Here is a 144,179-nt window from a genome sequence, read left to right on the forward strand (position 1 = left end):
ACACATCGTCTTCTTTAGCAGGTGGCAGACTGGCAACTCCTGCAGAAAGTCCAGGAGAGCCCCACTCACACTGGGCCACCCACAAATCCGTGGCCCCTCACTCCCTCCCACCAGCCCAGCCCAGAGACTGCTGATGGGACAGAGAATATGGCGTCAGGCACAGCTGCAGGGGATCTGGCTGCCTAGAGGGGGTCTTTATATTGACCTCAACCCAGGCACACCTGGGGAGGGCTGGCCCGCCGGGTCAGGCTGCCCAGGTCAGCCAATCCTCGCCCATCAAGGGCTCATAGTTGCAGAAAATGGGCCTTGCTGCACCGGCCAGGTCGAAGGAACAAGTTCTGAGAGTCAGGATAGACAAGGGGCTGCAGCTCTGGCTTGTTTTCTAATCATTTTATCTGGTTCATGAGTGGGAGACAATTCAAGAAAACCCTCTCCTAATGAGAAGAAGCCAGGAGTCAAGCAGAGGAGGGGTGGTGGGTGGAGACATAGGCCTGGTGCCCCAGCTGCAGTGGAAGCCTCTGGAAGACCAGGCGGAGTGAGGCCACACAGAGTGAAGCCCAGGGTCACAGACCTGTTGGAGCTGCTGTTTTGTTAGTTCAAGCCCTGCTCTGTGGTGCTCTGGGTCAGCTCTGACCAACAGGTGAGCTGGGGGTGCTCTGCAATGAAGGCTATGTGCATGGTTCCTGTGTTCCCAGCCCTGCTGGGGTACCTGCTCAGGCGAGCTCCGTATCCTGGAAGGGCCCTGCCCATGAGAGCCCCCTGGGCTGCTGGGTGCCAGCCCAGTTGAGCTCCATATCCTGGGAGGTGCCTGACCATGAGAGCCCTGTGGGCTGCTGGTTACCTGGTAAAGGACATCAGGACAGTCCATGAAGCCACCGAGGATATATATCCAGTAGTTCCTAATTCCTACACAATGCTTGTCATTTGACTCTCCACCTGCACCTGTTATTCTGTATTAGACTTAAAAGATGCCTTCTTCTGTATTCCATTAGTCCCAGAGTCACAAGAAACTTTAGCTTTTGACTGGCAGGACTCAACATACAACAAAAAGAATACTGCTGGGCCGTCCTACTACAAGGGTTCAAAAATTCCCCCACCATCTTCAGGGAAACTTTAGCTAAAGACCTAAAAGATCTACCTCTGGAGAAGGGAACCCTCCTTCAATATGCAGACGACATTCTGATCGCCAGCCCTACTAAGGAGGTCTCTGAACTACCCAGCCAATAAAGGATAGAAGGTGTCCAAGAAAAAGGCTCAAATATCACAGACTAAGGTGACCTGCCTGGGCTTCATTCTCACAGAAGGTCGATGAAGCGCATCCCAGGAAAGGGAAGAAACCATTTGCAGCCTTACCCTTCCTAAAACAAGAAGACAGCTTAAGGGTTCCTGGGGAGGCCGGGGATTGCTGCATCTGGATCCCTAACTGCAGTCTAATAGCTGGGCCTCTATATGAAACATTGAAAGGAAAAGATGATGATCCTTTTGAATAGAATCCAGAAGCGGCCTTTCAAGAATGCAATGAGCAGTTAATTCAGGCCCTGGCCCTGGCCCTCCCAAGTTTAGCTAAACCCTTTGACCTTTACATTCCCGGTAGAAGGTGAATCGCCCTTGGAGTATTAGTGCAAAAACTCAGACCACTTGAAATGGAACAACTCAAGAATGCCCTCCAGGTAGGAGAAACTACGGTAACCAAGAGCTGGGCCTGCCGCCCCATCCAGCCAGGATACTGGTGGTATCTAAAAACCTGTAAATCAGCAGCCCGCAAGGTCAGCTGCCTGCTAAGGGAAAAGGACCCCACGTGGTGATCCTAACCACCCACCTTGCCTTGAAGTTGCAGGGGTCGCTCCGTGGGCACACTGACCTCGAGTGAGGAGGCCCTCAAGCTCCAACCTCCAGAGAGACAACTGGGGGCAACGGGCCCCCATGACGACTCGTGTGAGCATCACTTGACCTGGAGCTTCTCTTCCGGAAAACAACAAGAGTGTGCCCCAAAAGAGCAGACTACTGCTTGCAGGACTTACTGCACCCAGAGGGGAGCTAATAAGCTTGGCGGGGGAACCGTATATCACGCTGTCACCATAGGAAAGCCACCAGACACCACGGTGACAGCGGCCAATGAGACTGGCTGGACTCCTAGCTACTTCAAAAGTCCGTTGACTCAGTGGCCGTCATGGTCCTGGATCACCACCGGCCTTGGACTGTCTGGGAGTTGACCAGGCAGGGCTCTGACACCTGGTTCTGTTTTTAAGTTAATTCAGTGGCCTAACTGAAGAAAGTGCAGACTACTGGTCAGAGCATCTAGGCTGGCAGAAACCATCAGCCTAAGGTGGCCGAACAAATGTGGGGCCGGGGTAAAACCGGCCACTCTAGCGTCTCTGCGCATCTCTTTCCTGGACCCTTAAAGGTCGTTAGAATTTATAACACTTCCAATGCTGGTGCTCAGGCGGACGAGCAGTGAGGCAGGAGCCCTGGGGACAATCAACCTCACCTGGAGGCTGCTGAGGAGAAGTTCTGCCCCTCCCCGCCAGGTATGAGGACTCCCAGCTCAGCACGAAGCATTTACAGAAGAGGGGTCTGCACCCTCAGTGCCCCAAGAATGAGGAACGGGACAAAAGGCAGAGGAGGGGTTTGTCACCGGCAAAGCCCATGAAAAATTCCTGGAGATAAAAATAGAATCTGGGCAATAAAGTAAAGTCTAACCTTTTTTTCCTTTGTGCTTTGCCTAATTTCACTTGCTCCTAAAGTTCCGCAGGCAGAGGCCTCACACCTGGCACTGCAGAGCCGATTTCCTAGTGCAAAATGGCTGGGCCGACACCTCAGCTCGCGGGGCCCCGTGCAGACTCCAAGACATAGAGTCTGAGCTCCAGACAACCCGCCCCTCGAGAGCTCCGCCCTCTCCCTCCCGCTGACGCTGCCGGGGTCCCTACACAGCAGCCCGGCCCACAGCCCGCGGGGGAGCGCATGCTCTCACCTCTCCATTCTCTGATCAAAATATAAAGTTTTCCTTTGCTTCTGAACCAAACTCAGTCTCGTTCTGTTGGCTCCAATGACGCTGGGCAGGGGGACCCTTGTTGGGACCCACTCTGGAGGATCAGTAACAGAAATTGAGAACATTGTAACTTCAATGAATAGATGTGTGAGCCAAACTGTTATTAACATAGAGCAGTGTATAAGGCTCGTGTAAAATAAGATGTTTCTAACACTTCCATTTGATGTTTCCATAACTTTACTATAAGCAAGTTCAGTGGAGGGGTTTGTCTTATTTGTCAGGTCAACATTAGAGAAATGAAGTGATTTCTTTCCAAGGATGTACATCTAATAATCTTGGCTGAAGCTTCAATCTTGTTTTGAATGCTTTTCCATTGAATATGATATCTCTCTTTCAGCTCCCCCATTTCTGAGAAGTATAAAATCTTATAATTTATTATTACCAAAGGGGAAACGTGGGAGGAGGGATAAATTAAGAGTTTGGGATAAACACATACACACTGCTATGTATAAAACAGATCATCAACAAGGAACTACTGTATAGCCCAGGGAACTACACTCAATATTTTGTAATAACCTATAAGGGGAAATATTCTGAAAAACAATAGATATCTATATCTACATCATCTATCAACGACAGATAAAACGAAACCTAAAGGAGGTCGATGGTGAGCGCTTCTGACCCTGAAGACTTCAATCATCTAAAGCTTGGAATCTGCCTACTGCCCAAGGCCCTTAATGAACATACACATACCCGTAGCTTAAAAATTTCCCAGTTTGTGTTTCCGGGAGACACTGATTTGGAAAAATCTCCCGTGTTCTCCTTACATGCAGGTGATTCTTCCTACAGCTAAAACATGCCTGTGACACCCAAAAGATGGTACACCGTTTGATCAGGAAGAGTTTGGAAAAGACACGTCATCTCCTCATATCCTGGTAGTCGGGTTCACCCCTCCAACCTCTTTCCTAACAAGCTCCCCACTTGGAGAATCAGCACCTTTAAACTCCTGTTTCGTACAGTTTGCAATTTGTCCAGAGGATGAATGGGAAGAGGGGGAACCAATGAGAGACTAGCTCTAGGTGTTTGGACAAGCACATGTCACTCTAATTTCCAATCAGGAAGAAGAATTAACCAAAGGCTCAGCCTGCCCCACCGGAACCAGAATAAGGCCTGAAGCAATCCTGTAGTTTTGTGGCCAGTGCACAAAAAAGCGAGTTGAAAAATGGAGCTCAGGGGCACTGCAATTCACAAACCTGCAGAGTTATAAAGGACAACTATCGTCCAAAAATATATTGAGGTAAGGCAACCAAAAGGATCTGAAAGCAAGGCATAATTGCAGGAAACAGTTTTCAAGACGTAGATTGGACTCGCCTTCAAAGCACATGAAAAGTGGCAGAACTTCGCCAGTGATGCAGCTGGCCAAAAAGGGCGTATGTGTTTTTCCTAAATATATTCAGAAAAATCGCATACGCGCTTTTTGGCCAACCAAACAAGCAGGCAATGCAAATCAGCACTACAAAGAAGTCTCACTTCACATTGGTCAAAAGGGCCATCCTGGAAAAGTGTAAAAACCACAAATGCAGGACAGGCCATGGAGAAAAGGGAGCCTTGTTACGCTGATGGGGGGGATGTAAATTGCCAATGGCCACTCTGCAGAAGTGTATGGTGTTTCCTGTAATATCTAAAAAACAGAGCTACAGAGCATAGGGCACTTCCACTCATGGGCATATATCTTGGGAAAACCAAAAATCGACAGGACACAGGCACCCCAAGTTTAGTGCTGCTCTGTTTACAAGAACCTCGACTTGGGTACACCTTAAATATCCCAGGAAAGAGAAAAATGGATAAAGAAGTTGTGGTACTTACGTACAATGGAGTATCACTCAGCCATGAAATCAATGTCATAAGGCCAGTAGCAGCATAAGGAGTGGATTTAGGTACAATGATTCTAAATGAAATAAGTCAGACAGAAAAAGAAACTTACATAAGATATCACTTAGAGGGGGAATCTAAAAATTGCTATATATGAACAGAATTAGAAAACAGAACAGAGTCACACATTTAGAAAACACACTTATGGCTGCTTAAGGGGAAAGGTGAGGTGAGGTGCTGCATAAAAGAAGAGTTTGAAATTAGCACAGATACCATTCGATAAACCAAATATGTAACGAAAAAGACCTACTCATTGCTCAATGAACTGGACTCAACACACCCTATTCACCGGAGAAGAATATATCTGAGTAGTAAGAATCTTAAAACGTGTATATTGATATCTCTCTGTGAGTAAATGAAGTGGGTGTAAAGTGGCATGAACACAGCATTGAAAATCAGCTAAACCCCACTATAAAAATAAATTACAAACAAAAACAAAAACAAGGACAGTGAAAGTGAGAAAAATTCTTACAAAATTCATTCAGGGGCTGTGATGCAACCTGGATTGACCACATCTAGACCCACAGCTGGATGAGACATAGGCTGGACACTCTTGGGGCTGAGAGGACTGGTGAGTTTGGGTGAGCAAATGCAGACCCTTTAAAGTAATACTGCGTGGTACCCATTCCATGGGTCCCAAATCTCCAGATTCAGGGGAATCTTCCTACAGCTAAAACATGCATGGGAAACCCAGAGGATGGTACACCGTGTGATCAGGAAAGGTTTCTAAGACGCACCTCATCTATTCATCTCCTGGTGCTCGGGTTCGCCATTCCAGCCATCGTACTAACAATCTCCCCACTTGGAGAATCAGCACTTTTAACCTCCTGTTTCGTACAGTTTGCAATTTGTCCAGAGGATGAACGGGAAGAAGGGGATCCGATGAGAGACCAGCTCTAGGTGTTCGGACAGGCATATGTCACTCTAATTTCCAATCAGGAAGAAGAATTAACCAAAGGCTCAACTTGCTCCCTGGAACCAGAATAGAGTCTGAAGCAATCCTGCAGATTTGCGGCCAGCTCCCAAAAAAGCGAGTTGAAAAATGGAGCTCAGGGGCACTGCAATTCACAAACCTGCAGGGTTATAAATGATAACTATCGTCCAAAAATATATTGAGGTAAGGCAATCAAAAGGATTTGAAAGCAAGGCAGAATTGCAGGAAACAGTTTTCAAGACGTAGATTGGACTTGCCTTGAAAGCACATGAAAAGCAGCAGAACTTTGCCAATGATGCAGTTGTCCAAAAAGAGTGTATGCGTTTTTCCTGAATATATTTGTAAAGATATAAAAATCCTTTTTCCTGATATATATATATGTAAATACATATACACACACATATATATATGGTAATATATCCACAAAGTAAAAAAATATTAGCTATACTAAAGAGTATAGAGTAAAAACTAAATATTTACCATGTGTATTCCCAACGTTACCACCCAAAGGCAATCACTCCTAATGGTTTCTTATGTATCCTTAAGCAGTCCATGCACATAACAAATTAACACACACACACAAAAGTATATGTGTATTCTCTCTCCAATTAAAAAAAAAAAAGCATATGCTGCAAACTGTTCTCCATTTTGTTTTTATCACTGTATCTTGGAGACTATTCTATATTAGTACAGAGGTATCTGCCTCGTAAAAAATTTTTTTTAATTAAAGGCACAAAACATAATAGTTTCAGGGCCTAGAGGAAATTACTTTTGAGGAAGGCTAAACAGATATTATGGGGAACTTATTGGTTATTAGGAGTATAAAGAGGAATTAGAAATCATTTCTACCTTCTAGGAGTCACATATTAGGAAATACACTCACATAAACAATTTAGCAATTGTTAATACCATATGATGTGATATTATGCTATACAGTGGCAGCACAAAGGATTAAGTAATCAACTCTACTTGTGCCAGGAACAAATGTTAAGCATTTCATGGGCATTAACCCATATATGACTTACCACAACCCTATTACATGCCTGCAGGGGGTCTTTATTAGTCAGGGTTTGATTAGAAGTTCCGCCAGTTGAGAGACTGCACTAAGATGCAAAAGTTGCCCTGCTATATATTTACCAATAAAACAATCACTTATAAAACTAGTCATCAGATATCCCTCCTCATGTAATATCTTTCTGTTCCCATTAGCCTATTTGCAAATTCATTCCAAATTGTTTGCAAAATGAAACTGCAAATCTATTGCAGAAGATGTAGGACTTTCATGAAGTCATGGAAAGTAATAGTGGAAAATTCCTCAAATCACAAGCAAAGCCAGAAGAATATTATAAATATAACATTGTTATGGAAGTATACTATTTAATAATTGAGGAAGACAAACTCCAAAAGGGTAGTGGCATTTCACAAGAAAATGATTTGAATGCAAAAGAAAGGAAAAGTAAAATATCTGTTTCATGTATCATGGTAAGCAAAGGCAAAAGCCTAGAGTAGATACACAAAAGAACAACAGAGTGGTACCAATAAGTGTACCACTACAGAAAATCATCAAGTCAAAAAGGAAGAGAACAAGAGAAGAAAGGAACCAAGAAATAACAAAACAGCCAGAAAACAATTAACAAAATGGCAACAGTAAGTCCATACCTACCAATAATTACTTAAAATGTAAAGGATTAAATTATCTAATCAAAAGACATAGAGTGTCTTGGGACTTCCCTGGTGGTCCAGTGGTTAAGACTTGGCGATTCCACTACAATTCTGCAGCCTGTGGAAGGAAAACCACATGCACAGAAAGATAGACAAAATGAAAAGGCAGAGGACATTGTACCAGATGAAGGAACAAAATAAAACCCCAGAAAAACAACTAAATGAAGCAGAGATAGGCAACCTTCCAGAAAAAGAATTCAGGATAATGATAGTGAACATGATCCAGGACCTTGGAAAAAGAATGGAGGCAAAGATTGAGAAGACGCAAGAAATGTTTAACAAAGACCTAGAAGAATTAAAAACAAAAACACCTAGAAGAATTAAAGAACAAACAAACAGACATGAACAATACAATAACTGAAATGAAAAATACACTAGAAAGAATCAATAGCAGAATAACTGAGGCAGAAGAATGGATATGTGACCTGGAAGACAGAATGGTGGAATTCACTGCCACAGAACAGAATAAAGAAAAAAGAATGAAAAGAAATGAAGACAGCCTAAAAGACCTCTGGAACAACATTAAACACAACAACATTTGCATGATACGGGTCCCAGAAGGAGAAGAGAGAGAGAAAGAACCAGAGAAAATATTTGAAGAGATTACAGTCAAAAACTTCCCTAACATGGGAAAGGAAATAGCCACCCAAACCCAGGAAGCGCAGAGAGTCCCATACAGGATAAACCCAAGGAGAAACACGCCAAGACACATAGTAATCATACTGACAGAAATTAAAAACAAAGAAAAATTATATTGAAAGCAGCAGGGAAAAATGACAAATAACATACAAGGGAACTCCCATAAGGTTAACAGCTGATTTCTCAGCAGAAACTCTACAAGCCAGAAGAGAGTGGCACGATATATTTAAAGTGATGAAAGGGAAGAACCTACAACCAAGATTACAATACCCAGCAAGAATCTCATTCAGATTCGATGGAGAGATCAAAAGCTTTACAGATAAGCAAAAGCTAAGAGAATTCAGCACCACGAAACCAGCTCTACAACAAATGCTAAAGGAAATTCTCTAGGTGGGAAACACAAGAGAAGAAAAGGACCTACAAAAACAAACCCATAACAATTAAGAAAATGGTAACAGGAACATCCATATTGATAATTATCTTAAACATGAATGGATTAAATGCTCCAACCAAAAGACACAGGCTCGCTGAAGAGATACAAAAACAAGACCCATATATATGCTGTGTACAAGAGACCCACAACAGACGTAGGGACACATACAGACTGAAAGTGAGGGGATGGAAAAAGATATTCTATGCAAATGGAAATCAAAAGAAAGCTGGAGTAGAAATACTCAGATAAAATAGACGTTAAAATAAAGAATGTTACAAGAGACAAGGAAGGACACTACATAATGAGCAAGGGATCAATCCAAGAAGAAGATATAATTATAAATATATATGCACCCAACACTGGAGCACCTCAATACATAAGGCAACTGCTAACAGCTATAAAAGAGGAATTTGACAGTAACACAATAATAGTGGGGGACTTTAACACCTCACTTCCACCAATGGACAGATCATCCAGACAGAAAATTAATAAGAAAACACAAGCTTTAAGTAACACAACAGACCAGATAGATTTAATTGATATTTATAGGACATTCCACCCAAAAACAGCAGATTACACTTTCTTCTCAAGTGCACATGGAACATTCTCCAGGACTGATCACATCTCGGGTCACAAATCAAGCCTTGGTAAATTTAAGAAAACCAAAGTCATATCAAGCATCTTTTCTGACCACAACGTTATGAGATTAGAAATCAAATACAGGGTAAAAAACGTAAAAAACACAAACACATGGAGGCTAAACAGTACATCACTAAATAACCAAGGGATCACTGAAGAAATCAAAGAAGACATCAAAAAGTACCTAGAGGCAAATGACAATGAAAACACGATGATCCAAAATCTATGGGATGCAGCCAAAGCAGTTCTAAGAGGGAAGTTTATAGCAATATAAGCCTACCTCAACAAACAAGAAAAATCTCAAATAAACAATCTAACCTTACACCTAAAGGAACTAGAGAAAGAAGAACAAACAAAATCTAAAGTTAGTAGAAGGAAAGAAATCATAAAGATCAGAGCAGAAATAAATGAAATAGAAACAAAGAAAACAAAAGCAAAGGTCAATAAAACTAAAAGCTGGTTCTTTGAGAAGATAAACAAAATTGATAAACCTTTAGCCAGACTCATCAAGAAAAAGAGGGAGAGGACTCAAATCAATAAAATTAGAAACGAAAAAGGAGAAGTTACAACGGACACTGCAGAAAAACAAAGCATCATGAGAGACTACTACAAGCAACTCTATGCCAATAAAATGGACAACCTGAAAGAAATGGAGAAATTCTTAGAAAGGTATAACCTTCCAAGACTGAACCAGGAAGAAATAGAAAATATGAACAGACCAATCACAAGTAATGAAATTGAAACTGTGATTAAAAATCTTCCAACAAATAAAAGTCCAGGAACAGATGGCTTCAGAGGTGAATTCTATCAAATATTTAGAGAAGAGTTAACACCCATCCTTCTCAAACTATTCCAAAAAATTGCAGAGGAAGGAACACTTCCAAACTCATTCTATGAGGCCACCATCACCCTGATAACAAAACCAGACAAAGATACTAAAAAACAGAAAATTACAGACCAATATCACTGATGAAATTAGATGCAAAAATCCTCAACAAAATACTAGCAAACAGAATCCAACAACACATTAAAGGGATCATACACCATGAACAAGTGGGATTTATCCCAGGGATGCAAGGATTTTCAATATACACAAATCAATCAATGTGATACATCATATTAACAAACTGAAGAATAAAAACCATGTGATCATCTCAATAGATGCAGAAAAAGCTTTTGACAAAATTCAACACCCACTTATGACAAAAACTCTCCAGAAAGTGGGCAAGGAGGGAACCTACCTCAACATAATAAAGGCCATATATGACAAACCCACAGCAAACATCATTCTCAATGGTGAAAAACTGAAAGCATTTCCTCTAAGATCAGGAACAAGACAAGGATATCCACTCTCCCCACTATTATTCAACATAGTTTTGTAAGTCCTAGCCACAGCAATCAGAGAAGAAAAAGAAATAAAAGGAATAATAATTGGAAAAGAAGTAAAACTGTCACTGTTTGCAGAAGACATACTATACACAGAGAATCCTATCGATGCCACCAGAAAACTACTAGAGCTAATCAATGAATTTGTTAAAGTTGCAGGATACAGAATTAATGCATAGAAATATCTTGCATTCCTATACACTAACAACAAAAGATCAGAAATAGAAATTAAGGAAACAATCCCATTCACCATTGCAACAAAAAGAATAAAATACCTAGGAATAAACCTACCTAAGGAGACAAAAGACCTGCACTCAGAAAACTATAAGACACTAATGAAAGAAATCAAAGATGACACAAACAGATGGAGAGATATACCACGTTCTTGGAATGGAAGAATCAATATTGTGAAAATGACTATACTACCCAAAACAATCTACCGATTCAATGCAATCCCTATCAAATTACCAGTGGCATTTTTTACAGAACTAGAACAAAAAATCTTAAAATTTGTATGGAGACAGAAAAGACCCCGAATAGCCAAAGCAGTCTTGAGGGAATAAAACAGAGCTGGAGGAATCAGACTCCATGACTTCATAGTATACTACAAAGCTACAGTAATCAAGACAATATGGTACTGGCACAAAAACAGAAATATAGATCAATGGAACAGGATAGAAAGTCCAGAGATAAACCCATGCAACTACGGTCAACTAATCTGTGACAAAGGAGGCAAGGATATACAATGGAGAAAAAACAGTCTCTTCAATAAGTGGTGCTGGGAAACCCAGACAGTTACATGGAAAAGAATGAAATTAGAGCACTCCCTAACACCATACACAAAAATAAAAACAAAATGGATTAGAGACCTAAATGTAATACAAGACACTATAAACCTCTTAGCGGAAAACATAGGAAGAGCACTCTTTGACATAAATCACAGCAAGATCTTTTTTGATCCACCTCCTAGAGTAATGGAAATAAAAACAAAAGTAAACAAATGGGGCCTAATGAAACTTAAAAGCTCTTGCACAGCAAAGGAAACTACAAAGAAGACAAAAAGAAAACCGTCAGAATGGGAGAAAATATTTGCTAACAAATCAACGGACAAAGGATTAATCTCCAAAATATATAAACAGCTCATGCAGCTCAATATTAAAAAAACAAAGAACCCAGTCAAAAAATGGGCAGAAGACCTAAATAGACATTTCTCCAAAGAAGACATATATATGGCCAAGAAGCACGTGAAAAGCTGCTCAACATCACTAATTATTAGAGCAATACAAATCAAAACTACAATGACGTATCACGTCGCACCAGTTAGAATGGGCATCATCAGAAAATCTACAAACAACAAATGCTGGAGAGGGTGTGGAGAAAAGGGAACCCTCTTGCACTGTTGGTGGGAATGTAAATTAATATAGCCACTATGGAGAACAGTATGGAGGCTCCTTAAAAAACTAAAAGTAGAATTACCATAGGACCCAGCAATCCCACTACTGGGCATATACCCAGAGAAAAACATAATTCAAAAAGACACATGCATCCCAATGTTCATTGCAGCACTCTTTACAATAGCCAGGTTATGGAAGCAACCTAAATGCCCATCGACAGAGGAATGGATAAAGAAGATGTGGTACATATATACAATGGAATATTACTCAGCCATAAAAAGGAACGGAATTGGGTCAGTTGTAGAGACGTGGATGAATCTAGAGACTGTCATACAGAGTGAAGTAAGTCAGAAAGAGAAAAACAAATATCGCATATTAATGCATGTATGTGGAACCTAGAAAAATGGTACAGATAAACCAGTTTGCAGGGCAGAAATAGAGAGACAGATCTAGACAACAAACGTATGGACACCAAGAGGGGAAAGTGGTGGTGGGGGTGGTGTGATGAATTAGGAGATTGGGATTGACATATATACACTAATATGTGTAAAATAGGTAAGTAATAAGAACCTGCTGTATAAAAAAATAAATAAAATAAAAAAAAAAAGACTCCACGATTCCACTGCATAGGGCACAGGTTCAATCCCTCGTCAGCGAACTAAGATCTCACATGCCACATGGCGCAGAAAAAGAAAAAAAAAAAAAAGGAAGACACAGAGTGTCTGGTGTCTGAATAGATTACAGAAACAATAAGACCTAAGTAACTATATGCTGCCTATAAGAGACTCACTGAAGATTTAAGGAAACACACAGATTAAAAGTGAAGAGATGGAAAAAGTTATTCTTTGTAAATGGAAACCAAAAGAAAGCAGGAGTAGCTATACTTAAATCAGATAAAACAGACTTTAAGCCAAAGACTGCAATAAGAAACTAGGAAGGTCATTATACAGTGATAAAGGGATCAATGCAAAAACAGGATATAACATTTGTAAATACTTATGCAACCAAAATATGAGCACCTAAATACATAAAGCAAATATTAACAGACCTGAAGGGAGAAATGGCAACATAGTAATAGTAAGGGACTTTAATAGTCCCTTTCAACAACAGATAGGTAATACAGACAGAAAGTTAATAAGGAAACATTGCACTCCAACTACATTAGACCAGATGGCTTTACTGGCGAATTCTACCAAACATTTAAAGAATTAATACGAATCCTTCTCAGACTCTTCCAAAAAATAGAAAAGGAAGGAACACTTCCAAATTCATTTAATGAGGCCAGCATTAACCTGATACCAAAATCAGACAAAGATGCCATGAGAAAAAAAAAAAATTACAGATCAGTATCCCTAATAAACATAGATGCAAAAATCCTCAACAAAATATTGGCAAACCAAATTCAACAATATATTGAAAGGACCGTGTACCATGATCAAGTGGGATTTATTCCAGGAATGCAAGGATGGTTCACAATCTGCATATCAATCAATTTGATATCCCTCACTAACAAAATGAAGATAAAAATCATATGATCATGTCAATAGATGTAGAAAAAGCATTTACAAAATTCAACATACATTCATGATAAAAACTTTGAACAAAGTGGTATAGAAGGAGTGTACCTCAACATAATAAAGGCCATTAGGACAAGCCTCCAGGTAACATCATACTCAATGGTGGAAAGCTGAAAGCTTTTTCTCTAAGATCAGGAACAAGAAAAGGATGCCTACTCTTGCTACTTTTCCTCAACATAGTACTGGAAGTCCTAACCAGAGCAATTAGGCAAGAAAAAGAAATACAAAGCATTCAAATTGAAAAGGAAGAAGTAAAATTGTCTTTTTTGCAGATGACATAATATTATACATAGAAACCCAAAAGGGTTCTTTCAAAAAACTGTTAGAACTAATAAATGAATTCAGTAAAGTTGCAGGATACAAAATCAATATACAAAAATTAGTTGTATTTAAAAACACTGACAATGAGCTATCCAAAAGAGAAAATAAGAAAACAATACCATTTACAACTGCATCAAAAGAAATAAAATACCTAGGAAAAAATTTAACCAAAGAAATAAAAAAATTGTATACTGAAAACTATAAAATATTGATGAAAAAGTGGAAGAAGACACAGGTAAGTGGGAAGTTATTCTGTGCTCATGGATTGGGAGAATTAATATTGTTAAAATGTTCATACTACCTAAAGAAATCTCAAATTCAGTGCAATACCTACAGAACTCCAATGGCATTTTTCATAGAAATAGAATAAACAATTCTAAAATTCATATGTAACTACCAAAGTCCCCAAATAGTGAAAGCAATCTTGAGAAAGAACAAAGTTGGAAGTATCACATGTCCTGATTTTAAACTATATTACAAAGGTATAGTAATCTAAACAGTATAGTATTGGCATAAAAACAGACACATAGATCAATGGGACAGAATAGAGAGCCCAGAAATAAACCCATGCATATTTGGTCAGTTAACAAAGGAGCCAAGAATATACAATGGGGAAAAAATAGTCTCTTCAATAAATGGTGTTGGGAAAACTGACAGCCACAAGAATGAAACTGGACCTCTATCTGATATCATATACAAAAATCAATTCAAAATGGATTAAAGACTTGAATGTAAGACCAGAAACCATAAAACTCCCAGAAAAAAGCATAGGGAGTAAGTTCTTTGACATCAGTCTTGTTGATGGTGTTTTGGGGTTTGTCATCAAAAGCAGAGGCAACAAAAGCAAAAAATAAACAAGTGAGACTACATCAAACTAAAAGTTTCTGCACAGCAAAGGAAACCAGCAGTAAAATGAAATGGCCACCTATGGAATGTGAGAAAATATTTGCAAATCATATATTTGATAAGGGATTAATACACAAAATATATAAAGAACACATACAATTCAACAGCAAAAAATCAAACATTCCAACTAAAAACTGGGCAGAGGAACTGAATAGATATTTTTCCAAAGACATACAAAAGGCCAACAGGTACATGAAAAGGTGCCCAGGATCACTAATCATCAGGGAAATGCAAATCAAAACCACAATGAGGGGACTTCCCTGGTGGTGCAGTGGTTAAGAATCCGCTGCCAATGCAGGGGACACAGGTTCGATGCCTGGTCCAGGAAGATCCCACATGCCATGGAGCAACTAAGCCCATGTGCCACAACTACTGAGCCTGCAATCTAGAGCCCACGAGCCACAACTACTGAGCCCACATACCACAACTACTGAAGCCTGCACACACCAACTATTGAAGCCTGTGCACCTAGAGCCCATGCTACGCAACAAAGACAAGTCACCTCAATGAGAAACCCACACACTGCAACGAAGAGTAGCCCCCGCTTGCTGCAACTACAGAAAGCCCGCGTGCAGCAACTAAGACCCAACACAGACAAAAACATATAAATAAATTAAAAAATTTAAAAACTCCTTATCTTAAAAAACAAACGAAAAAACCCTACTCAATGTAAAAGTTGTGAGCTAAGTTTTATTCAGGGACCTTAAAGAGGACTATAGCACAGGAGACAGCCTCTCAGTAGCTCTGAGGGGCTGCTCTGAAGAGGTAGGGGAAGAGCCAGGATATACATGATTTGTGGGGCTGGGAAATACATGTAGTCGAGCATGTATCTTGGTAAAAGATGACTGCTAATCACAAAGAACAGATATCTCAAGTTAGTAATTGTAATGCTTTTCTGCATATGGGAAGATTCGAGCATTTGGGGTCATTGAAATTTTTCCTTAGATATGCATCATAGCTATCTAGGAGCCCAAAGCACAGAATGTATCATGCTGTTCCCCACCCATCCCACCCCATTCTTTTTTTTTAAAATTAATTAATTAATTAATTTTGGCTGTGTTGAGTTTTCACTGCTGCATGCGGGCTTTCTCTAGTTGTGGTGCATGGGCTTCTCATTGTGATGGCTTCTCTCGTTGCAGAGCATGGGCTCTAGGCGTGCGGGCTCAGTAGTCATGGCTCGCAGGCTCTAGAGTGCAGGCTCAGTAGTTGTGGCCCATGGCCCCACTTGCTCTGCGGCATGGGGGATCGTCCTGGATCAGGGCTTAAACTGTGTCCCCTGCATTGGCAGGTGGATTCTTAACCACTGTGCCACCAGAGAAGTCCCCCCCCCATCCCATTCTGAATTCCCCTCAGAGCGCACAGATGGTGAGCTATCTCAGTGAGTTGCAACTTAACCCTTTTATAAATGGGATGATAAGCCACACTCTTTGTTCTTTTTGTTGAAGTCTTGGTTTGCTGCCATGAGGGGCAAATGACTCCATTTTGGGCCTGTTACTTTTTTTTTTTTTTTTAACACGAGGCTGTATTGTATAATTGAGATTTGCTATGAGAGCAGAATTTAAATGTTCTCACCACACACATGCACACAAAAGATATATGAGGCAATTGATGTGTTAACTATGTAGATGGAGGGAATCATTCACAATGTATATGTGTATCAAATCACTACAAATACCTTACAATTTCATTTGTCAATTATACCTCAATAAAGCTGAATTTTTGTTAAAAAATTAAAACATCTTTCAAAAATGACCCTTTGGGGACACACAGCAAACTTGGGCTGAAGTCTTGCTCCTCCAACCCAACTGTAAAGATGCCATAATAGCAAGAAAGTTGATAGATTCCAGAACTTAACATTACTGTAAGAAAAGCCTGGGGGAGAAAAAATAGTGATTCAGTTCCTGAATGGGGAAAAAAATGAGTCAATATGTGAGAGTGCCAATACCATGAAAATGGATATTCTGGGTGAGAACTTAATTGTGCTTTTTTTCTTTCCCTCTAACATTGTTTCTTCAAGATGGTTTCCTAAAAATTGATTTGCATATATAATTTTATCAGATAATGCCAAATTCCTTTGCATGCAGTTATACAATTTTGCATTTCCATCAGCAATGTATGAGAGTGTCTGATAATTCATAGCCATGCTAATGGAGTATGTTGTCAAATTTTTGGATTTCTGATAGGTGAGAGAGTTGAGAGTTGAGAAATGGTGTCTCAGTGTTGTTTATTTACATTTATTTATTTATTTATATTTTTGGCTTAGTCGGGCCTTAGTTGCGGCATGTGGGCTACAGAGTGCATGGGCTCTGTAGTTGTGGGCTTAGTTGCCCCACAGCATGTGGGATCTTAGTTCCCTGACCAGGGATCAAACCCATGTCTCCTGCACTGGAAGGTGGATTCTTAGCTATTGGACAACCAGGGAAGTCCCCCAGTGTTGTTTTAAACTGACTTTCTTATTATGAGTAAGCTCAACTGTCTTTTTGTTTAAAAGACATTTTTCTGTCGTTTTTGTGAACTGCCTATTTGTGAATTTTGTCCATTGTCCTATCATGTTATGGATCTCAGTTTCTTAATGTAAATCAGCCTTTTGTCTGTGGTACAAGTTGCAGTTTTTCATTTGTCTTTTGCTATGTTTGTAGCCCTTTTTGCTATGCAAAAAAATATTTATAATCTTTAAACACTTAAATGTATCAGTCTTTAGTATCATTTCTTCTGATTTTGGGTACTAGTTAAGAAAAGATTTCCCCTCTCCCAGTTCTAAAGAAATTTATCCCTGTGTCTTCTAGGGCTTGTATGGTTTCATATTTTTAATTTTAGATCTCAAACTATTTTGCTAATGTTTTCAAGTCTTTCATATTCTTACTGATTTTCTATCTACTTGTATCAAACTATGACTGTGGATTTATCTATTTTTCTTTTCTGGTTTGTTAGTCTTTTATTTCTTGTATTTTGAAGCTCTGAATTAGGTGCATATACATTGAAGATTGTTATGTCTTTATGTTGAACTAATCTTTTTATTATTATGAAATGTCCTATTTACCCCTGGTAATATACTTGTCCTAAAGTTTACTTTGTCTCGTATTAATATAGTTCAGCTTTCTTAAGAGTAATATTTTCAAATTTCTTTTAACTTATGAGTTTTAATATTTAAGAATATATTATATTCTTGCTTATCTATATATATATTATATATATGTGTGTATTATTTAATTGGTTCCTTTTAAAAGTCAGTATGATCAACAGAAGAATGGCATAATGATGTCAAATAACATCGCTTGACCTCTTCCTATTTGTTCATTTGTTAGGCATGTATTATTTTTATCATATCAAGAGCAGAATAAAATGTAATTTTGAAAAAAAAAAAGAAAGCCAGTATGAAAAATCTCTGCCTTTTCATTTTGGTGTTTAGACCATTTACACTTAGTGTAATTTTCCACATGGTTAGGTTTAAATTTACCATTTTGCTATTTGTTTTCTATTTTTCTGATCTGTTCATTGTCCCCTTTTTAATATTTTCCTGGTTTTTTTGAATTATTTTATTTTATTTAATTTCTACTTCTGGCTTATTAGCTATATATATATTTTGTTGTTGTTGTTGTTGTTTATTTATTTATTTTGGCTGCGCTGGGTCTTAGTTGCGGCATGCGGGAGGTTTGTTGTGGCATATGGCATCTTTAGTTGCAGCATGTGGGCTTCTTAGTTGTGGCATGCGAACTCTTTAGCTGCGGCATGCGTACAGGATCTAGTTTCCTGACCAGGGATCGAACCCTGGCCCCCTGCATTGGGAGTGTGGAGTCTTACCCACTGGACCACCAGGGAAGTCCCATTAGCTGTATTTTTGTATTGGTTTTTTAGTGGTTGATCTAGAGTTTACAATTGCATCTTTAACTTATTTTCTATCTTCAAATACTATTATACATGATAAAATGTAAAAATCATACAAGTATACTTAACATTTCACCCATCCATTCTTTGTTGCTGTTCTTGTCATACATTTCACTTTTACACGTTATTAACCTCACAATACACTATTACTATTTTTGCTTAAACAGATATCTTTTAAATAAATTATAGTTTATTTATAAGAATCATTATATTTACCATATTTATTATTTCTGGGATCTTTATTCCTTTGTATAAATCCAACTTTCTATCTTGTATCATTTCCCTTCAGCTTGGAGAACTTCAACATTTCTTTTACTGTAGTACAATATGTCACAGACCACCTCTCTCAGATTTGTCTGAAAATATCTTTATCTTACCTTGATTTTTGATGAATATTTTTGTTACATGAAAAATCAGGTTTTTTTTTCTTTCAGAGTATTAAAAATGTTCTATCTTCTGACTTGCCTAGGTTCTAATGAGAAAGCTGTTGTCATTTTAATCTTTGTTTCTCAGTACATAATGTGTATTTTAGTTCCTCTTATTGCTTTTCATTTTTCTCTTTATCAGCGCTTTTCAGCAATGTGATTATAATGTGCTTTGATGTGCTTTTCTTTTTACACTTACCCTGTTTGGGGTTAGTTGAGATTCTTGGATCTAGGGTGGTAGTTAAAAACAGTATAAAACAGTGTTATATCTGCATTCCATATGGTCAAGAAGCTAGAGAAAAGACTGAACACGCTAAGTAGAGACATGGAAGATATTAAAAAATCACAAATAGAACTCCTAGAAATGAAAACCATATTGTCTTAGATGAAAACCACACTGAAGTGACAGCATACTAGATATTGCAGAAGACTGTTCAGTGAATTTGAAGATAAAGCACTAGAAACCATCCCAAATGAAACACAGAGAGAAAATTTACCACAGATTACCTTAAATTTCTGAGAAGAAAAAGGTGAACTTATTGAAATGAGATGAGCTCCAATGTGCTGGAAGATGTGAGAGAGGTAGGGAAGATTCTAAAAGGCAAATAGGATAGAGGTTTAGGAAAAAAGATAGATAAAAAGATTGCAAAGAGCATACAAGACTATGCTGCGTTTGTATAACATAGTTTCTGTTAAGGATCCATTTCCCCATTAGCCACACTAGAAACACCAGAATAATTTTTGCCATTTCTCCTTTCTCTATTCTCTAAGCCATGCTAAATTAGTCCGATGAATTACTTTCCTGGTTTCTCTAGTATTCATTCTTTTCACTGACACCCTAGTTCTGGCTCTTTTTTCTGTTCGTCTGGACGTCAATATGGTCTTCTAATTAATCTGCCATCCATTCTAAACTGTGTTGCCAAATTCTTTTTCCTAAGGCACCACTTTGATCATGTCACTTTTTTTTGCTATAAAATCTTCAAAGGCTCCGCTGCCCTCTGAATAAAAGTTTGGACTGTGTTTCACCTGCAATTCAAAGTCTTACCTATTTCTCCAGTTTTCTGTCTTATGATATAGCTGTACTAAATTATCTGTTATTTCCAACAAACTTTCATTTTACTGCCTCTTAATCATTAATGAAAACACTTACTGAGTACCTACAATGTGGCATTAGTCTAAATGACAGGGATAGTCACTTTCCTTCAACCTAGGTTCATGGAAATCTGATCACCTTCATACAAATCCATATAATGAAGTTTCTGAACTTTCAAAGTTGAAGATCAGACCTCAGATAGAGGTAAAATCACTATGGTACAGTCACTTAGGAAGTTTTACCTGAAATAACCAACTGCCATCTATGTTCAGAACATTATGGAATGAATTATTTGCATGAGGTTCAGAGAGAACACAGAAATCAGACCACAGAAAAATGCGTAAGAATCAGATTGAAATGAGTGAAAAAGGTCTAATTTGTCCTGCACAGAACAATTTCGCTCTGCTTGGGAAAGGATAAGTGATCTGTACCACAATAATGGAAAGTTAAAATTTCCCTGTGCTTTGGTTGAATGCTTTTGTACGTAGAACATGCATTTCATCCCTTTGACAAATATTTTTAAGTATCTACTAACAGGCCCTGTGCTTGGTGTATATGCCAATTTGAGATGGAGCTCCTGAAAAGGCCCAGAGTCAGAGAAATGAACATTTAGTAGTATTGTTTATGGTATTTATGTTTCTCCATGAATAAAATCAATGCCTTTTTGGCAGCAAAGTGAATTATTAAGGTGGGTAATAGTCTAAGTAGTGAGTACAAGTGAATTATCGGCCAAGAATCTACCATAGGAATACTGAGTAAGCATGACAATGTGTATTTCTAATGGGAAAAGTCACCTCAGGTTTTAGGCTTCTATTAAAGATGGCCCAGACTCACATGTGAGAAAAGGAATGTGGACTTGTTTAGGTATTTAAGCATTTTCAAGGGTCCCTTCTAACTCTTAATATTATAAAGCTTATTGTCAAAACCATATTTTTTGTATTTTCTGCTCTTAAAAGGCTACTTTTCCCAGACATTCTATGTCAGGTTTGTCAAAATACAGAGACAGATTTACCATGAAATTAATGAAAGAAACTTACGCTTTTGGGATCCTCACTTGCACTGGCCCCTTTTAAATAAATAAATAAGTATTCACTTTTGTACCTAATTTTGACATGTAATTCCATATTGTTCTTTGTAAAAAGAGCCCAAGAATTGTATAAGCTTTAGGTCACAATACACCTAGAAATGCCTCTGGTAGAAACCTTATAATTACTGAAGTATTCTTGTTCACCTCATTTTATTTAATTCTAAGAATTACTATTTCATCCTTCAAAACTCTATTGGATTTTCTCTTGTCAATTTCTGCTGATACTATTTAGTTCAGGGCTTCCTCACTTGAAAACTGCATCATGATGATAGCCTGATAGTTGGTTTTCCTGACTGCAATCTCCCTTCCAAATAAATCTATTCTATGTAAAGATGGCAGACTAATTTTCTTAAAAAGAAACACTGCTTATTTTGCAAAATTCCCATCCAAACTCAAGATTTTCTGGTGTCTTTCCACTATCACTGATCTTCTACACTTGGGATGCTTAAATGCCCAGGCAAAAGTGACAGTCAATAAGAGGATACTTGAAGCCACAAGAGAAATGTGACACATTTTTCTAGAGTATCATTTTTTTCTTGATAGCAAGTAATTTAAAAGATTATTTCCCCCCTTTTCTTTACTTGCATCAAAGAGATATCGAATTGAATGTAAAAAGATAAAATATTTTTGAGCTCAGATGCAGAAAATTAGATTCACTATTATTCTTGGCTCATGACACATTCTCACCACTGGTTCATTCAAGGCTCTCAAGCATTCATTCATTCTTTCATTCAAAATAATACAACAGGGGAATTCCCTGGCGTTCCAGTGGTTAGGACTCCGAGCTTTCACTGTTGAGGGCCCATGTTCAATCCCTGGTTGGGGAACTAAGATCCCAGAAGCCGCACAGCCAATAAATAAACAAACAAACAAATATCCATGAAGTCACCACCAACATGAAAACTAGGACATGAATTTACATTGACATTTACCTCTTTGACCCTCCATTGCATCACCCAGCCTCTTCCCACTCAAGGTAACACTATCTAAATCATCATTCTCTTGCTTTTCTTTTTAATATCACAGGTGTATATATATATATATATATATATATATATATATATTCCTAAACAGTTCTGGGGGGGCAGCTTAGAAGTTATTAACTTTATAAGAAGTCTATCACATGCTGTATGTAATTCTTAGACTTACTCTTTTCACTCAATATTATATTGCTAGGATTAATGCACATTATGGCATATAACTGCAATAAATTCATTTGGAGTGCTGTATAAATATATTCTAATTTATTTATCTATTCTTCTACTTGTAGATGGGCATTTGGGTTGTCTTCAGATTTTGATATTAAAGAGAATGCTCATATGAACAATCTTGTGTATGTCCTGGTACTTGTTCAAGTTTCTTTTGGGTATATACCTGGAGCAAAATGGTAGGTCAAGGGGTTTCCAAATGTTTATCTTTACAGGGTAATGACAAACTTTCAAAGGAGGCTGTACCAATTTATACTCCCACTAGAAATGACTAAAAGATTCTGCTGATCCACATCCTCTAGATATGGTCCAACTTAAAAAAGTTTTTTTAAGTTATGGCAACATAGGCACAATATCAAGCCTACCATTTTAACTATGTCTAAGGGTACAGTTCAGTGATATTAAGTACATTCATATTGTTGTGCAATAATCACCCACCACATCCATCTCCTGAACTTTTTCATCTTCCCAAACTGAAACTCTGTGCCCATTAAACAATAACTCTCCTCTCTCCTCTCCCCAGTCCTTAGCATCCACCATTCTACTTTCTGTGTCTATGGATTTCACTACTCTAAGTACCTCGTAGTGGAATCATACAGTATTCATACTTTTGTGACTGGCTTATTTCACTTAGTGTAATGTCTTCAAGGCTCATCTATGTTGCAGAATGTGTTCGAATTTCCTTCTTTTAAGACTGAATTTTATATATATATATATATATATATGGGCACATTTTGGTTATCCATTCATCCATCTATGAACACTTGGATTGCTAAGTATAAGGGAAGAAGGGAAAATTGGAGTTTGAGTGAAAGAACTGGATAGGTTCAGTCTGGGATATCCAAACGGAAATGCCCAGTTGGCAGTTAAGTTACTAGGTCTGAGAATCAGAAAAGAAACTTGAGCTACAGATATTATTTCATGAATTATCAGTGGGTAAATGGTAACTGAAGCTACTGAAGAAAGCAAGATGACAGGGAAAGTGAATAGAATGAGAAAAAACTAGTTCAAGGATTATGTGCTAGGTGGTTTAATAAGAACCAGTAACAATAACAGTTAACACTTATTGTGACCTTTCTATGAGCCGGGTACCATTCTAAATATTTTGCTCAAATAATTTAAAAAAAAAACAACTTTGGACTTATTATTATGCCATTTTACATTTAAGGAAACCAAGGCACAATGCAGTGAAATAATTTGCCTGAAATTGCACATTAAATTGAGTGGTGAAACCAAGATTTGAAGACAGGTAGCCTGACGCCAGAATTTTGTTCTCAACCCTATACAAACCTCACAGTAATTCTGGAAGGTAGGTATTTTTACCTCTACTTCATAGATTAAAAAAAAAAAATGAGGCTCAGAGAAATTAAATTAACTTGCTAGAGTAATACAGCTTGCATGAAGTAGGATTACGATTCAAACGTAAAGACCATATCCTTTAATACGTCAGTTATGAGAAGAGATTTAATTTCTCTCATAATGTTTTACAATGCCTCCCTCGCCTAGTACTAAATATTTGTTTAAAAAATGGTATTATTATCCTTAATTATTACTACTAATAATGTAAGAACATTGACGTTTAGCTCCAATTTACCTTTCACAGGAAGTTACTTGAGGTTGTACCACAACATAAAAAAAGTATAAACTAAGGCGGAAGATGTGGGTCCAGGAAATAGTGACTCGTACCCTAGAGAATAGTGAAAGGAAGTCCCAGTACAAAAGCCTTATAGTAGTCATAGAAATTGGAGCAGGACAGTGAATTTTTGGACAGTGGTCTTCATTGAGAAAACTTTGAAATCTAAAAATTAGTACAATGAGACTTTAGAGATATGATAAAGGAATCTGGTAGCATGTAGTAAAGACGTCACTGAATTGCCTCTAGCACTGTTCTTGAACAAAGGGCATTAGGGTCATGATATTGTTGCCCTAGAGAAGGAAATGTTATCCTAGCAGACAGTTCTGTAGTAAATATTAACATAGGAATAATTGAAATGCTTTTTATTACTGTATTTCACTGATTGTAAGACTTTTCCCCCCATATTTTAAACCTCTGGATGGGATGCATCTTACAATCAATGGTGTGTCATGGTTTAATTATTTTCTTTCTTAATAGTACATAAAATAATAGTGCATCTTCTAATCAATAGCATGTTGGATTTGATCAACTATGTGTGCCACAAACAGTTTTATATGCTTTATAATATTACTCTTTCAAATTTAATCTTCCTAACAGTTTCACGTAGCTGATGCTATTACTATTTTATAGACAAGGAAACTGAGGCTCAAAGATGTTAAACAAGGCTTCCCTGGTGGCGCAGTGGTTGAGAATCTGCCTGCCAATGCAGGGGACACGAGTTTGAGCCATGGTCTGGGAATATCCCACATGCCGCAGAGCAACTAGGCCCGTGAGCCACAACTACTGAGCCTGTGCGTCTGGAGCCTGTGCTCCCCAACAAGAGAGGCCGCGACAGTGAGAGGCCCGCACATCGCGATGAAGAGTAGCCCCCGCTCGCCGCAACTAGAGAAAGCCCTCGCACAGAAACGAAGACCCAACACACCCCAAAATAAATAAATAAATAAATTTATTTATTTATTTTTAAAAAAAGATGTTAAACAATATGCTCAAGGACTGCTGTCAACTAAGTGGCAAAGCCAGAATTGAAAACCAGGTCTGGGGAATTCCCTGGTGGTCCAGTGGTTAGGACTCAGTGTTCTCACTGTCGGGGCCCTGGGCTCAATCCAGAAACCTCGTGGCATGGCCAAAAAGAAAAAAAACAGAAAAAGAAAACCAAGCCTTACTTCAAAGGTCACGCTCTGTTGCACCTCAACATTTACCATGGGTGATACAAAGCTGAATAAAAACCATCGAAGTTGAATAGTTCAGGTGGGATGAAGTTTTTCCAACTCCTCCAGAAAGAACCAATCTTGCCCTCATCTGTGCTCCCATAACATTTTATGAGTACCTCTGTGGATGTAAAATGTCACCGCCATATCAGCAAACATAGGATATTGTGGCCATCAAGCCATCAGCCACTACATCAGCCCTGAGGCAACTCAGGATAGAGAAAAACAAACAGGCTGCTGGTCACCAAGCTGTCAGCCACTGCAGCTGTCCCCAATGGTGCAACCTGAGGGGATTCAGGATGGAGTAAAAAACAGGATACTGGCCCTAGACAGTTAAGGTGCATATCAAAGGAAGGATATCAATAAGCCCAAACTCTTGCATCTTCCCATACACAGCTAAATTCATTAACTTGAGATGTCTGGTTTTTCTTCAATTAGCAGTAATCTTCTGATTGCCAACTACCTGGTTTTTGTTGCAAAAACTCCTATATATCCTTGCTCCTCCCTTACCTCTTTGGAGCAGTGTCTCAGAGCTGAAAGGCTGCCTCCCGGGCTTAAGGCCTCAGAAAGTCCACGCGGAATAAAATATAACTCCCAACTTTCAGGTTGTGCAATTTTTTTCAGTTGACACCTCTAGTATATGTTGTTATAATGTATAACTTACAGGGAAGTCAGTAGTAGTATCTTAATCACTCTTTCCAACCTTAACAGTGCCTACCACTGAGCCTGACACATGAAGAGAAGCTCAATATCTGTTAAAAGGAAACAGGGTCTCTGCCACTAAGTGTAAAGAGGAGACAAGAAAGGCACATATAACTAATAAAGGCCACATATAGTGTTATAGGAAAATTATAAATAAAATGCATTGGAGTTTACGAGAAGAGAAAAAAACGATAGAGAGTACAGGTCAAGTGGAAACAGTTCAGCCAGCTTCCAGATTTTCCTACACACTCACACAGACACAGTCTGGAAAAGCTGAAAAGGCTGAAACCAAGCTAATGAGACAATTTCTCTACCCATTTTAAAATTTAATGAGTTACCAGCATTTATAGACTGAACTTGTAAAATTTCATATAAAATCAGGATTTTTGGATTTTCTTGAAAAATGGGAAGGTATTGGAAACTGGGTGCTCATTCTCCAAGGGAAATTGGTTGGATGTAGCAATTGTTCCCTTCAGATAAAGTTAGTGCTCCCTTGCTCATCGTAGTACCTCCCACCATTTTCTTACGCCCACCCAGTGTAAAATACTTTATACCTGACCATGATGGGTATTTGGGTTTAGGACCCCTTCTCAAGACAAACCGCTCACTGCTCTATTACACACCGGGTATTTTCAAGCACCGTGTCTCTGCCTGGAAAGACTTTGCTTTCTACAAAAGCACTCAGACTTCTCTAAGCGACTGCTTCAACTCCTTCTACTAGCTTTCTCTGGTCATCCCCTCAACCGGGTCACCGCAGCATTCTGGTCATACCTCTACTAAAACCCCAATCACACCGTATGTACAAGTTTTTCTCTTTTACTAGGATGTGAGTGCCTGGAAGCCAGCGGCCCACGATTCATTGACGTTCGCGCCCCAAATCCGTGGCCCGGCATCTAAACACAAGCATTCGGTACGTGTGTGCGGAAGTCAAACTCCCCACTTTACGCAAACCTAGGCTAAACTACCTACTCGACCTTAGATGTGGGACTGAGACAGAAACGCAGACGAGTCAAAACAAGCGGATTTTGGGCGAGAAGAAAGCACACCCCACCACCACCGCGAGAAAACGCTACCGGACGAGGTTCCGCCGCCGTAATTCCGTTTCAGCGGCTCCAGTTCCAACTCTCGCGAGATTCGGCCTGAGCACCAGCCCATAAGCCCCAAAGACATGCAGCTCGGTTTCCGCGGGATTCTCGCGGTAGCGCGACACGCCAGGAGGAGCACTTCCGGCACTGCGCCCAGGAAGCGGAAGTGAGGCTTCCAGGCTGAGACTGTCGGTGTGTTACTCGGCTGTCCTGAAATCTAGGAAAAAAAAAAAATCGTTTTCGTTTCACTTTCCCTGGCTTTCGAGCGCTTCCCCCCTGGCGGGTGGGAGTGCAGAGACTGAAGCGCAAGATGAGCACCATGTTCGCAGACACGCTGCTCATCGTGTTTATCTCCGTGTGTACGGCTCTGCTCGCCGAGGGTGAGAGCGGCTGCTTCTCTGACGTTTGATCAGTCCCCGAGGGAAGGATCCTAGGCCCTGGGTCCCTCGAGCCTAGGGAGAGGTCGCGAGCCTTGGCGGGGGTGGGAGTGGGGTTCATCTCCATTCCAGGGAATCTTACCTCCAGGAGCGGGAGGGGTAGTGTGGAATCGATTGCCGAGGTTTCTTCGGTCTAGGGGAGGTTTCACTTGCGTGTTTGTGAAGACACCTTCGTATCGTGTCACAGTTTTGGTTGAAGATTCAGTTGTCTTAACGTTTGAAAAAAGTTAACTATTGGTGAATACAAAGCAAAAAATTGAAATCCATTCTTATCCAACGGTAACCACTAATAAAGGCCGTTGACCGTTGCAAACATTTCTCTATTAGCATGCTGCTTTTAATGTTTCAGGTATAACCTGGGTCCTGGTTTACAGGACAGACAAGTACAAGAGACTGAAGGCAGAAGTGGAAAAACAGAGTAAAAAATGTGAGTATGGGGCTTCCCTGGTGGCGCAGTGGTTGGGAGTCCGCCTGCCGATGCAGGGGACACGGGTTCGTGCCCCGGTCTGGGAAGATCCCACATGCCGCGGAGCGGCTGGGCCCGTGAGCCATGGCCGCTAGGCCTGCGCTTCCGGAGCCTGCGCTTCCGGAGCCTGCGCTCCGCAACGGGAGAGGCCACGACAGTGAGAGACCTGCGTACCGCAAAAAAAAAAAAAAAAGTGAGTATGGCAACATCCTTTAAAAACAGTTTCAATACATCAGGCTCACTGAGTGCATGTTCACAGTACATATTTTAGGAGCATCAGCTGATGTAAAAACTTCATAGGAATACAAAGGTGAATCTGACTAGAATTGAAGTCTGTTTAGAAATATAAGATTTTCTTTTTTTTAAAGAAAACTTTTTTTAATAAATTTATTTATTTTATTTTTGGCTGCATTGGGTCTTCGTTGCTGCGTGCAGGCTTTCTCTAGTTCCGGCGAGCGGGGACTATTCTTCATTGCGGTGTGTAGGCTTCTCACTGTGGTGGCTTCTCGTTGTGGAGCACGGGCTCTAGGCACACAGGCTTCAGTAGCTGTGGCACGCAGGCTCAGTAGTTGTGGCTTGCAGGCTCTAGAGCGCAGGCTCAGTAGTTGTGGCACACGGGCTTAGTTGCTCTGCGGCATGTGGGATCTGCCCGGACCAGGGCTTGAACCTGTGTCCCCTGCATTGGCAGGTGGAGTCTTAACCACTGCGCCACCAGGGAAGTCCCGAAATATAAGACTTTTATGCAGAATACGTAATACAAACCTCAGTGGAGTGACTGACAAGAGAGGTACTTATTATGTGCTGTGGTGGTTCTAAAGAAGAGACCCCATTCAGTTGTGAGGGGCCATGGAAGCCTTTGCGATGCAGATAGCCTTGCAGTCCTTCATGCGTAGTTAGAATTTGGACAGAGGATGAGATGAGGAAGGAGTTCCAGACAAAGGAAATAGCATACGTGCAAAAAGGGAAATTTTAACTAGTAAGGTGTGTTTGGAGAACAACAGGTCATAATGATTGGTATCAAGGTAAGTGGTGTCTTCAGGGATAAGCCAACTTTCATTTGGGTCTGATGGTTGAAGGAGTATTTGAGGAAAAGTTTAAGAACAAGTTGAGTTTGTTGTTTTTGAAATAAAACAGGAATTCCACAGGATACAGCTGAGGGGGCTGCTATAGGTATAATGTGAATGGTTCCTTACAAGCTTGATTTGGTTTTCAGTCTCCTTTTCTGCCTTATAAAGATTAACTCTGACTTTTACATCTTAAAATTCTTGTGACTTTCTGTATTCTATGACTTTTCTGTATGTCTTCATAAGAGTTTGAAGTTTTCTTTTTTACAACATCCCATTTCTAATATCCACATAGTAACAATTTGTGGTCAGTTGTGTAAAATTATTCTCCTTTTCTAGAAAAGGAGATTGAGACTCAGAAAGGTTAAATGATGTATTAATGTCTCAGAGCAAACAAAGAATCAGAAACCAATTCAGGCCTTTTAAGTTACGGTTTACTGTTCCTTCATTTATTCAATGTTGTTAGTGAACCTCAACATATTTAAAACCAAACTCATTATCTTTACCTTCACACATGTGATCCTTTTCCAGTATTTCCCTATTCGGTGAATGGTACTTCCTTGCTTCCAATGGTGCAAGCCAGAAACCTTACTATACTTTCTTCATTTGGCTTTCAGGACACCACACTCTCTTGGGTTTGCACTTACCTTGTCAATTGGTCGTTCTTTTGCAGTTTCCTTTTTGGTTCCTCTTCTTGACCTCCTGTTGTTGGGAGTGACTCAAAATTTATTTTTTTTCCTCTATACTCCCTTAATGAACTCATTTATGTGCTCTATTTGCCAGTGACCCCCAAATTTATATCCTTAGCCCTCTCTACTAATGCAAGATTCAAATATCCAACTATCAACTTGTTAATTCCACTGGAATGTCTAATGTATATCTCAAACCCAACCTGTCCAAATTGAACACTGTTCCTCACTTCCAAGCCTGCTACATTAGTAGCCGTCACAGTGTCTTGGTCAGTGGTAATCCTGTCCTTGTGTAGGATATAAGGACATAATCCTTGTGTAGTTATCTTTGACTCTTCTCTCACAGCCCACATCCAGTACTGTTGGGCTGCCTTCAGATATATCTAGAATCTGCCCACTTTACATCACCTCCACTGCTAACTACCATAGTCCAAACTACCATCATCCTTTGCATGAATTATTGTGATAGCCTCCAGCAAGTGGTCTTGTTTCTCTGTAATCTGTTCCCAAGATAGCAGCCAGAATAATCTTTTTAAAAGTATATCAGGGGCTTCCCTGGTGGCGCAGTGGTTGAGAGTCCGCCTGACGATGCAGGGGACACGGGTTCGTGCCCCGGTCTGGGAAGATCCCACGTGCCGCGGAGCGGCTGGGCCCGTGAGCCATGGCCACTGAGCCTGCGCGTCCAGAGCCTGTGCTCCGCAACGGGAGAGGCCACAACAGTGAGAGGCCTGTATACCGCAAAAAAAAAAAAAAAAAAAGTATATCAGATCATGTCCCTTCTCTGCTCATAACTCTGTGATGGTGTCCCATTTTGATTCGGAGGAAAAGCCAAAGCTTTTACAGTGGCCTACAGAGGTCCCCTGTTACGGCTCTGATCTTCTTTCCCTCTCATTCACTCTGCTCCACCCTCACTGACCTGTTTGCTGTTCCTTATTACACATCAGCCTCACTCTTGTGCTGGGACCTATTTAATGGCTGTTCCCTCTACCTAGAATGTTCTTCTCTGTGATATCTGTTTACCTAACCCTTGTATCTTCTTCAAATCTTTGTTCACAGCTCACCTCAGTGAGTCTTAACTTGACCACCCTATTTAAAACTGCAGTCAGCCTACTTCCTGTACCACTGCCACTCCTCATCTTCCTTATCCTGCTGTTTTGTTTTGTTTTCATTCATCTGCTACAATGAACGCTTCACTAGGGCAGGGTTCTTTTTTTTTTTTTATCATTGTTGTTTACTGATGTATCCCATGCACCTAGAAAAGTGGCTGGCACATGGGAAATGTCTAATAAATATTTGTTGATTCAGATACTTCCTTCTATCACCCTGTATGTGCAGTCCACTCTCAACCCCTGATCCTGTTGTTCTCCTGAAGAGTTTTCAGTCTTTCCACATCTCTTCATTTCCACCACCATCACTTAGCCTAAACTTCTATCACATTTCATTTGATTTACTGTGATAGACTCCTCATTGCTCCACCTGCAGCCACTCAAATTTATTCTGTTCAGTAACACCTGGAGTAGTTTTTCAAAACACAAATCTGATTGTGTTATTTGCCCTTCTTAAAACACTCAATTTCTTCCCATTGCTTTGAGGACAAAGGTGTGTCCTACAAGGCCTAGCGTGGTCGGTACCTCCCTCTCTCCCTCTCCGACCACATCTGCATCATGTTTTTCCCTCCTTTCTATTCTCTAGCCATCCTCTGAACTAATCTTGCTTTTTCCTACTATGGAGCTGGGCTTTTGTATCTACTTTTTCCACTGTCTGGAATAATTTTCCCTTCTCATTTGTCTAATAAACTCCTAGTCATTCTTCAGATCTCAAAGCCTTATTTAGTCTCCCCAGCAGGATCAAATCTTCGGATCATGGACCTTAATTTATCCAGATACTTCTCCTTAGAGAACTTATCATAATTACAATTTTTTCTGTGTATGATTATTATTATTCAAATAATGTCCTCTCCCCAACTGAACTGTAATTTCTATGAGGGCAAAGGCCCTTGTGTCTCTAGCACTTAACACAGGTCCTGGCACAGATTCACTACTTGATAAAAGCATGTTGAATAGCTTAAGGAATAAATGATCTCTATAACATAACATCACATGTATTCTTTGTGAGGAATTGTTCTGCTATGATCATAAACTAGTTAGCCAGCATGCAGTGGCATCCAAAGACAAATTTCTTCATATCACACGTATCATGGAGTAGTCTTATGAAATACAAAACTCCTTTAGTTTCGAATTTGTTTGGATTAATATTCTCATACCTTAAATACTTATATGAATTTGCTCTGTAGATTTTGGGCTTCCTTAGTATCCACAACTAATTGCCTTGTTTCTAGTTATCTGTATTATAGAAGTTAAGTCTCCTTCACCTGACACCTAAATTCAAAGTAATAGTTGCCAGGCAAAGCTTCCCTGGTTGTATTTTTTAATATAATTGACTAATGTGCTTGCTTTGAAGATAAGTATGAGGTAGGTTGGTGATGATTGGAATGTCTCATGGCATTTCTTATGGTCTTAAGTCCTCTATTTCAGGTAATCTATCAAAACTCAGTGAACAGGCACAGACATAGAAAACAGATTTAATGATTATCAAAAGGGAAGGGTCGGGGGAGGGATAAATTAGGAGTTTGGGATTAGAAAATACAAACTACTATACATAAAATACATAAACAGCGAGGTACTACTATATAGCACAGGGAACTATATTCAATAGCTTGTAGTAAACTATAATGGAGAAGAATCTGCAAACGAACTTATGTATATATGTATAACTGAATCACTTTGCTGTACACCAGAAATTCACACAACATTGTAAATCAACTATACTTCAATTAAAAAAAAAAACACAACTCAGTAAGCATGTATTATTTTCATTTATATGATCAGTTGGCACATATGATTGCTTGCTCGCTATAGAGGTCACCATGATGAGTGCAGTACGCAATGAACGGGCATAGATACTATCTTCTAGATATTTGTAATCAAATGGATAACTATTATTTAGCATGGGATATTTAATAGGAAGAAATAAGGTAAATTCCCTCTTTGAACAAACGTCTTAATTGCAAACATAATCCCTTCTGACATTCTGTGTTCAAAATTTCGTATGGATCCAGGCAAGAAAAGTTTGTAGGGACCAAATTTATAGATGGCCCATGGGAATTCCCTGGTGGTCCAGTGGTTAGGACTCCACGCTTCCACTGCAGGGGGCACGGGTTCAATCCCTGGTTGGGGAGCTAAGATCCCACAAGCTGTGCAGTGTGACCAAAGAAAAAAAGAGAGAGATGGCCCAGGCATAGAACTTGTACATAACTATGATTAACATGTTAAAGGATCTAGTGGAAAATGTAGACAATATGCATGAACAGATGGGGATTTTCAGGAGATGGAAACTATAAAAAAGTGTCACATGGAAATGACAGAAATAAAAACATATCAGACATAAAGGATCCTTTGAGGAAATTATCCGATATGCAAGGCCTTAAAAAATTTTATCTCAGCCAACTATTGGAAAATACACTACACCAAGAGAAATGAGTAAACCAAAAAAAAAAGGAAGATATGAACTCTAGGAAAAAAGAGCGCCAACACAGGACTCAGGTGAAGGGAATTGCCTGGATGATGATGAAGGCAGATTTAGATCTGACATTCTTAGGAATGTCAGCTGTGCACCAGGCTGAGCTTGTAAGAGGGTGCTAGGAGAAACTTCTTCAGGAAAATTTATAATGCCTAATGATCTCACTTTGTACAGGAAAGATTTAGACAGCTAACTAAGAATTTGGGGCTGAATTAGTGATAAGTACGGAGACAACCAAACAAATTTTAAAATGCCATAAATCTAGGAAAAACTTGCAGGAAGTTAAATAGTTTGCTACATAAATTACCTGTGAACAGTATTTTCATGATCATAATTTTGTAAATGTTGAACTCACATTTAACCAAAATTACAACTATAACAATGGATTTTATGATGTAACTAGCTTATTTCAAGATATAGGGGTTAAAAGAAAAAAAAAACTTTATGGGAGTTCCTTGGTGGTCTAGTGGTTAGGATTCGGTGCTTTCACTGCCATGGCCTGGGTTCAGTCCCTGGTCGGGGAACTGAGATCCCACAAGCCACCGGTGCTACCAAAAAAGAAAAAAGGATATAGGGGTAAATATCAAAATAATCAGCTAAAAGAGGTAAAAGTGGTTGCTCTTTGAAATGAAGGAAATAGGGAGTGGGGGCAAGCATAAGACCATTGCTTATCTTTAAAACTGACTCTTTAAAATAAATGAGTGTTTTACTTTGGTTATTTATTTTTTTTAACTATTTTGTATTGGAGTATAGTTGATTAACAGCATTATGTTACTTTCAGGTGTACAGCAAAGTGTTTCAGTTATACATACACATGTATCTGTTCTTTAAAATGTTTTCCAGTGACAACTCTCATTGGATGATCACCAACTTGTAGACTATTAAAATAGTTACTACCTGATATTTTAAACTTATGTAAAAATCTAATCTATTCACAACTTCAGGCAAACAAAAATTCTTTATGAGTATAAATAAGTAGGCAGCCACAGTTGAAAAAGTAGAAATTTTCTGTCTATTGAAACAATTTTGAATCAATCAGTACATTTTGGACTTTGATAGCTAATAATGAATTTAAGGTGACTAAAGTGTATTTTCACACATTTCAGTGAACAAACCAATCAATAGTAATAAACCAAACTGAAAGGAAGCCTTGCTGTTTCATCTACTCTTTGTTCTGTAATAAAGCGATGGGAAGCACAGGCTCAAAATGTAAAAGAATAAAATGAAATGAAAAAAATAATTAAAACCTCAAAAAAAATTTGTAGGGTTTTTGAGGAATACAAAGAAATATAAATATATTTGAATCAGACTTAGGTGTAGATTTCGTATCTTGAGCAGATCTGATCCGAGGCATTATTTGGAGAATACTGGTGTTACCTACAAAGCTGTCCTATTGTGGTGGGGCCTTTGACAAAAGATGCTTTCATAAAGGTACCAAGCTGTTTGATTTAGGTGGTCACTAGACTTACGAGTGTGCTCTAAACGTCAGTAAGTCTTTTTTCGTTGTGTCACTTTAATAATGTAGACCAATGAAAGAACACTTCAGTAAATGAGAAAGATTAAAGTACTATATGTAATTGGATTCTTGTAACAAAATTATTTGAGAACATTTATTAAGTACGAATTATTGTAAAGTATGAAGTATTTCTTTAGTTTACAGTGCAACAGGATAAAGCTTTTAGAGTAATTTATAAACTGTTTGACAACTCTAATTCAGAATGCAGCAATACCACGTCATGGGCAAAAAATGTGTTTCATAGTAGACGTCTTTTATTTTTGTCAACTCTGATATCTCCATTTCTTTTCTTTCTTTTTCTTTTTTAGAGGAGGATCTCCCTTTATTTTTTAAAATTAATTAATTTATTTATTTTTGGCTGCCTTGGGTCTTCATTGCTGTGTGCGGGCTTTCTCTAGTTGCTGCGAGCAGGGGCTACTCTTAGTTGCGATGCGCGTGCTTCTCATTGCAGTGGCTTCTCTTGTTGCAGAGCACGGGCTCTAGGCGTGCGGGCTTCAGTAGTTGTGGCACGCGGGCTTAGTAGTTGTGGCTTGCGGGCTCTAGAGCGCAGTCTCGGTAGTTGTGGCGCACGGACTTAGTTGCCCTGTGGCATGTGGGATCTTCCCGGACCAGGGCTCGAACCCGTGTCCCCTGCATTGGCAGGCAGATTCTTAACCACTGCGCCACCAGGGAAGTCCAGTATCTCCATTTGTTGTTATAGGGTGAGGTTCTGGTGAATAAATATCAGCAAAAAGAGTTTCTTCGCAAATTCATGAGGTTAAAAAACCATTAGGTTAATTTATATTATCCCTAGAAAAGATTTATCTAGTCTTAATCCAGTGTGCTAGAAGATCTGGTTAATGTTCATTGTATTATCTTATGTTTCTATTCTCTAGCCTTCTGACTTTTTTTTCCCCTTGTTTTTTATGCAGTCATGGTTAAATGCCAAGTAGCTGTGTTATAGTCCTTCTGAGGTGGGAAAGAAATATTTTTTGTTTCTTTGGTTAATAATAATGATAAAGAATAAAGCATCAATGTTTCTGTCCATTTTGTCTTTTAAAATGTTATTTCTGTAACATTTTGTAGAATTTGACTTAATTTCCTTTTATGATCTCATACTAGTAGTTCATTCTAAATCTCTGTCTTGGGACTTCCCTGGTGGTCCAGTGGTTAAGACTCCAAACTTCCACTGCAGGGCACATGGGTTAGATCCCTGGTCAGGGAACTATGATCCTACATGCCGCCTGGTGCGGCCAAACAAACAAACAAAAAAAACCTCTTTTTTCCCCCTATATATGTCATGTTTTATCTTTTTATCTACCTAGAACAGTACCTGTCACTTAGACACCCAGTTCTCACACACACATTTTATTATAGTCAGAACTTTACCATTTTATTTTAGTCAGAACTTTACCATTTTATTTGTAATAGTGGAGTTAAATTGAATTTTATATCTCTTTGATAAAGGAGTAACACCAATTTTGCTTTTAGAATTCAGCATACTTAATATACTAAGGGAAAGATTCCTACCTGCTAATTCTCTTTAATGCAGCTTTCAGAAATAATGCATGTACTGTACTATTTGCTAGTAAAGGAAGTATACTAAGATAATATAAGAAACAGATAATGTAAATAGAGAAAAGGTAATTTTTGGTGTATCTATTGCTAGTCCATTCATAGGTGATTAAAGATAGTAAATATTAAATATAAATACGTTAACACTATTCTTCTTCAAAAGCTTACTGTTACTCTATCGTCATATTAATTGAAAAGCCTCAAAAAAAATTAGTCGCAGCTTTTTTGGCTCTCCTGATCTTCCTACCCTGTGTATGTGTTGCCATTTTTCTGTACTATAATTGTTACTTGATTATGTGCCCTCACTAAATTGCTTTTTAGAGGGCAAGGATCATGTTTATCTTTTTATTTACCTAGAATGGTGCCTGTTAACTTAGGCAGCCAATAACTGAATGAATGAATGCCCACCTTCTGTGGTGAATATGAGAATGGTACTACAATTAATCACCTGAGAGCAGAATTTTTAAATTGTGCTTAGACTCTACCTAAGGCAATCACCCACAGCTAATGGTCTGAAAATCATCTCAGTTTTGATTATGACTTTGTGTTTATAAAGTCCTTTATGGGTATTTAATTAATGATGCTTACAATATTGCTGTTTTATTTTTAGAATATTGTGTCTACCTTTTACTGTCAGCAGGTGTGGGAGCATACCAGTTAACCATGACCATAATCAAAGGCAGCATGTAACTTTCTTGTAAGCTTCTTTCATTGGTTCAGCTGTGATAAAACATCCTTTGTTTCTTTTGTGTAATGCATAATTAATTTTTACTATGTTACTATGTTGTTTACAGTGGAAAAGAAGAAGGAAACAATAACGGAGTCAGCTGGTCGACAACAAAAAAAGAAAATAGGTAAGATGAGTTATTGGTATACAAAATATTGAAGTTTCTTGGAAGAAATAAATTCTTAGATAATGAAAATGTAATAAAGTATTTAGTAGTGGTAACTTATGTTTGTATAGTTTTATGGTCTACAAAGCACTTGCATATGTTATCTTACTTGATTCTCTCTCTTGTTTTTGCTCTTAGGTTTGAAATTTCAGTTTAGTGAAATGGTGTTGACAGTCATGGCTTTTGAACTTGGCTGAAGGTTCTTGGCATAGTTTGTAAAAGGGTATTGTTTTTCTTATCTGAGATGATTATTTCCAGTTAAGTCTGAGTTACTTGTATTTATTGTTGCCATAACTTCCTTACTGAGAATTGACTGGTGATGGAGATCTACCAAGATGTAGGAAATTTTCTGCTGAGTAATTTTACCTAGTCTGCACAATAATTATATGTTTTTGGTTTTCCAGTGTAATTTAGAATTTAATACAGAATGTAGTTCAATTCCAAAAAGACAATTTATAAGTGACTGCCTGTGATTTGTATTTATACTTTATGATGCTTCCTGATTCTACAATCAGAACAAAATGGTTGTGAAATTGTGTATTTGGCTCAGAAACTATGTCTCTATGCCTAGGTCACTGCTGTTAAATCCTGGGAGATTACTCTACCAGGCTAGACTATACAATTGTTCTGTTCTGGTTAAAGCTTTTCAGTTTAGTGTAGGGGTATCAGATATGTTCTAAATGGCTTATTCATTTAGTTCCATGGCAAGATGCTACTGTACATCTGCTCTGTATGTGTCAGTCACTCTGGTGGGCATTGGAGAAACAAAGTAGGAAAAAATTCTGTCTTTTAAGACAGGGGTCCCCAACGCCTGGACCACGGACCATTATGGGGCCACACAGCAAGAGGTGAGTGGTGGGTGGGTGAGGGAGCGAAGGTTCATCTGCCGCTCCCCATAACTCTTCATCATATGCACTACCACCTGAACCATCCCCACACACACACACCCGCCCTCCTCGTCTGTGGAAAGATTGTCTTCCGCGAGACCGGTCCCTGGTGGTGCCAGAAAGGTTGGGAATGCTGTTTTAAGAGGTCTAAAGAGGAAAAACAGATCAATGCAGTGTAATACTTATTTTTAGAGAGATATTCTGAGTGTCATAAAAGTAAAGAAGAAAGGATATCCAAACCAATCTAGAGGATCAGGTTTTCTTTAAGAGATAATGCTTAAGCTGAATCTTGAAGCTTTAGTGTGCGTTAACTAAGTAAAAATATAAATAAATAAAATACTGGTCAGTTGAGTTCTTACCATCTGCAACACCCTGAAGTAAGCACTTGACATTTTTTTAATTCTCTTAACAATGGTATGTGGTAGTGAACAGTGTTACCTCAATTTTAGAGATGAGAAAATTGAGGTTTAAGTAACTTGCTCTTGGTCATTCAGTGGTATGATGGATTAAGTCATGGTAGAGAAGGGGTTTGAACCTAGTCATTCATAACTTTAAGAGTCTGCAGTTTTTTAAAATAAATTTATTTATTTATTTATGTTTGGCTGCTGTGGGTCTTCGTTGCTGCGCGTGGGCTTTCTGTAGTTGCAGCAAGCGGGGGCTACCCTTCTTTGCAGTGTGTGGGCTTCTCACTGTGGTGGCTTCTCTTGTTGTGTGGAGCACGGCTCTAGGCATGCGGGCTCAGTGGCTTGCAGGCTCTAGAGCACAGGCTCAGTAGTTGTGGCACATGGGCTTAGTTGCTCCACGGCATCTGGGATCTTCCCAGACCAGGGCTCGAACCCGTGTCCCCTGCATTGGCAGGCAGATTCTTAACCACTGCGCCACCAGGGAAGTCCCAAGAATCTGCATTTTTAAGCCTTGTATATTCTCGGTAGAAGGATAGGCATATACAAAAGCATAGAGGGATCAAATAGCAAGGTATATACCTGGAACTATAAATAGTTTAGTATAACAACTAAAAAAGAAGGTATGTGTAAAGTACAAGCAGACAAGGCTAGAGAAGTAAGTAGGGCCTAAACTAAGGTAAGGAGGTTAATGTATGCAGAAGTCTTCCTGTAACCATTAAGGGATTTAAACAGATTTGAAATCAGATTTTAAGGAAGACAACTCTGGCAGTAGTTTGGAGGACAAATCAGAGAGGGGATCATTCTGGAGGCAAGGAAGTTAATGAGGCTTTTTCAGTATCCTAGGCATGCAAATGGCAAGAACCTGAACCTAGGCGTTGACAATGGGAATGGTGCAGATTCAATGGATATAGAGGAAGTAGATGTAACAGGACTTGAAGGCCTTTTTTTTTTTCTTAATTTTATTTATTTATTTGGCTGCATTGGGTCTTCTTTGCTGCACACAGGCTTTCTCTAGCTGCGGCGAGCAGGGGCTACTCTTCATTGCGGTGCGTGGCCTTCTCATTGCGGTGGCTTCTCTTCGTTGCGGAGCACAGGCTCTAGGTGTACGGGCTTCAGTAGTTGTGGCACGCAGGCTCAGTAGTTGTGGCTCGTGGGCTCTAGAGCACAGGCTCAGTAGTTGTGGCACATGGGCCTAGTTGCTCCATAGCATGTGGGATCATCCCGGACCAGGGACTGAACCCAAGTCCCCTGCATTGGCAGGCGGATTCTTAACCACTGTGCCACCAGGGAAGTCCCAGGACTTGCAGACTTTTTAGATGTAAGGTATGTAGAGATGAATGAGTCTGGGGAAAAGCCCAGATTTCTGATTAGGAGAGGAAATATCAGAGAAATTGCAGATTGGGATGAGGAAGAGGAGAGGATGATTTCAGGTTTGAACATGTTAGATTTGCAGTGTCTGTGTGACAATAGGGCGGAAATACTTGGTACACTGTTGGATGTATGGTTTGGAGCTGGCAGAGAGATAAAGGCTACAAATAGAATTTAGAATCATATGATTATAAATTATAATTGAGTCCACAAGGTAAATGAAATCACACAGGGAGACCATATAAAGTAAGAAAAGCAAAGAGCTAAGGATGGAGAGTTTTGAGACATAGAAATTTAAGGGGTAGAAGAAGAAGTGGAGCTTGAAAAGGTATTGCCAGAGAAGTTGGAAAGGAGTTGTGTCACGGAAGTTGAGGAGAGAGTTTCAGAGGACAGGAAGGGTTAGAGGCTGGGTATTAAATATCTAAGAGGCAAAACAGAGATAATTAGTGATTTAGGAAGAATAATTTCCGTGGCATGATAAGGGATAGAAGCCAGATTGTATAGATTAGGGAGATAATGCATGGTGAGGAAGTAAAGACATTGAACATGCGTAATTCTTTGGAGTAGCTTTGCTATAAAGGATAGGCAAGATATAAAAATGGAAGGCACATTACCCACTACCCTTAAAATTGACAGCACAAACTATCTATACTCAAAATTATTTTACCATGGAATGCTACCTTAAAAATTTATTTTTAAAAAAGCAAACATATATATACAGTAATGGGGAGACTATAAAGAATGATATTGCTGCATTGAAAGAAGGGAGTTTTTAGTAAGAGGGGTGTGGTCAGCAATATTCAGTGTTTTAGAGAAGCAAAATGTCATTGATATCACTAGGTGAAGCTCTTAGAGATAATGGTCTTGGATAGAGACATTAATTTGAAACTGAGGTGTCTGAAGATTTTATGTTTCCCATTCTTAATGTCAGGAGCAGATGTCTTGGTTATTTTACGTTTCCTTCTCATAAAAGAGAAACTACTTTTGATGTATGAATTTTATTTAGATCTTTTGGCTGCAGTCAAGTTACCTCAAGTAATGAGGAATTTAAGGATATATGTGATCCAGAACTCAGGAAAAGCTGAACTAATTGGTTACAGGAAGGCAGGAACTGTGTTAAAGCAATTCCTGCAGGCAGAGCAAGCCCTGGGATAAAGCCAGACATTGGGCTCCACTATTAATTTTTAGTACTTCTCTCTCTTCTGTTGTTCAGCTTCCCCACTTTCTCTGCAGTGCTTCCGTAGCATTTAATTTTTGCCTGTGCCTAACTTTGGCTTGTCTCCTCTGGTTCTTTCTATATCGGCATTACTCATAATGTGCTCTCTAGACCACCTCTATCAGTATTGCTTGAGATACTTGTTACAAATGAAGAGTTCTGAGTCTTACTCCCAGGCTTTACTGAATCAGCATTTCTCGACATGGGACACAGGAGCCTGCTTTTTTAACAAGCTGCCCAGATAATTTTTAGACGAACTAAAGTTCAAGAGCCAGTTCTACATTACTATTTTGCTGTTTCTGCTCCCACAGTTAAATGATTTACTTTCCCAATATTTTCTAGTTTAAATTCCTGCAAGAAGGAATCCAGCTAGCTCAGCTCATCTTTTTATGCCGTAGGTCATGGGTAAGCCTATGGATTGGCCTCCTTTTTGGTCAGTAGTGGCAGGGCAGGGGATGTTAGGAATCTTCATAAGGTTGAACCTCAACAGAGACTATGATGAGAGGGAGATATTCCCCAGAAGGTGGCCAGAGAAGGGAGAGCAGGCATTCTGAAGCTTTGCTGAATGGGGTGTGTATCTCCTTTCTTGGTGACTTGGAAATATGGGAGGACATTTTTGAAATTTATTTGGGGCCCTGAATTAATATATTTATTCTAGGTGTTTATCTATGCTATTTAGATTTTCTATAAAAGAAGGCTGTATCAGGCATTTCATTTAAATTTTGCTTCTCCCAATCTACATGAAATTTTAAAGGCATGTTATTAATTGGTCTTCCATTCAAAACAACTCAGAATATAGAAATGTCATGGCATACCTAACTCTTTTAATCTATAGAGAAGCATCTGCTATTTTGATCATCTCTTCCTTATTTGAAAATGTTCCCCATCTCCCAAACTGTCGGTTTGATCAGACTACCCAGTTGCCCCGTGAGTACTTTAATTGATTTATATTCTTTGACAGAAAAGTCACTGGTTATTTATTTTTTATTTTTAAAATTTTTTTGGCTCATTGGATCTTTGTTGCTGTGCCTGGGCTTTCTCTAGTTGTGGTGAGCGGGGTCTACTCTTTGTTGCAGTGCGTGGGCTTCTCATTGCGGTGGCTTCTCCTGTTGTGGAGCACGGGCTCTAGGCACGCAGGCTTCAGTAGTTGTGGCACATCGGCTCAGTAGTTGTGGCTTGCGGGCTTTAGAGCGCAGGCTCAGTAGTTGTGGCGCCCGATTCTTAACCACTGCGCCACCAGGGAAGTCCCGTCACTGGTTACTGACTAAGGTAAATGGTGACGTGTTCCTTTCTTAGTTAAATTATATTAACTTATTGTACAAAGCCTAATGCTGTCAAAAAAAATGTGTGATAGATTGGCTTGAGGTTTGTTCATTCTTTGGTCAGAATGGATGTCATCGTTGCTACTAGTGGATTCCAATAGCTACAAGAAATGTAGCTTCTTTTTAATTGGAGTATTCCCTTTTAGAATTTTAATGTTTCCTTTTGTCTGTCATCTTGGATAATAAATCATCCTAGAATATAAATATATCTCCTTTATATTTCCGGTTTTTTCTCTCCATGAAATTTCCTCAAATTTCATAGAGGGTGTATTCCAAAAGTTCAGTAGTAAAAGGGTGTATAGAATTCCTTTCAAATGGAGGAATTGAGGTATGATTCTCCTCTGTATTAAATCCTGAGGTTCTGAATGCCATAAAGAATAGTTCACACAGGACAAGTGAACACTGAATGACATAGAATATTTATTTCCAGCACTCGGCTTGGAACCTTTAAATTCTAGATCTTCAGGGGAGGTGTAGAAGGTTTTAGACATAGTTTTCTCCCTTCTTATGTCCACATAGCAGTTGAAAGGTGGGCTGGGAAGTACAACCATCTTGGAAGCCTTGGGCTTCTAGATGTTGAGTTTTCTCAAAGGAGAAAACTAAGGGTGAGTGAATCTTAGGAGGAGGTTCACTAGCTATACTTTTTTTTTTTTTTTTTTGCGGTACGCGGGCCTCTCACTGTCGTGGCCTCTCCCGTTGCGGAGCGCAGGCTCAGCGGCCATGGCTCACGGGCCCAGCCACTCCTCGGCATGTGGGATCTTCCCAGACCGGGGCACGAACCCGTGTCCCCTGCATTGGCAGGCGGACTCTCAACCACTGCGCCACCAGGGAAGCCCTAGCTATACTTCTTTTAAGTAACACACCACCAAGATGAAAATAACATTAGACTGAGACAGTGACTTCCCTACCTTATTGGGGCCAAGAAACAACTTTTTGAGAGAAGTTATGCTAGTTAACTGACAACAGTTAAGGGCTAAGTTACACACAGAGCAATAGAGAACCAGTCAAACACTTTTACTTATTTCAGTATACTCTTAACTATTTGGGGTACTAGAAGTTAAGAGTTAATTAGCTTTTATTGCATCACCTCAGCCAAAACTGTTCTCATAATTACATGAAGCATTATGCTCAAATATTTGATTGCTGCTAATAAACAATATAAAGCATCATTTCAAAATAAATTGTTTGCACTTATTTTTACTTACTAATGTGACTTTCCCAGAAATTATTCACTTGAGGAAACAAAGTTTCTTGATAAGGGAAAAGCAGGTTATTTAAAAAAAGATACTTTTTTCAATACAGTTTATTATTTTCAATACAGTTGGATTATTCTTATAAAACCATGTATTACATGGTGGTTATATTGACAAACCTGTCTTCATAAGCTTATTTAACCCATAATGTAATGTAAAAACTTTATTTTTAGGGACAATAGTTGGTTTTGTTTTTGTTCCTCTTTTGTATTGCTGGTAATTAAAAGTAAAATTGGTTAGGAAATAACATTTAAAATTCACTTAAATCATTGAGGCTTAAAGAAAAGTATATTTGATTACAGTATGAGAGATAGGAACTCTAAAAGGATGTTTTAAGTACTTTTAAGGACTTAAATGTTTCATTTCTCATTGTGTCTAACAGAATATCCTTGTAAAACTTGAATCTTACATTTTAAAATAATGAGAATGAATAGAATAAATCTTTGCCTAGCAGTTTTATTAGAGTCAGGGTTTGGTAGTCATAATGGGAGATAGAGAAGGAGTTTAATAATTTTCTAAGACCGGAAAGAAAATAAAGAGGGTAAAAGAGAACGTGGGTATTGAGAGAGAGAGAGAGAGATTAGGAGGATCTGAGATACAATTAATGAGCTGGAAATGGAGAAAACTGAAAATGGAAAAACTTTAGATTAGGCATTGGGGATACTGGGGAGAGGGGAGGTATATAAACCTAACTGTGGCTTTATGGAGATATTTACAAGTTTATCGTTCGTAACTGGGGGGGGAACCTGAAATTGCTTCCCTATTGGTAACATTTCTATTAGATCAGGTTTGCTGTTTCCCACATGGGCATTTCTGGATTTCTGAAAACTCTTTCATTGTCTAGGACTTAAAATGTTATAGTGCTTGTAGTGTTTACGCCTCTTGAGGCATCTTAGCATTTCCTACCAACTAAGCACATCAAGGTCATAAGAAACTTGACTCTGTTTCTTTTATCCCCTCCAAAACCAGACGAATGTTAACTTATTTCTGAATTATTTGAAACCAACAAAACCTTTATTTGTATATGGTGGGCACCTAAAAACAATTTGAGTTGAAAAATCTTCAGGAACCAAGCACAGTAGTGTTGGGAGATATCATAAACCTGTACTGCTGTATTCTTCTTAAGCCATGTATACATACAGTCTACCTTGACACTACATATGGTTAGAGCTTCTGTTTGGACATAATTGAAAAAAGTGTAATAGAACTTCATAAAAACTGTGTCACTTTAGTGTCCTCTCAGCCTTTCAGGCTTTAAGTGCCTCTTCAGCCTACCAGCTTTATCAAAGACTCCTGTCCCAGAAAAGGGATTTTTGGTGTAGGGTATCTTCAGATCAGCTTTTATTATATTGCTGATTCATTAAGCAATATAGAGCATATCCTACAATACTGAGCAACTAACCACTTGCCAATTACTGAGGATACAAAGATGAAGAAGTCCTCGTCCTCCAGGAGCCTGCCATCTAGTTGCATTGTTAAGTACATAAACAGATCATTATAACAAAATGTATAAACTCGGTGAGTATAATGATAGAGATGTGCTTGGAATATTCTGGAAGCATAAAGAAAGGACTTCTAATCCGGTGTCTAAGACTGCATTGTCCAATACAGCAGCCTGTAGCTACATTTGACTGTTCAGATTTTAAATTAATCAAAATTATTAATAAATGAAGTTGAAATTTTAGTTCCTCAATCATACTGGTCACATTTCATTGCTCAGTAGCTACATGTAGCTAGTGACTACTGTATTGACAGCACAGATGTAGGATATTTTCATAATTGTAGAAAGCTTTTTAGAATAGTATTGTTTAAGGAATCAAGATTGTTGAAGGAGGTTACACAAGAGCTGAGGCTTAAAAGTTGAGTACAGGCTAGCTAGGAAAGGGTTTGATGGGGTAGGATAAAACAGTCTAGGTGGAAGTAGGGTAGCCAACCATCCCAATTTGTCTAGTCCGAGGAGTTTATTGAGATGTGAGATTTTCAGAGCTAAAACTGGAACAGTCCAGGGAAAACTGGGACACTTAGTCACCCAAGGTAGAAGAGACTTTATGAACAAACACACTGAATCAAGTATATACATCATATATACAGGAACTTAAAGTTGTTTGGTATTGTAAGAACATAAAAATTTATGGGAGTGGTTGGGAATGTGGCTGCAGAAGTAAGCAGGGGCCAGATGCAGGACTTGCAGGTGATAGTGAAACATGATCTTGGGACTTCCCTGGCAGTTCAGTAGTTAAGACTCCACGCTTCCACTGCAGGGGGTGCGTCCGATCCCTCATGGGGGAACTAAGATCCCACATGCTGCGTGGCGTGGCCAAAAAAAAAGAAACATGATCTTGTAGGGATGAAAAGCCATGGAAGGATTTTAAGCTGGGGAGTATCAAGATTTTGTTCAGTTTTGCCTTTTAAGTAGATCTGACTGCATTTATGTGGAAGATGGATTTAAGGGAACAAGTTTGGAGGCAGATCTGTTAGGAGACTTGAAAGTAATATAGGTAAGAGATGTTAGAAATCCTAACTAAGGAAGTGATAGTAAGGGGGAGGGGAAGAGGTAGATTTCATAAGTATTTATGAGGTATAATTAATAGGACTTGGTGTTTGATTGAAGATAGAGTAGGGAGTCAAGGATATGCCAAGGTTTCTAGTATAGATGCTTTTCTATACCTTTCTTTTCATGTTTCAGTGGTAGTCCTTTTCCCCCTCTACTTGGTTTTACGCCTGTTTACCTTCTAGTCATCCCAATCTTCAAACACCCAATTTTAAAAAGTCTTATTACATTTTAAGAGGGCTGCTCAGGTAAAAAGCTCTAGCCCCTGAGATACACTTAGTTCCACCCCATTTTGTTCATTTTGTTCCATATATCTTCATAATCCCCACTTTCTCCTGCCTGTATCCTTTCCTCCCAGGGAAAACAAACTGGATAGGAACGATTTAGGACAAGGAAGCATATATTCGTCTCACCGTACATTGTTTGGAAACTATGCTCCAGTCTGCGGTTCCTATAGGCCTGTTCTTCCTTCCTTTCCTTTAACTGCCTGAACTTGCAGCCCTCACACCAGTTTCATATATTCCAATTGTGTATTTTTTATTTTAGAGGGTATTATATTTTAATTTCATAATCTTCCTGTGAGGGTGAGGATTTGTGTGTGTTTTGTTCATTCATTTATCCCTAGTGCTCAGAAAAGTGCTCGGCATTTAGTAGGTAATCAATAAGTATTTGTTGAATGAATTGATCCTGGTGATAAAAATGCATAATCAAAGAAAGCAGTAGCATAGTATATATAGAGATCATTGGGTTGGGAGTTGGGAAACTTGGATTCTCGTCCTGGCTTTGGCATAAAATACCTGTGTGGTCTCTGAGAAGTCACTTCTCCTTTGCTGGGCCTCAGTTTCTTCATAAGTACAATAAAGTCCCTTACGTTGATGGAATACAGTAAATAAGGTCATTAATGTACAACTGAGACTTCTTTAGCAGTTTAGGTTCTGTGTATATAACAGTTTTCTTGAAATATATGTCAAATTTCCTAGCTTTCCAAGTGACTTAACTATGAAACTATGCTTATTTTTAGATTGATTTGACTGTAATATGAAAGAACCTGAATCTTAAATTCATTTTAATTGGCTCTTAATTTTTAGACTCCATGCTCTCTTAGAGAAACTGAAAGAGGGGGGAAAAATCATAACAGATGGGTAATTAATACTTGAAACCTAAGTACAGTCATTATGGTTATACTTCCTTTTGATGTAATGTAAGAGTATATCTTAATGTACAGAGTCCAGACACTTAAAGTTTAAATTAAACTTTAAATATTTTTATTTATTTAATTTGAACTATTTTGGTGCCCTGCTGCATTTGAATTTTCTGTTAGTACAAAGTATACAGTATTCCATGTATTCAGCTTATCTTATTAAGTGATACTGAGACAGAAGTGCTATTATAGTCATCAGGCAGTGACAGTTTAACATCTGCTTTGCGCTCAGCGCTTTGTATATTAACCAGTTCATTAATTCTTTGCAGAGCGGCAAGAAGAGAAACTGAAGAATAATAACAGGGATCTATCAATGGTAAGAGTCCTAAATATAACTTCATGATAAACCACATGTTTTTCAGCAAAAGACCCTGATTTTCATCAAGTACACAGCACTTACCTTTTCAGAAATTTATAGTTAATGCAGGCTATAAATAATATCATGGTTTTTTCTGGACCAAATAGAAGTGAAAGTATGCTACTGGACTGAAGCTTCGTGTTAGTAATATGAATAGCTTTTTTTTTAGGCTCTCTCGAAGTCATAATTTGTCCCTTTCACACAGTTTTTATTAGCTTCCGCCTTACGTTTTCAAATGAAGTAGCTTATTTTCTTTTTCTTCCTCATGTTATTGCTGAATCTTTGGCTTTATGGTGACCTGGTAATCCCAAATAGGAGTTGGAGCATCATAGATGGCCTTTATTGTGGCCTTTATTCTTTAAGAGGCCTTTTGATCTGAGGGTCAGGCATATCATAAAGTGTAAGGAAAAGTGATTTTATTAGCCATTTACTCATTTTTTATAAAGAGTAGAGTTCAAGCATGTCTTTCTGAGGTGTAGGTAGGCTAATTATATGGCTTGACTTATTTTTCTACTTAATTTCTGTATATTCAACACAGGACATCTAAACTGTGCAACAGTTGTCTTTTGCTTACCAAGAGACCTTTGCTGTATTATTTTATCTTCTGTTTCTTGAAATTCTTATTAAGAAAGATCGTAATTTAGAAGTGCATTTTTTTTGAAAATAGCTTTTCTGTTGTTGCAATTATTACATGTTCATGAGACCAAATTTGGAAACTGCAGAAAGAATAGATAAAAAATGCTGATAAACTGTTAATCTTATATCTTTATGATCTTTTATTTGTTTATACTTTTATGGCACATGTAATTAAGAAAGAAGTTAGCTGCAAGAAACAAAATGCTTAATAATGGCTTTAAACATATTAAATTTTTTTCACTTGCTCAAGAGGTGCAGAGGTTGGTAGTCCTGGGCTGCTGTGGCAGCACAGTAATGTCACTAAGGACTCAGATTAACCTTCCTTAGCTTATGGTCGTTTGGTTGTTTGATGGTGCTTTACTGTCAGGCATTATGTTCTTCATTCCAGGCAAGAAGTATGGGCAAAAGGCCTAAAGGGATGCTAGCCAAGTTTGTCCCTTTTAAAAGTTCTGGTTGGTACTTACATCTCATTGGCCAGAGTTGGGTCATATGACCACCCCAATAATATTCATCAGAAGCGGGCAAGGAGAAGAGGCCTTGGAGGTGGAGGGTGGGTTAGCCAATAAACAGCTTTTTGCCAAGGAGCATCTTTTAAAAATGACGTAAACCAAAACTTTTGGGGTGTGCTGTAGTGTTGGTTTTTCTCTAGTGTAAAATAACAATTCGTTGGTTTCCTTCCAGGTTCGAATGAAATCCATGTTTGCAATTGGCTTTTGTTTTACTGCCCTAATGGGAATGTTTAATTCTATGTGAGTAGCCTTTTATATGGTTTTATCTAAATATTGCTCTATGTGTGTGTATGTGAACAATTAGCTTTTTTGGTAATATTTTGATATTTCAAATTTACAGAAGTTACAAGAATAGTACATTGATTAACCACATTCACAGTTATTAACATTTTGCCTCATTTGCTTTCCTTTTTTCTCTGTTTCTCCATATCATATATGTACTCATTCATACATTATCTGTATATTTTTCTGAATCATTCAAGAGTTTGTTGTAGGCTTCATGCCCCTTTACCCATAACTACTAAAGTGCGTATTTCCTAAGAACATGGACATTCTCTTACTTAACCTCAATCCAGTTATCAAAATCAAGGGAAATTTAATTTTGATGGAATACAATTATATGATAACTTTTTCACCCTCTTAATATTGAAGATATATGTAAGGCAAAGACGAAGGTTTTATGGGTCCTCTAAAAAGAATTCAATATGTTTCCTGGGTTTTTAAGTTCCTTACTAACAAACTTCTTCAAAATGAAGGTAGTCATACAGAGATGTTTTGACTCTTAAAATAGAGTCTTAACAGCTATAATCTTGTTTAATAATAAGGTAGGTTACTGTTGTCTAAACTAGCATATAGCAGGCCTGAGTAATTGTGGGACTGCTTTTGACAGAACCTGGGAAAATATCCAGAGATGACAAGCTGTCATTTCTTACCTTTCAGAGCTCTCCTGAACTATCCCACGCATTTTCCGCACTCACTCTTTTCCTTCCCTTTCTCCTACTCTTCCTCCCCTGCTTCATTTCTACCTGTCTGTCTCTCTCTCCTTGTACCCACACCCCGCCCCACCTCCAGTCTGTTCTTCTCTTCTCACCTGTCAAGAGCCTACTTTGTGCCAGGCATTGTGCTAGGTATCAGAATATAACAAATAAGATGTGTTCCCTGCCCTCAGTAATATCAAAATTTTATAGAAAGAAAGGACAAACAAATCAATACATTGATGGATGTTACAATAGATGTGTATGTGTGTGAAATATAGTAGGGGGGGAAAAGGGGAGTGGTTATTTTTACTTAGGTGAGGCACCAAAGGGAATGTCCAAAATGATTTTAATACAAAATTTCCACTTAACTAGTGATTACTAAAATCATAGACCTTTATTTCTGAAAAGGACCTTTGGAAGATTAAATAACTTGCCCAAGGTCTCTAGAAGTCTCATAATTTCTAACTTATAACTCTAAACTCAGTATCCTTTTTTCACTGCTATGCTTTCTCTCATTTCTTGGGTATATATCACCGTGGATTACCAGGCAAACCAAACACTGAAAGATTTTGTAGGTAACTAGTAAACTTCATTGATACAACTCAAATACTCAAATATTCTTTAATTTGTCACATTCTGGACAGTATAGAGCTAGCTAAGTACTCATCTATATTTTAAAAATTTGATGCTTAACATCTTATTTTTCTCATACTTCTGATTTTTAAAATAATATTTTTATAGGTTAGTGGTGTGTGTATGTAGAGCTATTCTTACTGGTCTTGGCTTTATTGTGTGATACCTACAATAAATTTGAATCACTGCTTTGCTTGAAGTTCAGCATTTGATTTTATTCCTTAGTCTTATGTACAGGTGGGTTCTAACGAAATAGGCTGATTAAGAAAGAACTGTGGGGAATATAGCCAATATTTTATAATAACTCTAAATGGAGTATAATCTTTAAAAACCGCAAACCACTATGTTGTACACCGGGAACTTATTTAATATTGTAAAACTTATGTATACCTGAATTTTAAAAAAAAGAAAAGGAAGAAAGAATGGTGGCCATTTCTACCAGTGGTAATGCTGCCTTATATTCATGTGGTTCCCTTTCTTAATGTTATTTGTGAACATATCGTGGTATGAACGGCTGCTCTATGGGAAGGGCATCTGATTCAAATATATTTTTCTCCCAATGCCATATTTTTCCCCTCAGGTGTAACCTTTTATTACATTTTTTTCTGTAATCATTGAAGTAATAAATTCTTACTGGAAAAATTCCAATAATATATAAATGTATAAAATATAAAGTAAAGATCACTCTGCCTTCCTCAAATGAGTACGTGTCCTTTCAAGATTTGTACTTCTCTCTGTATACAAACATTTAGATATTTGTATGTATTAATTTTTATACTCCAAAATGGTTGTTTTGTAACCTGCTGTAGTTACCTGTGATGGTTTTTTAAATACAGTATGTGTAACTCTTGCATAATCATTTTTAGAGGATTTTTTTTTAATTTTTTTAAAAAATTTATTTTTATTTTTATTTTTTTTGGCTGCGTTGGGTCTTCATTGCTGCATGCAGGCTAGGATTTTTTAAATTATTTATTTATTTATTTGGTGGCACCAGGTCTTAGTTGTGGCTCGTGGGCTCCTTAGTTGTGGCTCGTGGGCTCCTTGGTTGTGGCATGTGAACTCTTAGTTGCAGCATGCATATGGGATCTAGTTCCCTGACCAGGGATCAAACCCGGACCCCCTGCATTGGGAGGGCAGAGTCTTAACCACTGTGCCACCAGGGAAGTCCCATCTTGCATAATCATTTTTAATGTCTGTCAATATTCTATTGAATGGATGTACCCTAACTTATATAATCTTCTATTAATCTTCACACAGAATTTTCACAGGTAGTATGTACACCAGTGTATGCTTATTTTTTCCTCAGGCATATCCTAGAAGTATTGCTTAGGTGAAATTTTTTTTTTTGGCCTTGCCGCACAGCATGCGGGATCTTAGTTTCCCCGACCAGGGATCGAACCCGCGACCCCGTGCGGTGGAAGTGCGGAGTCTTAACCACTGGACTGCCAGGGAATTCCCCTAGAAAGGTTTTTATTAATTTATATTTTTCGATTATTGCCCTCAGTACTTGTGAGTGGTTCTTTCTTCATATATTTGTCATCACTGGGAATTATGTATCTGTTTAATATTTGCAAATCTAATAGCTAAAAAATAATATTTCTTTTAAAATTTGCATTTCTTGTGAGATGTAACATCTTTTCATATACTTATGTTTATCTATTTCTAAATTTCTAGTTCATGTTCTTTCCCTTATTTTCTTTTTATAAGAATTTTTTATTTATTGAGACTATTAAGCTCTCTTTTTGAGATATATGGGCAATGTTAATTTTTATGTCAAATCTGTTACTCTTTTCTGTTATATAAATAGTTCCTTTCTCATACCAGATTATATAAATTTTTTTCTACTTTTTATTTTTTATATTTAAATTTTGTTTCATCTGTAATTTTTTTTGGTGGTTAGTTTCCAACTTTACCAAGTACTTAGCTATTGTTAATACCAGGTAGGGAACAAATAATATATTTTCCCTGATGACTTGAAATGACTAGTTTATGATATATCAGGTAGCTTCCCAAAGCTTATGTAGTAGATCTTTTTTTTTTTTTTTGCTGTACGCGGGCCTCTCACTGTTGTGTCCTCTCCCGTTGCGGAGCACAGGCTCCGGACGCGCAGGCTCAGCGGCCATGACTCACGGGCCCAGCCGCTCCGCGGCATGTGGGATCTTCCCGGACCGGGGCACGAACCCGTGTCCCCTGCATCGGCAGGTGGACTCTCAACCACTGCGCCACCAGGGAAGCCCTATGTAGTAGATCTTAACCAGGAGTGCGCATTAGAACCAAAGTTTAAAAAGAAAAAGGTTTTCTTATACTAGTAATACACAAGTACTTCTAAAAAATTCAAACAGTATAATGTAGGATAAAAGGTGAAAGTGAAACCAAATGAGTTGAAAACTTACGTCCCCACAGAAGCCTGCACACAGATGTTTATTGCAGCTTGATAATTTCCAAAACTTGGAAGCAACCAAGATGTTCTTCAGTTGGTAAACGGATAAACTGTGGAACATCCAGACAGTGGAGTGTTACTCATTGCTAAAAAGAAATGGGCTATTGGCCATGCAAAGACATGGAGAAACCTTAAATGCATATTACTAAGTGAAAGAAATCAACCTGAAAAGGCTACGTACTATATGATTACAACTATATGACATTCTAGAAAGGGCAAAGCTCTGTAGACAGTAAAAAGGTCAGTGGTTGCCAGGGATTAGGTGTGAGGGAGGGATGAATAAGCAGAGCACAGAGGATTTTTTAGTGTAAAACTATTCTGTGTGATACTTAATGGTGATACATGTTGCTAAACATTTATTAAAACCCAAGAGTGAACCCTAATGTAAACTGTGGACTTTGGGTGATAATGAGGTGCCATTGCAGGTTCATCAGTTGGCAATTATGAATAATGCTTCCATAAACATCTGTGTGCAGGTTTTTTTGTGAACATGTTTTTAACACCTTTGGATAGATACCAAGGAGCATGGTTGCCGAATGGTATTCATGTTTTTTTTCTGGTCTTTGTGCTCAGACCAGAAATTTAAATATATATATATATATATATTTCTTATGTCTAGGACTGTGAGCACCTAGAAGTTAAAGAATGTATCTCTATTTTTATAAGCTGGTATGTGAGATTAAAAGTCTAGTACTTTTTTTTTTTTTGGTGAGCAAATTCCAAATTTTATTTCACATATATTGAAAAGCAGACATTTCAGATCTGATGTTCAGAATATCCAATCTATAAGATTCAATGCTATCTTCATATCCTCAGATAAAACGTCATTGTTCATGTGACATGACAGTCCAGACAATAGCTGGGATTGAAACCGAATGCACCCCTTTCTTTTTCTTTTCATTAAAAATATTAGCAAATAATAATTTAATCAAAATTTAATCATATTTTGTATGTATGAATTTTAAATTTAAATGGGAAAAAAAAGTATAGAAAAAAAAGCCCACCATCCCTCAGTAGTTCTAAACAAAAGTAATGTGGGTGTCAGTTATTACAGAGTCTAGTACATATTTTGATTGTATTGAACAATCACTATTCATTTTTTGCATAATTTCTCTTAGTTTCACCTTGATCATCTGTTTATTATGGAATGGAATACATTATCTCTAATACCCATTTTAGTCTTACAATTGTTGATAAGAAAAAAGGCTCAAGTTAGACTAAGATGGGAAGGACTTGAGCTCCAGATTGCCAGAGTAGCAACAAGAGGCACCAAATTCAGCTATTTATTTGTCTTTGGCTTCTCTTCTGGATCATTTCCATAAAGCTGAAACGTTAAATCTTAGAAGTGATCTTAAAAGTCATTTTAACACATTACTTCTGTGTCAATACGGAAATCCCTCCAATAATACCTCTAGCAGATAATTTTCCATTATTTGTAATCATTTTCAACGATGAGGAGCTTGATGTTTTCTGAGACAATATAGTTTTACTGAGTAGTATTTAGGGTTTGAAAGTGGTTCCTTTTACTGGACCAAAATATGCCTGCTTGTTCTGTTCATGAGCAGTGGTGCTGCCCTCTGGAACTGCAGAGAGTAAGTTCACTTAAAGGAATAATCTACCTATTATAAGCTATCTCTCTCTTTGCACCTTTTTCTTTCCCTCCCTAACTCTTTTCATTATTAGGCTACACACTAGTAATGGTGTCTATTCTTAGCTATTCCTATGGAAAACCTCTAATCTCCTGGAAAAATTAATTTGAAGGGGTTTTTTCCTTCATATTTGTGGCTGGTTTAAGGTCTCATTCGTACTAAATGTTCATTTTCACATAAATGAATAACTCACTTATAGGACATGAAAGGTTTTCTCTCTCCTTTTTCTTTTAAAGCTTTTTTCCAGCTTTATTGAGATATATAATGACATATAATATAGAACATTGTGCACGTTTAAGGTGTACAGAGTGATAATTTGATACACATACATATTGCAAAATGATTACCACAGTAAGGTCAGTTAGCAAATCCTTCATCTCACATAAATATCATTCTGTTGTGGTGGCAGTGAGAACAATTAAGACTTACTCTCTTAGCTTTCAAGCATATAATACAGTATTAAGTGTAATTACTATGCTGTACAATAGAAGCCCAGAGCTTATTCATCTTAAAACTGGAAGTTTGTACCCTTTGACCAGCATCTCCCCATTTCCCTCAACCCCCATCCTCTGGCAACCACCAATCTAATTCTGTTTCCATGAGTTCAGCTTTTTTAGATTCCACATATAAGTGATGTCATACAGTATTTGTCTTTCTCTGTCAGACTTGTATACAGTATATATATCACATTTTCTTTATCCATTCATCTGTTGGTGGACACTTAGGTTGTTTCCATATCTTGGTTATTATGAATAATACTGCAATGACATGGGAGTACAGATCTCTTTGGGACAGTAGTTTATTTCAGTTCCTTTGGCTAAATAGCTAGAAACGGGATTTCTGGATCATATGGTAGTTCTACTTTTAATCTTTTGAAGAACATCCATATTGTTTTTCATAGTAGCTGTACCAATTTACATTCCCAGCAATAGTGCCCAGGGGTTCCCTTTTCTCCACATCCTTGCCAGCATTTGTTATCTCTTGTCCTTTTGATAATAGTCATTCTAACAGGCATGAGGTGAAATCTCATTGTGGTTTTGATTTGTATTTCCCTGATGGTTAATAATGTTGACCACCTTTTCATGTACTTCTTGGCCATTTGTATGTCTTGTTTGGAAAAAATATCTGTTCAGATCCTCTGCCCACTTTTTAATTGGATTATTTGGCATTTTTTGTTTTGCTATTGAGTTGTACAAATTCTTTATATATTTTGGATATTAACTCCGTATCAGATATATAGTCTGCAAATATTTTCTCCCATTTCATAGTTTGCCTTTTCATTTTGTTTCTTTTGCTGTGCAGAAGCTTTTTAGTTTGATGTAGTCCCATTTGTTGATTTTTGTTGCTTGTGCTTTTGGTGTCATATCCAAAAAAATCATTGCCAAGACCAATGTCAAGGAGCTTTTTTCCCTATGTTTTCTTCTAGAAGTTTTACAGTTTCAGGTATCATGTTTAAGTCCTTAATCCATTTTGAGTTAATTTTTGTGATAGGAGTCCAGTGTAATTCTTCTGCATGTGAATATCCAGTTTACCCAGCACCATTTATTGGAGAGACTATCCTTTTCCCCAATGAGCATTTCTGGCTCTTGTCAGATATTAGTTGACTGGGTTTATTTCTGGGCTCTCTATTCTATTCTGTTGGTCTGCATGTCTGTTTTTGTGCCAGTAATATATTAGTTTGATTACTATAGCTTTGTAACATAGTTTGAAATCAGGAAGTTTGATGCCTCCAGCTTTCTCAAGATTGCTTTGCCTATTCAAGATCTTTTGTGGTTCCATATGAGTTTTAGTATGGATGTTTCTATTTTTGTGAAAAGTAGAGTTTTGATTAGAGATTGTGTTGGGTCTATAGATGACTTTGTTGTTTTTAATAAATCTATTTATTTTATTTATTTATTTTTGGCTGCATTGGGTCTTCGTTCCTGCACACGGGCTTCCTCCAGTTGCAAGGAGCGGGGGCTACTCTTCATTGCGATGCACAGGCTTCTCATTGTGGTGGCTTCTCTTGTTGCGGAGCACAGGCTCTAGGCATGCGGGCCTCAGTAGTTGTGGCTTGTTGGCTCTAGAGCGCAGGCTCAGTAGTTGTGGCACACGGGCTTAGTTGCTCCATGGCATGTGGGATCTTCCCGGACCAGGGCTTGTACCTGTGTCCCCTGCATTGGCAGGTGGATTCTTAACCATTGTGCCACCAGGGAAGCCCTGTAGATGACTTTGGATAGTATGGACATTTTAACAATATTAACTCTTCCAGTCTATGAACATGGATATCTTTCCATATATTTGTGTCTTCTTCAGTTTCTTTATCAATGTCTTATAGTTTTCAGTGTATATATCTTTCACCTCCTTGATTAAATTTATTCCTAAGTATTTTATTGTTTTTGATGTAGATGGGATTGTTTTATTCTTTTTTTCATATAGTTCATTGTTGGTGTATAGAAATGCAACTGATTTTTGTATGTTGATTTCTATCCTGAAACTTTGCTGAATTCATTTATTAGTTGTAAAAGATTTTCTTTTTGGTTACAATTTCAAGTCAAAAATGTCAAGGAATAAAATGACTGTATAAGATGAATTTGTTGGGTGTGTATGTTAGCAACAAGAGGGGTAAACAGTTTGGGCTATATTTATTCCAGCCCTACTCCTCACAGTTTAACTCTACAGATGGAGAGTAGAGTGGCGTATGTAGAACAGTATACTGCATATAGCATATAACCAGGAAATATTGGAACAACTGTGTATAATACTTCCTGTGAGTGAATGGGAATACCTCCTCCTGGAAAAGTTATTACAATACTTTGTTTTGCTTTTGTGAGGTTAGTAGATAAGAATAACTACTTCAAGCAGATCTTTAAATATTTTCGTCATATCCAAGTAACAACAGTTCATGATTGAGCCCTTACCCTGTGCAAACTATATACTAGGAAAGCAGTTGGAAATAGTAAGTGGACAATCATACATATGTACAGAATATGTCAAATTCATTCTATTTATATTCTTTGGAGTTCAGCTGTATAAGAAGCTCTTTATAACCACAATAGTTAATATGGATATTTAGGTATTTTTTTCCCCAGCGAAAAAGATGGTAATGCTACCTCTCTTTTCCCTCTCCCTCTATAGAAATATTCTAAATACCAAATGTTTTTCTAAGAGGGAATGTTCTAGATATTTTAACTGGAGTTAAAGACTTTATTTGGATAAATTAACTGATGCTGTCATATATTTTTCTAATATTATGAAGTATGAAGTCCTTAATCACATTAATTTATAATTGTCAATATTGTCTGACTGTACAGCTTATTCATAGAAAAGTATAAAAGAAGTTTATATCCCCAGCATCTCAAAATAAACACTGATACCTATTTTCTTCTAGTTTTTTTCTAAGATTTTCTCTTTTCAAAACATTTCTTTTCTATTTTAGAAAAAGTAAAAGGAATTACTTTCAAACATTAGAAGTATGTTAAAAGTTATCTCAGAGTATTATGTATGCCATTTTTCATTCACCACTATGTATATTCCATGAATTTCTCTACAGAAGTGTTTATCCTGTTTAATATGTATATACTGGGACTCTTTGAGTCTTGGAAAAGAGGGTTCTTAAAATCTTATTGGTGTCATGGTTTAGAACAGTGGTTCTCAAAGTGTGGTCTGGGGATCCCTGGAGGTCTCTGAGACTTTTAGGAGGTCCTTGAGGTAAAAAGTATTGTTGTAATAATTCTAAGATGTTATTTGCCTTCTTCACTCTCTTTCTCTCATGAAGGTACAGTGGAATTTTCCAGAGGCTTCATAGGGTGTGTAATATTGCAACAGCCTGAGTAATGAAGCAGCTATGAGAATCCAACATTTTTCTATTAAATAAAACATTAAAGAGATTGGAGGGAAAAAAGCCTTTCTTCTCACTAAATTCTTTTCCTGTATGGAACATATATTTTCCATAAAAATACTTGTGTTAACATACTGAATATTGCTACCTTTTAAATGATTTGATAAATGGTTTAAATTTTCTGTTTTAATTTATAAAACAGTAATATTGATAGATATAACCTCTAAATAAAACCTCTTTAGGGTCCTCAATAATTTTTCAGAGTGTTAAAGGATCCTGATACTGAAAAAATTAAGAATCACTAGTTTAGAAAAAGATTGATGGGAAAAATCTAGGCGCCCTTCCTTACATCCTTATACTTCAAGTCTCTTTTTAGAATATCATCCTTTCTTTGTTTTTTAGAGATCAAGGGACTTAGAGTTCTATTTCTGTCCCAGATTCTTCTCTGGAACTAAGAAGCTTGTCAGTCTTCCAAAAATAACAGTTCTTTGTTTTTTCCTTTTTAGATTTGATGGTAGAGTGGTGGCAAAGCTCCCTTTCACCCCCCTTTCCTACATCCAAGGACTGTCTCATCGAAATCTGCTGGGGGACGATACCACAGACTGTTCCTTCATCTTCCTGTATATTCTCTGTACCATGTCAATTCGACAGGTAAGTGACAACATCCACTCTTTAATATGTATATCCTTCCTTGCTGTCACACCCTAAATTAGTGTCTACTTCTGTAATACTGGAAGTGTCTACCTGTTGCTACTGAGATCTTTCAGTTGCTTGTTTTAGAATTCAAGTATCATCTAAAGCTGTTTTAAATGTATGTAGGTCTAGATTACTGATCCTTAGGGATGGGAAGTAGCCATAAAATCAAACATGGTTTCCACATCCCATTTTTAGAGCTCTCAAGTTTCTTCTTTATTGCAACTATCTAAAGGTAGAAAAGTAAAGAGTGGCTTTTGTCTTCCCACTATCATTTCTTCTTTATTATACACCAGTGCCTTTTGGCACTTCAGAAACACAAATAAACAAATAATTTGGTGACTTGAAGTTAGTCACAGTTGAGATAAAGTCTGGCTTGTAGAATTTACATTCAAGCAACATGATGGTCAGACATTCATAGTGAAAAAGAGTGAGAGCTAAGAGTTACATATAAGGTTGTGAGAGCCTGGAAGAGAGACATAACATTCAATTAGTGGCAGACGATTCAGGCAGAAAGGTTGAAAGAATGAAGTGGCTTTTGAGATGGGACTTTAAAAAGTAAGACAGGTTAATTAAAGTCTCTGGCTCCAGAACTCTTCATATTTCAAGGCATTATTCAGTTTTTGAACATACTGCCACTCAGCAGGCATTGTAGTGGGGAGGTTGGCACATGCAATAAGTATGAGCATGATTCTTTCAATGATTGTTACATAAATGATTCAGAGTTATTTTTCTTCTTCTTCTTCCTCTGAATATTGTCTGTGGCAGCAGGTTTTTTGATTTGTCTGGCATGTGGGAATCAATAGGAAATGGAATAATAGTTTGAAGCTCACAAAGATCTTCATGATCTTACCACTTAATACTTTCCTTACCTCATCTCTCACCTCATCCAACACTCCGGCCATTCTGACTTGCCTGACAGTTTCCATGTTCCACTTACCCAGACTCACTTTTTGTGAATGCTCTTCCTTCTATCTGGATGTCTCCCACCTTTTTCTGTTGCATATTAAATGCAACCAAGTTTCCAGGCTTCCTGGAATCATTTTCTGACACTTGCTGCATTCTGCAGGGTAGATATATGACCAGATGCAGAAATCTCAGAAGATTATCACAGTAGTCTAGCAAAAAATCACTGTGTTCTAAACTTACAGTGATGGGAGGGTTGAAAAGGAGAGGACAAAGTTGAAAAATATATAGAGGTAAACTAGCAGAACTTAGTGATTGATTTAATGTGAGAAAGGAGAAACTAAGGTAACTTCAACATTATGGCTTTGGTGACCAAATGGAGGATGGGAATAGAAGAAAGAGAAGTAGGTTGGTTAGAAAACATGCTGTTTGAGGTGTTTGTGAGGGACTTAAGTGGGCATGTCCACCAGGAAATTGTATTCTTGTGTAGCCGAGGTGTATACTACATCTTTTGACATGCTTTAGCATTTTGGCTTATCTGAGGTGAAAGCCAAGACAGCGACAACATGGATCTCTTTGTTGGTTTAACAGAGGTAATTGATAACTAGAATATTGCTCTTAAATTTGATTATTTAAGTATGAAATATTAAAATTATAGCTAGGGTCAAAATATTAATAAAAAATGATGTATACATGCTACTTTAAGCAACGAAGAACAATTCTATTTTAATTACATGCAGATGTTACTACTTTATTTTTGATGGCTCACGACAGTTTTGTGGTTTTTTTGTGTTTGGGGGTTTGTTTTTTTGGGGCCAGCCTCGCGGCTTTGCAGGATCTCAGTTCTCTGACCAAGGATTGAACCCAGGTCATGGCAGTGAAAACCCGGAATCCTAACCACTAAGCCACCAGGGAACTCCCTCACAATAGTTATTTTAGATGCACCATTTGCACTGCTACCTGGACATTGTTACCTAGAAATCACCATCTGAACTGTAGACGTTTTTTTTTAGTGAAATAAATGTTAAGAATGATCATTGAGAAAGTTCAGCTCAAGCTGGTCTTTAAACTCCTTTCAGTTATTTCAGAAAGTCTGGTGAGGTGTATGTGTAGCAATTAATTTTATCAGGAATGCCATGGTCATTTACCATGGTGGTCAGCAAACTTCTTCTGTTTGCTGACCACCATGTAAGGGTCTAGATCAGGGGTCCCCAGCCCCCGGGCTGCGGACTGGTACGGCATGTTAGGAACTGGGCCGCGCAGCAGGAAGTGAGCTGCGGGCAAGCGAGCGAAGCTTCATCTGCTGCTCCCCATCGCTCACACTACTGCTTGAACCATCTCCCCGCTGCCCGTCCATGGAAAAAATTGTATTCCATGAAACCAGTCCTTGGTGCCAAAAAGGTTGGGGACTGCTGGCCTAGATGATAAATATTTTTGTATTTACTTTTCAGACCATACAGTCTCTGTCACAACAACTTAACTCTGCCATTACAGTATGAAAACAGTCCTAGACAATATGTAAATGAATGAATGTGGCTGTGTTCCATCAAAACTTTATTTATAAAAACAGTCAGGGGCTTCCCTGGTGGTGCAGTGGTTAGGAATCTGCCTGCCAATGCAGGGGACATGGGTTCGAGCCCTTGTCCAGGAAGATCCCACATGCCACGGAGCAACTAAGCCCATGTGCCACAACTACTGAGCCTGCGCTCTACAGCCCGCAAGCCACAACTGCTGAAGCCCACGTGCCACAACTACTGAAGCCCATGCACCTAGAGCCCGTGCTCCGCAACAAGAGAAGCCACCACAGTGAGAAGCCTGCGTGCCACAATGAAGAGTAGCCCCCGCTAGCCGCAACTAGAGAAAGCCCGTGCGCAGCAATGAGGACCTAATGCAGCCATTAATTAATTAATTAATTAATTTTTAAAAAACGGACAGTAGACCAGCCATGCTAACTCCTGAGAATACAAAGAAAAGGTGAAAGGTGATGGGCGGGGAGAGAAGGAGCGGCAAAAAAAACACAAAAATTCAGTGTGTTTGTTTTCAGCCAAGGAAGATATATATTCATACTTTTAATTTCCGCTTGTCCGAGTATATGCACTGATATTAATAAGAGAAAAGTATATAGAGCTCTAGTATAGGTATTCTGAGATATTAAAAATCTTTGAAAAATCACTAAAATGACCTACTTTTATCATTTTTATTAGCTGCCAATAGTTTCTTATTCTGTTCCCCATTGGTTGTTAGTATGTATACTAACAGGAGGATTATGAACTTATATCCGGTCTGAAATACTTTAGCATTTGAAGTGTTACTATGGAATATATGCTTCTTTCTTTGAATTAAAATTCCTTTCTCTTATTCCCTTTCTCTTTCTATGTTTTGTTTTGTTGTTTTATTTGTTTTTTAAGATCTTACATTGCATAATAGTTAACTCTGTAGATGCATGTGAAATGATCCGTCATAAAATATGAGGCTTTCAGATTAGAGACTGTATTATGATTCCCTCAATGAAGCCATTCTTTTTTTTTAATTAATAAATATATATATTAAAAAAAATTTTTTTTGGCTGTGTTGGGTCTTTGTTGCTGCGCATGGGCTTTCTCTAGTTGCACCGAGCGGGGGCTACTGTTCATTATGGTGCGCAGGCTTCTAGTGATTTCTGAATTTCCTGTATATATCTTAAAGTGTAGTGTGCACCTAAAAGGCAGGTGTGAAACAAACAGTAGATACTACACCCAAATATAAACTTGGAAAATTGGGGTTATACCACTTTTTACTCCCTTAAACAATGTAGGAAAATTCATGTTGCCCCCAACCTCCAGTAGGAATTGTCAACTTCGGGATTTTTACCAATCTAACAGATAAGAATTGCTCTCTCATTGTAGTTTTAATTTGCTTATTTGGATTGAGCATCTCTGTTTGTCTAAGAGCTATTCATGTATTTTTTTCTTTCTTTGGTAGGTGAGACACTGTGTATGCTTTTTGCCTATTTCGCTATTGGGTTGTTGGTCTTTTTCTTAATTTTTAGCTCTTAGAGAGATTAGCCCTCTCTGTGATCTAAGTTACTAATAATTTTTACAAATTGTCATTCGTGTTTGTTTTACTTAGTATGGTTTTTGCCATGCAAAATTTTGTTTGCTGGAGGTTTTTAGTTGTTTTTTTGTTTGTTTTTCTTTTCCTTTTTTGGTTTACTAGTCTTTAACTAAAGTTATAAAGAAATTCATCCTTGTTTTCTTCTAGTACATTTTGACTTCATTAAGTCATGGTTCGATGCATTTGGAGTTGACACTGGTGTACCTTATTCATTCTTTGCTCTTGTACTTTGCCAACTATTATGTGATTTTTATTAGGGAAAACATGGATTCATTTGAGATCAAAGGTTGCCTATCCCTTGTTTTCAAAGACTGAGGAGCCGGAGGGTCAAAAGAATGCAGTAAGGTTAATGATCATTCTTGAATCTAGTGTGTATTTGAATAGGACGAAGCCCTGTCAGCAGCCTACTATTAATATTTTCTCTGGAGTGCCTGTCTAAATTCCTCTTTGAAATTTGAAAGTCTGTTCAGATCCCAGTGCAAGTGTTTGGCTGGGGACACTCCTCCTTTCTTCACACCTTGTGTAGATAATTAGGGTTTTGGAATGCACAGGTGTCATAGAGTGGGCTAAGCATTGTGATCTGAACCCCTAGAGTAAAAGAATATGGAGGAGTGGGTCAAAATATATGTGTCATACCTGTAGAGTCTCAAGGTTTAAACTTGTCAGTGTGACTGCCCCTGGTAGCAATTTTCCAGAGGAATCCTCAAGGCAATGCTCTCTTATGTCCAGAAGCTACTTTCTGGTTTCCTATATTCAGTAATACCAGTGCTTTTAATCTTTCTTGTTTATTGTGGTAAAATAGACATAACATAAAATATGCTGCTTTAACCATTTTTAACTGTACAGTTCTGTGACATTAAGTACATTGTACGTTGTCATATGACCATCACCACTATCCATCTCTAGAACTTTTTCATATTCCCAAACCGAAAATCTCTGCCCATTAAACACTAAATCTCCATTACCCTCTCCCCTCAGTCCCTGGCAACAACCATTCTACTTTCTGTCTCTGTGAATTTGATTGTTCATATTTGTGAATTTGACCTCATATAAGTAGAATCATACTTATGTTCTTTTGTAACTGGCATGTTTTAAAGGTTCATCCATGTTGTAGCATGTGTCAGAATTTCTTTCCTTTTTAAGGGTGAATAGACATTCAGTTGTATGTATATACCACATTTTGTTTATTCATCTGTCAAAGGACAATTGGATTGCTTCTACCTTTTGGCTGTTGTGAGTAATGCTGCTGTGGACACAGGTGTATAAATGTCTGAATTCCTGTTTTCCCTTCTTTTTGCATATATACCCAGAAGTAGAATTGCTGGTCATACTGCAATTCTATGTTTAATTTTTTGAGGAATCAACATACTGTTTTCCACAGCTACTCATCATTTTACCCAGTACTGTTATCTTAAGGCTTCAGTTTGCCACCAGTTTGAGACCATTTTTAAAAGAATACAAGTAATTTCTCATGCTTTTGTTTCAGTGAGTGAAAACCATAATTTCATTCACTCAGGGTTAATGTTTATGCTGAACGTGTAAAAACAAAATGAATTTTATTCGTTACCTCCAGCAATGGTGGGGTGACCTTGCTTGTTTTAATGGGGAAGTCTTCTTGTAGTAAATTAGAATATAGCATCTATGGGAATGAGAAACATTTCTGTTATTCATGTCCTTAAAGTGTCAACAGTTTTAATTGCTGAAGTGAGTAGATAGTTCTATCACCAGGTTTCTGGAATTTGTTTTAAACACCTTATATTTGTGAAAGATTATGATATTTACATATGTCAGTTAATAACATCTCTACGGTATTAACCAGAATCCACTTCCTTTACTGAAAGTGGTAGTGTGATTAAATCAGCTAGCTCCAGTCCCTTCGTGACAATACCCCAAGGGTAGGAGTGTGCTAACTGGTTTAAAAAAAAAGTGTCACCTTAAGAACAACTGCTAAAAACAAAAAAGAAAACTGCTAACTTTCTATATCATGACCCCTTATTATGATGGAGGTATAATATTAGGTTGAATTAAGGGTATCTATCTGCTTCAATATTTTTTCCCCTATCTATAAGAGAACTTACTATCACATTAATAATTGATAGTGTCCTCTGTTCATTTATTCATTCAACAAAATTGAACACATATGTGTATCAGGCTCTGTGCTGGATGCTTAGTATACAGTTATTAAAAAAAAAAAACTGATGTATAATTATGGTCCTTGCCCTCATGGAACTTATGTTTCTTTTGAAATAAAAAGGTTAATTTTCCCCACCTGCAACTTCACTTCTAAAGAAATCATTATCAAATATGAGGGTATAGAAGTACATTTAAAATTATTTCTGTTATACTAATCATTCAGAGTGGAGGCAGATTAAACAAAGATTTAATTTTAAACCTAAACTAAGGCAATTTAATGACATTACTAATTCACGTAAGTATTTGTGAGTCTGGTTTTTATCTATTATTTTTTTCATGTTCTGGTATGTTAGTGATTATATGATTCACCACTGACTTAAGAGTTTTCAAGGAGGCACTTCCCTGGTGGCGCAGTGGTTAAGAATCCACCTGCCAATGCAGGGGACACGGGTTCAAGCCCTGGTCTGGGGAAATCCCACATGCTGCGGAGCAACTAAACCTGTGTGCCACAAATACTGAGCCTGCGCTCGGAGAAGCCCGCGCACTGCAATGAAGACTAACCCCTGCTCTTTGCAACTAAAGAAAGCCCCACACAGCAACAAAGACCCAATGCAGCCAATAAATAAATAAATAATTTTTTTAAATAAATAAATAAAACAAGTTGGAAATTTAGTGACATTCTATCATTTGGTCTTCTTATTGCTTTGTGTAGTGGATTTTTCGAGGGGGGCATGAAGGAGCTATTTTTATTATGAAAGAAATACAGACATTCTCCAGCTTTACTAAGGGGAAGTAACCTACTAATGATTGATTTTTCTTCATAACCTGTTTTTAGATTTCTTTTTAAAGTACAGCATGGTCTATAATATTGTGAGTGATTGAATGAATGAATGAAGTATTTTATGGCAAATATAATTTAAATGAGTTCTTGAAGTTGTGTCTTCATATTTAAATATTATGTGATATTCTGACAGTGTTATCTCAGAAATATAAACATATCAGTAACAATTCTTTTTTTTGAATATTTGAATTTTATTTTATTTTTTAATACAGCAGGTTCTTATTATCTATTTTATACATATTAGTGTATATATGTCAATTCCAATCTCCCAGTTCATCACACCACCACCACCCCCTGCCGCTTTCCCCGCTTGGTGTCCATACGTTTGTCCCCTACATCTCTGTCTCTATTTCTGCCCTGCAGACTGGTTCATCTGTACCATTTTTCTAGGTTCCACATATATGCGTTAATATATGGTATTTGTTTTTCTCTTTCTGACTTACTTCACTCTATATGACAATCTCTAGATCCATCCACGTCTCTACAAATGACCCAATTTAATTCCTTTTTATGGCTGAGTAATATTCCATTGTGTATATGCACCACATCTTCTTTATCCATTTGTCTGTCAATGGGCATTTAGGTTGCTTCCATGACCTGGCTATTGGAAATAGTGCTGCAGTGAACTCTGGGGTGCATGTGTCTTTTTGAATTATGGTTTCCTCTGGGTATATGCCCAGTAGTGGGATTGCTGGGTCCTATGGTAGTTCTACTTTCAGTTTTTTAAGGAACCTCCATACTGTTTGCCATAGTGACTATATCGATTTACATTCCCACCAACAGTGCAAGAGGGTTCCCTTTTCTCCACACCCTCTCCAGCATTTGTTGTTTGTAGATTTTCTGATGATGCCCGTTCTAACTGGTGTGAGGTGATACCTCATTGTAGTTTTGATTTGCATTGCTCTAATAATTAGTGATGTTGAGCAGCTTTTCATGTGCTTCTTGGCCATCTGCATGTCTTCTTTGGAGAAATGTCTATTTAGGTCTTTTGCCCATTTTTTGATTGGGTTCTTTGTTTTTTTAATATTGAGCTGCATGAGCTGTTTATATATTTTGGAGATTAATTCTTTGTCTGTTGCTTTGTTTGAAAATATTTTCTCCCATCCTGAGGGTTGTCTTTCCATCTTGTTTGTAGTTTCCTTTGCTGTGCAAAAGCTTTGAAGTTTCATTAGGTCCTATTTGTTTATTTTTGTTTTTAGTTCCATTACTCTAGGAGGTGGATCAAAAAAGATCTTTCTGTGATTTATGTCAAAGAGTGTTCTTCCTATATTTTCCTCTGAGAGTTTTATAGTGTCCAGTCTTACATTTAGGTCTCTAATCAATTTTGAGTTTATTTTTGTGTATGGTGTTAGGGAGTGTTCTAATTTCATTCTTTTCCATGTAGCTGTCCAGGTTTCCCAGCACCACTTATTGAAGAGACTGTCTTTCTCCATTGTATATCCTTCGGTTTGTCCTATATGGCCTTTATTATGTTGAGGTAGTTTCCCTCTATGCCCACTTTCTGGAGAATTTTTATCATAAATGGGTGTTGAATTTTGTCAAAAGCTTTTTCTGCATCTATTGAGATGATCACATGGTTTTTATTCTTCAGTTTGTTAATGTGTATCACACTGATTGATTTGCATATATTGAAGAATCCTTGCATCCCTGGGATAAATCCCACTTCATCATGGTGTATGATCCTTTTAATGTGTTGTTGGATTCTGTTTGCTAGTATTTTGTTGAAGATTTTTCATCATGGATTATCATCAGTGATATTGGATTTATCATCAGTGATATTGGTCTGTAATTTTCTTTTTTTGTAGTATCTTTGTCTGGTTTTGGTATCAGGGCGATGGTGGCCTCATAGAATGAGTTTGGGAGTGTTCCTTCCTCCGCAATATTGTGGAAGAGTTTGAGAAGGATAGGTGTTAGCTCTTCTCTAAATGTTTGATAGAATTCATCTGTGAAGCCATCTGGTCCTGGACTTTGTTGGAATATTTTTAATCACAGTTTCAGTTTCATTACTTGAGATTGGTCTGTTCATATTTTCTATTTCTTCCTGGTTCAGTCTTGGAAGGTTATAGCTTTCTAAGAATTTCTCCATTTCTTCCAGGTTGTCCATTTTATTGGCATAGAGTTGCTTGTAGTAGTCTCTCATGATGCTTTGTATTTCTGCGGTGTCCGTTGTAACTTCTCCTTTTTCATTTCTAATTTTATTGATTTGAGTCCTCTACCTCTTTTTCTTGATGAGTCTGGCTAAAGGTTTATCAATTTTGTTTATCTTCTCAAAGAACCAGCTTTTAGTTTTATTGATCTTTGCTATTGTTTTCTTTGTTTCTATTTCATTTATTTCTGCTCTCATCTTTATGAATTCTTTCCTTCTACTAACATTGGGTTTTGTTTGTTCTTCTTTCTCTAGTTCCTTTAGGTGTAAGGTTAGATTGTTTATTTGAGATTTTTCTTGTTTCTTGAGGAAGGCTTGTATTGCTATAAACTTCCCTCTTAGAACTGCTTTTGCTGCATCCCATAGGTTTTGGATCGTTGTGTTTTCATTGTCATTTGTCTCTAGGTGTTTTTTGATTTCCTGTTTGATTTCCTCAGTGATCTCTTGGCTATTTAGTAACATATTGTTTAGCCTCCCTGTGTTTTTTATGTTTTTTTCCCTGTAATTGATTTCTAGTCTCATAGTACTGTGGTCAGAAAAGATGCTTCATGTGATTTCAGTTTTCTTAAATTTACTGAGGCTTGACTTGTGACCCAACTTGTGATCTCTCCTGGAGAAGAACTGTTCCATGTGCCCTTGAGAAGAAAGTGTAATCTGCTGTTTCTGGATGGAATGTCTTATAAATATCAATTAAATCTGTCTGGTCTATTGTGTCATTTAAACCTTGTGTTTCCTTATTAATTTTCTGTCTGGATGATCTGTCCATTGGTGGAAGTGAGGTGTTAAAGTCCCCCACTATTATTGTGTTACTGTCGATTTCCTCTTTTAGAGCTGTTAGCAGTTGCCTTATGTATTGAGGTGCTCCTATGTTGGGTGCATATATATTTATAATTGTTATATCTTCTTGGATTGATCCCTTGATCATTATGTTGTGTCCTTCCTTGTCTCTTGTAGCATTCTTTATTTTAAAGTCTATTTTATCTGATATGAGTATTGCTACTCCAGCTTTATTTTGATTTCCATTTGCATGGAATATCTTTTTCCATTCCGTCACTTTCAGTCTGTATGTGTCCCTAGGTCTGAAGTGGGTCTGTTGTAGACAGCATATATATGGGTCTTGTTTTGGTATCCATTCAGCGAGCCTGTGTCTTTTGGTTGGAGCATTTAATCCATTCACGTTTAAGGTAATTATTGATATGTATGTTCCTATTACCATTTTCTTAATTGTTATGGGTTTGTTTTTGTAGGTCCTTTTCCTCTCTTGTGTTTCCCACCTAAAGAAGTTCCTTTAACATTTGTTGTAGGGCTTGTTTCATGTTGCTGAATTCTCTTAGCTTTTTCTTGCCTGTAAAGCTTTTGATTTCTCCGTAGAATCTGAATGAGATCCTTGCTGGGTAGAGTAATCTTGGTTGTAGGTTCTTCCCTTTCATCACTTTAAATACATCATGCCACTCCCTTCTGGCTTGTAGAGTTTCTGCTGAGAAATCAACTGTTAACCTTATGGGAGTTCCCTTGTATGTTATTTGTTGTTTTTCCCTTGTTGCTTTCAGTAATTTTTCTTTGTCTTTAATTTTTGTCAGTATTATTACTATGTGTCTCAGCGTGTTTCTCCTTGGGTTTATCCTGCCTGGGGCTCTTTGCGCTTCCTGGACTTGGGTGGCTATTTCCTTTCCCATGTTAGGGAAGTTTTCAACTATATCTCTTCAGATATTTTCTCGGGTCCTTTCTCTCTCTCCTTCTTCTGGGACCCCTATAATGCGAATGTTGTTGCATTTAATGTTGTCCCAGAGGTCTCTTAGGCTGTCTTCATTTCTTTCCATTCTTTTTTCTTTATTCTGTTCTGTGGCAGTGAATTCCACCATTCTGTCTTCCAGGTCACTTATCCATTCTTCTGCCTCAGTTATTCTGCTATTGATTCCTTCTAGTGTATTTTTCATTTCAGTTATTTATTGTTCATCTCTGTTTTTTTGTCTTTAATTCTTCTAGGTCTTTGTTAAACATTTCTTGCATCTTCTCGATCGTTGCCTCCATTCTTTTTCCGAGGTCCTGGATCATGTTCACTATCATTATTCTGAATTCTTTTTCTGGAAGGTTGCCTATCTCCACTTCATTTAGTTGTTTTTCCGGGGTTTTATCTTGTTCCTTCATCTGGTACAAAGTCCTCTGCCTTTTCATTTTGTCTATCTTTTTGTGAATGTGGTTTTCCTTCCACAGGCTGCAGAACTGTAGTTCTTCTTGCTTCTGCTGTCTGCCCTCTCAGTAGCAATTATTCTTAATGATAAAGTATTGGGGAGTGTATACTTCAGAGGAGCCTAGATATAGATATTCTCATAGTGCCTTATGCACATTAGGTACTCAGTAACTGTTGAATGAATGAATGCATACAAGCTAACCTGCCTACCCTGGGTTAGAGTTTGTTCTGAAGAACAGAACTTTAATAGAGGAGGTACTATGTAAGAGAACCCATTAGATTAAGAATCCAAAAACATGGGTTTTAATTCTAACTCTGTTCTTCATTTAACTTTGTAATTTTGGACAGGCCATCCTACTCTTCCAAGTTTTAATTGGAATTTCTCAAATATAAAATGAAAGACTTGAGCAAAAATAATTAGACGATCTTTAAGGTTTTCCCACTTACAGGTACTGTACAATATCTTAACTGACCTTATTTACCCTCTCCACATTCATGAACCCCTTCCCTCCCTCTTTAAAGCAAACCACCTTATCCCCACATCACAATGTCCACTCCTGTGCTCTTTAGAACTCCTCCACCTGTCTGCTCCCACCAGTTGAGTCATTGCCTTCCAAGAGCCAATTGTGTTTATCCCTAAACTGTTTATGCTAGTTTTACTCATTGTTGCATTTATGTTATTTAATTTAATGTTATATTAACCGATGAAATCTGAGTATAAAATAGTCTTTTCTATGAGAACTAGTTTCATAAAGTTGAGTTTCTAAAAAAAAAAACTACTGAATTAGATTTAAGTGAGACAGCTGAAAAGATGAGGGGTTGTGTAGAAACCTAGGAGGATTCTGAACTTAGATTACTTTGCAAAATTCTGAATTCTCTCACTTCTTTGAAGACATTGATACCGAATATTTCAGTTTCAGCTGATACTGAACATTTCAGTTTCAGCTTCAGACGGTGCAATAATGACTAAATCCAGCTATAAGCCCCATACTCAGAGAAAAAGCCTTCCTACACGAAATAGCTAATGAATGTACTTTGTGTACATTGTACACAATGTACTTGTGTTGAAATAAAAGATTACCTCTTTTTATGATTCTCCACTTGAAAAAATCAGCTTCTTTGGTTAGTAGACCAAGATCCTATGAGGGAAGAGGCCTTTTACTGTTCTGTGATCTCTATAACATTGTAGGCCTTTTAAAAAATAAGTAGTAATCATCCTGTTTTAGGTCATATTAGTACTTTTTATTTGTAAGGTTTCTCTTTATATGAGATCTATGTTAAATACTTTTCTCTATATCTCATTAAAACCCAATTTTTATTCTGTTTCCTTCACAGAACATCCAGAAGATCCTTGGCCTTGCCCCTTCACGAGCCGCCACCAAGCAGGCAGGTGGATTTCTTGGCCCTCCACCTCCTTCTGGGAAGTTCTCTTGAATTTAAGAAGAACCCTATAATTCCTGTCATTCTTTTTAGACACTCAAATAAGACCGGCAACTATTTTGTAGCAAGAGCCATAGGCAGCCTTAGCACTTGGGCCACTTTTTAATTTTGAGTTATTTCTAGGTTTTTTTGGATATGATTCGAATGAGAATGGCACTCAACAAACATGATAGTGCTTTTGGTCACAGATTAATTTTTTTTAAACAAGTGTTTTGATTAGATAAGCACAGGTGATGTTTATGTGATGAGAAACAAATTCTTATTTTGCTTACACAAATATTTCTGTGGGATCAACTTTCAAGTATGTGCTGTGTGCCATGTACCATGGAAGTTGGCTCTCTATGAGCATTTAGAGATCTGGAAGAAAAATTTAGTTTATGTAACTCTTATTTGGAACAATTTGTTGTGTGTTTTTTTCAACCCAAATATATGACCTGAGATCAATAAAAGAGGCCAAAATTTTAGCTATTTCATCTACAAGGAGAGACGTGTTTTGTTTTGCCATATTTCTAGATACATATTTTTAGTAATCTGAACATAAGGGTAAACATTGGCGAGGAAGGGGCAATGCTGTTTTTGTTTTTTCTCGCCCGTCCGCCCTACCCTGGAGCAATGTTTAAATGTAATATTTTATCATACTTGCTTCATATGCTCAAAATACAGAGTTGCCCTGTTATAGGAATTCTAAAACATGAGAGGAAAGGAAGGTAATAACTCACAGGAGTATAAAAATGAGGGTCCTCAGCAGTTTCCTTCATACTCTAGTACAATCTGTTGGATTCTTGGGAAAGCACTCAGTCCTCCCCTCGAGGCAAGGTTATAGTTATTTGTGGTTAATCTTGCAGAGCTTCCTTGTAGTCACAGTGGCCTTTGGTTCCTGCCCTGCTCCTTTGTAAAGGATGAGGGGATGTTTATACCATGATCTTTCCCCCCGAATCCATGGAATTAGAAATCTTATGTGGAGTGATAACTCTAGTACTAAATGTTTACTTTTATCAGTAGTGTCCTTAGATGCATGTATTCTACCAGTGAGAAAGGTACATTATTTGCAAAGTAACAACTGTTAAACCAACAGCAAACTTTTCAATGGCATCAAGTCCAGAAGACAGTGGGATAATATTTTGAAAGCTGGAGAAAATAATTATCAACCTAGAATTTTATGTACAGCTAAACCAGAAGTTTGGGAGCAAAACTGGGGAAAATATTTTCAGAGCTACAAAATCCAAGATAGTTGAATTATTAAAGGATACATTTCAGGGACGGGAAAGAATACCAGGGGGAAGTTGTGGGATCTAAGAAACGATGGTCAACACAGAAATTGATAAAATATATGGATAAATTTAAATATTTTATGGATTATCTAGTTTAAGGATTATCTCAAGACAACCCCCCAAATTAATTACTGTTCTTGCCCTCATTTAACAGATGAAGAAACTGAGGCAAGAGAGGTTAACTAACTTGCTCAGCATCCCTTAGCTAGTGAGTGGCAGAGTTAGGATTCGAACCCAAGCAGTTTAAAGCCATGTAGTCCAGGCTCTCAAATGCTATGTTGTATTATAACATCCCAGTATAGCATGTGGTGAGTCTCTTCCCATCTCTTTCCCTTATCTCCTCAGCTAGAATATATGAGCTCTAAAGTTGAGGCTTTGTCTTTTTTGGTTGTTGTTCTTGTTTCCTCAAAGCCATCACATGGGTGGGAGGGAGCACAGCAGGAGCTCATTGAAAGCAGATGAAATGGAACAGAAATCTCTATTGCAAGGTTACCTTTATCAGAAAAGATGCCTGATAATGGATAGTGATAACTTCTAATGGTCTTTTCTCCATGTCATTAACTGTTCCAGGCAAAATAAAAATTAAAAGGGTGATAAAGAAGGAAATGATGATCACGATAACAATGATGAGAAAATGATGGAATATCTAAAATAAAGCATAAAGAGAGAAGAAACCACACTCAAAATTCTGCCGTTACCTTGTAAAGTGAAAATATATAGTTCATCCTCCCATCAGCCCTCTTAGGTTTTGAAGTTGGTGCTTTCTAATCAGATTTCTAATGGATGTTGAGGTTTTCATAAAGTATATTTCAGTGGAAGAGGGTAAATAAGAGGGAGAAGTGAAAAAGGAGAAGGAAGGAGGAGAGAGAACATCTATTCACCCTATTCCTAAAAGGACACAATAGCAAGGATGTATGCAGAGGAAACAGAGCTATCACATCACAAGAATGTAAATGCAAGGAGATACTAAGGGCTACTATAGCCTCACAGTTAGCTTTTTAATTTACTTGCCCTGAAAAATTTTCAAGACTAGTCATTCGGATGACTCTAAATCCAGACCATCACTGAATTAGTGGAGATGACATTTCAAGCCAGAGAAGCCTCTGAACAGCTCTCAAAACACGTGATTTGGCTACTTTGCTTATGTAAAGGATAGATTGTCCCCGTCCTAGTTAAAAAAAAATCAAGCATTATTAATATTTACATTAGGCTACTCAGGTTGTGCTCATAATATACTTAGTAGTAAACTTTTTTAAAATGCAGGTAAACCTAAATTTATTAACAGATAAGACTTCAAAATCTAAGCCAGTTTGAAACCTGGAAAGCAAACGAGTGTACTCATATGCCTTTGACCAGATTGTGGTTCCTCTTCTCTCATTTGTAAATTCTTCTCTTCAGTTTGTTTAGTAATTTAAAATGACATCAATGTGTTGATGAGCATCCAGAATTTTCCCTTACATCCAAATCAAAACCATTTTGTCACAGGCTAGTGTGTAGTAGGGTTTTTTCAACATAACTTAAACTTATATTGTGTATTTCAGTCCTGCCCTTCAATACAAGTAAAAGCACCATATACCTTCTCCTTTTTTGGATTAATTCTGCTTAAGTTACAGTCTTTTATTTTCTTTGAATTTACTTCTTGCTTTGAGTTTTAAAGCTTTTTAGAATGGGGAAAAACCTCAAAAATAAATGAAAGTTAAAAAGATGTATAAAGAACACCCAGATACTGATTATTCATCTTCAGCAATTAATTAATGGCCAATCTTACGTCTACCCCTTCTTGCTTCTATTCCTCTTATATTATTCTAAAGCAAATCCTAGGCATTGTATCTTTTACTCATAAACGTTTCAGGGCTTTAAAGAATATCTATATCTCTATATATGTCTCAATACCATTTTCACACTTTAAAAAATTGACAATTCCTTGATAGGATAATTGTCTATAGATGTCAGAATTTTTTAGTTTTTTTTGAATCAGTTGGTTGACAAGCGTTGTAAATCTCTTCTAATCTATTATCGTGGTTCTCAAACTAGAATACATCAGAATCACCTAGAAGCCTTAAAACACAGACTGCTGGGCCCTACTGCAGAGTTTCTGATAAGACTGCAGTGTAGCTTGAGAACTTGCACTTCTAACAAATTCCAGGGTGACGCTGATGTTGGCTGGTTTGCAGTCCACTCACATTTTAGTTCCCCACCATCTCTCTTTCATTTCCCCCCTTGTAATTTATTTGTTGAAGAAACTGCATTGTTTCCCCTGTAGGGTTTCCCTCAGTTTGAAATTTGCTGATTGCATGCCTGTTTTACACACTGTTGGTTGTCTCTTTTTGTAATGTTAGCTTTTGCTAATCACTAATCACTAATTACTAATAATTAGGGATTGAAAAATTATGATACTCTACTATCTCTTCATTTATTAGGTAAAAATACCTCTATAGGTAGAAGCATCCCTTCATATACCGTTTGGTTACCCAGTGTTAAATTTTATAGGAAAGGCAGACTAAATGCGTGATTATCTGGTTTTCAAAATAATGAGCTGTTCACTCTAATGCTCCAGGGGTGAACAATGTGTGTGATTAGCAGTTCATAGGTTTAAACATACTTGATTCATTTCAGTTCACTGAAGTTATTTTTCTTGCGGATGCTCAAATTGTCCTATTTTTGGCCAGTGAGAGGCTCTTTAAGCTGGCTCCTGGTTTTCATTGGTGGCATCCTTGCTAAGTGATGTGACAAGATGTTCCAGGGCCACCTCATATTTCCTGCCTGACCAGAAGGCAACACTTTCTTCAAGGAGGCCTGATTATTTTTACTGGGGAATGGTATTTGGAGACTGCAGTCAGAGCATAAAGATGCTCGTTGAGACTGGGTTAGTAGGTTTCTAGGCCCTTTTTGTGGACTAAGATAGGTAATACGTTTTGTTGTTGTTTTAAGGTAAAATGCATCATGTGTTTATACCAGTACTCTATGCCCCTCTTAAATTCCGAGCTACAGAGTTTTTCCTTAATTTCTTTAACCTGTGTCTCTTTTAATTCTCATGCTAAGAATTCCAGTTTTCATTGCCAGAAATGATGGAATATCATATACTTAGTCTTTAGCATAATCCCACAATATCCACCCAAAAGTCCCAGAATATCAATACCAACATTACTACCAACAATATAATTACTAAAAATAATTGAAGTTTTTTGGGGGGGAGAGTCGGGGGAGGTTCTTTAAAATACATCCCACTCCAGGTATACAGTCAGATTACAGAAATTTCAGATTATCTGGAATAGTTTCTTTTTTGAGTTTCTCATTCATGTCCTCATCTCTGTCCCCTTAATTTCCCTGAAGTAGCCTCCCAGTTAGTCTCCTTTACTCTGGTCTCTCCTGGCTCATCATCCATCCTGTAAAGTCAATAATCTTTCTAAAATATAAATCTACTTGTGTTGCTCCTCCAAGGAAAGTTGTCCACCGGCTCCCAGTAACCTGTAAGTAAATGTAAACTATTTAGCATAGAAAATCATCCTAGTCTGCATCTCCAGCCTCTCCCACCCCTAGGATCTACCCTTCTCCCATCCCTGTCTCGCATACATCCTAGGCTCTAGTCAAGCAAATTTATTTTTTAAATTCTGCATTTTTCACATTTTTAGATTTTATTACCTTTGTTTTCTCTGCCTGAAATATTCTTCCTCTTATTTGCCTGATTTTCTCATGTTTCCTTCCAGCTCAACTCAAGCATCTCCTCCTCCTAAAGGTTTTCTCTGACCTTTACGTGTTAGGTTTCTTTTCCCTGTATCTGTTTGAGCTTTTCATATGAGTCATTTATTAAAAATGGGCAAATCTCTTAACTTTCTAAGCCCCAATGGCCTCGTCTGGAAAATGGGATGAACACTCAGTTAAAACTGTCATATCCAACATCACTCATCTGAGTCTTCAGCTAGATTCTCTTAGTTCCCTCTGAAAAGCCTGCTGCCTGCTGCCCACAGCACACTGGACACTCTCAGCCGCACATATGCACTTTAGCTCTTACCAGGGAATTGTATAACGTTACTTGTTTTACTTGTTAATTTTAATTATGTACACTAAGTATTGTGTAAATTAATGAAATATGAATGCAAAAAAGAGAATTGTGTCCATGAAAACTAATTTGAATGGTTTGGAATGACTCAATAAAAGCAAATTGCTAAAAATAATTGCTTTGACTTACATATGGGTAAAATAACAGAGACTGAAAAAAGTAATAAAAGTTTAGAAAGATTCAGTACTCATATTCATTCTTAGTGTTTTAGTTCATACTTCACTTTAAAGAAACCAAAACTGGAAATCAGAGGTGATACATTTTCGTCTTAAAAACATTTTATTTTAGGGCTTCCCTGGTGGCGCAGTGGTTGAGAGTCCGCCTGTTGATGCAGGGGACGCGGGTTAGTGCCCTGGTCCGGGAGGATCCCACATACCGCGGAGAGGCTGGGCCCGTGAGCCATGGCCGCTGAGCCTGTGCGTCCGGAGCCTGTACTCCGCAACGGGAGAGGCCACAACAGTGAGAGGCCGCATACCACAAAAAAAACCCACAACATTTTATTTTAGGAAAGCATTGCCACAAAACATGGAATTTTCATCATCACAAGTTCTGTTTAGGGACTTCCCTGGCGGTCCAGTGGTTAAGACTCCATGCTTGCACTGCAGGGCACGCGGGTTCAATCCCTGGTTGTGGAACTGTGATCCCGCATGCTGCGCGGCATGGCCAAAAAATAAGATTAAATAAATAAATTTTTAAAACTCTGTTTAAATTCTTGCAGTCTTTGAAATCTTTGAGTTGCAAATGTTTGATTCTGTTGTTTTATTGCTATAAACTATGCATGGAAAACAAAGAGTTCTTTGCAATGAATGAGGCAGTCATGATGAATCAAACAAACGAGAGGTGATACATTATGGGTTTAGTGTATACAAAAAAAGAAAAAAGGGACTTCGCTGGTGGCGCAGTGGTTAAGAATCCGCCTGCCAACGTAGGGGACACGGGTTTGAGCCCTGGTCTGGGAAGACCCCACGTGCCGCGGAGCAACTAAGCCCGTGCGCCACAACTACTGAGCCTGCGCTCTAGAGCCCACAAGCCACAACTACTGAAGCCCGCATGCCTGGGGCCCATGCTCTGCAACAAGAGAAGCCACCGCAATGAGAAGCCCACGCACCACAACGAAGAGTAGCCCCCGCTCGCCGCAACTAGAGAAAGCCCGCGCGCAGCAACGAAGACCCAAAGCAGCCAAAAATAAATAAATTTATTAAAAGAAAAACGAGACTCAAAAAAATAGGCTCATATTCAGGGAAAAAGCCTTGACCCTACATCAGAAGTGAATAGGTATATATTTGTTATAAGTTAGAAGTGTCTGAAGTACATACAAAAATTTTTTCATGATTCTGTAATTAACTTTTTAGGTTAACCTACAAATTAGTGGTTCTAGTCACATCAGCGACATGGATTTTTCCCTCATAGTGTTTTGGATGGATTATATAAAGCAATTGACATTATGCCTGGCATATTGAAAGCATTTGATCTTCAAACACAGCAGTCCTATAAGGTAGATAGGATATCTTTTTATTGTCCTGATTTTCTATGTGACAGATCAGGTTCTGAAATGTTGTGATGTGTCCAAGATCACAGCAAGTGGCAGAACCAGGAAGAGCCTTAGGCCCCAGGGTCCATGCTCTTTCCACTAGAGCATCCGGTAGGCTGACTCCATTGGGTCTACAATATAAGACTGCTGAGCTGGAATCCTGTCTGGACTTGTTACCCTTTATGCAAAATGTCTTCATGTAAGGCAAGCTGGGGTTCCCAGGGAGTATCATTTAAGTGACTATCACTGTCTCTTTTCCCTCTCTTTTTAAAAAACTTCCCCACATTCCTGTTTCACCATCTGAATGGTACATATTAACGTGACTTTGTGAATCTTAGAAGAAAATTTTAAATTATTAAATCAGGAAATTGTCCACCTGTCACAAATGAATATGGAAGAGGATAAACATAAGTCTACTAAGAGATGATGTTTTTTAATTTCAAAATTGCTTTTTTTAATTTTTATTTTTCAAACTTACTTTACTGAAGTATAGTTGATTTACAATGTGTTAATTTCTGCTGTACAGCAAAGTGATTCAGTTATACAAATATATGTTCTTTTTCATATTTTCCATTATGGCTTATCACAGAGATGACTTTTTTTTTTAATCTTTGAGTCTTTAATTTCTTTTAATTTCTTTATTTTATTTTTGGCTGCGTTGGGTCTTCGTTGCAATGCATGATCTTATCATTGTGGTGGCTTCTCTTGTTGCGGAGCACCGGCTCTAGGAGCGCGGGCTTCAGTAGTTGTGGCACGCGGGCTCAGTAGTTGTGGCTCACGGGCTCTAGAGCACAGGCTCAGTAGTTGTGGCGCACGGGCTTAGTTGCTCCGTGGCATGTGGGATCTTCCCGGACCAGGGCTCGAACCCGTGTCTCCTGCATTGGCAGGTGGATTCTTAACCACTGTGCCACCAGGGAAGTCCCAAGACAATTATATTCTATATGTGAAGAATGTGTGCATTCTCAAGGCTTAAAATGGAATTCAATCTGTAAACTATTATAAGAGAAAGTCCCTGTAAATATGGGCAGGAAAAGGATTCTGAATAATTTTTTTCCTCTTTTTGTGTGGATGGTTTTCTGGTTCCTCATTGAAAGAAAAGTGTAATAGATGTATTATTGTATCCAGGAAAAAAGTTGTACGAGTGTTTATTTTTAATGTAGTTCTAGAAGATGGAGTAAGAGCTGGCTACTCCCTAAAGACATTTTCTTTTCCTCCTGGTGGATGTATCAAAGCATGGAGTACCGCTAATGATGAAACTAAGCCAAAGCAACAGCCTGGCAGCTGGATGACATGGGGGTGAGAGGGGAGTGAGGGACCCCAAATGGGTTCCCAAGGGCTCCCTCCTTTGGGAATGCTGGAGATGGGGGAAGAGGATCTAGTTGCTTTTCTTCTTCACCTCCAGTTCTCTGGGGAAGGAAATTTGGATATGGAGGCGGCTTTAGTGGCACCCAGGCTTGGCTTTAAGCAAATTGTGAGGTAGGCAGTTTCTCTCAGCTTCTCCTCCTCCTTTAGCAACCATTCCACTCCTCCCACTCCTCTTTATCCCTTCACCTGTGCCATCCCTCGTGCGTCCATCTCAGGAGGTGCACTCGTCTCACTTGGTGTGTGCCTGTCTCTTTAAATTTTCACCCCGATCACAACTGGCCAACACCCTCTGTGGCTTCTCAGCTGCTTTGGGAGTATTGCTAAGAAGCTCCTCCCAGGAAATTTACAGGTTCTTTAAATCTTTTCCCCAGGGCCAGCTTCCTGGGTTTCAAAATCCCCCTTTTCTTTGATAAATGACTACCCAATTAAGAGTGAATTTTGATGGCAACCTTCATGGGGACAACATCTGGACCTGGTGTAGTGAGAAGAAATGTGCTTTGGATTTGCACAGACCTGGATTCCCATCCCAGGTCCTCCAGGCGGGGAGATCTACAACCTTTCTGAGCTAGTTGCTTCATCTACACAAAGGATGATAAAACCTGACTTGCTGAATTACCACTAAGATATTTATAAGAGTGCCCTATATGAGCTCCTCACTCAATCTGTACTAGTCTCCTTTTCTTTTACAGGGTTATTATGAGCATTATGTGAGGAGATAAATGTGAAAGGGCTTTGCAACCTATAAAGCTCTCTCTACATGTTGGGTTTTTCAAATAATAATATGTTAATAACACTAATAATAAAAGCACCAGTAGGTAAGGGGAAGAGCTAAATATTTTGGTGGAGATTTGTCATTTTTATAATCTATGAATTATAGCAACAGACAACATGACCATATGTCTAAAACAAACATCAGGACCCATGATCTGACAGGTCAAAATGCATTTGTTGGGGCAGAACATTATAAGTAGGAATTGCACCCCCCAAGTAAAAACCTTCAGATGTGTGGTCTCTGTACATGCAAATGACCATCTTTGATCCAGTGATCCTGGAAATCTACATTGCTGGTTATCAACTCATGATATTTTTCAATTCTGTTTCCAATGGCCAATAATAACAAAGGTAGTAGCTGAGTTTGGCCCCAGGTGTTCTAAGTTTGAATGTTGCTGTTTCCACTTGAGGACCAAGACCTACAAATCTCAGAAGCATTGCAGGGGTTAACAAATTGGCATAGAGTTCTGGAAAAGTTGACCAGTGTAGTTTATTTCTGCTTCAAACATGAAAATCACCCTCCCTAATATTGTGCTGGTAGGTAAAGGAAAGAACATTGAGCAAGACTGCAGCCCCTAGAAGAGTAACAAGCCTGCCGGAAATAATGGAATGTGCATATTGGCAATTAATTTCTGTTCATAAAACTCTCTGCTGCAGATGCATGGGAGTTCAGTATGAAGAATGAACAAGACTGATTTTGTGTAAGATCCCTTAGCTGCTGGGACCTTGGGAGTGCCTTTTTCCACAGGCCTTTTCATGAGGATTTTGCTCTTTATAACCTGTTATTAGGTTTCCGTTTGTGCTGCTGTCATTAATAGAATTTACATAGACCTTTCGGAATTTAAAAAGAAGTTTCAGATCAACTTGGTGCTTTGTGACCACCTAGAGGGGTGGGATAGGGAGGGTGGGAGGGAGACGCAAGAGGGAGGGGATATGGGTTATATGTATATGTGTAGCTGATTCACTTTGTTATACAGCAGAAACAAACACAACATTGTAAAGCAATTATACTCCAATAAAGATGTTTAAAAAAAAAGCAGCTTCACATCAAAATATCTTGTTTTTTACTTGTATTAATTTATTCACAATTATTTACTGCATTTATTGTTTTTGAATTTTTGAATTTTATTTATTTTTTATACAGCAGGTTCTTATTAGTTATCTATTTTATACGTATTAGTGTATATATGTCAATCCCAATCTCCCAATTCATCCCACCACCACCCCCACTCCCAGCACTTTGCAAACTATCGTATGTTTTCTTGACAGTCCTCCCGTTGGTCTTTACAATAACATTTTAAAATTTTTTTAATTTAATTTTTATTTTATGTTGGAGTATAGTTGATTTACAATGTTGTGTTAGTGTCAGGTGTACAACAAAGGCAATAACTTTTTTAAAGTATTATTACACAAATAAAGAAATGGTGGCTTAATAGTGAAGTAATCCCCAAAGTAAAATTACTAGGACTCCAATCCTCCGCTTTCTTCAGACAGAAAAATCGGGAGTAAGATCCTGGGATGATTACATGCAGTGATGTACCTGATAACTCTTGTTTCAAATATTGATCTGGAAGAAGAAAGCGAAAATGAGAGAGAGAGAGAGAGAGACGGAGGGAGGGAGGGAGAGAGAGAGAGAGAAAGCGTGCATGCGTGTGCGTGTGTTTAAGTCTCTGGCGTTTCGCCCATCCTTTCAGCTAAGCGAGGGCCAGACCTGAACCGCGGAGGAGCCTAGCGAGGGCCCCCAAAGATCTCGCAAACTCCGCCCCGGAAGGCCCGGCTCCTTTCCTGGAGGCCCCTTAACTCTAGTCCAACGGCGCCACGCCCCTCAGCCCGTAGCTAGCTCTGCCTCCCCGCGGCCCCGCCCCTCCCGGGGCTTCCGCCCCTCCCGCGGCTTCCGCCCCTTCAGCGGCCCCCGCCCCTCCCCGCCTCCCCTTAACCTAGGGCAAGACACTGCGCCCTCCATGTTCCTGCGAGCGGGTCCGGCCGGGCTGTTTCGGCTTCGCCACGCTCTCCGGCCTGTTCTGGTCGCCGCCATGAGCACTGGCACCTTCATCGTGTCTCAGCCACTCAATTACCGCGGCGGGGCCCGCGTGGATCCTGTGGACACCTCCGGCACCGAGAAGGCGTTCGAGCCAGCAACCGGTAACGGGACGGAGACCGGGCGGCAGGGCCGGGGCGGCGGGGCGGGGAACGAGGCGGGGACCGGGGTAGGGGCGAGGGTCGGGCGCGGATTGACTCTCCCCCGCCCCAGGGGTGAACCTAGTCTACCTCCCTGGACCTTCATGTAGTGCATTCAGCAGACGTTTACAGAGCACAGGTAAGTGACAGTGTAGAGTATAAAGTTGTATGTGTAGGCAGCTAACGGTGCTGTGCCAACTCGAAAGCATGTGGACCGGACACGAAGGGGGTCGTGTAGGAAACTGGACAGGCTGGTGAGTTGCTCGACGGGGTCATGGGTAGTTTTACAACGGCCTGAACAGAGAGTCCACAAAGCCCCGGTGGGTGAGGTGGAGTCTTCGTTACTTCTTTTTTTTTTTTTTTTTTTTGCGGTAAGCAGGCCTCTCACTGTTGTGGCCTCTCCCCTCGCGGAGCACAGGCTCCGGACGCGCAGGCCCAGCGGCCAATGGCTCGAGGGCCCAGCCGCTCCGCGGCATGTGGGATCCTCCCGGACCGGGGCACGAACCCGCGTCCCCTGCATCGGCAGGTGGACTCTCAACCACTGCGCCATCAGGGAAGCCCCTTCGTTAATTATTAAATTTTAAGGTTAGGACTGCAGTAATGTCTTCAACCGTGCACGTAGCAGAGGAGTTCTAGAAGGACGGGGTGAAAAGAAACACTTGTGCCAAAATGGAGGAACGCGCACAGAGGTTTCTAGTTAGCGTGAATGAGGACTTTGTTGCCATCCCCTAGTGTTAAAATATTTCCGAAGATGAACCAGAACTGGGAAAGGGAAAAAAAAATCCTGTTTTTATCCCGTGTTTAATGTGTGCCCAGCACTGTGCCAGGCCCTCAGTTTGCCCTGGGAGCTCCATAGATCACAAAGCAAATGAGGAACAGGTTTTCTGTTTTGGTTTTGCTTTGTGTTTGTTTTGCTGGGTGTTATGGGATATTTATGAGGAGAAAAATGTAAATGTTTGTGCAAACCAAGTGGTATGTAGCCAGAGGGATAAAACTGGATTTCAAGAGACTGGAGAATTTACATTTGACCAATAACACCAAACCACAGAGCAGCGACTTGTCAGAGCAGGAAGGGGCCACAGACACCATCAGGCTCTTCTTTAGGTAGGAGGAAACAGCCTCTTGACCCCCATAATGATACAAAAGAAAGAAAAATTGCTCTTTATTTTAATTGCCTACAGTGTGTGTGATCCTTAAGCACTGCCTTTACCAGTTGGCTACTTAAATTTGTAACAAATAGCAGGTTTGTGAAATCTCTGGAAAAAGCAGAGTCCCAGGTGTTCTTGTGGGAGGGGAAAAGAAACTGCTGACTTGACATCTTAAAGAATTCTTTTTAGTAGAGTCAGTCACAACGCTTGGGATTTGGGTCTAGAAAAACTGATCATTTCATATTTTGCCCAGGATAGGGAATAAGACTGAAATAAGAAAATGAGGGACTGTTTGTCTTTTCTCCATATTTGAGAAAAATTTTTTCTTGCTTTTAGGAATATCTTTTCTTGATATTCTGTTTATTAACCATATTCATCAAGTATCAGTATTATATGACTTGTATAGAACATAAACCAGTGATTTAAAATCAGAGTTCATAACCCAGGAGACGGAGTACTTTGATTTTGTAAGACCTCTGGGATTCTCAAACATAGTTAAGGAGCATTGTGAAATAATTGATTGGAGGTTAATGTTAGTAAACCCAAATGTAAAATAGAGGAAGGCAGGGGTTCTTACCCTGAAGTTCATGGTGTGCTAGGCAAGGGACATGTTCTCTCTATAACTCTGTGATACGGTTCAGTACATTTTTCTGGACAGAAGTCTGCAATTTTTATTAGATTCTTAAAAAGGTCAGCTGCTGGTATAAGGGTAGTCACTAAATCAAACCATACTTTAAAACGAAAAGAGGATCAATAAAAGGAAAATTGGATACACAATACTTTATTTAAAATGTGTGGCAACCAATTGAGATAACACTGACTTTCCCTGTATTTATAGGGCGAGTGATAGCTACTTTCACGTGTTCAGGAGAAAAGGAAGTAAATTTAGCTGTTCAAGATGCAAAGGCTGCCTTTAAAATATGGAGTCAAAAATCTGGCATGGAACGTTGCCGAATCCTTTTGGAGGCTGCCAGGATAATAAGGGTATGTTTTAATTTAACGTCTTCCAGAAAAGTCCTCTTGCACTGTTCTGTGAGTTCTTTATGATGATTTGCAGTTAGACCTTGATGCGCTATTAGGTGATACCTTTTTGATGAAGTAGGAAGACATTTCCATATGCTCACCTTGGTATGTACAACAAGCTTTCCATCAGTGATTTCATTCTGGCTCTTGGCTCCTTGTGACATCTCCCTCGGCAGGTTTTCTTTTCCATCTTTTTTTTTTTTTTTTTTTTTTTTGCGGTACACGGGCCTCTCACTGCTGTGGCCTCTCCCGTTGCGGAGCACAGGCTCCGGACGCGCAGGTTCAGCGGCCATGGCTCACGGGCCCAGCCGCTCTGTGGCATGTGGGATCTTCCCGGACTGGGGCACGAACCCGTGTCCCCTGCATCGGCAGGCGGACTCTCAACCACTGCGCCACCAGGGAAGCCCTTCTTTTCCTTCTTTGTTGGAGTGATAATGTATCCTTTGTAGCTTGTCTCCTTTTCATTTTACTATGTATACCTTGTTTCCTTTTTACTTTTTCCTCTGATGACTCTTAAGTTCACTTTTCGTTTTCAGGTTTATTTTCTACCTTAGCTGCCTGGAAGATTTCATAGATTCATCAGTGTTCCCCTCTTAAGAAATAAAGTTTAGTTTTTTCCGTCTTAAAGAGCAAAAGTACTAGATTGTCATTACAGAAAATTAGAAAATTCAGAGGATATACACCAAAATAAGTCAAGGATATCTCTCAGTGTAGGACTGTGATGATTTTTTTTTTCCTCATCAGTGTGTTAGGTCAGAAACTGAGGGTCTAAGAGTTACCCTACTTGCAAGGTTATATGTGTGTTCTGACAAGAGACATGAAGCTTTCTGGATTAGGGAAAGGGTTTATTACAGCACCCAGATGCTGTACCCAGAGCAATACTTTAGCACTAGTTTTCTGAGTCCCAGTCCCCATGGGGTGATGCAGTGAGAGGCAGATGTTAACCCTGTTGCATGCAGTGGTTGCACCACAGGAGAGGAACCCTAAAATTATGAGACTCAGCTTATATGGGGGCTGCACATCTGCCCATTCTCTTCTCTGGAGAGAGGTTACTCATTAAGCAGATCTCATAAGGGGGGAAGGTGTCATTAGGTTTACTACCCTGGAATATAAGCAGATGTCTCCAGGAACAGGAAGTAGAGAGCTTTATATCTCCACATCGCTCCAGTGACCTCTGTCTTTTGGGAGACCCTGTCTCTGCCTTCTAAGGCCTTTGTTTTTCAGTCAGCTTGTCAGTGTCCTTTGCTCCGAAAGCCTGGACCATGCAGTAGTGTCAAAATATTCCTGGAGAATTTTCTCCCAACAAGGTATTTTCTGCTATTAAAATTTATTTTTTATTTGATAGATTAAAAGTGGTAACTCAAAGCTGATAATTTATTATTCTGATTTGTCTCTCACGTTTTCCTTGTGCATAAGCATTTGGGTTGTAATATCTTCTTAAGAACTGGCTCCTTTATCATTATAAAATTACTTTTTAAATCCTGAATAATATCTAATTTTTTTTTTTGCTCTGAAATGGACTATCTGATATTAATTTTCTTTTCCTTTAAACTCCCCATTCCATTTTCTTTATATCTTATATAATATTTTTACATATTACAGTCAAAAATATATTACTATATTTCTCTAAAGGTCTTGTCTGATGATCATACCCTGGATCTGCCTTTACCCAAAACTATTCCGTAACTAAACAAATCCCACCCTCTGACCACAGCCTACAGTTATAGCTCTCAGTTGTTTCTCGTAGTGATTTTTCTAGTTAATCGTGATCTGCATTTCTTTGCCCCTTCCATTTTTAAACTATGCACAATTATCTTTTATAAGATAAAAATATTTGATATTTTCCTACATTTTTAGCATTTCTAGTGCTTTTCATTCCTTTGGGTAGGCCCAAATTTCCGTCTGTTACCATATTTTTTTTTCTGCTTGAAGAAATTTCTTTAGCATTTTTTATAGTGCAGGTTTGCTGGAGATGTTCTTTCAGGTTTTGTATGTCTGAAAGTCTTTATTTTGCTTTCCTTTTTAAAAGAATTCTAGGTAGATAATTCTAGGTTGACAGTTTTTTCTTTCAGTACTTTAAAGATGTTGCACCGCTGTCGTCTGGCTTGTGTTGTTTCAGAAGACAAGCCTGCTTTCATTCTTATTTTTGTTCCTCTGTTTTTAATGTTTTTTCCCCCTTTGGCTGCTTTTAAGATTTTTCTTCTTACCACTAGTTTTAAGCAATTTCATTATATCTTCCTTTTTTTTTAATTTAATTTTTTTTTTTTATGCAGCAGGTTCTTATTAGTTATCTATTTTATACATATTAGTGTATATATGTCAATCCCAGTCTCCCAGTTCATTCCACCACCCCCCGCTTGCCCGCTTGGTGTCCGTATGTTTGTTCTCTACATCTGTGTCTCTTATTTCTGCCTTGCAGACTGGTTCATCTGTACCAATTTTCTAGATTCCACATATATGTGTTAATATATGATATTTATTTTTCTCTTTCTGACTTCAGTCTGTATGACAGTCTACGTCCATCCACATCTCTACAGTGACCCAATTTCATTCCTTTTTATGGCTGAGTAATATTCCACTGTATATATGTACTACATCTTCTTTATCCATTCGTCTGTCGATGGGCATTTAGGTTGCTTCCATGACCTGGCTATTGTAAATAGTGCTGCAGTGAACATTGGGGTGCATCATTATGGCTTTTGATGCAGTTTTCTTTATATTTCTTTTGTTTGGAGTTTATTGATCTTGAATCTGTACACTTACAGTTTAGTTAAATTTGAAAAAATATTGGCTATTATTTCTTCAGATATTTTTTTTCTGCCCCCTTTTATATCTCCTCTTCTTCAGAGCCTCCAATTACATATATGTTGGGCTGCTTGAAACTATTCTACAGTTCACTGATGCTCTGTTCATTTTTTCCACAATTTTTTTCCTCTGTGTGTTTTATTTTGTGTAATTTCCATTGTTATGCCTAAAGTTCATCTATCTTTTCTTCTATAGTGTCGAATCTGCTATTAATCCCATCCAGTGTATTTTTCATCTCTAGAAGTTCAACATGAGTCTTTTTTGTTGTTGCTCCACGTTGCTCCCTAACATGCTCATGTTTTCCTCTGCCTTCTTGAGCACATGGAATATAGTTATAATAACATTTAATATCCCTGTCTACTAATTCTGTCATCTCTCAATTCTGGTTCTGTTTCTATTGTTTTTTTCCTCCTGGTTAGGCATTATATAACATTCCTACATTTTGCATGTCTGGTAATTTATTACCAGTAGACATTGTGAATTGTATGTTGTTGGATGTCGAATATTCTTGTACTTTAAAAAATATTAATGAACTTTGTTCTGGGACACAGTGAAGTTACTGGGAATCAATTTGATCCTTGCAAGGCTTGCTTCTGTGCTTTGTTAGGTATGACCAGAGAAGCTAATTTTGCCCCACTACTGAATACCTTTTTGAATACCTAGCTTGATGCTCTGTGTATTAGTGAGGTTTTTCTCACTGTGGCTGGTGGGAACATGAACTATTTCTGGCCCTGTGTGAGTTTGGGGGATTTTTTTCACCTTTTTGGTTAGTTTTTTTCCTGGCCTTGGGTAGTGTCCTCACAACTGACCAGTTCTCAGATGAAGACTTAAGAGGGATCTCTGGGGTTCTCCTGTGCACCTCTCTTCTGTCCCATACTCAGCCTGCAGACTGTAGCCATCACATACTCCCTGAACTCCCAACCTGTTTCCTCAACTCAGAGTATCTGTTGGGCCCCACCTAAGTTCCTCCTCCCTGCTCTGTGATGAACTCTTTCCAGGCAGTAGGCAAGAATACGTGTAGGGCTCACCTCATTTGTTTCCCTCTCTCAGGGATCACTGTCCTGAGCTGTCTGTCCAGTGTCTGAAAATTGTTGTTTCATGTATTTTACCTGGTCTTTTTAGTTGCTTAAGGTGGAGGCTAAATCTGGTCCCTGTAACTCCACCTTAGCTGGGAGCCCATTGACTCCTAGTGAAGTGAATGGTTTTTAGTATATTTATTGGTCTTATGTTTCCTTTTTCACTTTGAATCTTTTGATGCTTTTTATCAGATTATAAAGATCTTAATGGTAGGCCCCAATCATTTCTTAGTTGGAGTGTTCTTATGAAAGTAGCTATCGTTTGGCTTTAAAAGGAGAGAGAAAATGTGTTTTAAAACTGTGATAACACATTTACATATAAAAAGATTGTGTATATAGATTATGCACTTGCCTTCAGTGACTGCTTTGCTCAGCTCTGCCTCTTAAAGCAAGCAGGGGCTCAGGCTTGTCAAGGTTTAGTGGGCATGTCTTTGCTCAGGTGGTTCTCTTATAAAAGCTAAACACTGAGCTTGCTGAGGGGTTTGAAGTGAAGGAGAGAGGTGAGTCACCTGCCCTTTGCTTCTTCTCTTTCATCCCAGAGGACCCCTGGTCAGGTCACATGTGAAGCAGGGTGGTGGAGAGGATGACAGGGGTAGATAGGAAGTACATGTTTCCCAAGAAATACTTAAGAGCAGTACATTGTCATGGTGGACAGTTTTGTTTTGTGATGGCTCTTGTACTAGTAGGGGCAGGAAACTTATATTGTTTTCCCCTTCTCCCTCTGCTCTCCTTATTCTGGGAGGGTAAGCGAATACCGTTTCCCTGAAAGCAATATTAAGTATCAGTAGAGATCCACTTGGACTCTTTGATAGTTTTCGTCAGGGACTTTTTTTGATGATCCTTGAAGGTATGTTGAAAGATATCATAATGGCTTTTTATTTTATTTTTTAAATTTTTGGCTGCGTTGAGTCTTCATTGGTGTGCGCGGGCTTTCTCTAGTTGTGGCGAGCGGGGGGCTACTCTTTGTTGCGGTGCATGGGCTTCTCATTGAGGTGGCTTCTCTTGTTGCAGAGCATGGACTCTAGCTGCGCGGGCTTCAGTAGCTATGGCACGTGGGCTCGGTAGTTGTCACTCATGGGCTTAGTTGCTCTGCGGCATGTGGGATCTTCCCGGACCAGGGCTCAAACCCATGTCCTCTGCATTGGCAGGCAGATTCTTAACCACTGAACCACCAGGGAAGTCCCTCATAATGGCTTTTTAGAAATAACCTTTTTGTGAGGGTAGAGAATGCTGGAATAAGACAAGAAAAATCTCAAAAGGCCAGCCAATAAATTGAATTTTCTCTTTGAGTTCAAACCTTGAAACAGTCCTCAAAGCTAATTGCCTGTCCATTGTTTACCAAAATAATAATAATAAAACTTCCTTTCTTAGTAAATATTCCAAGGCTTTTCAGCAATAGTCACAGATTACTTCCTGTCTGTCCACTCTTGTATTAATGTGGAAGACAACAGCATTTCACTTTTGCCAGTTTAACATTTCTTCATGTGTTTGAAGTGTAATATACTGATTCATCAGTGTATTCATGCTGATGAGTGAACCAGTACCTACTTCCTCTTTAGGGACTAGTTGCCTTCTTGCATTCTAGAAATGTAGTTTAAGTCACTTACGGTTGATCATGCCTTTTGAAAATGTGTTTCATGTTGATCATACTCAACAGATCCAAGAAGGGGAATAACTTACATGTAGTTAAAAACTGTTACATCAGAACTGATGCTTGTTGTCCTTCTAGGTACCCTCTTTCCAGTATCAGTAACTTGGGAAACAAGTTAATTGTTAAAAAGTCGTTTTGGTGAGTGTAGAATCAGAGAAAGAGAAGATAAATTGCTGGTTTAAAAGGCAATTTATTTTAGACTGTGTTGAATGTAAACAAATTATCCTTTCTGAAGGAACATGTCTATTCAGTAATTGCAGAATTTATTTAGAAGTTACTAACTTCCTTTTTTATGTTTTTTGTTTTTTGATTTTGTTTTTTCTTGGTTTTTTGGCTGTGAGGCATGTGGGATCTTAGCTCCCTGACCAGGGATCAAACCCGTACCCCCTGCATTGGAAGGCAAAATCTTAACCACTGGACCACCAGGGAAGTCCCACTAAGTGAGACTCCTTGAAGTGAGCTCCTTGAAGGCAGAGACTGGACCTATCCTTTTTTTCTTAGGCAATCATTCCGCGTTTGTTACTGTCTCCACTTCACTTCGTTGTTGTTCTGGGGTTTTATCCTGTTCCTTCATCTGGAACATATTTCTCTGCCATCTCATTTTGTCTAACTTTCTGTGTTTGTGGTCTCTGTTCTGCAGGCTTCAGGGTTGTAGTTACTCTTGCTTCTGGTGTTGTCCCCTCGTGTAGGAGGCTGGTCTAGAGGCTTGTGCAGACTTCCTGGTGGGAGGGACTGGTGCCTGCCCACTGGTGGGTGGATCCGGGCTTTGTTCCTCTGGTGGGCAGGGCCATGTCAAGGGGTGTGTTTCGAGGTCGTTGTGGGCTCAGGAAGACTTTAGGTAGCCTGTCTGCTGATGCGTGGGCCTGTGTGCCCACCCTGTTGGTTGTTTGGCCTGAGGCATCCCAGCACTGGAGCCTATAGGCTGTTGGGTGGGGCCAGGTCTTGGTGTCAAAATGGCGGCCTACAGGAGAGTTCATGCCAATGAGCACTCCCCAGTACCTCTGCCACTAGTGTCCTTGTCCCCACAGTGAGCCACAGCCACCCTCTGCCTCCCCAGGAGACCCTCCAAGACCAGCAGGTAGGTCTGGCCTAGGCTCCTATGAAGTCTCGGCTTTTTCCCTGGGTCCTGGTGCGCGTGAGACCTTGCATCTGCCCTCCAAGAGTGGAGTTTCTATTTCTCCCAGTCCTGTGGAGTTCCTGCAGTCAAGCCCTGCTGGTATTCAAAGCCAAGTGCTCTGGGGGCTTCTCCTCCCGATGCCAGACCTCCAGGCTGAGGAGCCTGACATGGGGCTCAGAACTCTCACTCCTCTGGGAGAACCTCTGCAATATAATTATTTTCCAGTTTGTGGGTCTCCCACCTGGCGGGCGTGGGATTTGATTAGATTGCGAATGTCCCCTTCCTACCATCTTATTGTGGCTTCTTCTTTGTCTTTGGATGTAGGATATCTTTTTTGGTAGGTTCCAGTCTTTTTTGTCAATGGTTATTCGGTAGTTAGTTGTGATTTTGGTGTTTTCATGAGAGGAGGTGAGCTCAAGTACTTCTACTCTGCCATGTCTGGAATTCAACAAATATGGAATGAATGAATCAAAGCACTTTATACCTCTGGTCTTTGTAAAAACAGAACATGTCCAAATATCATTATCAAACTGTCTTTTCATGTATTTCATACTGATTTTCATATTCCTCCTTCCATCTTTTCTGAGATTTGTACTCAATCTTGATAGAGTTTGTGTTAATTAGATGCTTATGTTAATTTCTGTTGCTATTTCGCTTCTGGTAAGCCTTACTGATTATCAGTTTTAGTAAGAGAATGCATCTTCTTGTCAATTATTTGATTCATCTTTTATGTATGTTTAGATTTTGACCACAATGTTTATTTTAAATTGGATCCATAATAGCAAATATCTGTTTCTTACATATTCAATATTTTGATCTCCTTTAGGGGCATTATTTAGCTTTTCTTTTTAGGTCTAATTTCCCAAACTTTTTCCTTCATCCCTGGACTCTCTTACCTCTAAGTTGTATAAACTACATCTGGAAACAGTATTAGAAAAGAGAATTGATGAGTACTAAGCATTAGAAAATAATTGTCTTGTGATTATCTTATGATTTTAACATGCTGCATTTCTTTGGGTGAATTAAAGCCGTGGGTATATAACCTTTTAAATGCCGATTGTGTGTTTGGCTGTTTTGTACAGTTTTCCTAAGTAAGGACTGTTTGTTCTTACTCTATACATGCAAACACATGCACATGTATCTATACATATTTATACAGATGTACATATATAATATTTATTTCTCAAAACATTCCTTTTCTAATTGATCTTGAAATGAGGTGTTGGTCTTGTATCTGTGACAGTTACTTGATGGGGAGAACAGGGTACTGCTTAGCAATAAGTTTTATTTCTCTTCCAAATGCCCCATTGCCATTCCTTCTGTTTTCATTGAAAGTGAAAGCTGTTTATATTTTTAAAAGTTGGGCAATGTATTCTGGTTTGACTGTTGAATGTGTTGAGGTGTATGGTAATTTGTCTTAAATCTGGTCTTCTGTTTCACCCAAAGGATCGGAAGGATGAAATCGCCACTGTGGAGACCATCAACAACGGCAAGTCCATCTTTGAGGCCCGCTGGGACATTGACACTTCCTGGCAGTGCCTGGAGTACTATGCAGGCTTAGCGGGATCCATGGCCGGTAAGCCCTCACCTGGCCTTCTGTGACCAGCTGACAAGGAGGCAGGAGAGCAGAGCCTGGGGGGTCAGGGTACAGATTTTGGAATTAAGACAGACCTGGGTTAAAATCCTGGGCTTATCACTCTCTACTTCAGTGACACTGAGAACTACTTTATCTTTCTTTATTTAAACTGGAGATGGTAATCTCTATCTTCTTGGTTATTATAAGGATTAAATGAGATGATGTATGTAAAGCACCTAGCCTCATACCTGAGCTGTAGAACAGGTTGTGGAAAAACCAATTCTTGCAAGAGTCAGTAAGTACATCATATTTATTAGTTTTACCTACTTAGCAGAAAATTTTCTTTGTCTAGGAAGTGTACATCAGTTTACATGTCAGCTGCTTTAGCAGGGCCCATGAGGGCTGTGGGGAGCCGGAAGTCTGAGGTTTCAGGGTCCTCAGATTCTTCAGCTGCTGAGTCTTTCCCCATTTCTGTTTCATTTCATCTAAGTTATGTAGTGGATGCTTGGTTAATTTTTAGAGGGTTATATTGAGTTGAACGAACATGGTTTTGAAGGATAGAAAGGACTATTTACGTGAAGAGAACATGCAGAAGCAGTGTAAGAATGACTAGAATGAACAAAAGAACAGAGGTGGCATGAGCCCAGTGGCTGGGGCCTGGGAGGGGGCTGGTCTGACAAGTCCAGAGTGAGTCCAGGTGCTGGTGGAGTCTTGGGACAAGCGGTACTGCACTCTTCTCTACCCTCTTTTCCCGCTTAGGCGAACACATCCAGCTCCCCGGCGGATCCTTTGGTTACACCAGAAGGGAACCACTAGGGGTGTGTGTCGGAATAGGAGCGTGGAACTACCCCTTTCAGATCGTCTGCTGGAAGTCGGCTCCAGCTCTGGCTTGTGGTAAGAATGGATTATTCCTCTACATGTGAGCCACCCTTTCTCCCAGGACACGGTTTCACCCCTGCCCTACCCCTTAGGGAGCTTTGAGGTTGTACACACAGACCGTGTCTACATTATTCCCATTTTTATTTAATTTATTTTTGTTTATGGGAAGGAAGAAAGTTAATTTTGGTCTTGGAGGTCTTTCTTTTTTAAACTGTCAAATGAATTAGATTTGTGCTACTTGTAAGTTCTCTTCCTTTATGGACAAGAATTCTGGGCATGAATTTCTGTGTAGGGGGTAGCACTTAGGAGTTTTGACTTCATTTAGGAAGCAGAAGATAAACTTCCTCCTTCATTTGTGTCTTAAGAGAAGTGATAAACAAGGCTTCCATCGGAGAAGCTTTGGCTGGTTAACAAAAAGTTTTCTCATGCTATTTAAAGAGAAGAATCTGTCGGAAAAGAAGACATCGTACCTTAGAAAAACTGTCAGGTTAAAAAAGCTTTACTATTAGGACACTCTATTGAAATGCAGCTTTTTTCTTTTTGCTGCTTCACGTTCTCTTTGCACATTTCTCTGTGATAGAGGAGAAATAGAATTAAGTTACTAGCTTTGGGTACTTGCATCAAATTAATTAACCTTTCTGGTCTTCAGTTTCAACTCTTATAAAATGGGTCTGATCATACCTACTTCTTACTACTGTTGCAAATGTTGAGGTTAATATATACAAAAAGGCCTAGATATGCAAGTGTAGGGTATTATTGGCTGAGACACTGCAAGTGTGTGGCTTGGGGTCTGTTTAATGAGAGAAACCAAAGTGGGAAGAGCAAGATATATTTACTTATTAATAACATTTTTGACCTAGCATTTGATGGGGAACAGGAAACAATTGGAGGGGCTTCCCTGGTGGTGCAGTGGTTAAGAATCCAGCTGCCAATGCAGGGGGGACACGGGTTTGAGCTCTGGTTCTGGAAGATCCCACAGGTCACAGAGCAACTAAGACCGTGTGCCACAGGTACTGAACCTGTGCGCCTAGAGCCCGTGCTCCGCAACAAAAGCCACCGCAATGAGAAGCCTGCACACTGCAACAAAGAGTAGCCGCCACTCACCGCAACTAGAAAAAGCCTGCATGCAGCAACGAAGACCCAACACAGCCAAAAATAAATAAATAAATTAATTAATTAAATTTTTAAAAAAGGAAACAATTGGAGTTGTTCTTGTTGTGTCTTCTTGTCCTGTCTTCAAAGGATCCTGTCTTAAAAGTCTTTCTGTGTTTGTGTCTCGGTAATGCAGGTAACGCCATGGTCTTTAAACCTTCTCCCTTCACACCTGTGTCCACACTGCTGCTGGCTGAAGTCTATACTGAGGCCGGCGTGCCTCCCGGGCTCTTCAACGTGGTGCAAGGAGGGGCTGCCACAGGCCAGTTTCTGTGTCAGCATCGCGATGTGGCCAAAGTCTCCTTCACTGGAAGTGTGCCCACTGGCTCAAAGGTAAAGACAAGACCAGTATAGGAGAACATAAATGGCATGTAGATCCGGCTGTGTCAAGCCTCCCCAGAATATATGTTGGAGACTTATCCTCTGATTTTACCCAGCTTGTATTGGCAGGGAGTCTGTAGGTATTATTGGGCAGAGGTCTGAAGTGTGCTTTAAAAGTATGAAGGATAATTAGAACAGCCCACTGGTGTTAGGCTCATTGGGGATGGGAGTCATCTTCTCCTGCCTGTGTCTGAGAGGGCAGGCCCTGAGCTGTCACTTGTATTGTTTGGTAACTTACCTCATCTATAGCAGCCACCTCGGAAGAAAGGGTATTTTCTCAGTTTATTTCAGATTCATCGTTTTGACCTTAGTTTGTGCTCTGAACTCTGTCTGCCTTGAACATAGTAACAGTAATACAAAAGAGTTTCTGCCCATGACAGGGGAATTGACAGTATTTTTTAAATGAACTCCCTATTCAGACTATCAAGTGCAATTCTGAGGATTCTCTTCAGTGTTCTGGAAAAGAATATTTCAAGTAGACAGAGGACAAAGTATACTGAGAACAAGGCTGCAGGTCATGCATAGTTCAAGATGACTTTGGAGGGTCAGGATCTTGTTAACGTAGCATGTAATCTCATTGGTGTTAGACTTCTGAATGCTTTTGTTCTTGTTCTGTAAGATCATGGAGATGTCAGCTAAAGGAATTAAACCTGTTACCTTGGAACTTGGAGGCAAGTCTCCACTGATCATCTTCTCAGATTGTGATATGAAGAATGCTGTGAAGGGGGCACTGATGGCCAACTTCCTCACGCAAGGCGAGGTGTGTACCTGACCCTGGAAGAGTTTTAATGGGAATCTCGATCCCTTCATCTCACAGCGTGTTTTCTTTTTCTTTTTTTTTTTTGTGGTACGCGGGCCTCCCACTTTTTTTTTTTTTTTTGCGGTACGCGGGCCTTTCACTGTTGGGGCCTCTCCCGTTGCGGAGCACAGGCTCCGGACGCGCAGGCTCAGCGGCCATGGCTCACGGGCCCAGCCGCTCTGTGGCACGTGGGATCCCCCCGGACCGGGGCACGAACCTGTGTCCCCTGCATCGGCAGGCGGACTCTCAACCACTGCGCCACCAGGGAAGCCCTCAAAACGTGTTTTAAAGCTTATTATTTTGAAATAGTTTCAGACTTACAGAAAAGTTGCACAAATAGTACAAAGAATTCCAATCTATCTTTGAACCAGGTCCCTCAGTGTTAACATTTTATCACATTTACCATTCTGTTGGTATGTCTGTACCTACATATGCATATTATTACTGTTTTTTTCCTGATCTGTTTGAAAGTTGCAGACAGAAGATCCCTAACCTCTACATTCCTATGTGTATTTCCTAAAACCAAGTGCATTCTTTTAAATAAGCACAAAATACTTAGTAAAATATATAACTTGATATTAATGTAGTACTGTTACTCAGTCTATAGCCCTTATTCAGATTTCTCCATTTGTTTGACTAATGTCCTTTTAGAAACAATTTTTTTTTTTGCTGGTCCAAGATCTAATCCAGGAAGATGCATTGCATTTACTTGTTGTGTCTCTTTACTCTCACTTAATCTGGAACAGTTTTGAAGTCATTCTTATCTTTCAGGACCTTGACATTTTTTAAGAATACAGGCCATTTATTTTGTGGAATGTCCCTCATTTTGGGTCTGTCTAGGTTTTGGCTGTTGTTTTTTTTTAATTGGATTCAGGTTATGCATTTTTGGCAAAACACCACAAAAAAGATGTTTTATATTTCACAGTGGTGTTGCTGACTTTGATCACTTGCTTAAGGTGGGTCTTTACTGTAAAGTTACTGTTTTTTCCTTTGTGGTTAATAAGTATATTGTAGGAGATAAAGTGAGACTATCTTGTTCCTTATCAAACTTTGACCTACTAGTGTTAGCACCCTTTGTTGATGTTTGCTGGAAACATTTTTTTCTGGTGGTCACCAAGAAAGATTGGTGTATTTCCAATTCTGTTACTCCTTCTACATTTATATAGTTCACTGTCTATTACAGGAAAGAACTTTTTTCCTTTTCCCTAGTTTGTTTTTCATTCATTATATCAGCATGGACCAATGGATTCTTATTTCATTCTGCAAGTTATAACCCATTACTAGTATTATTTATTTTGATGCTCAAATAATTGCAGATTCAGATAGTGGGAGCCTCTTTCTGTGACTTTTTGATATGTTCTCATTATTCTTTGAGCACTTCTTTACCTCCTGGCACAGCAAGGTGTTCTAGACACGTCTTGTGCTTTCTCTGGTGGAGCTCTGTAATGAGCCGTTTCTCTAAGGAGGCTTGGTTCCATTTAGTGGTAGATGGTATTTAGAAACCAAGATCTGGGTGCCAGCTGTACTCGTTTCTACTGGAGTATCATTGCTCATATGTCTTCTCAGAGGCCAGAGCCAGGAAATATATATTAGGCATATGTGTATGTATGTACACACACATCTATTTATGTATCCATCTATATTAATAACTACAAGTTTATACAGATATTTCCAATCATTCCAATACTGCAAGGTTTATTTTAGCCTCCTCCCTTTCATATTTATAATTTCCTTCTCTGACAGTGAGACATTTAGCTTCCATTACTCACAATATATGTAATTACTCCGTCCTAGAATATGTTTATAATAGTTTCAGATTTGTGAAAGTACACTACTGTGAAAAATCTTCTAACTAGAGTGCAACATTTTTTTTTACAGCTCTTTTTGTCTTTAGCCTGGGGTACAGTTAAAATTCTGTGTTCAGAAGTTAATGAGTCAGTTCTTCCTTCACCACCCCCTTCAGTATGGTTATGATATTCATTTTAAATAATGAGTTTATTCATTTCTGTTTGTATTTCATTTGGGGTTTATTTTCACCCATCCTTGCTTTAGGCGAAATACTAACATGGTTCTAAATGTCAGAATTTTACCAAAAAAGGAAACAAATGGCACTCCTCCTATCCCTTCTACCCATTCCCGTTCCCTCCTTCTTCCAATCCATCCCTATCCAACCAAACCTGTTTCTCATTTTTCCTTCCTATTTCTTTTTACACAAATGACCAGGTACTTGTATATTTCTTATTTTCTCTTCTTTCCTCAACACAAAAGATAGCAGAATTACTGTTTCACTTTTTTCACCTGGAAATCACTTCATTTCATAGAAATCTTCTTTCTTCTTTATAGCTGTGTAGTATAATTCCTTGTATAGCTGTTAGTTTATTCAACTACTCTCTTTTGGATGGGCATTTAGTTTCCAGTATTTTGTGATTACAAACAGTTCTGCAGTGAATAACCTCGTGCACGTGTGTGTTCACATTGTTGGAGATATATTTTCAGAGTAAATTCCTAGAAGTGGTAAATGTAATCTTTTGTGCCTATTTTTTTGTGGTAAAATATATATAATATAAAATTGACCGTGTTAATCATTTTTGAGTGGACAGTCCAGTGGCATTAAGTACATTCACACTGTTATGCAGCCATCACCACCGTCCACCTCTGGAACTCTTTTCATCTTATAGGACTGAAACTCTACACATTAAACAATAACTTCATGTATCCTTTTCTTCCCAGTCCCCAGTAACCACTATTCTACTTTCTATCTGTATGGATCTGACTATTCTAGGTATCTCATTATAAGTGGAATCAAACAGTATTAGTCCTTTTGTGTCTGGCTTATTTCACTTAACTTAAGGTCTTTAAGGTTCATCTATGTTGTAGCATGTGTCAGATTTTTCTTCCTTTTCAAGATTGCATAATACCCCGTTGTATATGTATGCCACATTTTCTTTATCCATTCATCTACCGGTGGACATTTAGGTTACTGCTACCTTTGGCTATTGTGACTAGTACTGCTGTGAACATTGATGTGCAAATATCTATTCAAGTCCCCGCTTTCACTTCTTTTGGGTATATACCCAGAAGTGGAATTTCTAGATCATATAGTAATTCTGTGTTTAATTTTTCAAGGAATTGCCATAATGTTTTCTACAGCAGCTGCACCATTTTACGTTCTCACCAACAATGCACAAAGGCTCTAATTTCTCCACATCCTTGCCAATACTTGTTATTTTCTGGTTTTTTTGGTCACAGCCATCAGAGTAGATGTGAAGTAGTATCTCACTGTAGGTTTTTATTTATATTTCCCTTATAATTAGTGATGTTGAGTGCATATATAATTTTGTAAGATAGTGCCATATTCCCCTGCAAATGGGTTGGACCAACTTGCATTCCTACCAACAATATATGTGTGCCTATTTCCTCACGAGGTAAGGGGTGATACTTCATTGTAGTTTTAATTTCAATTATCTAATTATGAACGAGATTGAACATCTTTTCTAGGCTTAAGGACCATTTATATGTGTGTGTGTGAATTGTGCATAACTTTTATCCAATTTTATATTGAACATCTAGTCATTTCCTTCAATTCTTTTTGTAGAGATTTTTTTCTTATTCACACATAGTGAAGTTCACTTTTTTTCTTTTTGGCCGTGCTGCAACACTTGCAGGATCTCAGTTCCCCAACCAGGGATCAAACCCAGGCCCTTGGCAGTGAAAGTGCCAAGTCCTAACCACTGGGCTGCCAGAGAATTCCCAAGTTCACTTTTTTTGGTGTGTTATACTATTAGTTTTGATTTTCCCTCAGTTTTTATAAGTTATTTAAATATTGGTGATAGTACCCTTTATCTGTGATGTACGTTGTAAATGTTTTCTTCCAGTTTGTTGTCTTGGCTTTGTTTAGGATGTTTTTGCCATGCAAAAGATTATTGATTTTCTGTAGTCAAATTTATCATTTTTTTCTTTCATTGCACCTAGATTTTGAGTACTAGTTAGAAAACCTTTTCCTTCACCTAGGTTATAGTAGAATTCACCTATATTTTCTCTTGGTAATTGGTTTATTCTATATTTAGATTCCTTATACATTTGGGGTTTACTCCTGTGTACAGTATGAGATTGTATCTTTTTTTCCACATGGCTAACCAGTGGAACCATTTGTTACTAATTCATCTTTACTCTAGTGGTTTTAGATTCCACCTTTATTGTAAACTAAATTTCCTTGAGTACTTGGATCTATTTTTGGACTTTCTTTTCTGTTCTACTGTTCTGATATCATTTGAGTAGTATTTATGTTCATGTCTGTGGGAGGGTCTAAATAGTCATTACTTGTGTGTGTGTGTTTTTTTAAAATTTTGGTTGCGTTGGGTCTTTAGCACTGCGTGCGGGCTTTCTCTAGTTGCAGCGAGCAGGGGCTACTCTTCATAACGCTGTGTGGGCTTCTCATTGTGGTGGCTTCTCTTGTTGCAAAGCATGGGCTCTAGGCGCACGGGCTTCAGTAGTTGTGGCACGCAGGCTCAGTAGTTGTGGCTCGCAGGCTCTGGAGCGCAGGCTTACTAGTTGTGACGCATGGGCTTAGTTGCTCTGTGGCATGTGGGATCTTCCTGGACCAGGGATTGAACCCATGTCCCCTGCATTGGCAGGGGGATTCTTAACCACTGCACCACCAGGGAAGTCCCATTACTTGTGTTTTTAGAGACAAACATTGACTCTGAACCACCCTAGGTTTTTATTAGACTGAAGGCCTCAGTTCTTGATCTAGTTTTACTCTTCAGTCCCTTCCACTCTTACCTCCTGCTCTCAAAATATACAGCCAAATTGAGGATCTGAGATGAAGAAATAGAAGTCCTATGGGTCATATGGATCTATTAATTGCTTTAAGGAAATTTATACAAAAACAAAGGCATAACTTTTTTCTCACAGGGCAGAGTTTGTGTGTGGGGTACTGTGTCCACAATTACATGTGTGATCCTATTCAGTATGGTGATAATTTTTAGAAGTGGAACTAACCTTTAAAGAAAGTATACTGTCTCTTTTAAATTTAAAGCTGTTGAACTTTTTATCCTTTTCCTTTTTTCCCCCTCATCTACATATAAATTTTTATGTGTCTGTCCTTTAGGTTTGTTGTAATGGTACAAGGGTATTTGTGCAAAAGGAAATTCTTGATCAATTTTCAGAGGAAGTGGTGAAACAGACCCAAAGGATAAAAATTGGAGATCCCCTTCTGGAAGATACAAGGATGGGTCCCCTGATCAACCGACCACATCTGGAGCGAGTCCTTGGGTTTGTTAAAGTGGCAAAGGAGCAGGTGAGAAACAAGTGGAGGTGAGATGAGAGGAGGGGGAGGGGTAGTTACTCCTAGGTTACTTGCTCTGTGCTTCTTTCCTATGGTCATATCCATTTGGGAGCTGTATTCTGCATTGTACTTGCAGTGGAGTGACTAAGTATGCATTTGTTCAGGACACAAGTGGCATTTCGGGAATGCATACTGGGGTTTTATGTTTAACATAAAATATGCATTCTTTTTTGGCAGGGTGCTAAAGTATTATGTGGTGGAGACCTCTACGTACCTGAAGATCCCAAATTAAAGGATGGGTATTACATGAGACCTTGTGTGTTAAGTATGTCCTCTTCTTGTTTGCTTTTAAACAGTTTGAATTAAATGTCAGATAGACAAGAATATTTATAAACTGTGTATATGGTATAAGGCAAGGGTTGCCAAACTGTGTGTCCCTGCTACTCAAATTTAAGGAGTAGAAGTTCTCCCTTACCTTAGAAGCCTCATGTGTGCCCCTTCTCTTCTTGGACAATGATATCAGTTACATGGGACTTAACTGGGTGTACAGCTGTTGTTCTAGAATCAAGGCACTCCAAGAAAATGAAAGGGCATGTTTGTTAAAAATTCAGTAATGAATTTCTTTTCTCAAGAAAGTTGGTAAAGAATGTGCTTTTCTTTGAACTTTAGGTCATCAATATAATAAAACCAATTTGTTGGACAATATATTAATATTTTCAAAAATTATATGATATAATAGTTTTAGCACTTCCTTTCAATCTGAAAAATCTCCTGGTTTGGACAGTCAAGTATGTGGTCATCCTACTGTCCTCACACCCATCTCCTTCTCTTCTACTGGGGGTGACACTATTCTAGATGTTGTTGTTGTCATTTACTTTGCTCTGTCATTTTACATTGTATGTTAGTATCTCCTATAAAAATATTGCTAGTTTCCTTGACTTTAAAAACCTATATATAGATGGAATTATGTTGTATAATTCCTTACACCTTATCCTGAAGATAGATTCAGCTGATTTTTGTCCCTGAGGTTGATAGTGGTGTCACACTTTTCAACCCTTGATATTTGGTGCAGTTTAACCTTTTAGGTCTTGCTAAAAAGCTAAAGATCTGCTGAGGTTTAAGGGCTGTGAATTTAGCATCCATGCCATGGATTAGCTTGTAGCTATTAAGGAAGAGGGAAAACTTACTATATGTTTTTACATAGAAAATACAGGTTAAACAGTAGTATATATGGTATTATCCCAAATCTATTAAAAATCAAATATGTGCATGGGAAAAAGAAGGAACAGAGAATATGCATCATATTTTTTTTTAAAGGAATCAGGTTTTTTGTTTTTGTTTTTAAATAAATTCATTTTATTTATTTATTTTTGGCTGTGTTGGGTCTTCGTTGCTGCACATGCGCTTTCTCTAGTTGTGGTGAGTGGGGGATACTCTTCGTTGTGGTGCGTGGTCTTCTCATTGCACTGGCTTCTCTTGTTGTGGAGCATGGGCTCTAGGTGCATGGGCTTCAGTAGTTGTGGCACGGGGGCTCAGTAGTTGTGGCTCACGGGCTCTAGAGCACAGGCTCAGTAGTTGTGGTGCACGGGCTTAGTTGCTCCGTGGCCTGTGGGATCTTCTCAGACCAGGGCTCGAACCCGTGTCTCCTGCATTGGCAGGCAGATTCTTAACCACTGTGCCACCAGGGAAGTCTGCATCATAATATTGATAGTGGATTTCTCTAGATGCTGGGATTAAAGGTGATTTTTTATTATACTTTGTGCATTTCTGAATATTACAGATTTTCTACAGAGAACATGTATTTTACAATTAGGAAAAAAAATGTTTTTAAACAAACTGTGAACCTATGCAAAGGACAGGGAGCTAACTACCTTAACTTCATTCTAGTGATTCTGAAAGCCTTGTTTGTCATCTACAGTGTCAGTATCACTTGGAAAACTTGTTAAAAATGCAGATTTCTCGTCCCTGCCCTAGACCCCCAAATGTCACTTTCAGGGCCCAGGACCTTGAGATTTGCATGTTAATAAGTCCTCAGTACATTTTTACGCATATAAAATGACTGGAGAATGACTCCAGAACCTCAATCTGTAGATTCATTTACTTGAGATTTGGGGCTAAAGTATAACGAGTGTTATGTGTGGGGCAGGAACCTTTTCTTTTCTCGTAACGTCAGCTGCCGCTTTATCCCCTCATCTCTTTTGACTCTCCAATATAGAATGCATTGCAAACAGAGCCATACTGTGTTATCAGCCTGTGTAAGACAAACTGTATTCTGGGACTGTTGGGTAATGAATTATCTTGAGTAATTTAATATTCTGGCTAACAATTTCCCTAAAAATTGTATGTGGATTAGTAATTTTCAAAGATTTAGATTATAATAAACTATCCTTAAACACAACCTAAAATTATTTAATATACCTTTGAAGGTAGTTTAGGTGTCCCCAGAGTACAGTGTAACATACACACGACCAGAGTGCTGTTCTTACTTTGTATGCACAAGCTCTGATTCATCTCTTATGAGATTTTAGAGTCCTCCTCTTTGTAGATATGTGAGAAGTTGGTTTTTAGCTTTGGCTAGTGTAAAGCTGGTGTTTAAAGTAGGGTTCTCAAGCTGTTTTTCTGCCTCCACATTGTTTACATGTATCACACAACCTTACAAACAACATATCTCACTCCATGCGTGGTTTCCAGCATTGAGGTGAGCTGTTCTTCAGCCAAAGTGTGGATAAAAGCACCACTGTCTTGAGGATCAGTGAGGTTCAGTATTTCACATCTAAATATATGAGCTTCTTTAGACATATATGCATATTTTAAAATGTCAAGTGTGAATTTAATCTTTTTAGGGATTTAGCCACTTAAAAACTTAAGTACATTTTCATATAAAATGAACACTCCTTCAGTTATTTCTAAGTTATTATTTTTACATTGTATTTTCTTTTTTAAAAATATTGTTTCTCATTCTAATCATATCAGAGTCATTAAGAAAATGTGAAAAAATATAAAAAATGTTAGTCATGTGTAACATTTTAACAGAAATTGGGAGGATATATACAGTTTGTACCTTTTCCAGTGAATGTTAATCATGAGCATTTACTTATTTTCTTCAAAAACATTACTTCTCTTTTTTAGTAATCATTTTAATTCATTTGAAGTGCATCCTATACACACGCACACACACACACGCACACACCCCGTTTTTTTTTTTTTGGCTGCGCTCTCTGTTGTGGTGCATGGGCTTCTTTAGTTGTGGCACGTGGGCTTCTGTAGTTGTGGCATGTGGGCTCCAGGGCACGCAGGCTCAGTAGTTGGGGCGCGTGGGCTCTCCAGTTGTGGCGCGCGGGCTTAGCTGCCCTGCGGTATGTGGGATCTTAGTTCCCCAACCAGGGATCGAACCCGCGTCCTCTGCATTGGAAGGCGGATTCTTAACACTGGACCACCAGGGAAGTCTCCAAAACATTACTTTTTTTTTTTTTTTTTTGCGATATGCGGGCCTCTCACTGTTGTGGCCTCTCCTGTTGCGGAGCACAGGCTCCGGACGCGCAGGCTCAGGGGCCATGGCTCACAGGCCCAGCCACTCTGCGGCATGTGGGATCCTCCCAGACCGGGGCATGAACCTCTGTCGCCTGCATTGACAGGCGGACTCCCAACCACTGCACCACCAGGGAAGCCCCGAAACATTACTTTTTGATGCTTCATAGAAGTTCATCATTCGGTTGTGTACCATTCACGTGATCATCCCGTCTATTTTGGATGTCTAGTGTGTTGCTTCTAGTTTTGACTGTCACAGGGATGTTGTGATGGAAGTCCTTGTATGTACATCCTTGTACACCTCATTAGCTATTTCCTTATGATGAATTCAAAAAAGTAGATTTAGAATGAACACAGAGGCCATGGCTCCTTAATATGTAGTGTTAAATCGTCATGCAGAAAGGATGCTCAGATTTATATTCACACTGGAAATGTCACATTGAAATTTCTCTAAAGCTGTGTATTCACTGTTTACTATGAACAGGAAATTTTAACGTGCCAGAAATAATCATTCCTTTGCTGATGTTTGGTTTTTTAATAATGTTTGCAGCTAATTGTAGAGATGACATGACCTGTGTGAAAGAAGAGATTTTTGGACCGGTTATGTCTATTTTATCATTTGACACTGAAGCTGAGGTTCTGGAAAGAGCCAATGATACCACTTTCGGACTAGCAGCTGGTGTCTTCACCAGGTAGGTGGGGAAGGACACCCCAAGTGGCTTTGAAGAAATGGGGCTGCAGTGTCTTCTTAGATATTTAATTGATCTTATTCCCTCACTGGAGTTTGCCCTCACTGCATTTTCATCAGCACTTTCTATTTGCTTCAGCTAAAGTCAAAAGATGGCAAAGTAGCATTTCACAGTTAGCCCTGAATAGCCAGAGAACCCTAGTGTTGAGTTTAAATTAAGCTATTAGCTTTATTGATGAAAATTCTATCCTTTGTTCATTCATACATTGAATAAATATTTAAGTTTCTGATCTATGTAAAGCATCATGTTAGGTGCCTATTAAAAACATGTATGTCAAGGAATTTAGAAATCCATAAGCATATGAATACTGGGCAGTATCCTTCAAAGCCATGATTTTTAGCTTTATAGAAGTCCCTAAATTGGAATGCATTGTAACACATGTGGGCCTTTTTTCTATTGTTGTGTATTTAGGGTGCTATTTCTAATTTTAACTGTTGTGAGTAATGTTGGGATTAATATCTTTGTACATAAACTTTAACCACTATAAGAAAAACAAAAAGTGATTTCGGAGAAAAACTTCTTAGAAAATTCTTGCAGGTTGCTTGTTTATGTACAAAATCTGATTAGTCTTTGGCAGTAGTAGGCAGTTTTCTAAGACTGTTTACACTTGGGATTATGCTGTTTCTTTAGTGACATACAAGGTTATTATTTTTTGTAGATTTGTGGTCAGGAACGTGGGATGGAAGACCCAAGTCTCCCTTGAGGACCTGATGTAGTAGCTTCTTTTTGAGTTCTGAAGAAAAAAGTGAGGAGCTACTTTTTTTTTTTTTTTTTAATAGACTTTATTTTTAAGAGCACTTTTAGGTTCACTGCAAAACTGAGTGGAAGTACAGAGATTTCCCAGCTACTCCTGCCCCACACATGCATAGTCTCCCCCATGATCCACATCCCCCACCAGAGTGGAACAGTTGTTAGAATTGATGAAGCTACATGAACACATCTTTATCACCCAAAGACTATAGTCCACATTAGGGTTCACTCTTGGTGTGCATTCTATGGGTTTGGACAAATGTATAATAACTTGTACTCACTGTTGTAATATCATACAGAGTAGCTTCACTACCCTAAAAGTCCTCTCTGAGGAGCTGCTTTTTTGTTTGTTTGTTTTGTTTTGTTTTGCTTTGTTTTTTTGGGCTGTGGCTCACAGCTTACGGGATCTTAGCTCCCCGACCAGGGATTGAACCCAGGCCCTTGGCAGTGAAAGCACAGAGTCTTAACCACTGGACCGCCAGGGAATTCCCAGGAGCTGCTTTTTTTTTTTTTTTATATATATATGTATATTTTAAAATATTTATTTATTTGGTTGCGCCGGGTCTTAATTGTGCACGTGGGCTTCTTAGTTGTGGCAGGCGGGCTCTTTAGTTGTGGCATGTGAACTCTCAGTTGCAGCATGCGTGTGGGATCTAGTTTCCTGACCAGGGATCAAACCCAGGGCCCCTGCATTGGGAGTGTGGAGTCTTAACCACTGCACCACCAGGGAAGTCCCAGGAGCTGCTTTTTTTGATTTGAGGATTGAGTGGGATAAGTCTCTCCTCTTGCTTTGCTTCGCCACCAAAATACAGACAAAGGCCAGTTACAAAGGAGGGTAACTCCTTTTTTTCTTTTTTTAAACAGCTTTGTTGGGATAATTCATGTACCAAACAATTCACTTATTTAAATTGTACAATTCAATAGTTTTTAGTATATTTACAGATTGTACAACTGTCATAATCTAATTTTAGAACATTTTCTTCATTCTAAGAACAATAACAGTTACTCTGCATTTTCCCCTCCCCCCAGTCCCTGGCAACCACTGATCTACTTTGTCTTTATAGATTTGCATATTTTGAATATTTTACGTAGATGAAATCATGCAGTATGTGACCCTTCACGACTGGCTTCTTTCACTTAGTTCATCTACTGGCTTCTTCTCAAAGTTCATTTACTGTTATAGTATGTATCACTACTTTATTCCTTTCTACTACTGAGTAATATTCTGTAGTATGGATATATCACATTTTGTTTATTCATTGACCCATTGATAGACATTTGGGCTGTTTCCACTTTTTGGCTATTATGAATAATGCTCCTATGAGCATTCATATATGAGTCTTTGTGTGGATATTTGTATATTTCATTTCAGGTATATACCCAGGAGTGGAATTGCTAGATCCTATGGTGACTGTGTTTAACTATTTGAGGAACTGCTAAACTGTTTTCCAAAGTGGCAGTACCGTTTTACATTCCCATCAGCAATGTATAAGGGTTCCAGTTTCTCCACATCCTAGTCAGCAATTGTTATTGTCGGTTCTCTTGATTTTAGCCATCCTAGAGGTTGTGCAGTGGTGTCTTGTATCAGTTTTAATTTGCATTTCTGTGAGTTGTCTTTTTACTTTCCTGATAGTCTCATTTGCAGCACAAAATTTTAAAATTTTGTCAGTGTAATTATTCTGTTTTTTCTGTATCTGTTACTTTTGGTGTCATGTCTAAGAAGATTGTGTCTAACCGAAGGTCATGAAGATTTATTCCTGTTTGCTTCAAAGAGTTCTGTGGTTTTCACTCTGACATTTTAGGTCAGTGACCCATTTGAGTTAATTTTTGCGTGTAGTGTAAGAAAGGGATCTTCCTTCATTCTTTTGCATATGTATATCCAGTTGTTCTAGCACTATTTGTTGAAAAGACTATTTTCCCCCATTGAATTGTTTTGGCACCCTTGTTGCTGCTGCTTATTTTATACATGCGTTTGGATGAGACTATAAAATTCAAATCCTTATCTATTTTGCATGGATGGTATAAGATTTTAAAACACAGTTTGAAGAAACAATTTGGCAATGTTTTGAGACCCTTAGAAGTGACCGTCTAACTTTTCCTGGTAAGGTTGTAGCAAAAGAAACTGTGAATAACCAATGCATTTTTTCTTCATAGGGACATCCAGCGTGCCCACAGAGTGGTGGCTGAGCTTCAGGCTGGAATGTGCTTCATTAACAACTATAATGTCAGCCCAGTGGAGTTGCCCTTTGGTGGATATAAGAAGTCAGGTGAGAATCTGGGAACTGTGAAAGCAAACCCCCATCTCTAGAAACACTGGTCATAATTCAGTCCTTATGGAACAGGTTCCTAAACCTGTGTGTGTATCAGAATCACCTGGAAAAGTATATGAATTCCTGGTCCTCCCCAGGCCCAATGTATCCGTCTCTGGGAATGGAAGCTGAGCATCTTTATTTTTTCCAGAAGCTCTCCAGAAGTCTTTGATGTGTAGACTGGATTGTGAACAGCTGACATATATCTGAAAAAGGTTTATCTCGTGGGTAGGATTACTTTTTCCTCACAGTCTGTGATTGCCATTAAGTGTAAAACCACCCCTAGGCGTTCGAACCATGGCAAGTTTGTAAATCTAGTCTCTTAGGAGATTTGAGGCATCAGGAACATAGCCATTACTTTGAGGTTCTTTCTTTGGAGTTTGTTGCTGATTTCACCAATTCTGTATGAAAATTGGTTTGGACTTTGTAGGTGCACCATTCTAAGAGTCCGACCCCTACTCTCCTGGCAGATACTTATGGCCATCACCGTGTTGGCAAACATGTAAACACGGATGAATGATGACGAGATGGTGGGTGTTAATTTGACAGTTTTATTTGGTATTGCGTTTGGTATCATTCTGGCATTCTCTAGTCATACTTCACTAGTCATCCCTGTCCCTATGGGGTACCTGGAGGAGCTGTAACACAGACCTAAAGGCAGGGTAGGAACCAAGGCTCTGTTTTATTAATTCATAACCCTCAGTTTGTTTGGAATCTGCAGCTTTGGCCTCAGTGGGGCCTCTGAGGCCAGCTTTCCCTTCCCTAAACCTGAAACTTTGGATCAGTGCCCATGGATATGCCTATATGAGATGAGAGGGACAGAAAGCTGGCCTAACATGCCCAGTGGGCTCCATGCTGAGAGGATTTGGAAAGGAACAAAAGGCAGAGTGAGGCCTTAGCAGGGCCATTGTGTATGTCCCATTTGGAATGATGCCCCCTGGAGATGTGCATTTTTGGAGACTGGGCCTTGCTTTTAGGATGCAGAGCCTGCCTCAGTCTGGGGTGGGGGACACAAGGAAGGCTGTCCTGTAACCTCATCTACTATTGATTGGGCAGTGTCTTGGCTTTGAGTAACCTGAGAGCCTAAAGGGTCCACCCCCCACGTGAGTGGACAGAGTATAAATAGTAGGTGCTCTTACAGATTTAGTATAAGAGAAGGTTAATAAGCCTATTATGTAGAGTTAAGTTCTAAGTTAGCACTGACTTTCAAAGGCATCAGGTTGATTGATAATTGTAGAGAATGCTCTAATGCTTGATAAGAAAGTCTGAACATTTTTAGACCTTAGTCTAGAAGAGTAGATACTAGAAGTTAAGAGTCGTACTGGTAAGAAATGAAACCTAAATATTTCCCTATCCCCGAAGGCTAGTGTGTCACTTTTCCCACATCTAGCTCCACAGTTAATACATGCAGTTGAGGACTTGATCTCAAAACTTCTTGGCTCTGCACTCTTCTCCAGCCCTGGGAGCAGTGCCTGTTTCTGCAGGTCACTGTGGCTGGATTACCGCAATGGCTCACCCTCACCCCTTCTCTTCCTTTCAGGGTTTGGCAGAGAGAATGGCCGTGTGACAATTGAATATTATTCACAACTAAAGACTGTGTGCGTGGAGATGGGTGACGTGGAGTCTGCTTTTTGAAAACGTGCAGAGAAGCCAGTGAACACGGCCGGGCCTGGGAATAATGAGAAGCGGCTCTCTTGACCGCGGCGGTGCAGCCACCTACCAGTTTAGATCCAGAATGTTGGCCATTCAGGATAAGAGAATGGTTCAGTGTTACTCTTAATCGCTCAATCAATTTCCTAAGTGAAAATGTGCGTAAGTGCCTTTTAGATGCTAATCAAGAAAGCTGTGATTTTCCTTAAAACAAATTTCTGGGAAATCTTTGAGAGCCACTAGCACACTGCTGGAAAACAGGGGGAGGGACCAGGATTGTTCTTCCACAGAGCCGACCCACTGACAGGTTCATTCTCTAGCTTGCTTTAAAGAACCCATGCCTTTATAGAGGTTCCTGGGGGAATCAGCAGAGATTTCTGCTCCTTGACGTTTTTAAAGACATGGCCCCTTGTCATTCCATTCAGAAGGCTGGCAGTCGGAAGAGAGGGCTTGGCTTATTAATAGATGGGTCTGTTTGGTGTGAATGCTGACTGGCCAGAGCCAGCGCTGCGGGGATGGGGGAAACCGGCTCCAGTCCTTGAGTTACAGCTTGCTCTCTTATGACAGAAGAGTTTCCTTTTAAACGTACAGATTATTTGTAATCCACTGCAGTATACTGAAACTAAGTAAATCACACCGTCAGTCCTTTCAGTGTCATGTTTTGAAGCTATACACATCTCAGGGTTATAGGAGGACACAGGATAGGGCTAAAGTTAAACGTTTAAGGCAGAGGATTTGACTTTCTTTGCAGTGAGTACACATGGGCAGGCTTCTGTTGCTGTAATGAACTTTCAGTGGCCCATTCAGACTTCTGGGCTCCATGTTCTTCCCAGCCCAGATAAACTGGGCCTGTCCTTAAAGGGCTGTCAGATCATGGTGACTTCTCAGACTGTTGCAGTGATCCTCATCTTGCCCTCTTATCTTCCCTTCAGGGGAATAATTTAGATTTAATAGTGGTATTAGGGTTCTCCAGAGAAACAGAACCAATAGAGTAGAACAGATACGTATAAGAGAAGATTTCTTATAGGAATTGGCTTACGTGATTATGGCGGCTGTGAAGGCCCACAGTCTGCTCTCCATAAGCTGGAGATCCAGGAAAGCTGGTGGTGTAAAACCAGGAGTGCTGCTGTCTGAGGGCAGAAGATGGATGTCTCAGCTCAAGCAGAGAGAGTGAGTTTGCCCTTCTTCTGCCTTTTTGTTCTATTTGGGCCCTGAATGGATTGGATGATTCCCACCACATGGGGAGGGCCGTCTGCGTTACTCAGTTCACCAGTTCAAATGCTGATCTCTTCTGGAAACACCCTCATAGACATACCTAGGCATCCCATCGCCCAGTCAGGTTGACATGTAAAATTAATCATCACAGTAGCTAAGAGGTAAGGGATGATTCTTGTTACTGGGCCTGCATCTGATTATCTATTATGATGGGCAGAAACTGTAGTTAGAGGATGAGAACAATTGAATCAGCCTCTCTCGATGGATATTCGCACAGTGGGCACATACATGATACCGAGCAAGGCCAACAATGATCTTACCCTGGGTCTTCGGGGGTCACCCTGGGTCCTTGTGTGACTTCCACAGTAGGAGCCGCCTGGGAGAAGACAAGTTTCTGGCAGTTCCTCTGAAGAGAAAACAGCCAGGGAAAGGGAACCAACATTTGAATACTCCCTGCGATCCATCTGCTACTTCCCTTCTCATTGAATACTCACACTAAAATGAGGAAGTCGTTAGCCCCAATTTTCAGGTGAAGAAGCTGAGAATTGGAGAAGCCTGGACCACAGCCAAGTCAGTAATTTGAAGAGTAGAGTTCCAGTCCAGCTATGTGGGACTTTAACTCTTACGCTTCCTGCTCTCCTTCCCCGATTCCTAGACCTTAACTCATTGTATTCATTCCATATGAGTGCTGTAACAAATTACCACAAATGTGGGGACTTTAAAACAACACATTTATTATCTTGTAGTTCTGGAGGTCAGAAGTCCAAAATGGTTTCACTGGGCAAAAACCAGGGTGTTGGCAGGGCATGCTCCCTCTGTAGGCTCTAGGAGAGAATCTTTCCCCTCCTTTTCCAGTCTCTAGAGCTGCATTCTGTGGCTCATGGCCCCTCCTGTTTGTTTAGCAGCAGCAGCTTAGCATCAAGTCTCTGCTTCCATTGCCTTCTTTCTCTGTGTGGTCAGATCCCCCTCTGCTTCCCTCTTATATGGACACTTATGATAGCATTGAGGGCCCACCAGATGGTCCATAATAATCTCTTATCTCAAGATCCTTAACATAATCATATCTGCAAAGTGTCCTTTTGCCATAAAATATTCACAGGTCCTGAAACTTAAGATGTGACATAGCTGGTGGGGGGCATTATGCAGCCTACCGCACCCAGCGTGGTCCAAAGTGTGTTCCAGGATGTCATCAGCTATCGTACTTCACAAATTTACCTGAACAAAGATTCTTGTTTGTTAATGAAGCATCTTAGGAGAGTAATAATATGTACAAAATGCACTTAAGGAAACATGATTTAACCAAGAGGCCAGGCCTTCCTTTGATGTGGAAGAAGCTGTATCATCTAGTTAAATGCTCCTGGAGTCTCCTTTTTCTCTACTAGTATTTTTTTTTTAATATTTATTTATTTGGCTCCACCAGGTCTTTAGTTGCGGCACACAGGATCTTCGTTGTGGTGTGCAGGATCTTTAGTTGTGGCGTGCAAAGTCTTAGTTGTGGCATGTAGGCTCTTAGTTGTGGCATGCGGGATCTAGATCCCTGACCAGGGATCGAACCCGCGCCCCCTGCATTGGGAGCATGGAGTCTTACCCACTGGACCACCCAGGAAGTACCTCTACTAGTATTTTGATTAACTTTTGAAAGTTAAGCAGAAGGTACCCTTCTTTTTCCTTCTCCCATCTAATATTATCTCCTAGAGGTAACTACTATTAACATTTGGGTGCATATCTTTCCTAGGATTTTCTTAAAGGTAATAACTGCCAACTAACCCTGTATCCTCATGAGGCCACATGTAAATTTATTCAACTCATGTCCTTTTATATGCATTTTAAGATTTATTTGGTTGACAGCTTCCTGTGCTACAGCGTCCTTTAACTGCTACTGATAGAAATGGTTTTGGAATTGTATTAATGAGAGAAATAAGAAAACCAAGACCCATGTTGGCTTACTCCTTTGCAATAGCTTAGAGTCCTGATCTCTGGCTTGGCTTTTCTGTGACTCCAGAGGCAGTCTCTCACTTCGGCAGGCTTTTTTCAGACAACAGGTGGCCACTGGGTCCTTTCTTTCCTCCTGCTGCTCTTTATTTCTTACACCTTCAGTCCTCTTGCTGCCTAAGGCAAGAATCTGGCAGAAGGAAGGTGGGCTACAGTTTACTGACACCATCCACGGAAGTCATCCACCAGGAGCTTCCGGAGAAGGGGGGCAACCCTGAGTTCCTTGCCTGCTTCTTCCAATGGCAGAGTCTCCACCCTAGCTTCTCTGAAATGTGTAGTTCTGAGTTTGGCTTTCCTCAGAAGTAAAAATGATTCCTTGGTTTTTCTTATACCTAGAGACCTATCTTTGTATTTCTTTTTACAGTGTGAGGGGGAAAAAAATCAGCAAAGGGGAAAGAGGAGACCAAGTCTTAGCAGTTAAATGATGCTGTGAAAAACTATCAGAAAGTCAGATCAGCAGTGAGCAAATCTCTCCAGAGTAAATCAGCATTCCTCATGCTCTTGCTTAAGGCCCTACTGCGGCTTTTAGTTCAGTTAGAACACAGTCCAAACTCCTCACCGTGACCACCACTGCCCTTCTCTGATTCCCCCCTCTGTCACTCTCCCCGTTCACCTGTGCCTTACTCTGCCAGGCCTTTTCTTGCCTCAGGAGCCTCACACTCACTGTCCCTCTTCCCCAGAGAGCATGTTTTTCTAGATCTTCACCTGTAGGCTCCTGAAAGCCAAAAACTAAACATTCACCTCCTTAAATCTGCAGTTAGCCGCACACATCCTTATCCCACTACACTGTTTCATTTACTTCAAAGCATTTATCACTGTTTGAGATTACAAGCTTATTATTTCTCCGATTAGAATGGAAACTCTAAAAGCCAGAACTGTCATGCCACTGGTCTCAGAAAGTACCTAATGTTTGTTTGCGTGAGTGAAAGGATTCGAAGGGCTGGGGTAGAGCCTTGGTACTCAGTGTGGCCCAGGGGCAGCAGCCTGTGCTTGTTTGACCTGTGGAATCTCAGTTCTCACCTCAGGCCTCTGAATCAGAATCTGCATTTTAACAAGACCCCCAGGAAGTTCTTACACAGGATAGTTTGCCAAACACTGGTTTTAGAGCAACGGTTCTCAACTTTGGACACATGATTGAAACACCCAGAAAGAGCTTAAAAAATACCGAGATTCTAATTTAATTGATTCGGGGTGTGGTCTGCTCATCTGGATTCTTAAAAGGTCCCTGCTGGGGTGAATTTAGGGGACAGACAAGGTTGAGAACCACTGCTTTACTGCTGTGCTATCCAAGTACAGTAGCCACTAGCCACATTTAGCTATTTAAATACAATTAAAACTAAATAAAAACTCAGGTTTTTAGTTGCTCTCGTCACATTTCAAGTACTCGATGCCACACATGGGTTGTGGTAACTATAGTGGACAGTGCAGTTGAATAATACTTCCATCATGTCAGAAAGTTCTGTTGGACAGTGCTGCTTAAGAGAGGGAACTGAGAGAGCTGTTTTCGATTGAGTTAGGAGAGCATCTTTGGAGGCAAGTGATATAGGGATGAAAGGAAAGTGGGGCAAACTCTGGGGGTGTCCTTGGAACATAAGAAGATAACCTGGTTGCTGACTTTTGATGGATGAAGTTTCACCAGCAGGTGGCTCTCCTGCTTCCTACCACATCTTGTGCTGGAAACTGAGCTGGCCCTTGGCCACGGGAGCATCGCGCTAGGTTTGATCCTCAAGAACCTTATACAGTAAGGACAGGTGGAGGTCAAAATGGCGGGATAGAAGGACGTGGAACTCACCTCCTCCCACAAATACATCAAAAATACATCTACGTGTGGAACAGTTCTCACAGAATACCTGCTGAACTCTGGCATAAGATCTCATACAACCAAAGCTGTAAGAAAGATCACCGGGTAGGACAAAAGAAAAAAAAAGTAATTAGGACAGCACCTGTCCCAAAGTAAAAAAAAAAAAAAAAAAAGTAATTAGGACAGCACCTCCCCTGGGAGGGAGCTGTGAAAGAGGAAAAGTTCCCTCACTCTGGGAAGCCCCTTCAGTGGCTGGGAGATCAGCTGGGACAGAAAGGGAGCTTCAGACGCTCAGAGGGCAGTGCAGTAGCTGCATTGTGGTAGGCAGAAAACAGATCTAAACAGACGGTCCTGGCCATGGGCAAACTAAATGATGCAGAAGAATGAATAAGTGATCTGGAAGATAAAATAATTGAAATCACCCAGTCAGAACAGCAGACAGACTAATGAAAAAAATGAAAGCAATATATGAAACCTATGGGATAATATAAAGTGAGCCGATCTACACATAATAGGGATCCCAGAAGGAGAAAAAGGGATCAAAAATGTACTTGAAGAAATTTTGGTGGAAAACTTCCTAAACCTAAAGAAGGAAACAGATATCCAGGTACAGGAAGCACAGAAGGTCCCAAACAAGATGAACCCAAACTGACCTACACCAAGACGTCTATAATTAAAATGGGAAAAGTTAAAGCAGGCATCCTGAAGGCAGCGAGAGAAAAACAGAGGGAACCTCCATAAGGCTATCAGCTGGTTTCTCTACAGAAACGTTGCAGGCCAGAGGGAGTGGCAAGATACATTCAAAGTCCTGAAAGGGAAATATCTGCAACCTAGGATACTCTACCCAGGGAGAGTATCATTCACAATAGAAGGAGTGTTGGGCTGCACCCTGCAGGCCTACAAGCCTTGTACTTGCCCATCCTTGAGACCAAAGAAAGATCCTGGAGTCAGTGATAGAGACCTCAGTGGTTTAATGGGTGGTGGATCTTTCATGTCTGAAGCAAGATCCTGGAACGACACCCCACCATGTGTGGCAGACAGTGGGTAGGACATGGCAGCAGTCTTTGTTCCTGGGGCGAGGGCGAGGTTACCAGTTATAGGGGGAATTGAGGTCAGGATGGCTTATCAGTTACCAGGGAAACTAGCAGAGGGGCATGCTCTTCACTACCCCATTAATAAGTTATCATGGTGGAGATATTCTGATCTGAAGATTAGAACAATCACTAGCTGGGTTGGGGGCAAGTATGTAGGAAGGTCAGTCATGTGAGTAGGGTGTAGGTGAAGCAGGCACTGGTTGAGCAGGGGGTGTACAGAGAGCAGCCATCTTGGTGGCCTGATCATACACTCCACCCCTACATAACGCTGCACGACCCTCACAATCTTGGTCTGCCCTTCTTCTGTGATATCCCTGGGGTCAGGTATGTAGGGGGGCACTGCAGCCAGATGCCACAAATACAGATGGCAGCAGCCAAAGAGCATCAAGAGTAAGATACCTAGTAGGCTAAGAACAGTCATTTGCCAGAATGTGGGCAAATTTTGGAGCCAAGCACTTACTGGGGTAATGGAGAGGGAGTCAATAGCAGCAGTGCCCTGTCTGGTTATAAAGAAGGTAAGGCCAACCCTGTTTTTCACAAATCCCGAGCAACCCCCATGGGGAGGAGAAGGCCTCGGCTCTAAAAAATACATTCTGGTGGAGTTAGCCCACCCCATGTTTTGTTAGGGGTGGACGCATTAGGTCTTTCCAAACAAAAAAACGGTTAATCACACTAGTTGGACTTGTGTGTCCAGAAGCCAGCCTATTCCACTCCACACAGCATAGCCTGGGTGGGGGGCTCATGGGCAGTCAAAGTGTATGATGTGTTACATGGTAATGTTTACCGACAGGGTCCTTCTGACGTACTGGCATGTGGGATAGGAAGATGGTAAGGGTCTTCCCCCGCCCCTCCCCCACCCCGCCACTGTCAGTCGTCTCCACATGGTCACATTAGCCAGGTCGATTTTTCATGGAAATCCAGAGGAAGACAACAACGGCATCTTGCTGTTGCCATTAACCCAGCAATTAGACTCTTTTTTCAGTGAGGTTACTGTTGCTGCTCAGTCCTCAAATAGATTTCCTCCACTCAGGCTAGGGACAAAATGTAAGACACCTAACAGGCACAACGCAGGGAAGATCATGACCATTAAGCAAAATACAAGCCGTATCCGTATTCTGAGATAATATCAACCACACCTGCCTGTCGTTTTTGTCCAGGTCTGTAATATAGTTCAGAAAACAAGTTTTCAGTAATACAGGAATATGTCCAAAATCACACCTACAGTGGCCTCCTAGGCTCCTCCAAACTGGCTCTTGTGGAATTCCTCAGAAGTCTCAGACTGAGTTCCCAAAAGCCATACTTTCAAGGCCAGGAAAGCCATACCAAGGCCTGCCATCAACTCTGCCTCGGTGGAGTCCTCTCTTGTAGAAGTCCCCCAAATATTGAGATTCCTGCACATGCCAGGAGACAGTCTTTCCCATTCACCTGCTTGGAACCCAAGAGTCTTCAATTTCTGGAGGGACCAGGTAGAGAGAAAAGAAAAATGTTTCAATTCTACCCATAGGTATAGTTTAACAAATTGCTGGAAGTCATAACTAACTTGAAGGGAAGGGCTTCCCTATATCTGGAAAACATAGATCAAAACCAGTAATACTCCAGACAAAAACCATAAAAATTATAACCATATACACCAGTTCACTCAGTAACGAATCCTTTTAACTTTTTATGAAATCATCAGGTTTTCCATTAGCATTGTTTGATTTCTTACCCAGTTCAGCACTATGAGCTGAAACTTATGAGACCTGTGCTTGTCAAAAAGTCCTTCCTATGAATCTTCTTGAAGATGGAGCACTTTTTGCAAGAGCATCAGAGTACAACAATAATTGTCTATAAATGACAGAAGACTTAAAAAGGTATAGTTAAACACCTGATTACAATGTAATCAATAAAGAAACTTGTTTATAATAACTAGAATTATGACATTATAATCTTAACCCTTAAAAACCTTAATCTCTGGCAGAAACCAAGGAGTAAGTAATTGTGAACTTTTTTTATACCAGCATTTCCTGATTGGAAAACTTACGCTTTAGTCTTCCTCTCCTAAGAAGGCAAAGGTAGGTAAACTTAGACCCACCTGGCAATTAATGTTCCAATATTTTATCCTATTTGAAATGACCCAGATAGTCAATGAATTCTCTTCGTTTAGTTTCAAGTTGCCAAAATCTGGAGAGACTATTTTAGATAGACATTCCCAAAACATAGTAATTCCTAGAGAGTTTGTCCCAAATCTCTTATCTCATTTACATTTCCTTAAAGTTTCATTATATCAAGTTCTTTTATTTTTTTAATTAATTAATTTTTGGCTGCGTTGGGTCTTCGCTGCTGTGTGCAGGCTTTCTCTAGTTGTGGTGAGCGAGGGCTACTCTTCGTTGTGGTGCATGGGCTTCTCATTGTGGTGGCTTCTCTTGTTGTGGAGATGGGCTCTAGGTGCACGGGCTTCAGCAGTTGTGGCATGTGGGCTCCAGAGGGCAGGCTCAGGAGTTGTGGCACACTGGCTTAGTTGCTCCACAGCACGTGGGATCTTCCTGGACCAGGGCTCGATCCTGTGTCTCCTGCATTGGCAGGCGAATTCTTAACCACTGCGCCACCAGGGAAGTCCTCAAGTTATTTTCCTTGCTGACAGATTTGCAACAGATATATTAAGGTCTTATTTTACCTCTTGTAAACCTAGGTACAACAGAAGTATTATACTTAACACTGACGACTCTAAAGACATATCTATATTAATCAAACCAACAAGCTTAAGTAGTTTCAATAGCAGATATCAGTTCAGTACTGAATATTTCCCAGATCATGTGAACCTGAAATTCATTCTGGACAGTTTCTTTTATCTTTCTGAGAATTTATGTAAGTGCTTAATTTCTTTTAAGCCAATTAAACAGAGCTCATCCACAAACCAATCTTCGCCATGCCATTTGGAGACAGAGACACATCATATTTATAAGGTACACATAGACATACATATATCTATATAGACACAGAGACCTCACAGTTTTCCTAGAGTTTAAGAGGGTCTCTTTTTCCCCCTTCACTCTCAGGTAGATTATTTACATCTCAAAGGCACAGGAAGAGAAATACCATTTCCTTCTAGAAAGCTAATTTCCTCTAATGGCATATGCAGAAACCAGTTTTAAAATGTCAAGAGTCCCATCTTGGACATTTTCATGGAATTTTTTCCATTTCTGAATAGCTAATTCAGTTTAAATAAATAATAGTGATAGACAATAGTACCTATCATTCACTCACATTCATATCCATCACTTTCAGAGGAACATGCATCAGCACTCAAGTTACCAGGACCCCCTAACAAGGGTCAAAACCAAGGAGAGACAACAGGATTTGGACTCATACTGGGGCACTCATGCACACACCCAAGATTAAAGCCAAACCAATTACAAAAGGCTCATTTTAATACAGTAGCAGAGCCATTAGGCCATTGTTCTCCATACTCTCTTGGCAGCCCTCATTCATCAAGGACAGCCACCACAGGGCCCCACATACTAGTGGATAGCCACCCCAGGATTTCCCCTGCAACTTATGGGCCCCATGTGTAGTGGACGGCCACACTGGGATTTCTCCCACAACTTTTGTACCCCATGTGTTAGTGGACAGTCCCTGCAACTTTCCATTCCCTGTCCTTATTTCCTGATATCTCTGTGCTCACAGGAGTTTCCTGGGTCTCCTTGCTGGCTTTGTCAATTGTTGGGCTGCACCCTGCAGGCCTACAAGCTCTGTACTTGTCCATCCTTGAGACCAAAGAAAGAGCCCGAGTCAGTGACAGAGACATTAATGGTTTAACGGATGGGGGAATCTTACATGACTGAAGCAAGGTCCTGGAGCAACACCCCACTGTGTGTGGCAGATGGGAAGGACATGGTGGCAATCTTTGTTCCTGGGGTGAGGGCAAGGTTACCAGTTATAGGGAGAATTGAGGTCAGGTTGGCTCATTGGTTACCAGGGAAACTAGCAGAGGGGAACACCCCGTCACTGCCCCTTTGATAAGCTATCAGTCATGGTGGAGATATTCTGATCTAAAGGTTAGAATAGTCATTAGCTAGGGGCAAATAATGTAGGAAGAACTAGCTGAGGTGGGGGCAAGTATGTGTAGGAAGGTCAGTCATGTGAGTAGGGTATAGGTGAAGCAGGCACTGGTTGAGCAGGGGATGTACAGAGAGCAGGAGAACAACCGTCTTGGGTGGCCTGATCATACAAGGAGGGAGAAAGAATTTCTCAGACATGCAAAAATTTAAAAGTACAGCAAGACTAAATCTATCCTGAAAGAAAGATTGAGAAGCTTCTCTAAATAGAAAAGAAGCAAGAATCTATAAAGGAAAGAGAAAATCACAATAGGAAAGTAAAACACTAAAATAAGCCAGTATATAGATTTTTTAAAAATCAAAAGTTTTTTGTGGAAGTGATTATAACTACAATGAACAGCAAAAGGATAAGCATGAAGATGTAAAAGAGGATATGAGAATCATAAAATGTGGGGGATGGGAGTAAGAAAAATACAGATTTTTTCTTAGAATGTGTTGGAGCTTATATGACTACCAATCTAAAGCAAATAGATATAGTAATGGGTTAACATACTTGAAAACCAGGGTAACCACAAACAAAAACATACAATAGATTCACAAAAACCAAAAAGAAGAGAACTCAAGCATAATACAAAAATAACCATCAAACCACAAAATGAAAAACAAAAAGAAAGGAACAAAGAAGAAATACAAAATCAACTGGGAAACAAGGTTTAAAATGGCAAAAAAAAAATACATATCTATTAATTACCTTAAATGTTAATGGACTAAATGCTCTGATTAAAAGACATAGAGTGGCAGATTGGATAATAAAACAAGAGCCTACAATATGTTGCCTATAAGAGATCCACTTTAGGACGAAGGACACACAGATTGAAAGTGAGGGGATGGAAAAAGATTTCTTGCAAATGGGAATAACAGGAGAGCGAGGGTAGCAAGATCCATATCAGAAAAAAATAGACTTTAAAACACGACTATAAAGAAAGATGAAAAAGGACACTATATAATGATAAAAGGATCAATAAAAGAAGAGGATATTATACTTCTTAACATATATGCTCCCAATATAGGAGCACCTAAATACATAAAACAAATACTAACAGACATAAAGGGAGAAATTGATGGGAATACAATAATAGTAGGAGACGTTAACACCCCACTGACATCAAGGGACAGATCTTCCAGACAGAAAATCAATAAGGCAAAAGAGATCCTAAATGACACAATAGAACAGTTAGACTTAATTGATATTTTCAGGACATTACATCCAAAAAAAAAAACAATACACATTCTTTTCAAGCACACATGGAACATTCTCTAGGATAGACCACATACTAATACACAAAACAAACCTCAACAAATTTAAGAGGGTAGAAATGATTTCAGTCATCTTTTCTGACCACAACAGCATGAAACTAAAAATCAACCACAGGGACTTCCCTGGTGGCGCAGTGGTTAAGAATCCACCTGCCAATGCAGGGGACCCGGGTTCGATCCCTGGTCTGGGAAGATCCCACATGCCACGGAGCAGCTAAGCCTGCGATTCACAACTACTGAGCCTGTGTGCTGCAACTACTGAAGCCTGCACGCCTAGAGCCCATGCTCCGCAACAACAGAAGCCACCACAATGAGAAGCCCACACACCACAAGAAAGAGTAGCCCCCATTTGCTGCAACTAGAGAAAGCCTGTGCAGCAGTGAAGACCCAACGCAGACCAAAAAAAAAAAAAACCACAGAAAGAGAAACAAGGAAAAAAAATGATTACACGGAGACTAAACAACACGCTACTAAAAAAACCCAATGGGTCAACAATGAAATCAAAGAAGAAATTTTAAAAATACCTTGAGACAACTGACAATGAAAACACAACTAAACAAAACCTATGGGATGCAGCAAAAGCAGTCCTAAGAGGGAAGTTCATAGCAATACAGGCCTTAATCAAAAAACAGAAAAATCTCAAACAACCTAACCTACCACCTAAAAGAATTAGAAAAGGAACAAACAAAACCTAAAGTCAGCAGAATGAAGGAAATAATAAAGATCAAAGAGTAAATAAATAAAATATTAAAAAACAATAGGAAAAAATCAAATCAAGAGCATGTTGCTTTTTTTTTGGCTGAGTTGGGTCTTCATTGCTGCACACAGACTTTCTCTAGTTGTGGTGAGCAGGGGCTACTCTTCGTTGCAGTGCACAGGCTTCTCATTGCAGTGGTACCTCTTGTTGTGGAGCATGGGCTCAGTAGTTGCAGCATGTGGGCTCTAGGGTGCACAGGCTTCAGTAGTTGTGGTGTGGGGGCTCTAGAGTGCAGGCTCAGTAGTTGTGGCACACGGGCTTAGTTGCTCCGCGGCATGTGGGATCTTCCCGGACCATTGGCAGGCAGATTCTTAACCGCTGCATCACCAGGGAAGTCCCAAGAGCATGTTTTTTGAAAAAATAAAATTGATAAACCTCTGGCCAGGCTCACCAAGATGAAAAGAAAGAGGATCCAAATAAAATAAATGAAAGAAGAGAAATAACAACTGATACCACAGAAATATTAAAAACCATAAGAGAATACTATGAACAATTATATGTCAACAAATTGAACAACCTAGAAGAAATGGACAAGTTTCTAGAAACATACAGCCCACCAAAACTGAATCAAGAAGGAGTAGATAATTTGCACAGACCAATCACTAATCTGCAATTTAAAAAACTCCCTGCAAAGAAAAGTCCAGGACCGGATGACTTCACTGGAAAATTCTACCAAACATACAAAGAAGAACTTATACCAATCCTTCTCAAACTCTTCCAAAAGACTGAAGAGGAGGGAACACTCCCAAAGTCATTCTATAAAGCCATCATCACCCTGATACCAAAACCAAGGACACTAACAAAAAAGAAAACTACAGGCCAATATCTCTGATGAATATAGATGCAAAAATTCTCAACAAAAATATTAGAAAACCAAATCCTACAAAACATAAAAATGATCATACACCATGATCCCAGGGTCACAAGGATGGCTCAACATATGCAAATCAAAACAAAACAAAACTGCTTAGTTTACTTGGAAAAAGTATGCAGCTTATAGCTATCGAATCAAAAGTCAGAAGTCTTTACTATTGGCATAGAGAAATCAGGTGAACTGTTAATTTATAGTCCAGTTACAAGCATAATTTATCCTTCAGTGTTGGTCACATGAAAATATTAACATTATAGTAATACTTCTTTGTTTATTCAAAGTATGTGTAATCTAATATGTACATATATTTCCCATTACCTGTTGGAGCTCATGCAATATAATCTATTGTAAAGTTTTCTTTGGTTCAACTTTTCCTTTGTTTCAATGGGATAAGCCTTAAAACTTTTCCATAAAATAAATTACTTCTCCCAATACGATTTGATTTTTAAAAATACACAAGTCAATTGATGTGATACACCACATCAACAAAAGAAAAGACAAAAACCACATGATCATTTCAATAGACACAGAAAAAGCAATTGATAAAATTCAACATCCATTCATGATAAAAACTCTTACCAAAGTGGGTATAGAGGGAACATATCTCAACACAGTTAACAGTCAACATAATACTCAGTGGTGAAAAGCTGAAAGCCTTCCTGCTAAAACCTGGAACAAGAGAAGGATGCCCACTTCTGTTCAACATAGTACTGGAAATCCTTGCCACAGCAATCAGAAAAGAAAATGATATAAAAGGTATCCAAATTGGAAGGGAAGAGGTAAAGTTGTCATTACATGCAGATAACATGATACTATATTTAGAAAATCCTAAAGATGCCACATAAAAACTACTAGAACTGACAAAAAGAATTCAGCAAGGTAGCAGGATACAAGATTAACATACAGAAATTGGTTGCATTTCTTTACGCTAACAGTGAAATATCAGAAAAGGAAAGTAAGAAAAAAGTCCCTTTTAAAATCACATTTAAAAAATACATAGGAATAAACCTGACCAAGGAGGTGAAAGATTTATATCTGAGAACTATAAAACCTTGATAAAGGAAACTGAAGATGATTCAAAGAAATGGAAAGTTATCCCATGCTCTTGGATTGGAAGAATTTGTATTGTTAAAGTGGCTACACTACCCAAAGCAATCTACAGATTTAATGTGATCCCTATCAAATTACCCATGATATTTTTCACAGAACTAGAACAAATTATCCTAAAATTTATATGGAACCATGAAAGACCCAGATTGCCAAAGCAATCCTGAGGAAAAAGAACAAAGCTGGAGGCATGACCCTCTCAGACTTCAGACAATACTACAAAGCGACAGTAATCAGAACAGCATGGTATTGGCACAAAAACAAACATGGATCAATGGAACAGAACAGAGAGACGAGAAATAAACCCACACACCCACAGTCAATCTTTGACAAAGGAGGCAAGAATATACAGTGGAGAAAAGACAGTCTCTTCAGCAAATGGTGTTGGGAAAGTTGGAAAGCTGCATGTAAATCAATGAAGTTAGAACACTCCCTCACACCATACACAAAAATAAACTCAAAAGGGCTTAAAGACTTAAATATAAGACATTACACCATAAAACTCCTAGAAGAGAACATAGGCAAAACATTCTCTGATATAAATCATAGCAATGTTTTCTTAGGTCAGTCTGCCAAGGCAATAGAAATAAAAGCAAAATAAACAAATGGGACCTAATCAAACTTATCAGCTTTTGCACAGCAAAGGAAACCATAAAGTGACAAGAAAACCTATAGACGGGGAGAAAATATTTGCAAACGATGCGACCCACAAGGGCTTAATTTCCAAAATATACAAACAGCTCATACAGCTCAATAACCAGAAAAACAAAACCCAATCAGAAAATGGGCAGAAGACATAAACAGACATTTCTCCAAAGAAGACATACAGATGGCTAACAGACACATAAAAAAAAGCTCAACACTGCTAATTAGCAATGGATTAGAAAAATGCAAATCAAAATTACAGTGAGGTATCACCTCACACTGGTCAGAATGGCCATCATCGAAAAGTCTACAAATAATAAATGCTGGAGAGGGTGTGAAGAAATGGGAACCCTCCTACACTGTTGGTGGGAATGTAAATTGGTACAGCCACTATGGAGAACAGTATGGAAGCTCCTTAAACAACTAAAAATAGAGTTGCCATGTGATCCAGGAGTCCCCCTCCTGGGCATATATTTGGAGAAAACCATACTTCGAAAAGATACATGCACCCCAATGTTCATAGAAGCACTATTTACAATAGCCAAGACATGGAAGCAATCTAAATGTCCATTGACAGATGAATGGATAAAGAAGATGTGGTGTGTGTGTGTGTGTGTATAATGGAATATTACTCAGGTATGAAAAAAATGAAATAATGCCATTTGCAGCAACATGGATGGATCTAGAGATTATCATACTAAGTGAAATAAGTCAGACAAAGACATATCAAATAATATCACTTATATGTGGAATCTAAAAAATGATACAAATGAACTTATTTATAAAACAAATACACTCACAGACATAGAAAACAAACTTATGGTTACCAAAGGGGAAAGGGGATGGGGGAGGGATAAGTTAGGAATTTGGGCTTAGCAGATACAAACTATATGTAAAATAGATAAGCAACAAGGACCTACTGTATAGCACAGGGAACTGTATTCAATATCTTGTAATAAACTATAATGGAAAAGAATCTGAAAAGAATATTTATATATATGAAACTGAATTACTTTGTTGTATACCAGAAACTAACACAACATTGTAAATCAACTGTACTTCAATTTTAAGAAGAGAACCTTATACAGTAAGTATTATCATTATCCTCAACCTACAGCTGAGCAAATGGAGGCTTAGGGAGGCTAATAAACTCAAGGGCATATAGCTACCTGTGGAGGAGGGGATACTTGAGGTTCAGTATGGAGCAACGGTAGACTGGTATGGTTCTCTAATTTCCACCTGTAACAGAACTCAGAATGTGTTTTTCCATAGAAATAAACTGACTCTTTGGAATGTACCCAGTGGAACAGCAGTGAGTGGAAGCAGTACTTATGCCCTTTTTTTTTTCTCCATGAGACCAGGGAATTTAATAGAAACTAGCTTGCCAGGCATGGTTATTCTCTATGGCATTGATACAAACTGGATTCTGCCCAGCCCTTGCGTGCCCTGGAAGTGTGTTGGCGGAGGAAACAGGGAAATGAAAAGGCAGAGCTCTGGGTTCCCCACTTCAACCACAGCACCCTTTCATGTGTTGGGTTCCTTATAAAATTTCCTTTGGGCCCATTCTATAATAGCAAAATGACAAAGATGGATCATATTACTTTGAAAAGCATACCCTGTTAAGACTTCAAACAAAGGTGAAAACCCAACTTTGTCTCCATGTCTCCCCTGCCCTGCTTCACTGATGCCTCCTATACTCCGATGAGAAAAGAAACCTTAACAAGTTCTCCAATTTCTTTAGGTGCATTTCTTATCAAACAAAAACCAAAAAGGCAAAAATCAAAATAAAAAACAACCCAAACCACAACCCTAGCTTATTACAAATTTTTAATTATATTATCTTTTTAAGTCAGGAACAAAATAACCGTACTATTCATCACCACCATCATTTCATAAAGGGACATTTTAATGTAAAAAAGAATACAAGTTAAAGCTTTATGAAAACAGTCCTCATTTTTCTTATTTTGCTCTCCACTGGTGAAAATTTCTCATGAACCAACACTGATCTAGTCCAGCTTTTTCATCCAATGCCCTGAGGACTCCAGGCAGTCACCTGGCCAAAGCTGACCATCTTCAATTGCTGACCAGGGCATTCTATCCTTAAATGTTTTAGCTCCTCAAAGTGGTAGTGGGGTACAATGGAAAAAGCATGGATTTGAGAGTCAGGCCTGGGTTCAAATCCTATCTAATCCTCAAAGGCTACTGAACACTTGAAATGTGGTTAGAGCAACTAAAGAGCTGATATTTTTGTTTGTTTTATTTATATAGTATAGCATAAATTTAAATGTAAATAGTCCTATGTGGCTAGTGGCTGTATTGGAAAGCACAGATCTAGACACTATTACGGTCAAGTAGTTTAGGGCCACATTCATTTCTGGAACAGCCATCTCATTCTGCCAACTCGCATTGTTCTCCAAGTCAGCTAAAACCTTTTAAGTCTTCCATATTTTGTTGCTAAGGGTGTCCTTCCCCATTTGTACCTATGCAATCAGATCTTTGCATCCAAATGCAGGAAATTAGATTCATCTCTATTAAGTTTCATAACCTTAAATTTAGTCTATCATTTCAGTTTTTAAGCATTAGAAGCAATCTTCAATCGAGATTTTTAAAAAATCCTATTGTTATCCTATGTATTAGCAAGTGATAAGATAATCTTATAGCATAACTAGCAGTAAAAGACTTTCTTCGAGCCCCAGTTTTTCACTGCTGTGGCCTGACTATGAACGTATTTCCACAATTAGACTTTTTTCCAGCTCACACATTAAGTAAACATCCTCTGGCAGGGTGAGAAGGGGTGCTTAATACCTGTGGCCCCTCTCTCATCTACTAGAAACAGGCTACTTATATTTTAGATAAAGACTCAAAAAGAAATAAGTGATAGAGTCAGGGTTAGGTATGAGGCTGATGCCAGGTAAGTTTTTATTTAGGGAAAAAAAAAAGTCACTGAAAATAAAAGTCACTCAAAATGAATGAGAGGTTCAAAACACCCTATAACTCTTTAATGGCAGCTTTTGCACCCACTGCTCAAGCCAGTTCTAACCCAACCAAGATGCTGGAAAGCAGAGCACACAGTGGTGCCCATCAGGCCAATGAGGGCGATGAAGCTCAGGGCTCCCCGTTGCCGCTTTCTAGGTTCTAAAAAAGAGGAAAGAGCAGAAGTTACTGGGGGTGTTCCACAGTGACAATGCTGTCAACATCCACCAGCCATTCTGTCAAGGCACCTGGAGCTGTACATTAGACCATCTAGTCTTAGGAGGTCAACCAGCTCTTCAGCCTAAGCTGTCAGTATGTCAGATACTGCATGCAAAGTCGTGTGCCACAACAGTATTGAACTTTAAAACACATTAAGGGATAATAATTAGAGCACCTCTGCTCCAGGATCTTTTGGAGTTTTCCCTCTCCCAAGAGGTAAGGACAGCCAGAAGGATGTCTTCCCCCTTCTCTCAGGCACACCATTTATAGCACTGATTAGGAGCAGGGGATCTGGGCTCAGACTGCCTGGGTTTGAATCCTGGCTTTCCAGTTTACACTTAGTAGCTCTGTGACCTAGAGTCTTAATCTTTCTCAGCCTCAGTTTCCTCATCTATAAAATAATATTATCTATGTCATAGAATTGTTGTAAGGCTAAACAGCATATGCAAAGTTCTTAGAACAGCAATTGACACGCTGAAAATGCAGAATGCGCTTTGTTACTATTCAAAGGTTAATAAAAAGAAAGAAGATAACAGATCTTTCACCTAAATATCAAGTTACTTTCCCTTTTCTTAAAGCCCTGCTAAACAGGAAAATGTAGTAATATAAGATTTTAAATTTGTTTCCTTGACAGATGTCAACATGTCCTTACCTCCTGTGTAATAGCCATAAGCATAAAGAACTCGTCCAACAATCCAGGCCAAGCCCAAGCCAGAAACTACACGCTAAAATAAAAAGGTTCCATTAGTTATTTGCATGAAAGAAACAGGCAGAATTTTATTAACATCTAGGATTGATTACACAATGTTTTAACAAAAAGTTAACAGTTTCATGGATATAGTAAAATACTCCCTACCAAAGTTAGGGTAGAATGAAGTTGTTTTAGTCAGGAAAATCAAGGCGCTGTGATCCTTCTATGAACTGCTCAGAGACCTGGGAGGTGATTGCTGGCCTTCTCCTAGGTAGGTGGGATGGGAGGAATCTCCCGGCCTGCCCCAGGGGACTCAGTGTGCTAGAGCACAGGGGAAGGAGAGGCAGGCCTGAGGGTCACAGAGTAAGCCAGGAGAGGAAACCGACTGAAAGGCAGGACTAGGGGAGGAGCCCTGTGGACAGGAGATGGACTGTGCACTCCACGGCTGTGTGCTGCTTCGTCTCAGCCAGGTCTCCCCTGGGAGGGCTCTAAGGGGCTGTGCTGCGGCCCACGCATAGGCATGGGGCTCCACTAGAAAAAGTCGGGGGAGTGTGTCATGTTGTGAATCCCAGAACATGTGGTGTTGGAGGGGAGCCTCCCCATTCCCAACACCCTTGGGAAGAGAGAGTGAAAACTCATGCAAGATGGGAAATCCTTCCATTTGGACACCCTGCTGGGGTGACGAACCCATTTGGTCTAAAGGAGACAGGGGAGAGGAAGAGAGAGGGTGTGTGAGGACATGAGTCACTGTGCGTCACTGTCCCCAACTGTCTTTTCAATTTAGTAGTGGCATCAGTGGGGGTGAGGTTCCTACTTTATGATTTTTATTTGTTTTTTTTTGATGATTTAATGGAAGTTAAGTATCAGTAGGAGAATGAAACAACTATAAATAAACCCCCAGGCACACAAGTCACTATCTAGAAGCTCTGTAGTTTCTGCCCGGTCTCTCTTTAAAGTCGCATAATTACCATCAACCCGGGAACAATATCAGGTGCTCGTCTTCAGAGTAGTCTTAGAGTATTTCCAAGAACTAAGCACAAGGAATAGGATCTAGGGGAGTGGGACAGGAACGGGGCTGGGGCGGACGTCAGGTGACGCCTAGAGAGACCAGCTAGTCTGTTTAGACCAGTTAGCCTAGTTACTTGCTAGGATTGGGGCTCTTTAGAGGCACAAGAAAGAAATATCCTCTCTAAGAGAGTAGCAGACTTTTCTTTGAAACAAATACAAGACTTCGAGGTCATGAACTATAGATGTGCCATTCTGGCAGCTGACAAAAAAAGCACAAGGCCATTCAGGTACAGACCAGAGGCTTATGAAAGTCTCAGGACCAGAAATGTGAGGTGCCAGCACTCTGGTCTGAACTCAGTGGAGGGGAAATCTGGGCCCTGAAAAGGAAACACTTTATGTGTAAGGCAAGACCCCAGTGGCAACTAATCAGGCTCAGATAAACTTGCTTTATCTAGATAAGGTGTAGTGCAGACCAAACCTAAGGCTCACAAGGGCCTTAGCGGCCCACAAGGCCCCGAGGTCCACCCTCACCTCCAGCCCTCACCTCCTGCTCACCACTGAAGCCGCCCTACTCACTGTGCACCACACAGACTGGCCAGGCTCCTGCCCCAGGGCCTCGCCCTTGCTCGTCTCCTGCCTGGAGGTGTCTGGAGACATCTGCAGCACCTGCTCCCTCACCTACTGCTTAAGTGTCACCTTCGCAACAAGGCGCTCCTCCTGACTGCCCCACTCAGCACTGTCCCCCCCAGTCCCCAGGCGCTCCCTTTCCACCATCCCTGCTTTTGCTTCCTCTGTGGGGCGCATCACCTTCTAACATGCTACGCGATGTCCTTGAATTGCTTTTTGTCTGCGACCCCCAACTAATAGTCAGCTCCACGAAACCAGGAGTCTTTGCCTGTTTTGTTCACTGCAGTAACTTCCGGTGTCCAGGAAATGTTCGTTGCATGAATAATGTGGCAAAGGAAAACTCAATGGACATGAACCTCCTAGGATCAGAGAGACCTGGGATCAAATTCTGATTCATCTACTCTGTAGCTATTTGATCTTGAGAAAGTTACATAGTATCCAAGAGGTTTCTCCTTATCTGTAAAAAACGGGAAAAATGCTACCTACTTTAAGGAACTTTGTAAGAAGTAACTGAAATTCTTTTAAATACATGGTGCCTAGACATTGAAGATGTTCATTAAATTTTCATTTCCCCTTCCCTCCTGAATGGCTCAGTGAATTAAATCTATTCAATCTAATTAGATGAACCCCCTCCCCGGAAAAACTTACTGGGTGGTAAACACCTCCGACAGCTAGAAAAAATAAGAAGGGAGGGTACACTTCCAACCTGGAATAGATAAAAAAAAAAAGTTTTTTTTTCCTTTTAAGTGCTCTATATAAGTATGTCTACGTAAAACTAAGAACCCTTTACATTCTTACTTGCCAAGTTAGAAACTTGAGAATAAAAATAAACATTGACCAGAGGCAGAAGGCCTGACCACTAAGATCCACCTTCTTTTGCTCTGCTTGGGATTAGATTAGAGGTAACTCAGAACACAGTGAGTCAAAGACCTCAAATCTAACAAACTGATGGGGCGAATTAGAGTAGATTTCCTTGCAGAGCTCAAAGCCTCTCACCCCCTAGGCTGAGAGATTCAGTATCAGTTTAGAGTGAACGTGCTGCAAATACTGCAGAAGAGTAATGCAGCATTAAATTCATATTTGAAAAGGGCATTGGGGGAGGGATGAAGTGGGAGTTTGGGTTTAGCAGATGTAAGCTATTATATATAGAATGGATAAACAACAAGGTCCTACTGTATAGCACAGGGAACTATATTCAGTATCCTGTAATAAACTATAATGGAAAAGAATATCAAAAAAGAATATATATATTTATAACTGAATCATTTGGCTGTACAGCAGAAATTAACAACATTGTAAATCAATTTTACTTCAATTAAAAATAAAAGAAATGGAAGAAAAAAAGAAAAGGTTATCTAGAATCCCACCATCCTAACAACTCTTAACTTTGCTTAATATTTAATCTGTTCACTTATACATTTTTAATGATACTTTTAATGAGTATTCATGATCATCATCATTGCTATTACTCAGCAAACAGAGTACCAAGGGTTGAGGTGTTGTACAGAAAACACCCGCTCTGCAGATGTCTCGGGGGCCGGGCAGGGCCAGCACTCACGTGTTCTGGTGGGCCCGCTGAATGCAGTTGAAGAGGTGTCCGTTTTCAGGGTCATTGCTATACATTGTAGGATACTGTTAAAACAAAGTGTGTGTGATCAAATGGTCAAGTGTAGCATTCAGTGTTGAGAGTTAAAATCAACCTTAAAGATAATGTATCCCAAAGCATCTTCTGCCATAACCTTCGTAAGATGATCATTCAGTTTCTGCTTACATGCATGTGGTGACAGAGGTCTCATTCTCAGAGGCAGATTCAATCTGTGTCTATTAATATCCAGTGACGAGAATATATTTCTGTGCCATTCAAGGGATAGAGGCAGCTTGTGCCAAATTCAGGGTTTTTGTTGACGTTATGCCACCACTGGTGGCTTTGGGATGGATTACAAGGATGCCATTGGGAAATAGCTCCTTCCCAAGAGTCAGCAAATACCACATCTTTTTGAGGTTCCCCTTAATGGGGGAACAGAAACTGAGTGTGTGAGAGTTTTAATGTGTCCATCAAAATAATAAACTAGACATGAAAACTTTAAAAGGAGCTCTAATTAGAAATTGCTCAAAAGAAGTAGACATTTTAAATTGCTCACCAGGGACAGCTTCGGTAATTATCCCTTCTAGATCAGCTAGAGCTAAAGGAAGCATTCAATAGACCTCCTCCCTATGTCTGATGTCCAAACACAGGCTAACTCAGCACCATGTGCTTCGTTTCTACTTGGGAAACAGGAAAATCACCAGAAGACATCATTTTAAAGTGGCATACCAGGAAACAACTGCTATTTAACTCCAACCCCCATTTTTTTTTTTGGCCTCGCTGTGCAGCTTGTGGGATCTTAGTTCCCTAAACAGGGATCGAACCTGGGCCCTTGGCAGTGAAAACACAGAGTCCTAACCACTGGACAGCCCGGGAATTTCCTATTTAACCCCCTTTAGAAAATAGCTGTCTTCCTAGCAAAGAGCTCCAGCCAAAAGCATACCTGGTCTTTTTACAGAAGAGACAAAAGTAAAACAAGATGGAAATGACTCTCCAGAAGGGCCCCATATTTCTTGGCTTCCTCCTGCCAGACAGGGGCAGAATTTCTAATAGGAACAGGCCGGAAACTGCCACCGCTGACCACTAGCACCTCACCTTTCCCTCCACAACTGAAAACAAGTTCTTGCCGCGACGAACCCACAGAGGCACCGCTGTGTTCCCACTCACCTCCACTTTGTACTTCTTGCGGGCCTTGGAAACGTTGATGGCTAGATGAGTTACCATTAGGAAGCTGGCAGCACCAGTTAGAATCACGAAACCATATTCCTTAGAGAGGACGGCCATCCTGACTCTGCGGGAGAAAGAACACATTAGGCTGCCACCTGGCACTGTGGGCTCCAAGCTGCAGGAGGCCTCAAGAGTGGGATGTTTTGTTACCAGCAAACATATCCCTACAGATCAAAAAGAGGCGTGAGCGATCTGGTGGTTCTAAGAGGTAGAGATATTACTGTATACCAATATTACTGTATACCACCCAACAGAATTAAAAAATGATTCAAGTCTGCAATATACACACAGAAAAGTTCACGATCACATTGTATATTCTCTTTTGCGCCCGAGTTCTTTTGATCAACATCGCATGTATGAGATTTATCTAAACCACTGCAGTAGCCATTGCTATTGGATGGTCTGGCCACTAAAAACTGCAATTTAAAAAAATATTTAGCAAGGCAAAATGCTAAAAGATATACTAAGTTACAGAGAGAGAGAGAGAGAGAGAGACAGAGAAACAGAGAAAGAGAGAGAAAGAAAGAGAAAGAGAGAAACAGAATATAGTCAGTAAGTACATAGTGATTCCAAGTTTTTCGCTTGTATGTCTGTTGGCATCGGGGACACTCAGGGCAGGAACCCTAGGGCCTCCCTTGGATCCTGAGGCACGTGCTGGTACAGCAGCAGAAATATCACACTGGTAGGGAAGGGATCAGTTATAGTTCTTTGAAAGCCAGAGCAAGGCTCTGGGCAGCTCTTGGAGAACCCAGATTCTTCATCAAATTAACACTTCAAAACTAACCCCATGATGTGTTCTAGTGTCTGCAATGCAGCTTATTTTGAAATGCATCAAAAAATGATGATGCAAGCTAATATAGCAAAATATTAATGCTAGAACCTGGGTGGTAGCTATATGGCTGTTCACTATACAATTCTTCCAACTTTTCTGCATGTTTGAAAAATTTCATATGAAATGTTTGGAGAAAAAGCTCATCTCAGCATTTTTCAGTGTTCAGCAATTTCAGCTCTTTTAGCTCTTGTCCTGCTCCAGCAGGAAAGAACAAAGAAGGAAAGAAACAGACTGGAGATCAAGGAAAGGAAAACCTGCTGGGTGGGAAGAAGCCCTAATAAATTCAGAGTAAGTTAGTGCTGCCCTCCAGTCTCTCTGAGCATTGATCACCAGATGTCTGAAGGGTCAGAGCACAGCAGGACACAGAGAAATAGCTACAATGCTTCCAGAGATCCTTAGCTGCTGTCCCATCACGTGCATGGCTGCCACAGGCCACCAGCTCCTGTGTGTATTCTGTCTTCAGTTTAAAATTTCCATCCCTAGGAATTCCCTGGTGGTCCAGTAGTTAGGACTCCGCGATCCCACTGCAGGGGACACAGGTTCGATCCCTGGTCAGGGAACTAAGATCCCACATGCCACATGGCGTGGCCAAAGAAAAAAAAATTTCCACCCCTGAAAACTGTTTGGCTGCAATCTCTCCTGAAAGCCTGGGAAGGTTACCCTGCTCCAAAATGTTTTAGCCATCCTCACAAACAACCCAACAAGATGCTAATATCCCTATTTTCCAAAGAGCACCCAGAGGTTAAGTAATATTCCCAAGGTCTAAAAGAGAAAGTATCCGATTTGGGATTCAAATTTAGGTTCCAATTCAGTTCCAATGTCCCCTTTCAATCCCACTTGATGATTTAGAGCTGAACTGACATTGGGATCACAGAATCTTTCTCATTGTGGAATTTGGGGCCAGCAAACAGGTCAGTTCTTTAAAAGTAAGCTTCCCTTAGGTCTGCAAAATAACATTTGGAACCAAAATCCTAAAACCTGCCCATCCCCAACCATGTTTCACAATAATTCCCGTTAGTTTCCCCTGCTATATTCTTTCTTTACATGGAGCTGCTTGTGGAGGGGCACCCAGCATCCCCTCCTCCGGGACAGGGGACACACACACTGGAAAGGGCCATCCCCAGGACTCAGCATGGGAATCACCTCCAGGTCAGCCTCTCCTGGGCCATCTTGTGTGGCTGCGGAGAGCAAGGAGTCTTTGGCTGCCTCCCAAGCTTCCCTGCCCTCATTCTCTCTTAGAATTAGTCCTTTCCAGAGTTTAGAAAATCAGCTTGGGGAGGAAGCTTTGGTAGTAGTTATTAAATCAAAAATATGGGGTGAATACTGAACACCTCTTTGAAAATAAATAAATATGAATACCTGATATCCCTGGAGTTCAACCCATCTGGGCCAAACAGGCCACTGAAAATGGAGCTATCTCTAACTTTGTCAAAAGCCGCCTGTTTAAGAACGATACAATTAAGCATATCCGGTTTAGGTCAAAGTGTGCAAGTTGAAAGTCTGTTCAGACCTCACCTTCAGACAGGAGGCTAGGCTCTCACGCAGCCTGGGGTCACCTTGTGTTGGTGCAGACTTTTCAGCTCATTTTTCATCTCCCCCCAAATCCCATAAGCCCCATTTTACAGAAAAAGAAATGGAGGCTCAGGTAGAGAGATGAGGGCAGAGCTAAGACCAGAGCAGGTTTTAGAGTTCTTCCCCAAATACTCCAGCTAGCCCAGGCAAAACATTAGAATTCGGTGGCTCGGTCACTGGCCTCTGTTTTTCTGGCCTGTAAGGATTTGGGTAGGAGAAGCTAGGTGGCAGGACAGAGAAGTATCTTTTGAGTAGATGTTTCTGTTGCAGGCAATGAACACTCAGAAAGGCAACCGCTCAAAAACCTGCAATTAGAAATTAATGTTTACTACTGACCTCCTCTTCCAAAGTATAAATGCAACCTGGGAGGTTACACTCTTAGGCAGTCACACCCTAGTGAAAGTGACTCTCTTGACACTTTGCTATGGTGATAGGTACTGAGGGGAAAAGAATCTAGGTGAGGGCAAGCAGAGCCAGGAACAAGACCTTTGAAGGACAGAGAATTTACAGTAGGGGAGACCCAGAGTCCGATGCTAAAGTGGGTAGTGTGCAAAGGACAGTATAATCGGTCAGGAAACAGTAAGCGTACTAGGGGCGGGAGGAGACAGGCGGCCCTCCCCAAGGCTCTCCCTGCATGAGCCCTGGACACACCTGCATAGGTGCCGGAGCCAAGCCTGTTCAGCGCTCCCCGCCACACACACCTCCTTGCACTTTCACCACGTGAGGAGCCCTGCTTCACAGGCCATTGTAGCCAGCACTTCCCAGCTGGTGTGATCAGGGCTAGAACAGAAAGAGCAGCCAATTGCATCAGACACTAAGCTCCCGTGAGGGAGGGACCGTGTGTGTCCAGCATCCCCCGTGCCAAGCACAGAGTGTGTGCTTATAGAAAGCTGTGGAATAAATGAAGCAAGCTGTAAGTCCAGGTACCTTTCAGAATGCCTCCTCTGCTCTGCACAGTGCCTGGCATAAAGTGTGTGCCTAACCCATGTCAGTTTCCTTTTTCCCTCTCAAAGCCTCTACTGAAACAATGGAAGCAACTGGATGTATGAATTCCTGGAGAAAGAGGAGATCAGAACACAGAGAAAAGCTCTGTCGCTACAGCTGCTGAAAACATAAATCCAGTAGGGACTGCAAAATGCTTAAGTCTTGTCCTTTAAGGAAAGAATCAGTTTAATTCACTTAGGGTTCAAAAAAAACTTTGTCATTTGCTGAATTCTTATTTTCTGAGGGCAAAGAGATGCACGCTCCCGCCCCGTCGTGGGTGCGGGTGCGTACACTGGCGAAAGGGGAGGCACCTCGGCTCACAGCAGCCACGTTCCAGGCAGCTCCAGCCACGCCCGAGGTTGGGCCGGTCCCGCAGCTAGCCGATAGCTCCCAGAGCACAGGCTTGAGAAGCTGATACGTGCAACACAACCTCTTTCTGACATGAGCACGCATTCGGACTGCACACTATAGTTTGTTGATTACATACCTGCTCTGTGTCACTGGCAACCCCTATATCCACCCGACAAGATAAGGTTCTTGGGGGTGGGAATTCTGCCCTAGAGTTTGCCTTTTACATGGTGATAGATACACAGCATGCAGTCCAGTGGTCCTTTTGGAGCTGAACTTTCATGACTGGTATAGATTACTTTGTAACTCACTTGGTTGTATAATAGCACTTGTTAATTATCATGCAGTTTCCGAGGTTAGTTGCACACCAGCTGTAAAGATTAAAATTTATGATTTGTACAAATAAAAATTTATTTAGTTACTTGGTAGTATTACACGCTGCTGGGAGAAGTGTAAAACAGAACCATCTGGAGGACAGCCTGGCGGCAGGCAATATGCTTTACATTGTTCATAACCTTTTGCTCATTAATTCTACTGGGAATCTATCCTGGGGTAATAATCAGGAAGGCAAACAGATCTGGTTCAAAGACATTCACTTCAGCACTATTTATAACAGCAAAAACAGAAATGGTATAGATGTCCAAACAAAGAGGACTAATTAAATAAATAATAAATCTGTAAAACAGAATAGTATATAACCATTAAAAATGGTGAAACATTAAGGATGGTGAAACAGACTTAATATACAGCATGTTAAATTAAAAAAAAGAAAACAAAAAGTATATCTAGTTTTCTCAATAGAAAAAAATTAAAGAATATCAAAATCATAAGCATAGCTATTTCCAGATGGCTGAATTATAGATTTTCCTTTGTACCTTTCTATAATGTGCAAAATGAGCAAATATATACCAAAAAAGTTATGTAAAAAAATGGCCTGACAATAATTAGTAATTGAGGAGACAGGAGGGATAGACAGTATGTTACAAAGGAACCAAAGAATCGGACCTGATTTTTAGCTTGAATCCTGTCACTTATCCACTATGTGCAGTATAGAGACAACCTTGCAGGTAAGGGGGCAGTTTTGGAATCACATTGTCTGGGTTTAGAGCCTGGATCTCATATTCCTAGCTGTGTGTCCTCGGGAAAATTACTCAACGTCTTTCAAGCATCCTTGGTTTCCTCACTTGTTAATTGGAGATAATCATGACACCTACCCCACACCATATAGTTGTTGTAAAGATTAAATGGGGACACTGTCTCTAAACACCCATCAGGATGCCTGTCACATAGTAAGTACTCAATAAATGTTATATATCAGGTTATACTATGTGTGCTAATGTTCTGTTAACTGTCTCTGCCCTGATTCAGTGATAAAAGCGGATGTTCGAATACATGATGATGAGATACATTTAAGAATTTATAATTTAGAATTATCATTTTAAAATAGCAAACAAAGCTCAGAACTACATATATTCCCCTCCTTTTTGAACTCTTAATAGCCAGCCATGTTATAATCTATTATCTGATGGGCAGGAGTATTCAGAAGGAAGCAGGCTTCTAGTACAGACTATGGAAATCAGCAAACTGCAGTCATGCAGACCCTCCCTGTAGCCAGACATGCTTATCCCCGCATGGGGCTGAGCATCCATTCATTTACTTGTTCAAGTTTATTGAGTGCCTACTATGTGCTACTCAGTGGGCCCATGCTGGGGATGAGGTGAACAAGCCAGACTTTGGTCCCTGCCCTCAGGAAGCTCATGCTTTACTGGGGGAAGCAGGCAAATAAGTAAACAAATACCCAATTCCAGATTTTTCCTTCATACCAACGATCAGAAACTGAGTACAAATCCCCCCAACCCCCCAAAAAAATGAAACTAAAAGGGTTGGGGAGAGGCAGAGATAGGACAGAAGTGTTTCTGTTCTGTCTTCACTTATTAGTAACTACAGAGGTGTATGTTCCTAGTTAACTGTTTCCTGGCAGGCTTGAGTCAAAATAGTTCAGTTGAGAGAACATTAAGTCGAAGGTTTAAAAGGAATTAGTTTTTCTTTGTATTTAGAAAATTCGTGTCACTTATTTAATGATAGAGATCCTTTTGGGAATGTTTTGTTTGTTTGTTTTGCGGTACGCGGGCCTCTCACTGCTGTGGCCTCTCCCGCTGCGGAGCACAGGCTCCGGATGCGCAGGCTCAGTGGCCATGGCTCACGGGCCCAGCCGCTCCGCGGCATGTGGGATCTTCCCGGACCGGGGCACGAACCCGTGTCCCCTGCATCGGCAGGTGGACTCTCAACCACTGTGCCACCAGGGAAGCCCCCCAGTGGATTTTTAAAAAGCTACAAGGCACCATTGTAAAGTCTTACTTTAGGAGTGATCAAGCTTGGACTTCAAATGAGGCAGTGTTGGTCTCACCCCTAGAAGGTATGCTCTATTCCAGTGCCTGAGTTAGCAACATGAAGTTTCATTATGATATTTGGCTAAGGTACTCTCTCACAGGAATGTGACTGACAGATTCACCTGGAAGCATAACTACTCCAGCGCTTATACTTCGCTCAACTTTTCCTCCAATTCCTGCTTCTGCCACCACTTGCCTTATCTCACTGGGGCAGGGGTTCCTTCAGTTACAAAAGGGTTACTCAGAGAACTTCCTGAACTACATTCAACGGAATACTCCTGGGGTAAAGCTCTCCTTCACTTATTTACTCCACTCCATCTTAGCTGCCAACAGAAATTCCCCAGGGCACAATCAACACTGCACAAATGGAGCAAAAGGAAGGCTTTATCATTTGGGCACTGGCCTCAAATAATTTATGACTTCTGAGCCATGAAGTTACAACTTATCTTCTCCTAAATGAAAATCTATCAAATGTCTTAAGGGAGAGAGGATTTCAACTTTCAGCTCTCTCTTTGCCCTCAAACAAATAAAAACCAGTGTGGACAATGGTAACCCTTACTTCCATTTGCAAGATTGCTCCCCTCTAACTGTACTGCAATTTCTCAGCAGTCTTTTTTTTTTTTTTTTTTTAATGCATCAGGAATGGGACAATGCTAAAGCACTTATAGACTGACTTGGAGCCATTCCCCAATGTTTCATTAAAATACTTATTTGGCTGCTGTATTATTAATCCAATCTTCCTTATATATGGTCCTTTATTTTTAAAATTTAGCTATTTTATTTATTTATTTTTGACTGTGTTGGGTCTTCATTGCTGCGTGAGGCTTTCTCTAGTTGCAGCGAGCGGGTGCTACTCTCCCTTGCAGTGCGCAGGCTTCTCATTGCAGTGGCTTCTCCTGTTACAGAGCACGGGCTCTAGATGTGCAGGCTTCAGCAGTTGTGCCACGTGGGCTCAGTAGTTGTAGCTCGTGGGCTCTAGAGCGCAGGCTCAGTAGTTGTGGTGCACAGGCTTAGTGTCTCCAGGGCATGTGGGATCTTCCCAGACAGGGCTCGAACCCGTGTCCCCTGCATTGGCAGGCGGATTCTTAACCACTTTGCCACCAGGGAAGCCCCGGTCCTTTATTTTACATGGCATTTTCATGAGAATAATACAAGGATGGTAACTTAAAGGGCTTCATCTGATCACATCAAATGGACCACCATGAGTCCCCAACGCTGAGAGGTGGTTCCAAAAACTCTGAGGTTGTGCTAGGGGTCTACTCAGCCTGTACTCTTTTAATGAGGTAGCTGTCCAGCCTCGTTTCTGCCTCCAAATGTATCTACAAAGGAATAGTCCTCAAAATTATTTCTAGGCAAGGCAGCTGAGCCCATATAAAGCTAAATGGAAGAGAGATGGGAACATTATATGTATAACTGATTCACTTTGTTATAAAGCAGAAACTAACGCACCATTGTAAAGCAATTATACTCTAATAAAGATGTAAAAAAAAAAACAGCTAAATGGAGAAACTTGAGATCCTAGAGGCAAGCAGCACAAAAGTAATTCCCTGTTTCCATGATGGGAGAGAAAAAAAGGAGAGTCACAGAATTTCTTTGGGTCCATCCTACATTTTCAGAACGCCAGTCTGGTCACTTCTACAGTACACAGATGATAAAATCTGTTTGAGTGTCAAAGTCTCAAATGGCAGTGAGATTTTAAAAAGAGTACACGGGGGCTACCCTGGTGGCACTGCCAATGCAGGGGACATGGGTTCGAGCCCTGGTCCGGGAAGATCCCACATGCCGCAGGGCAACTAAGCTCGTGCGCCACAACTACTGAGCCTGCGCTCTAGAGCCTGTGAGCCACAACTACTGAGCCTGCGCTCTAGAGCCCACGAGCCACAACTACCGAGGCCCATGCACCTGGAGCCCGTGCCCCGCAACAAGAGAAGCCACCGCAACGAGAAGACCACGCACCACAACGAAGAGTAGCCCCTGCTCACCGCAACTAGAGAAAGCCTGCGCACAGCAACGAAGACCCAATGCAGTCAAAAATAAATTTATTTAAAAAAATTAAAAAGAAGAGTACATGGACAGTTGAGAGAAGGAATAATAACCATGTGAAGAAAAATAACTATTCCCCACAATTGTTTTGCATATTCAGTAAATACCACTCCAAGGGCTAAAAATGAAAAGTTAGTTGAATAGGCAGGCCATTATTTGTCCAGCCTTGAATATTAACTCAAGTGAGGCAAACAGCAGAGGCAGGTAATAAAGTGGGTCTTTCCCGGTTTCTCATATTCTTTAATTCCTCATCAGTGTTGCTGGCAGAACACCTGGAAAGTGGAAGCACACTACAAGTTAGAGGGATGGAAGATCTGTCTTCTTAAGAGATAAATGTCCTATATTCAATTTTATAGTTAAGTGGCCACAGCTTGGAATATAAAATATTCCAGTTCCACATGTCATTTTAATTCCAACACTCTCGTGAACGGTCAGTGCTGAGGACAACTACATTACTGCACTGGCTGAGAGCGGGAGGGGGGAAGGAAGGACCAGCTTGATGCTCAAGTCCAAGTGAATGTTTCCTGGTTACGTGGGATGAGCCTGCACTGACACAAATAAACTTTGTTAAGGCCAAATAAGCAAATTACCTGCTCTTTTCTTCTCTGGAGTCTGACTTCTGTGCAAAAAGGCACTAGACACATATGCTTAACTGAGTCTCCCCTGGGAAAAACTGGTAATTCAGCTCTTCAGGAATCTAAGAATAGTAGATTGTAAGACAGAACAAATCCTAGGTTCCCCTGTTTGTAGAATGACAAACTTTCCCAAACAGACTCTTGACCCAAAAGGCCCTATGGGCGAGAGTTCCTTGATGTGCTGACCTAAAAGCCTTGAGCCACGCTGGACCATCTGGAGCCCAGCCTCCAGGGAGGTGTGATCCCAGGGACAGGATTCAGGACATTTCCCATAGTCTGAAGGCACCAATCTCAGAGGACAGGGAAGAGAATGGGGAGAAGTTATGGGATGCAGAAGAAAATAAAAACCTTGTAACAATTCATTCGAGGGAGCTGATCTGACAAAGTCAATGCAGGACAAAGTGTTTCACCTAAATGGAATGCTCACTTTAAGTCCACATCTACCACCTTCCTCAGTAGTGCCTTAGAATGATTCCTTTCCTGATGTATCCCCTACTGAATGCTGGGTACCACGTGCAGTGCAGGGCTACAATAGTGAACAAGACTGAGAAAGAAGGTCCTGACCTTCCAGAATACAGAGTCAAATGGAGGGAGACAACTTAGGAGGACCATGAAACAGGAAGGTAACAGATTGAGCTAAGGGCTCTGAAGGATGTAACAGTGATGTGAGAGTGAGCACACAGGTAGAGAAAACAGCCAGTACACAGGCACGGAGACAGGAAAGGGGTTTACTTGCATAAGGATGAAAAGGAAACCAGTGTTGGCTGAAGGGTAGTGATATAACCTAGAGGAAGAGTGGTAGGAGAAATCAATGATTATTAATAACACATTATTAGCACATATATTACTTAATATGTGTCAAACACTAAGTAGTTCATCAATATTAACTCATTTAAACCCTCACAGCGTCCCTATGATATATTATTACTCCATTTTACAGATGAAGAAACTGAACATCAGAGAGGTTTAGTAATCTGCCCAGGGACACGCAGCTATAACAGAGAAAGCCTGGATTCACACACAGCCAGGCAGTCTGGCTCCACAGTTATGCTCTCAAACCTTGGCTGTATTGTCTCTCAATGAGGTT

General features: G+C 39.6%; 3 protein-coding genes and 1 long non-coding RNA gene across 5 annotated transcripts in view; 2 read left to right on the plus strand and 2 right to left on the minus strand.

Annotated features, from left to right (window-relative positions):
• Positions 1-2,970: 2,970 nt before the first annotated feature.
• On the minus strand, positions 2,971-27,209 carry LOC114899211. Its single transcript, XR_003794531.1, has 3 exons — positions 27,190-27,209; positions 4,856-4,937; positions 2,971-3,083 (listed from the first exon to the last, which is right to left on the minus strand). It is a non-coding gene; the product is annotated as an uncharacterized LOC114899211 (long non-coding RNA).
• An 88-nt stretch (positions 27,210-27,297) lies between these two features.
• TMCO1 (transmembrane and coiled-coil domains 1) lies at positions 27,298-77,595 on the plus strand. 2 transcript variants are annotated; one of them, XM_029228867.1, is made up of 8 exons: positions 27,335-27,581; positions 27,988-28,065; positions 37,301-37,360; positions 47,871-47,917; positions 49,277-49,344; positions 59,130-59,274; positions 71,962-72,012; positions 73,908-77,595. In XM_029228867.1, exons 1-8 carry the CDS (start codon positions 27,512-27,514, stop codon positions 73,914-73,916), a joined length of 528 nt encoding a protein of 175 aa, XP_029084700.1. In that variant the 5' UTR covers positions 27,335-27,511; the 3' UTR covers positions 73,917-77,595. The 2 variants fall into 2 exon arrangements, with proteins under 2 accessions (XP_029084699.1, XP_029084700.1); XM_029228866.1 differs by lacking the exon at positions 73,908-77,595 and having other exon boundaries at positions 27,298-27,581; positions 71,962-72,549.
• A 5,403-nt stretch (positions 77,596-82,998) lies between these two features.
• Positions 82,999-122,236, plus strand: ALDH9A1 (aldehyde dehydrogenase 9 family member A1). The gene is made up of 11 exons (XM_029228128.1): positions 82,999-83,206; positions 85,229-85,374; positions 93,509-93,638; positions 94,398-94,532; positions 95,806-96,002; positions 96,670-96,810; positions 101,960-102,148; positions 102,374-102,461; positions 106,215-106,356; positions 109,318-109,430; positions 111,013-122,236. Exons 1-11 carry the CDS (start codon positions 83,026-83,028, stop codon positions 111,105-111,107), a joined length of 1,557 nt encoding a protein of 518 aa, XP_029083961.1. The 5' UTR covers positions 82,999-83,025; the 3' UTR covers positions 111,108-122,236.
• Positions 122,237-128,847: 6,611 nt separating this feature from the next.
• MGST3 (microsomal glutathione S-transferase 3) overlaps positions 128,848-144,179 on the minus strand; it is an 18,215-nt gene continuing 2,883 nt past the window's right edge. Inside the window, exons 2-6 of the mRNA XM_029230402.1 lie at positions 134,229-134,352; positions 133,035-133,108; positions 132,125-132,182; positions 129,803-129,875; positions 128,848-129,093 (exon numbers count right to left, since the gene is read on the minus strand). Of these exons, the coding sequence (XP_029086235.1) occupies positions 128,957-129,093; positions 129,803-129,875; positions 132,125-132,182; positions 133,035-133,108; positions 134,229-134,345 (459 nt within the window). The 5' untranslated portion in view covers positions 134,346-134,352 and the 3' untranslated portion in view covers positions 128,848-128,956. The remainder of the gene's footprint in view (positions 129,094-129,802; positions 129,876-132,124; positions 132,183-133,034; positions 133,109-134,228; positions 134,353-144,179) is intronic.

Source organism: Monodon monoceros, unplaced genomic scaffold (genome assembly GCF_005190385.1).
Source record: "Monodon monoceros isolate NGI ecotype Baffin Bay Population unplaced genomic scaffold, NGI_Narwhal_1 Super_Scaffold_18, whole genome shotgun sequence".
Classification (NCBI taxonomy): domain Eukaryota; kingdom Metazoa; phylum Chordata; class Mammalia; order Artiodactyla; family Monodontidae; genus Monodon; species Monodon monoceros.

Bases quoted from the DNA above. Each gene is read 5' to 3' on its own strand.
- TMCO1 (XM_029228866.1), top strand. From the start codon at position 27,512: ATGAGCACCATGTTCGCAGACACGCTGCTCATCGTGTTTATCTCCGTG. The intron at 28,066-37,300 runs GTGAGTATGGGG...TGTTGTTTACAG, and splicing joins GGAAAAACAGAGTAAAAAAT to TGGAAAAGAAGAAGGAAACA. The intron at 59,275-71,961 runs GTAAGTGACAAC...TTTCCTTCACAG, and splicing joins GTACCATGTCAATTCGACAG to AACATCCAGAAGATCCTTGG.
- ALDH9A1 (XM_029228128.1), top strand. From the start codon at position 83,026: ATGTTCCTGCGAGCGGGTCCGGCCGGGCTGTTTCGGCTTCGCCACGCT. The intron at 85,375-93,508 runs GTATGTTTTAAT...TTTCACCCAAAG, and splicing joins AGGCTGCCAGGATAATAAGG to GATCGGAAGGATGAAATCGC. The intron at 93,639-94,397 runs GTAAGCCCTCAC...TTTCCCGCTTAG, and splicing joins CTTAGCGGGATCCATGGCCG to GCGAACACATCCAGCTCCCC.